The sequence below is a fragment of the Phacochoerus africanus genome, chromosome 10 (assembly GCF_016906955.1).
Source record: "Phacochoerus africanus isolate WHEZ1 chromosome 10, ROS_Pafr_v1, whole genome shotgun sequence".
NCBI classification, from domain to species: domain Eukaryota; kingdom Metazoa; phylum Chordata; class Mammalia; order Artiodactyla; family Suidae; genus Phacochoerus; species Phacochoerus africanus.
This window is the reverse complement of record NC_062553.1, coordinates 120,587,666-120,731,844: the sequence shown is the minus strand read 5'-3', so window position 1 is coordinate 120,731,844 and position 144,179 is coordinate 120,587,666. Positions and strand designations below refer to the sequence as shown.

At 42.6% G+C, this 144,179-nt stretch overlaps 2 protein-coding genes across 2 annotated transcripts; one reads left to right on the top strand and one right to left on the bottom strand.

Moving 5' to 3' along the window:
- The first annotated feature begins 61,539 nt into the window (after window positions 1–61,539).
- DAPP1 (dual adaptor of phosphotyrosine and 3-phosphoinositides 1) lies at window positions 61,540–118,930 on the top strand. Its single transcript, XM_047798618.1, has 9 exons — window positions 61,540–61,808; window positions 88,011–88,133; window positions 92,190–92,323; window positions 105,107–105,237; window positions 108,726–108,773; window positions 110,731–110,793; window positions 112,193–112,278; window positions 115,383–115,470; window positions 117,075–118,930. Exons 1-9 carry the CDS (start codon window positions 61,708–61,710, stop codon window positions 117,141–117,143), a joined length of 843 nt encoding a protein of 280 aa, XP_047654574.1. The 5' UTR covers window positions 61,540–61,707; the 3' UTR covers window positions 117,144–118,930.
- Window positions 118,931–121,391: 2,461 nt separating this feature from the next.
- Window positions 121,392–139,625, bottom strand: LAMTOR3 (late endosomal/lysosomal adaptor, MAPK and MTOR activator 3). The gene is made up of 7 exons (XM_047798877.1): window positions 138,254–139,625; window positions 137,892–137,937; window positions 134,833–134,867; window positions 126,827–126,885; window positions 125,006–125,139; window positions 123,825–123,888; window positions 121,392–121,957 (listed from the first exon to the last, which is right to left on the bottom strand). Exons 2-7 carry the CDS (start codon window positions 137,898–137,900, stop codon window positions 121,884–121,886), a joined length of 375 nt encoding a protein of 124 aa, XP_047654833.1. The 5' UTR covers window positions 137,901–137,937; window positions 138,254–139,625; the 3' UTR covers window positions 121,392–121,883.
- Window positions 139,626–144,179: the final 4,554 nt, after the last annotated feature.

Here is a 144,179-nt window from a genome sequence, read left to right as displayed (position 1 = left end):
AGGCAAGAAATAGATTTATTAAGATAGGATGCTTGTGAGAGATGCAAGTGGTCAAGCAAGGAAGCTCTGCCCCAGGATCCGGTGGGCCACAGTTTTATCATCTAAAGGGCATGGGGGTTGGAAAGGCCCACCTCTTCCTTTCCGGGAGTAGGAGCTCTTCCTTAGTATTCGTTAAGGCCTGTATTCAAATCAGCTGAAGGGTGGTCTTCAACCTCTTGCCCTTGATCTGAATCTGAATGCAGGCCTCCTCCCACCTCCCACCCAAAGACCTGAAGCAATTCTCACACCTCTGCTAGTCAAGCAAGCCTGCCCTGTTCTGATGGCTTTCTTGAATTTACAGTGGTCACCCAACCTCCCAGGTTTCTCTCTTTCTCTATGATTCCCTACTGGGACTTCTACAACCACCTGTGCCTACTCCATCCCTATCACTTTGGCAGGAATACTCACTGCAGCTGACACTGATGCACATGGAATCATTCCTGACTGGCCAACAGGCTACAGTGACTCATCAGAACATGGATCCTCTCATCTTTCTTAAGATAATGTTGCAATCCAGACTCTTCTTTGATTAAAACCATTGTAGAAACAGGAGTTCCTGTTGTGGACCAGCGGAAACAAATCCGACTAGGAACCATGAGGTTGCGGGTTCGATCCCTGCCCTTGCTCAGTGGGCTAAGGATCTGGCATTGCTGTGGCATAGGCCAGCAGCTGTAGCTCCTCTTAGATCCCTAGCCTGAGAACCTCCATATGCCGCGGTACAGCCCTAAAAGGATAAAAAATAAAATAATATTTTACTTTTCTTGAATCGTTCCTTTCACTGTTGTAAAAAAGTGGGGAGAGGAGAGGTTACAGCGTAGGATCCCAGAAAATGATGGCTCAGAGTTTCCTCAGGGGTGAGCCACCCAGCAGAGCTGGGGCAGTAAGTGGTGCTGTTTACATGAATTTTGTTACTCAGTAAGAATCTCTCTCTTCTGAATATGAGCTGAGATTGAAAGGTCTCTCTTGGAGAGGAAATAGGGAATTGAGTAGAGACCCAGAGGAGATACTTTCCAAAAGTCAGAGATTCTGCTTCTTATAGTTGTAAGTAACTGATAGAGATTTAAAATGGGGATGGATGGGACCTGTCATTGGAGGCAGATATATGATATTCGGCCCTGATGCTGACTTGGAACAGTGGGTGAGGAAAAGACGCTTATTTTGAGGTTGAAATGAACTTTAGCCTCTCATTACCTACCAAACATATGTCAAGTTAAATCACACAAGTTGGAGAGAAATAGATGAGGCTTAAGACTGAACAACCAGGGCCCCAGGGCACTCCATGGAGTGAATGAAGTGGTGGTGGGTGAGCCCCTGCAGAGACGTTGAGAAATATCTTCCTCCCCAGGGGCCAGTCAGGGGGCAGAGCAGAGAACAGGGTGATTGAGTGGCCTGGATGGCACGCCCAGTGCTGCGGGGAAACGGGGAATCCTGGAAGAGGAACAGCGTGGTATAACAAAACACATAAGACTCTTACATTTAGAAAAGGCGGGGGACCAGGAGGCACTCGGTTCCACAGAACAAGGCGCCTAGGTTTCAGCCCACATGCCTTTAATTAAAGAAAGTGACGTACGTTGATGAGCAAAATCAGGTGCAGTTAGTGATAAGGCTCTCTCTCTTAGTGGTTGTGCTTTTGCACGTGTGCTAAATTTGTTTACTGCACCGTGCAGCAGTTGCAATGGTCGCCAACAGCCTGGGACCCAAACCTAGAGATGCTATTTGGAATCAATCACCTTTGGATGAGACCATCATCATGGTTTAACAGTGGCCCTCCAAATGTGCTTAATGTACTGTGGTAAACACAGACAGAGGGGGAATAAGGATGAAAAACCAAGGTGAGGTACCCAGCTAAAATACAGGTGTATGGTCAGATTAAAGGAGGAAATCTATGCTTTCTGGGTCAGCCCGTTCTAGGCTAGAGTCAAAGATAAAGTCAAAGATGAAGTCATTTTCCCAACTTGAGGACAGTGAGGATGGGGAGAGGCTATAACTTGTGTTCAGGATGCTGTGTGCAGATGGCAGGGGCCGTCCTAGCTAGAGCACTGGAACGAGACAGCTGGATAGCAACGGGAAAGGTGAAATACATCAGGGAAAAGAGTCAGGACAACCTGAGGATATTTAACCTGGTCCAATCTTGAATTTTTCCTGTGGACGTGTTGATGTATTTGATATGGGCATTCAGCAGTTGGTGGGAAGTTTTAAAGCTCCCAGAGGTTGCCAGCCGTTACCTCTGCCCTCACTCATCAGTGGTGAAAAGAGGATTTATAGAAGCCACAGCTTTGTGAACACAGCAGTGGCCTGAAAGAACACTCCTCTTAACCCCACAGCAAGACTCAGAAAAGATGTGTGGATGTAGTTGACAATAGAAGTCTTGAAATGATGTGTTGTGCCCAGTGGTGAGTGGCGCAGGGTGGGAAGAGCAAGGCCTTCTTCACAGCCCCTGGCCCACTAAGGCCTCTTTCCTGGCATAGTTTTCTAAACCCAGTCTCTGGATATTGACTTGTGAAAATGAAACTTCCTTCCCCCAACCTTCAGTCATTCCCTACCCCCCTCTCACTTCCTGCACCCATACACCTCCCACAGATCTGCCAGGCACCTGTCGCTTACCTGCCCCATGCTTCTGAGTGTCTGACCCCTCTTGGTTCTTGTAGCTGAGGGCCTCAGTTTGGCCTATGTTCCTAGACCTGCTTTATCTGGGTCTGTCTTAAATAAACACACCATACAACGGCTTTCAGAAAGGAGTTGCCACAGCAGTGACAACAACAACTCCTAAACCGCCAGGGCACCAGGGCACTCCCTCCATCCTTCTTACTGGCTACACGTACCAGCATCTACACTGGCACCACAGTAAGTCACGAAAGGGCTGAATGCTCCGCACTGGGTGACCTCATCTCTGGTCACAGAGGACCTGTAGGCTGATGAAGTTACTTTCCTTCAAGTTTGAGTAGATTTGGGGATTAGAAAATCACATCCATGAAATAGGAATTTGTGTTTGGGGATTGCAGTCATTATCTCACTATGAGAAAAACCACCAGCAAGAAGACATGTGCCTATATGTGTTGCTGAATCACTTGGTTATACAGCAGAAATTATCACAATATTGTAAACCACCTATACTTCAATAAAACTTGAAAAAGAAGAAGAAGACTTGGAGTTCCTGCTGTGGCACAGAGGGTTAAATGATCTGGCATTGCCGCAGCTGTGGCATAGGACACAACTGTGGCTTGATCCAATCCCTGGCCCGGGAACTTCCACATGCCATGGGTGTGGTCATAAAATTAAAAACCAAAAAAGATTAGACCAGCTAACTTACATCAACTGGTTTGCAAATTGTATTTCCCATTATAAATACCATCTGGAAAAGTGAGCAGTGATTTGTTTAGTATAGAGAGTCCAAACTTAAGACACCTTTGCTTCTCAAACTCCTTGCTCTAGCCATCTGGATGAATCATGTGCTATAGGCTTGTTCTTCTCCTCCCCTTGGGTGATGAAAATTACATCCCAAAACTGCTGCTTTTGAGGCTAGTTATCTTTTGATATTGAAATTATGTTTCTCTGAGCATTCATTTACTGATGTATCTGTAGTAAAGTAATTTGGGCAGGGGTTAGGCATAATAATTTTGCTTTGAAAATCAGACTACTCATGAAGACAGAAAATCCTACACAACCTGAAAGGTAGAAGGTACTCAGTAAAGAGGAGAAATAAATTATGAATGAATGAATGCAAGGAATTCAAAATTAAATATCTTTGAAGAAATTTATTAAAAAAATGGACTTGAAAGTAGCCATTCATTTCAAATTCTTTGAGAAGAAAGCAGTATGTAGAACTATAAATGAATAACAATTCATAAATTATTGAAATGCTTCAAGGGTGGCTGAGGGAGGGAAAGATCAGGAGTTTGGGATTAGCAGACACAAACTATTGTATACAGGATGGATAAACAACAAGGTCTTGCCGTATAGCACAGGAAACCATATTCAATATCCCCTGATAAGCCATAATGGAAAAGAATATGAAAAAGAATATATATATAACTGAATCACATCGCTGAACAGCAGAAATTTAACAGAGCATTGTAAATCAACTATACTTCAATAAAAAAAATTTTAAACTAAAAAAAAAAAAAAGAAATTCTTCATATGCAAGGGATCATTCAAGAAGGTGGAAGAATGCCATGTTGTTTGCTTGAAATCTAATTTGCAAGATTTTCTGTTCAGGAAAGCCCAGCAGTTACATGGGAGAAATAAAAGTGTGCAAAATCAAATTGGGGACTTACTCAAAACTTCTCTTTCTTCCAGATACAAAGGGAAAAAGAGGGAGTTCCCGTCGTGGCGCAGTGGTTAATGAATCCGACTAGGAACCATGAGGTGGCGGGTTCGATCCCTGCCCTTGCTCAGTGGGTTAAGGACCCAGCGTTGCTGTGAGCTGTGGTGTCGGTTGCAGTCTCGGCTCGGATCCCGCGTTGCTGTGGCTCTGGCATCGGCAGCTACAGCTCTGATTAGACCCCTAGCCTGGGAACCTCCGTATGCCACGGGAGCGGCCCAAGAAATGGCAAAAAGACAAAAAAAAAAAAAAGAGCTCTTGGGGTAAGAAAAGTAGGGGAATATAGGTTGCTTTGCCATGCGTGCCTCACATGGTCAATGTAAATACTGTATCTTTTTTGTAAGGATAAAATGTCATCTTTAGACATAGCCCTTGTTAAAATTGTTGTTATTGGCCAGCTTTATAAAAGTGTACTTTAAGGGAAGCTATAACCACAGACTCTGTTGAATGAAATAATCTTTTATGCATAAGTTACCATAGTTTGTTTTGCATGATGGTGTTAGCACAGGTACAGCTAAGAGGCCAAGGGTAGGCTTTTGAGCCAAAGGCAAGCATCTAAAGCCTGGCCAGCAGCTTAAGAGTGGGCTGGAGTCACAATGACGCATAATAAGCATACTCCCTAGTGCATTTTGCTGTCAGATGCTCTCCTGCTTGGGCGCGCGCGCGCACACACACACATGCGCACGCACACGCTAGCTCGCTCTCTCTCATTTACCTTAAAGAGAGATGGAAAAGAAGAGAACCTGCAGGAAGCAGAAATAAGGCAGTGAACAGAAGCCCGAGACGCCGAGGCAACAGAGACTGTTTTCAGCGGCAGCAAAGAGGTAAGAGCATCAGAGACAAACCGCTGAGTCACCAAAATGGTGGCACACTGGAGTAAACAGCAAAGGATGTGTCCTATTGCTGGTGTGTGTGTATAACCAAAGGTCATCCAAATGACAAACAAAGGCTATTTGTTCTGAGCTTGCTGTGGCGGCGGGGGCGGGGGCGGGGGTGCGGAGTCTGCCTCTGTCACCTGTATTTTGACAGAGGCCCACAGGCCGGCGGAGGAGTGGGAAAGGTTGATACATGGAAAAAGGGAAGGCTTCAGCTGTGCCCTGATTGAAGGCTGTTGGCATGGGGAAGCCGCAGGCAGGTTAACTAGAAGTGAGGCATCCTGTGTAATTGGTTAGGGGTGCATAATCGGCTTCCTCTAATTGGTTCTAAGTTGGAAGCAGGTACAAAAATGAAGGAAGCTCTCTGTTATTAATCAAGTCCACACCATGTTGGGCTGATTGTTACAGAAGTTATTGATTAGCTTCCTGGACTGTCACTAGAAAGAGCAATCAGGCATCCTGTAAGTGACTTAGAGCCGGTGGGCTTCCTGATTTTTTTTTTTTTTTTTGTCGCTTTAAAAAAATTTTAGAGCCTCACCTGAGGCATACGGAAGTTCCCAGGCTAGGGGTTGAATCGAGCTGTAGCTGCTGGCCTACACCACGGCCACAGCAATGCCAGATCCAAGTCTTATCCGCAACCTGCACCATGGTTCACCCACTGAGCAAGGCCAAGGCTCGAACCTGCATCCCGTGAATGCTAGTCAGATTCGTTTCTGCTGGGCCACGATGGGAACTCCTTTCTGAATTAATTATTGCAGACAAGGGCTTGATTTCCTGGAGAAGTTGCTGCAGGTGGTGGGTCAAAGTTCTGTTTTGTACATGGTCTGGCCGTTGTCCATTTGTATGTTTGATCTCTCAGGAAGCTTTAGCAGTTGTGTCTGAACTAATAATCTGATTCTCCATAGGACTTGAGTCTATGGCTGTTGAGACTGTTCGCTATACTTTCTGCTTCTCAGTTTCTGTTTCAAAACTGATTCTATCTCAGGTTTACTATAAAACTTCCTGTATCCTGGAGTTCCCTTCGTTGCTCAGCATTTAACAAACCCAACTAGGATCCATGGGGATGTAGGTTTGATCCCTGGCTCGGCTCAGTGGGTTAAGGATCTGGTGTTGCCATGAGCTGTGGTGTGAGTCGCAGACGAGGCTCAGATCCTGCATTGCTGTAGCTGTGGTATAGGCCAGCAGCTGTGGCTCTGATTTAACCACTAGCCTGGGAACCTCCATATGCTGTGTGTACGGCCCTGAAAAGCAAAAAAAAAAAACAAAAAACAAAACACCTTCCCATATCCTGGGAGAGCCCTCAGTTCCAGGAAAACTGGGATGTTAGCCACCCTACCTGAATATGTTCTTTCAATACCCATAAGTAACTGAGTTAATAAGCAAGGGATTGCTGGTTTTTAAGATCTCATCATGTTTAACATTCTCTACCTCTTGAAAAATAAAACAGCCTCACTAACACAAGGCAAAATGTGTTACCCTCATTTTGAATAATCAGAATAGTGAAAAGTACATTGATCTAATGTCATTTGCATGTAACTGCAATAGAATGCTGTTCTGGAAATTAGGAGGCCTGCATGTGCTGCCAACCAGCTCTGTGACCTTGAATAAACTGCAGGAGAGCATAGTGGCCACCAGTACGTGTCCTGGAGAGAAGGTACAGATTTGCTTTTGACAATTGCTTCTTCTTCTTCTTCTTCTTCTTCTTCTTCTTTTTTTTTTTTTTTTTGTCTTTTTGCCATTTCTTGGGCTGCTTCTGCGGCATATGGAGGTTCCCAGGCTAGGGGTCCAATCAGAGCTGTAGCCGCTGGCCTACGCCAGAGCCACAGCAATGGCAGATCCGAGCCACGTCTGCGACCTACACCACAGCTCATGGCAGCACTGAATCCTTAACCCACTGAGTGAGACCAGGGATCGAACCCGAAACCTCGTGGTTCTTAGTCAGATTCGTTAACCACTGAGCCATGACAGGAACTCCTTGACAATTGCTTCAAGAAGTTACTTAATTTTTGAGCCTAAATATTCTTATTTATGAAATAGAGATTACTTAATTTTTGAACCTAAATATTCTTATTTATGAAATAGAGATTCAAATAATCTAGCTGTTGAGATCATTCTAAGTATATGAAATAACATATGTAAAAGATGGGGAGTTCCCCTCGTGGCTCAGTGGAAATGATCTGACTAGCATCCTTGAGGATGCAGGTTCAATTCCTGGCCTTGCTCAGTGGGTTAAGGATCTGGTGTTGCCATGAGCTGTGGTGTAGGTCACAGACATGGTTCAAATCCTTTGTGGCTGTGGCTCTGGTATAGGCCAACAGCTACAGCTCTAATTCAACCCCTAGCCTGGGAACCTCCATATGCCACAGTATGGCCCTAAAAAGACCAAAAAAAAAAAAAAAAAGAGTTATCCCACTGCCTGGTATGTCATATGTCTCAGTGCATTTGTGAATGTTGCCAATATATTTTCTTGCTAATACCTCCTATTGTGAATTGAGTTGTGCTCTTACCCTAAAAAAATTCATATGTTGAACTCCTAACCCCTTGTCCCTCAGAATGAGACTATTTGAAGATTGAGCCTTGAAAGTGGTGATTAAATTAAAATGAGGTTATAGGTGAAGGCTTCTCCAGTAGGACTGGTGTCCTACAGGAAGAGGAGACTAGGACACACACAAGTACAGAGAGAAGATGGTGTGAAGACATGAGGAGTAGAGAGCCATCTACAAGGCAAGGAGAGAGGAAAGCAACTCTGCTGACACTCTGAATCCTGAGAAAATTCTGAGCCATCTGTGAATCCTGAGAAAATTCTCACCGAGCCACCTAGTCCATGGGCCATGGTTACAAGAGGCCTAGAAACCTAATATACCCTCTAAAGATGATAACCTCCTAATTCAAATCAACAACTTGAGATAAAGCAGCAAGATAGTGTAATCAGCTCTTGGTTGATAATTGTTTGATTTGATTTATATCAGATTCTCATACATGATTCTCCTACATCCACAAGAAAGTATCATGGAAAATGTTTCTATTCAAGAGAACTCAGTAGCAAGCAAAGGCGTGACTATCTCAGAAATGGTGGGTCTCTAATAATGTTGACTGAAATTACATTACTTTTGAGCATATAAATCTTAAAAGCACCTATTGGGAAGTAGATTTCAATTCTTTTGTAAAGACCTGATTCCTAATCTCAACAAGTGAGAAAATCTGTGTTTCAAAGAGCTGTCTTATACACTCCCCGACAAAATAGAGTGTTCTCATTGCCACACAGGCAGGAAGATGTCTCTTAGGAGAAATGGCTGTTTTCAAGAAGGATTTCCCCTTTTCCATTGGTCACCCTCAGTTGCCAAGACTACCCCCCAGCCTCTGGGTACCATTGTGAATCCTCTGGCACTGATGTGCTCTTGTGCGTTTAAGACCACACAGTGGGGCCCTTCTTCCAGGGAACGGCTAGAGGGAGCCAGGGGTGCCCCTGTCCTGAATCTGTCATTACTGTGATGGATTAGCTTTTGATAAAGCACTCAGTTAAGAGAGGGCAGAATATTTCAGTGATTCCAGTTAAAAGGTCAAGACTGCAGCTTCAATCCATTAGACTGTGAGGTCCTTTTCTCTTAATTGTCTGATAACCGGCGCAGGTTATCTGCAAATGCCTGACTGGTTTTCACAGACTAGGGTTGCTCCATTTCCTACATTCCCACAGGATAGTATGAGCTACCTGCACTGAAGAACCAACTGTCAGCCTGGCTTGGGTGTCAATTTCCTCCACAAAGTCAGATGCAGTGCAAGAGAATTAAATCAGATTAAATTAAAGATAAGATAGGAGTTCCCTTCATGGTGCATCGGGAAGCAGCATCTACTAGGAACCATGAGGTTGTGGGTTCAATCCCTGGCCTTGCTCAGTGGGTTAAGGATCTGGTGTTGCCATGAGCTGTGATGTAGGTTGCAGACACAGCTCGGATCTGGTGTTGTCGTGGCTGGGGTGTAGGCCAGCAGCTACAGCTTCGATTGGAGTCCTAGCCTGGGGAACCTCCATATGCTGCGGATGTGGCCCTAAAAAGACCAAAAGACAATAAAGAAATAAATAAAATAAAGATAAGATAAAACAGGCAATTTTGCCACCCTAAGTTGCAAGCCCAACCTAAAGAAAGAAACAACCACAGCAAATATGAACACCCTCTCCAGAAAAAGATGTGATAATCTGATGACTCTCATTTGGAACACACATCAGAGCTTTGAAAAAAATGAAAAAACTTGAGTCATCCAAGCTAACAGAAGTTTTTTTAAAAAAAGCCCAGCAACATGGAGAATCTAGACAACTCTATGTGCAGAGTGCCAAAGCGCCCCGTCAGTGTCATCCTTTGAAGCCTCAATTGAGTTGGTCAACCACAACCATACACATGCTTTGAATGACTACAGTTTAGGATTTTGGGGTCTCCTGTCACATCAACCTCCAAGTGACTTCTGAGCTGGATTCTTTTCTTCACTCCTGTTTTCTTTTAGTTGGGGAAAAGGGACCAGGGTTGAGTTTGGAGGGCACAGGAATTGCTTCTCAAGCTGCCAGAGAACTAGCTGTTCCCCTTGAGCAGGAACTGGATTTCATTCTGAAACTTTTTGTCATAACTCTCTTTACCTCTTCTCCAGCTTTCCAAATTGAATTCTGTAAAAATACGGGTACTTTTCATGACTATGGAAAACAGCTGCCATGATTTACTTTTAAAATAGTCTTTTACATATTTTGAAATCACTTGGCACACTAATCTGAGAATCTTCAGTTTGGGGGATGTTTTGTTCTCCAAGGTGCCTAATGGTGGTTCTAACCCACGAGTCCACAGTTAAGGGAAAGTTGCCTGTGACTCTGAAATCCCAACTTTTTTCTAATCACATGAAAAGGAAGGTCAAGGGGAAAAAAGGTTTAACACTTTAGTCTTTGGAAAATTTGATCAGCCTAAAAAATCCCTACCAGTTTTGCATTTTCCAGGCTGCCATGGCAGTGACATGCCTGATGCTTATAACTTAAAACTGTTTTAGGAGTTTCCGTCATGACTCAGGGGCAACAAACCTGACTAGTATCCATGAGGACGTGGGCTTTGATCCCTGGCCCTACTCAGTGGGTTAAAGATCCAGTGTTGACGTGAGCCGTGGTGTAGGTCGCAGACGTGGCTCGGATCCCACGTTGCTGTGGCTGTGGTATTGGCTGGCAGTTGTAGCTCTGATTCAAGCCCTAGCCTGGGTAACTTCCATATGCTGCATGTGTGACCATAAAAAGACAAAGGCAGAAACAAAAAACTGTTTTAACATCCTTCTCTAAAGGTATGATGTTAATTCAAATTCAAACTTTCCCTCTCCCACTTTCATGCTTGCTCTCCCACTTTCTTTCTTGCTTTGTACTGCCCTATGCTACTGTGATGAATCGGATACCAAAGGATAGAATTTTCCACCACATCCCTCAAATCCTACCCTAGACTATATAGCTCAACACAGAGCCTTCTAACAACCTTGAAGAATCTTCTCCAGACAGATCTAGTCGTATCCTCCTAAGTATCCTACAGTACGTGTTTGTCTATTGATAACAGTACTTAACACAACAGAAATATCTCTCCACACTGGATTATAAACTCCTTGAAGAACATGATTCTTCTCTGCATTCTCAGGGCCCAGCGCAGTCCCTGCAATACAGGTAAAGTCCTTATTTAATTGAGTTTACAAGGCTCCATTGAAGTCAGAGTCATCATTGGATACATCTATTTTACAAAAACTCATCCAGGTGCTGAAAAATAAAGACCACCCTAAGACCATGTTTATATATGATATTCCATCTGTGTGATGATTTTCTCTAAAGTTACAGAAATTGGCACAGATCTGTAGCATGAAGCTTATCGTCATCCTTGGGATTCATAAAAATTTTTCAGGGAAGAGCTGATGTCAAGATCCTTCCCTCTATGCAGGCCAGAAGGAGTGGTGCAATATTTTTAAAGATCCCTGAAACTCTGAGAGCTACAATTAGTCAAAGGATGGCTAGAGCATGTTAAGGGCCTTCTGAGTTCTCTCTTTTTTTTTCTCTATGTCTTCAAGAAAGGCAAGAATCAAAAGGAATCAAACTAATCTTTGCCTTGAGTGCTTATCTCCATGACCATGAAATGTTCTCAGTCACATATATTAGTGATACCTGAAAAGGGCTTATTATTTTAGAATTGGATGTGCCTTGTCTTAATATGTTAAGGCCTCATTCAGTGAAGATGTATCATTTACTATTTGCGGTCACAACGATAGATGCTGGGATTGCAGCAATCACTCATGTTTTCCTGCTCAAAATCCAATTTTCTTCCTTATTAATTTTGTTCACGGTAATGTACTGGCCCGAAAGGCTTAGCTTCCTGGAGTCTCTCAGGTTGGAGCTGGCAGAGCAACACCGTCCCAGACAATAAAAAGTAAACCAAGAGTTTCTGGGAGATCATCACCTGATGCATGTATGTCATTTGGAGGACAGACCTCTGTTTCTTGCAGCTGAATGCATTTCTGACCACAACAAGGCAAACCCAAGTGGAAGTGCCGCAGTTATCTGCCAGAGGAATGGCGGGGCTTAAAAGTGGACGTTTCATATCCTGAGCCTTTTATCTCTCGACCAACCTGAACTCTTCTCCGTGGGTGGATGAATGAGAAGAATTGAGGAAATACACCTTCCCCTGTTTTAGGGAAGGAAGGGGATTATGGGCCCCTATGATTACCATCAGGCCTGAGATACAGAGTGGGTGTTTGTTGTAAGGCAGCATGTGTGCAAATGAATCCATTTGAGGGGGTGTTCGGGGAACGGGGGAAGAAGTGAAGTTCTGGAGGTCCCGTTGTGGCTCAGTGGTTAACGAATCCGACTAGGAACCATGAGGTTGCGGGTTCGAATCCTGGCCTTGCTCAGTGGGTTAAGGATCTGGTGTTGCCATGAGCTGTGGTGTAGGTTGCAGACGCAGCTGGGGTCCAGCATGGCCGTGGCTCTTGTATAGGCCAACGGCTACAGCTCCGATTCGACCCCTAGTCTGGGAACCTCCATATGCCGAGGCAACGGCCCTCAAAAGGCAAAAAGACAAAGAAAAAAAAAGTGAAGTTCCAAGAGAAGGATGAGTTCCCACAGTGCTGGGAAACTCCTCCAGGGCAGCAGTCTGGCCCGACACGTCCTGGGGAGGCAACGCGATCATTGCAGGAAGACGGCAGAAGGCATTTTCTCTAAATCCAGATTTCCCTGCAGACGCCGCTATTGACGTCCTGGAAAGGAAGGCAGTCTGGGACAAGAATGTCCTTATTAGCAGACAAATTACGGCTGACAGCCAGCACCACCGTTTGGGGAGAGGGAGCGATGCTAGATGAAGGGAAATGGAGCTGCATTACTGCATTTCCTGCCTTTCTTTTGAAGTCACTTCAGTCCTTAGATCATCTTTATAATAATCGTTCACCTTTGACTAGAGAAGCAGAGTCCCTCCCACTATCATGGGTAAATATAGTAAGACACTGGAAATGCAAGCCCTTTCAGGAGCCAGGATCCTCTATAGGGAGCAACCTCATCTCGATAACAAAGAGATAATAGCGCAAGTCCAGCTGGCCCGACGGGTGTTCTGGAACTCAAACAGCTGCTTCCGGATGGAGCGGTCCCACCTTTCACAGCCTTTCAGCGGAAATACTTATGGGCTCACTCATGGGATAGAAAACCTTGCCAATTAAGCAAGTTGTTGTAAAGGCACAAGGCGGGAACGTGCAAAGTTTCCTAGAGGAGTCCACCTTGAATGGCAGCCTGCGCCCACGCTGAGGGCAAGGGTGCTTCTGTACATATCGGATGCCTTTAGTACAGACATGGGACCCGGTGGCCTAGGATGGGTCCTTCTCATATTGCCCTTAGTATCTCATTTCCACTGTTGGATTCTCTAATTTTTCTCAACCCATAACCATAAATCCTCCCAGAGGGTGTGGGGGTGGGGGGCGGGTGTGTGTGCGCGCGCGCGCGTGCACATATGCCTGTACTTTTGGAGAGAAAGGAAAGTGGGGAGGAAGAAAGGGCCTCCTTCTCCCTGGAGATGGATATATTTGCAATCACTCAAGACGCTGATAAATACACTTACGGTACTCTCTGAGTGGCTTAAATATTGGAAACATAAAGAAAAGATTACACTAAAATAAAAAGTGAGCCTTAGGAAAAAGGGTCTTGCTGCTTAAAGAGCGGGCTTTTTTTCCTCTTCATCACCTGCTTACCAGGTCTGGGCCAGTTTGTCTTGCCAAGGCCAGTGACTCAGCAGAAAGCGCGTCCAGAAGCTACTGAATGACACCCTGTAAGCTGCAGCTGTGGGTCTCTCCACTCTTTCTCACGGCAGAGTGACCGATGTTGTGTTTCTTTTCTTGCTGCTTCCAACCTGATGTGCGTGCTCGCAGCTCTGTGCCTTTTTGCACATTGCCGCATTGCTCCCAAATTACAAAGCAACCCAGTAAAGGGCTCTTGCCGTCTTCCGTCTCGAGGCTGCAATTTTCTTATCTGACTTTGTATTTAGAACCGCTGGAAGGTTCCAACCCCTGGCAAGCATTGCTTGGAGCTGTGCACCAGGGGTGTATTGCTTTGTGATATGATTAAGTGAAAGCATATGCTTTCTCTTTGGTTGACTTTGTGCTCAGAGCTGAAATCAACCCAATTAGTAGAACTCTGATGCAGCAGATGATAAACCTCAAAGCTTCCTACTTAGCCCACACTCAGGTCCCTTATTAGCCTTTAGGGGCGTTTACCCTTTACCTGGAGACTGTGAATTTCCCTCCGTACTGAAAAGTACAGGATTGCCATTAGATGGAGCTCGATGAAAGCAAGAATGGAGGGAGGATGGGCTATTTCTGGGTTAGAAAGAGGTTTTTCTTGGAAAGTCTCTTGGAACTGTTAAGGGGGCAAGTTTCACTCTTGTATGTGAATCTGACCGAGGAAACGATAGAATAAACTCGGCATCTCTCTGACATTAATGTTATTAGTGCAAACCTCCGAGAGGAAACTGGTAAGTGTGAAATGTAAGGCCCTAAGAAAAGTCAAAATCAAATAGAATAATCTAGTTTATATATGACGTAAGAGCAGATACAAGCAAACCCAGGGTCCTTACAATCGGTAAAATAGGATGGTCTAGCTTGATGCCATTTCCTTGCTTCTCAGTCACCTACGGCACCATCTCAGATACAGAAAGCTAGAGTCATAGAGATGTGTGGCCTGAAAAGAGAAAGAGAAAGACAGCCTAGTGTTGACAGGTCAAAGGCAGTTTGCAGCCTGGCTCTGAGTGAGGGCGGCCCCGTGCTCAGCCGAAGGTCCAGCCAGGCAAGATCGTTCTCTTTTGCCTTATGGATGGGGTCGCATCAGGATGCACATGAGCCTGTGTAATAGGGGAAAATGTATGTGTTGTGGGAAAAATATGACCATTCCGAGTGTCGCAGTGGGAAAAAAAAAAAAAAACCCGACGATTTTTGTTAACATCAGCCAATAATATAATTTAATTCTATCATCACCATTTAATCCATTGAGTGACACTGGGGATTTGTGAAGGACATTTCTTTTAAACATTTCTGTGTAATGAGTTTTAATACTAAAGAAAATAAAAATACATCATTTCATTGCACCCATATAAACCAGTGCACTGACTTGTATGCTGTATTTATGTGTTTGTTTGTTTGTTTGTTTATGGCCTTCCCTGTGGCATGCACAAGTTCCTGAGCCAGGGATCAAACCCATGCCACAGCAATGACCCCAGCTGCTATAGTGACAATGCCAGATCCTTAACCCACTGAGCCACACAGGAACTCTCTAGGCTGTAAGCGCTTAAAAGGTGAATTTGGTTCTATGAACTGATCTGTACTGATCAGTTTTTGAAAGAAATCATTTTCCTTCTCTTTTCTAATATACACTCATACGATTCTTCCCTTAAAGCAGGAATTGCCCATTTGTCCTTTCCTTGTCATTTGTATACATCACTTGACGGGTCAGAGAGAGATACCTTTAAAATATTGGTTTGTAAGTCAAAATCTGTTTTAATTACAATGGGACAGTCTTTATTACACTATTAGGAATGATTTCAGAGGAAAAAAAAAACTTTTAAGGGGCCGAATAAATAAACCATGGTAAATCTTTTTATGTAAACACAAGTTCATGTACTATTAAATATTCCACCCATGTGGTAAGTGAGGCTCCCTCAACACAAATGGCAGGTGTTACCAGTTTGGCCAGCTTGCTCTTGCTTTCCACAAAGAGGTCCCAGAAGTCCTCAAAGATTCCAAAGATCCAAGCTCTTCTACTAGACTTCAGATGAGGACCTCACATGCTTTTGCTTACATCCTGATTTCCACTCTGAAAATGACCTGGTCTTGAGTCTAGCTACATCCAAAAACAAGGGTGGGAAGGCATCAGGAAAACAATGGACTTGTTCCTCAGTCTCCAGGAAGGTATTTACTCCCTAAAGCATCGGCAAAGATCTCTTGAGGGGCAGGAGGGCAAGATGCAAGAAGAGGAAGAGGACAACAAAGCATGATTATAAAATGTCGTGACAGGAGTTGCTGTCATGGCACAGTGGAAATGAATCTGACTAGGAACCATGAGGTTGCGTGTTCTATCCCTGGCCTTGCTCAGTGGGTTAAGGATCCAGTGTGGCCATGAGCTGTGGCACAGACGCGGCTCGGATCTCAAGTTGCTGTGGCTGTGGTGTAGGCTGGCAGCTGCAGCTCTGATTTGACCCCTAGCCTGGGAACCTCCATATGCTGCAGGTGTGGCACAAAAAAGCAAAAAAAAAAAAGTTGTGACATCAGCCTGTGATTCAACAGTAGCCTCGTCAGTGAATGCCTGGATGAATATTCATTTGGATTTCTGTTCCCGTATTTACCCCCTTTAAAAAAGAAATGAATGTAGATTCCCCAGGACTCAGTGACTGACCGGGAAGTGAGAGAAAGAAAAGGATCGGGAGTTCTCTGGTAGCTCAGCAGGTTAAGAATCTGGCATTTTTACTGCTGTGGCTCTGGTTACTGCTGTGACATGGGTTCAGCCCCTGGCCCAGGCAGTTCTGCATGCCATGGGTAAGGCCAAAAAAAGAAAAAAATATCGGGGGCATGAGGGGTTCCTGGCATGGATCACCACTGCATGGTGGAGGTGTTTGCTTCAGTCAGAGTGGATGCTTCTACAAGTTCAGGGCTAGGCTGATAAATGCAGAGCATGTCTTTTGGTAAAAGACAATGTCACAAAGAATAGCAGCACTGGGAGTTTCTGCAGTGGCTGAGCAGTAATGAACCTGACTAGTATCCATGAGGATTCGGATTTGATCCCTGGCCTCGCTCATGGGGTTAAGGATCTGGTGTTGCCTTGAGCTATGGGGTAGATTGCAAACATAGCTCAGATCTTCCATTGCTGTGGCTGTGGCATTGGCCGGCAGCTGCTGCTCTGATTAGACCCCTAGCCTGGGAACTTCCATATGCTGAAGGTGTGGCCCTAAAAATCAAAATAATATAATAAGAATAACAACATTGGGGTTCCTGCTGTGGCACAGTGGGTTAAGAATATGACTGCAGGAGTTCCTATTGTGGTTCAGTGGTTATGGAACCTGACTAGCATCCAGGAGGACATGGGTTTGATCCCTCCGTTAGGGGTCTGGCCTTGCCATCAGCTGTGGTGTAGGTTGCAGACTCAGCTCAGATCCTCAGTTGCTGTGGCTCTGGTATAGGCCGGCGGCTGCAGTTCCGATTGGACCCCTAGCCTGGGAACCTTCAAAGGCCATGGGTGCGGCCCTAAAAAGACAAAAAGACCAAAAAAAAAAAAAAAGAATATGACTGCAGCAGCTCAAGTCACTGCAGAGACGTGGGTTCGGTCCCCAGCCCAGCACAGTGGGTTAAAGGATCTGGTGTTGCCTCAGCTGTGGAGTAGGTCACAGAGATCTGATTCAGTCCTTGGCCAGGGAACTTCCACATGCTGTGGGTGTGGCCATTTAAAAAAAAAAAAAGAACAGCAATATTATTGCTATTTATTTATTTAATGCTTTGATTTAATTTATTTAATGCTTCGCTATTCTGAAAATAGTTTCAAAAACACTATCTCTTCCGATACAGCCACCCAATAAAATATGTAGGTTTGCTATCAATAACCTTGTGTTAGAGATAAGAAAACTCAGGTCGCAAACGCTTCCATGACTTTCCAAAGGTCACAGGGGAACAAGGCGGCAGGGTAGAGCTTCAGCGTTAGCTTGCTGACTCGAAATCTTTGGACCACTGCATTGATTATTATTTTGTATCGCCTTTTTTGCATGGGGAATGGTGCCTAACACTCAGGATGACGGTGATGGTATCTGTCCGGGTGGTGATTAGCAGACTTAGTCTTATAGGGATCATTTGGGGAAGAGAAGAGGGGCGGTATTTCTTTCCAAAGTGAGTATGTGCTCCGTCCTGCCTCTCCCTGTGCACAGCAGCAGTGAGTCCTGAGCAGAGGACACAGGCCTGTCTATTTCGTTTGTTTAGAAATCCCAGCCACTGGGGGAAGAGATCATTAAAGGGCTGTGAGTAGGAGCACCTTGGGAGTAGAGGCTATTTCTATCTCCGCTACTAACCGAGTAGTAAGACCTTTGGCAGGTCCCTGTCCCGTCTCTGAACTCAGAGTCCTCATTCATAAAACGAGGAGGTTGGAATGTATTATCTCATCGCTGCCTTCCAACTTGAACATATATTTACGATTCTACCATACAGGTGCTCAGTCCTCTATGTGCCAACCTCAAGATTGCATGTATTCCTAAATGCAGGCTTTTCACATTCTTTCCAAGATAATGAAGCGCACTAAAAAAATTTTATGACACTTCCAGGAGAGGCTGAGGCAACACTCCCAAATCAAACACATTAATATTTCTCCAGTAAAATACAAGGCTGGTCACGCTTGGCGAAATAAATTAAGAGGATTAACAGCCTTGCGTCAGTTCAGGGAAGATTTTGTTGCCAAGGGAATTGGCCACAAACATAAACAAGCAAGAAACTCTGTGGGTTCTCAGACCCCTGTGAACTTCAGAATTGTGGATAGGCAATTGTGTATGTGTACTCAATTCTGATTATTGGTCATTCATTAATAAATCATGATGTAGATAAGTGAGGTCTGCTAAATAAGCCTAGGGTGTACTTTTTTAACCCTTCTGGAGATATGGTTTCATTTAAAAAAATAAAAATTCTTTTCTTAATATTTATTCTTTGGGTTTCCAAATTTCAAAGCTAAGACAATAGGCATTTTTTTCAGGCCTATATTTCTATTCCAGTATTTCATTATGATGCAAAAAATTATTATCTCAGGTAACGTGTCTGGGAAAAGTATAAATGAAAATGAAAACAAACTCCTTTTTCTTATGTGAAAGTGTAGAATAAATTTCATGAAAATAGTAACTGAATGAAAACTTATCCAAAAACATGTGACACAATTTAACAAATAATGTTGTTTGTTTTGTGTTCTATTAATTAGGGTCATGTTAACCTGACGTTTGGCCAAATGAAAGGGGAACAAAATTCAGTAACTTCTGTCCCCAGGACAGTGCTCCCAGAAAGCTCCAGGCCTTCTCGGTTCTCACGTCAGGTCCTCACATTGAACCTGAGTCTCCCTCCTGCAAGGTCTCTGTTTCCCAAATGACTATTAATAGCGCCGCCAACCGTGGCACCTTCCTTCATTCACTCAGCACTTTCTGTCACACATTAATGATACTCCACAATGGAAAAACACCTCTGAACTCTGTTTAAATAAGTCTTTCCTGGGAGTTCCTGTTGCGGCTCAGCGGTAACAAACCTACCTCGTGTCCCTGAGGATGTGGGTTCGATCCGTGTGCCTTGCTCGGTGGGTTCAGCTAGTAGGTTCCAGATGTGGCTCAGATCCCGCATCACAGCGGCTGTGGTGTAGACTGGCAGCTGCAGCTCTGATTCGACCCCTGTGAACTTCCATATGCTCTATGCTTGACCCTAAAAGGACAAACAAACAAAAATTCTTTCCCAAAGTTGAGCCTGTGTGCTCATAATACAGAAAGGGAAACTAGAGGTCGGGAGCCGGCAGCAAACATCATTCGATCTTTCCATTGGGAGTTGAGAGCAGAGCACAATCGTCTGGCATTTTTGGTGAGCAGCCAAATGCGAAGCTGAAACTTCGCAAGTGTCCAGCCCTAGAAACACAAGCGAGAGAAAGCTCTGGGGGAGGGACAGAGGGAGGAAGGAGAAGAGGGAGGGAAAATTTTGTAGAATGGTGTTAGTTATGGACGTTTTCTGTGAAATACCCACCAGATCCACGTGTCCATTTCCACTCATTCATGACTCTGATGAGAAGGAGGATGTCAGCCCATCCCTGTGCCAGGTGTGGGGAGCGGAGGGATGCACAAGACATTTGGAGCTTAGAGCTCAGTGAAAGAAACCAACAGGAGGCAAGTGAGAAAAAAGTATAACTTTAGATAAACGCTATGAAGGAAAGCGACCGTGTACTCACAGGACACATACCTTGCTTCTGATGGAGGCCTTTCTAGGAGGGGAGGGCTAGACTGAATCCTGAAGGAGGGCAGTAAGTCAGCCCCAGGAGGCACGCCCAGGGCCAAAGCCACGGAAGGGAAAGGCCTCGGAAGAGAAAGGAGGTAGGGGGATGAAGTGAGAAAAGAGGCAGGATCTGGGGCTGCGGGGCCTGCGTGTCACGGGAGGAGGCTGTGCTTATGGCAGGGACAGCGAGAAGGCCCTGCAGGGCTCCAGGAAAGGATAGTAGGTTTCATATTTTATTTTATTTTTTATTTTTTTTGTCTTTTTGCCTTGTCTAGGGCTGCTCCCATGGCATATGGAGGTTCCCAGACTAGGGGTCTAATCAGAGCTATAGCCACTGGCCTACGCCAGAGCCACAACAACATGGGATCCGAGCCGCGTCTGCAACCTACACCACAGCTCACAGCAATGCCAGATCCTTAACCCACTGAGCAAGGGCAAGAATCGAACCCACAACCTCATGGTTCCTAGTCGGATTCGTTAACCACTGTGCCACGACGGTAACTCCCAGATAGCATATTTTAAAGCAAACATGTCAGCTGCCTTGTGAAAAATGGATTGGGAAGGGTCACAGGTGAAAGTGAGAACACTAGTTAGAAGGCTGATGTGGGCAAGGATATTGTGAAAATTTAAGACTCTTCTAATACACTGTGACTAAAGGCTGGTTAACGAGAGGATGAGATGTTACCTTTTCATGTCATCGTCCTCCAAGCGTTATGGTTCTTAATCACCTTTTTGTGTATCTTTCTATTTTGTCAACATGCAAGCTCTGTATGATTTTAAAAAACCATATTTATTTCTGGGTGTGGATACTTTTTTATAATTTAAATAGAAGACATCCACAAAGACCATATTGTTAAAGACCTAAGCATCCACACTGCCCTTGGGTGAACAATTCCTTTTTAACTTGTCCACATCCTAGAGGATATTCAAGACATAATTTGTGCTTCCTTTCAACCTGTATCATCCTAGGTTGAAAGCTCTGTCTCATATAGATGCCCCTTTATTATTCCATCCATGGCCAGTCCTCCTGCCTCTCTTTTTTTCTAAGTTGACTAATGGATTTTCTTGAGCTGTAGAATTGGCACTGCATCTGAGAAGCCAGTCTTGATTCCTGTGTTTTATTTTCTTTCCTTTAGAGCAAATTTTTACCTTGTGTTATGTTTCAGTGAGTCAGCAGTTTGTTTCAGCTCAGAGCCGTGGAGGGTGAGGGCAGTATCTGTCGTTTTGTGTGTGCTCATGTGTGGGGATGTGTGTGTGTGTGTGTGTGTGTGTGTGTGTGTGTACACATGTGTGCATGCTGGCTTTAATGATCACATTGTTAGAATTCTTACTCGGGTTTTCATATGTCGACATCCACTTTCATCATCCTGTTAAGACTGCTTTCATGGTCGGCTGAGTGGTCTCGATGGTCTCACCAGTGAAATGTGGTTAAACAGGGGATTTTACTAATTATATGTCGGTGTGTAACAATTTTCCAAACCCAGCAACTGACAACACCAAGAAAGATTATTATCTCACAGTTTCTATCGGTCAGGAATTCGGGAGCAGCTTAGCTGGTTGGTCCTAACTCAGGGTATCCTGCGAAGTTGCAATTCAGATGCCTGCCAGGGCTGCTGTCACCCGAAAGCCTGAAGCTAGAAGTTCTGCTTCCAGGAAGCCTCATTCACATGTTTGCAAACTGGCTTTTGGCAGGAGGCCTCAGTTCTCTGAGGCTGCTTGAGTGTCCTCATGACATGGCAGCTGCCTTCCCCCAGAGGCAGGAAGAGAGAAAAAGGCAGGGAGTTCCCATCATGGCTCAGTGGTTAAAGAATCCGACTAGGAACTATGAGGTTGCAGGTTCAATCCCTGGCCTCGCTCAGCGGGTTACAGATCCGGCGTTGCCGTGAGCTGTGGTGTAGGTCCCAGGCGCAGCTCGGATCCCAAGTTGCTATGACTCTGGTGTAGGCTGGTGGCTACAGCTTCAATTAGACCGGCCCTAGAAAAGGCAAAAAGACAAAAAAAAAAGAGGGAAAAGAAGCCACAATATCTTTTTTTTCCTTTTATTTATTTATTGATTGATTGATTTTGGTCTTTTAGGGCCACACTGGTGGCATATGGAAGTTCCCAAGCTAGGGGTCGAATCAGACCCCTATGCCACAGCCACACCAACAAGGGATCCGAGCTGTGTCTGCAACCTACACCACAGCTCACGGCAACGCCAGATCCTTAACCCACTGAGGGAGACCAGGGATCAAACCCACATCCTCATGGATGCTAATCGGGTTCATTAACCACTGAGAACTCCAAGAAACCACAATATCTTTTATGATCTAGCCTTGGAAGTCTTATTCCATCATTTCTGCAACATCCTATTGGTTACCTAGCGGTCAGCTTTATTCGGGGTACACACAGGCATGAGAACCAGGAGGTGAGGGTCACCGTGGGCCATCTTGGAGGCTGACTCCCTCAGGAGGTAAACTTGAACAGGGAGGGGGTAGAGGGAGGAGCGGGCCATGGGGACGCCAGACATGCACCATGACAAGGAGACCAACTGTTGTTCTCTGGGGAGAAGTTCTACTGGCAGATGCAGACAGTGTGGCAACAGATACCACTGCTGGAAGGTAGAGGGCAGTAAAGAGCTATAAGGGTGGAGTTCCCATTGTGGCTCATCAGGTTAAGAACTGTTGGTGAGGGAGTTCCCATTGTGGAAAATGAATCTAACTAGCACCCATGAGGATGCAGGTTCGATCTCTGGCCTTGCTCAGCAGGTTAAGCCATGAGCATTGCCATGAGCTGTGGTGTAGGTTGCAGACCTGGCTGGGATCTGGTGTGGCTGTGGCTATGGCAGGCCAGCAGCTACAGCTCCGATTTGACCCCTAGCCTGGGAACCTCCATATGCTGCAAGTGTGGTCCTTAAAAGCCAAAAAAAAAAAAAAAAAAAAAAAAAGAACTGTTCATAAGTATCCCTGACCTCACTCACTCACTCAGTGGGTTAAGGATCTGGCGTTGCTGCAGGTGTAGGTCACATTTATAACTGAGTCACTTTTCTGTACAGCAGAAACTGGCACATCATTGTGAATCAATACTATCCTAATTTTAAAAATTAATTAAAAAACCATGGTATTGATTCACGTTGGAGCAGGAGGTATTCTGACTTACATGGGCACTTAGCCAGCATCTAGAAAAATATTTATTACTCACTTATTTAGTAAATTTTACTTAACAACCAGGCACTGGGCACTAAGGATACAATGGGAGGATTAGTTCCCTGACATCATGAAGCTTAGAATCCAGGAGGAATGGTGTGTAAGGAACAAGGTCACTATAATGTGATAAAGTCTGTGATGGGAGAGGCACAGGATGGTGGGGATTTCATAAGAGGAACATCTGACCAAGAATTGAAAGGTCAAGAAGTGTGAAAAGAAGAAGTGACACTGGAAGCAAAGCTTGAAAAGGAGTTGGGGAGTTCCCGTTGTGGCACAGTGGAAACAGATCCAACTAGCATCCGTGAGGATGCGGCCTCGCTCAGGGTGTTAAGAATCCAGCATTACCGTGAGATGTGGTGGAGGTCACAAATTCAGATCGAATCCTGTGTTGCTGTGACTGTGGTGTAGGCTGGCAGTTGCAGCTCCGGTTCGACCCCTGGTGTAGGAACTTCCATATGCCACAGGTATGGCCTTAAAAAGAAAAAAAAAAAAAAAGAGTTTGAGGTGACAGTCTGGGAGACAGAGAGTTTTTCAGACCATGAGAACAGAACAAGGAGCAGGGATGACCCTGGAGCAAGAAGGAACAAGTGTCCTGAAGCAACTAAAGTTTGTCTGGAGCTAAGCATGCAACACTGAGGCACCACGGGTGAGAAGGGAGTGGAGATCCATTCATTGCAGGATTTCTGATGGGGCAAAGGGGCAGGACCGCAGCCTCGGGAGGGAAGCCCGTGGGAGTGGAAAGGAAGGCCCAGCCCTAGAGGCACAGGGATTCTCTGGAATCTCCAGACGGGAACCATGAGGCTGGAATAGACATCGGGGAGGTCCCGCCAGCTCGGACAGCACCTAGCAGCATCTGAGATGGGAAGTCTGTTGTGATCATTCATTTTTGAAGCAGTCACCTTCATGAAAGCACTAGGACAGGGAGGACCTCAAGGGTCCCAGGGGATGAGAGGCTGAAGGGATGAGGCTCTAGATGTACACAGGAGTCCTCAGACACAAGTGTCAAGAGGAAAATGCCGAAGTGAAGATGAGGCAAATGCGGGGTCAGGAGCTAACCTCCAAACTCTGGACAAACGTGTCTTCACGCAGAGCCCTGAGCTTCTTGCCAGGAGAAGAGGAGCTTCTTAGAAGGCTGCCCCAGACAGGACAAGATGAGGAAGGGAAACTAGTCTGCCGCAAATGAATGTCACAAGAACAAAGCAGAAATGTAGATATCCCTGGAGCCTCGAGTTAGAGGCTGTTGCCTCAGTCAAATCAGAGATCTTCAGGATTAGTCTGGGAGACTTGGGCTCCTCGGTGGTCCTGATGGTGGAGAAAATGGGCAGGATCCAGCATCCAACTGTTCCTGACCTGTGGGAAATGGGAGGCTGTGCATTCTTACCTTTCATACTATGGTTCTTAAACTTTAGTCTGCATTGGAATGATGTGAAAACCTTGCTGAAATTCAGATTTCCCTTTTTTTTTTCTTTTTTTGTCTTTTGAGGGCAGCACCCTCAGCATATGGAGGTTCCCAGGCTAGAGGTTGAATCAGAGCTGTACAGCTGGCGTACACCACAGCCATAGCAACGCCAGATCCGAGCTGTGTCTGTGACCTACACCAGGGCTCACAGCTATGCCGGATCCTTAACCCACTGAGCAAGGCCAGGGATCAAACCTGCGTGCTCATGGATACTAGTCAGATTCATTTCTGCTGCACCACGACAGCAATTCTTGAAATTCAGATTTCTAGGGCCCATCTGCAGACACTGATTCAGCTGATCAGGAGTGAAGTACAGAAATCTGTGTTTTAAGAAGACTGTGTGTAACTCTGAAGCCAAGTAGGTGACAAATCACAGAAAACAGCCTAGTGAGTAAGAATGGAGGCTCTCTAGCCAGGCCATATAGATACTGAGGCCAAGACCTGTCACTTCCCACAACCTCCAGCATGGTCATTCAGTGCCTCGATTTTCTCAACTGTAAAAGGGGGGTGACGATACCCACATGCTTGGGTTGTTGCAAAGTTAGATGACTTAATAAATGTAAAATACAGCACCCGGCAGTTTGCATACTTACTGTTACCAGCTAACTGCAAACTCATACAAATATTGCTTGAAAAAGGTTTAACAACATGAACAAGTGAAATTCCAAGCCTCGTGGGTTTTTGCAGGGATGAAGATTTGTGGTATGAAAAAATGAATAAAATTTACATCAATATCCATTTATGTTTCAACAGATCTTTCAAATGCTTTATTCCTTTTTCTCCCCTTTCTTTTTCTTTCTTTCTTTCTTTCATTTTTTAACTGCCATGCTTGCAGCATCTGGAGATTCCCAGGCCAGAGGTTAAACCAGAGTTGCAGCTTCAGCCTACACCACAGCCACAGGAACACTGAATCCAAGCCACATCTGTGACTACCCAATTTATAGCAACACTGGGTCCTCAACCCACCAAGCCAGGCCAGGAGTCGAACCTGAATCCTCACAAAGACACCAATGGGTCCTTAACCCACTGAGCCACAAGAGGAACTCCAAATGGTTATTCCTTCTGCCTATCCTGAAACCCTTAAACTCAGTGTAATTATTCAAAAATGTTAAAATATGAGGAAGCTATAAACCATATTGGAAACACTGATTAAAGGGTGTATAGATGGTTGTCACTTGTGGTCCGTGCTTCTTACCGGTCCGCATTGGAAGGGTCGTGGACGTGGTGACCTCTAACGGGGCCCCATCTCTCCACCCCGCCTCACGTCAGGCAGGTCAGTGGGCAGAACTAAGTACTTGCCTTACTTGGTGCACACTGGTGCTTAGCAGACAGACAAGAAACCCCAGCCCTGACCTCTGAATTGCTGCAAGGAAAGCAAGGATGAGGGTAACTTCCACCTCTGTAATTCTTAGCCACTCCCTCTGTAGGCATACAAGTCAGGTCACATTGTATTATTATGAATGAAGAAATGAGGAAGCTGGAGCCCAAAAGCATTCTTGGCTACAGAAAAGGAAAATCAGCATTCGAGCTCAGGCCTTCAAATGCAGTCTAGACTATGTATATAGATAAATATGTATATATGTACATATGAGATACATATATATATATAAAACTATGCTGTTCTTTTATGCAGTAAAGAAGGGACCATTAAAAATAACATTCTAGGGGAGTTCCCGTTGTGGTGCAGTGGAAACAAATCCGACTAGGAACCATAAGGTTGCAGGTTCAATCCCTGGCCTTGCTCGGTGGGTTAAGCATCTGGTATTGCCGTGATCCAGTGTTGTTGTGGCTGTGGCGTAGGCTGTAGCTGTAGCTCCAATTAGACCCCTAGCCTCTATATGCCTCGGTGCGGCCCTAAAAAGACAAAAGACAAAGAAAAAAAAAAGCATTCTAGGGAGTTCCCATTGTGGTGGTGTCACTACAGCAGCTCAGGTTGCTGCTGTGGCACAGGTTCCATCCCTGGCTGGCTGGAGAACTTCCACGTGGGCTTGGCCAAAAAGAAAAAAACCATCATTCTACCTGGAGATTAGAGTAGGACTCAAAAAGAAGGAGACAGAGAAAGAGAAGGAAGGCAATACGGTCATTACACAATGAGGAATAGTAAGCTAGCGATATCCAAGTCTAAATGTTTAGGTGCCTTCTCTTGAGGGACATTTGTATGACACTATTGAGACTTATACATAGAAAACCTATACATATAAAATGAATTTGAGCCATATAGCTATGCAGAAGTAAACTTCATGGCAGTTGTTGAAGTTAGAACAATATGATACATTGGGCATTATTTGATGGTTATAAAGAGATTCTTTTTTTTTTTTTTTTTTGCTTTTTAGGGCCGCACCTGTGGCATATGGAGGTTCCCAGGCTAGGGGTAGAATAGGAGCCGTAGCTGCCCGCCTATGCCCTAGAGCCACAGCAACTCCAGATCCAAGCTGTGTCTACGACCTACACCAGAGCTCAGGGCAACACCAGATCCTTAACCCACTGAGCGAGGCCAGGGATCGAACCTGAAACCTCATGGTTCCCAGTAGGATTCATTTCCGCTGCACCACGACAGAAACTCCCAGGAGATTCTGATAATGGGTATTTTCATATCTCCTTTTGAGAATATGCAGGAGAACCACTCTCAGTGCTATTTATTGAACACCTTCTCTGTGCCCAGAATTTTTTTTTTTTGTCTCTTTTTTTGCTATTTCTTGGGCCACTCCCGCGGCATATGGAGGTTCCCAGGCTAGGAGTCCAATCGGAGCTGTAGCCACCGGCCTATGCCAGAGCCACAGCAACGCGGGATCCGAGCCGCGTCTGTGACCTACACCACAGCTCACGGCAATGCCGGATCATTAACCCACTGAGCAAGGGCAGGGACCGAACCCGCAACCTCATGGTTCCTAGTCGGATTCGTTAACCACTGTGCCACGACGGGAACTCCTGTGCCCAGAATTTTAAAGCGGCGATCTCACATAGCTCTGAAAACAAGCACAAGAGCTAGGAACTGGACTCCACATCTATCAGCAGAGAGACTGGGCAGTTCGTCCAGTGGGCTGGGACTGTAATGATGGAGAGAGTTGCTGCTTGAACGCTGCCTAACTCCAGTCCACATGGTCTTGCTCCTACACCAGCTGCTATGAGTTAATGGAGCCAGAAAAATTCTCCTTTCTTTCTCTTCTGATTCCTTGACGCTGAGTCTGCTAAAACCTAGTCTTGTTAATTGGCATTTCTCCCAAATCTGCTTCTCCTCCTGTGTTTTCTCTCTGTGACTCCCCTGGCATTTGTCCCAATTAGTCAGGCTTGATGCCTTTCTTCCATTCAACCCTGTATCCAATCTGTCTGCAGACAAAAAAAGTTCTGGCCCTTCTAATCCTGTCTTCATTTTCACACCACTTCCCTATCTCTGCCAACAGGAACCACCCACTGCAATGGCTCCCTATTTCCAGTGTGCCAGGTTGAAATAACCTCCCAAATGGTCTCTGATGATCTCTGCCTGCTGATATTTACACTTTTGAGCTATCCCCTCCCTTGCCTGTGGCCTGGGCTTGGCAACTCGATTTGGTTTTTTTGTTTGTTTGTTTTTGGGTTTTGTTTTTGTTTTGTTTTTTTTTTTTTTTTGTCTTTTCTAGGGCCACACCCGCAGCACATGGAGGTTCCCAGGCTAGGGGTCTAATTGGAGCTTTAGCCGCCGGCCTACGCCAGAGCCACAACAACCCAGGATCTGAGCCACATCTCCGACCTACACCACAGCTCTTGGCAACACTGGATCCTTAACCCACAGAGCGAGCCCAGGGATCGAACCTGCAACCTCATGGTTCCTAGTCGGATTCGTTAACCACTGAGCCACGATGGGAACTCCCTTGGCAACTCGCTTTGAATGAGTAAGAATAAGATACAATAAATAGAATACAGCACATGGTGTGGGAAACCACTTCTGAGATTAGGCTCCAAAGCACTTGTTTCCATCTTACTTGCCCTTTCTTGCTCTCTCCCATGCCAGCTTTGATGGGTGCTGGCTGCCATGTTGGGAGCATCCTATGGAAAGGCTCACAGTGCCAAGGAGGTGAGGGAGCCTCTGGCCAATGGCTTCCAGGAGCTGAGGTATGGCCCAAAAGCCCAGGAAAAGTTGAATCCTGCCTCTATTTGAGCCCAGATTTCTGACCTACAGAAACTGTAAGATAATGGAATGCTTGCTGTTTTCAGCTGCTAAATTTGGGGATAATTTATCCTGCAGCCATAGATAACTAGATACTTCTTAATGCACATTTTGAAATCCATGTATGGCATTTTTAGTTTTTCTGCTATTAAATTAAACTTTTAGAAATATAGCTTTGACTCTTACTTCCAAGTTCAAAAGCTTTCAGTGACTCCTTACTGGCCTTGAGAAAATATCTAAGCTTCTCAGCTTGGCAATGACGATGCTTTATCACCAAGTCCCAGCATACCAGTTAATAATTAAGGATTATTTCATAGCCGAAGGCAATAATATATAATTCAGATATCAGCTGAGGTGGCTCTGTCCCTTAAAGTCTTCATAAAATTGATTCCAACCACCGCTCTACATTTTTGTGGAAAATTTGACATACTTTCCAAGATCCCTACCAATTCCTGACAGGTTTTTGTTCTCACGATCACCTCTGGCTCCATTGTTCTTCTGCTGGATTAACTCAGTGTGCAGATTCTCTCTCCATCCTACACCTACTTCTGTTCCCACATCAAGTCAACCCAGATGTGGAACTCAGTCCCTTCCTTGACACACACACAACCACACGTATGTCTCCTTCATACAAGACTGTTGCGTGAAACAGATGTTACCCGATTTTCAGGATTTGCCTCACGGCTCAAACAACTTACACTGAACTTTAGACATCATGAGTGAAATAATTTTGCAAGGCAGAAAGTAACATACAAATTAATTTAGGTTTGTATTTGCATAGACACTGGAAAGGAACACTGGGAATTGAAAAGGAAATTCCCTGGCTGGGGGTGATGGAGGTAGGGTGTTGGGTGTAATGGGGTGGAGGAGGACAAGAGTTGAACTAAGACACTTCACTGATTCTCTGTGTTATTTTGATTTATGAACCGTGTAAATGTTTTCATTTTTCAGAAAATTGAAATTTAAAAATTAGGAAATTGTGTAGATGCCCTCTATTGGGAATTTTTCAGCAGCTGGATTCTGAACAGCCCTCTTCCTGCCCATTTCTTATGCACGTCCTCCAGGGTGGAGGTTTTACTGCTCCAATCTAGATCTTTCTCACTCTTAATTCAGTCAAACTCTTTCATCTCGACTCTCCAATTCAGTTCTGATAGGGACAGAGTAGGCACAGGTGGTGGTAGAAGTCCCAACAGGAGATCACAGATAAAGAGGGAAACCTGGGGGATGTTGGGAGACCACCGTAAGTTCTAGAAACACATCAGAACAAGGCAGGCTTGCTTGACTAGGGGAGATGCAAAAATTGCCTCAGGTCGTTGGGTGGGGGATGGGATGAGGCCTGCATTCAGATTCAGATCAAGGGCAGGATTTTAAGCACCACGCTTCAGCTGATTTAAATACACACTTTACCGGACACTAAGGAGGAGCTACTACACCCAGAAAGAAAGAGGCGGGCCTTTCCAACCCCCACACCCCTTAGATGATAAAACTGTGGCCCACCGGATCCTGGGGCAGAGCTTCCTTGCTTGACCACTTGCATCTCTCACAAGCATCCTATCTTAATAAATCTATTTCTTGCCTATCCCTTTGTCTCTCGCTGATTTCCTTCTGCGTGGAGACACGAAGAACCTGAACCTCGGTGAGTCCAGACACAGGGTGAGTGATTCTAATTTAAAACCATGGGTTTAAGTCCCAACCTGGTTTTAGGTGGGATTCAGTCCTGGCATGTGGGTCCAAGTCTAGGTTCAGGGCCGTTAGTGCTGTCAGTTTCAGTTCCAGGTTGATTTTTCCACATCAGAAAACTCATAAAATGTTCATGTGGACAAATGTACTAAGGGAGACCTAGGAGTGATAATATTATTTTTTTTAATTCTTTTTTTTGTCTTTTTGCCTTTTCTAGGGCCGCTCCTTCGGCATAGGGAGATTCCAAGGCCAGAGGTCCTATTGGAGTTGCAGCCCCCAACTTACACCACAGCCACAGCAACGCGGAATCTGAGCTGTGTCTGCAACCTGTACCATAGCTCACGGCAGTGCCAGATCCTTAACCCACTGAGCAAGGCCAGGGATTTAACCCGCAACCCCATGGTCCCTAGTCAGATTCGTTAACCACTGCGCCACAACTGGACTCCAAGGAGTGATAATTTTAAATGCAATTCCTACCACACCCTTCCATGAGGATATAGAATAAGATAAAAGGGGTGGGGAGGAATTGTCAATGGGACTCCAATATTGGAAAAGTCACCAGGGAGGAAATCCTAACAGGTGAGACTTTTGAAAAGATATCAAAGGCAAATAGTGCTTAGTAAGCAGCATTGCTTGGGACCAAGCTGGCTGTATTCTCTAGCCTTCTCATGTCATCTTTGTGGGGCCTGTGTGTCCTGGGTAAGTTAGTAAAGCTTAAATTGTGTCTGATGAAATAAGTCGTTGAAGTGACTTCCAATTCTATAGCCTAAGCTTAAAACAATTGAATTTTTTTTAATTGAGCAAAAATTTGAACTGGTGCTTCATGCATGAGGATATATAAATGGCCAAGAAACATGAAAAGGTGCTAAGTTTCATTGGCCATCAGGGACATGCTAATTAAAACCACAGTGAGATACAGGACACGCTTATGAGAATGGCTAAAATGTAGCAGATACTATGAAGCAAGGCTGTAGGGAACTACTAATGGAAATGTAAATTGTAGAATCCCTTTGCAAGACTGGCAGTATGTATCAAAGCTGAACTTCTGCATCACATGACTATATTCAATTGAATTACTTCACTCTTAGGTATATTCCAAACAGATATGTGTCCATATGTCCAAAACCCTGAAAGCTTCTCAAAATGTCTCTCAGTACTAGAAGGGATCATTGTAGGTAAGTCATGCACTAGGATAGGATATGGCAACAAGAATGAATAATCATAATATTAAATAGAAGAAACCATACAAGAAGGAGATCCCACTCCATGACTCCATTTCCATGAAGCTGGAAATGAGGAAAACTAAGATTTGAGAAAGCAAGAGAATGGTTCTTTGCGGGGAGTACTTAATGACTGGGAAGAGGGGTAAAAGGAGTCTTCCAGAATCCCTGTTGTGGGTTATTTCTTGACCTGGGTAGAGTTTTCATGGAGGTGTTCACACTGTTAAGATTTATCAGACTATATACCTTTATAATTTATGTATTTTATCCACATATATGTTACACAAACATTAAATTCTACCCCAATAAAATGTGTTTTAAAAGACTTTATTTTAAAAAGCAAGATTATTTTTTAAATTATTTCTCCATGGTGGTTTTTTTTTTTTTTTGGTTATTTTAGGGCCGCACATTTGGCATACAGAGGTTCCCAGGCTAGGGGTTGAATCAGAGCTGTAGCCGCTGGCTTACGCCACAGTCACAGCAACACCAGATCGAAGCCGCCTCTGTGATCTACACCACAGCTCACAGCAATCCCTGAGCAAGGCCAGGGATCAAACCAGCGTCCTCATGGATACTGGTCAGATTTATTTCCACTGAGCCACGACGCAACTCCCTATTTCTCCATAATTTTAAAACTATTCATCCCAACTGTAAATTCCATGAAGACAGAGATTTTTGTTTTGCACATAAATATTTACTGAATACATTTATTAAGGAATTAAATTCAGGTTTTACCAAGAAATAACCAACAATTGTCTTTCGTTATTAAGAGTAGATTCCATCTAAAGAATATAAGAAACTAGTGAATATAACAACAACAACAAAGAAGCAGACTCACAAATACAGACAACAAACTAGTGGTTACCCATTGGGGGAGGCGGCAATATGCGGTTGGGGAGGGGGAAGTACTAACAATTGGGGAGGTGTCAGATGTATCGCACGACACTGGGAAGATAGCCAACAATTTGTGATAAACGTAAATGGAATAAAACCTTTAAGTTGTGTACAAATTTTAGCAATAAGTTAAAAAATAATAAAAACAAAACAGCTGGTTGTAAATAAAGTTTTATCTTCCTGGAACAAAAAAAGAATGGATTCCAATCTAGATATTTGAAATTCTGGGTATTAAAAAATCACCTGGACACAAGGATACACTTTTCATAATACATGGAGTATTGGGGGAGACAACATAGCTTAACACTTAAGATCAAATGATCAGGGAATTAATTCAAATTCCAGCCCCACCACTCATTAGCTGTCTGACTTTGAACCAGCTAGTTAACCTCTCCCAGGCTCAGTGTCTTCATTAGATAAATGGAAATAATAACACTAACCGGTCCACGGAGTTAATGGGAAGCATGACAGTGAATATGTTTGTAACACGAGCACCCTGCCTGACTCATAATGGAAGTGCCCCATAAATATCTTCTATTATTTCTTCAAGTAACAGTTAATTTATTTACTTTTTTTTTTTTTTGGTCTTTTTGCCTTTTCTTGAGCCGCTCCTGAGGCATATGGAGGTTCCCAGGCTAGGGGTCTAATTGGAGCTGTAGCCACCAACCTATACCAGAGCCACAGCAACCCAGGATCCGAGCTGTGTCTGCGACCCACACCACAGCTCACAGCAATGCCGGATCCTTAACCTAATGAGCAAGGCCAGGGATTGAACCTGCAACCTCATGGTTCCTAGTCGGATTTGTGAACCACCTCGCCACGACGGGAACTCCGACAATTTCGACATACTTTTTTGTATATATTTGGAAACATTTACACCCTCAATTTCATTGATTATTTTTATGCTTCTCCTTAGCCAGTTCTGTGTTCTCAGGCAGGTCACTTCACTGGCTGAGCCTGCTTTGCCTCAGGCATCAAATGCAAACTGAAATGAGTAATCCCAGATTAAAAGGCCTGGCAACGTTGACATTCTACACAGCCCTGATTTGGCTTCTGTAACTTCCTAACTGTATCTCACCATATCCCCCACACCCCTTCACACACGCACATGTTAATCAAAAAGACCAGCTTATGGTCCCGAGTTTCTCCCATAGTCCCCCAACTGTGTGGCTTTGCTTTTATCTCATAGGTCCATACCCACTCAAAATGCCTGTTCCTTCAACAAACGTTCCTTGATTTTATCCTGTTGGACACCATTTCCCTCTTTGGACATCCCGGCGTACTTAATCTATATCTCTCTTGCAGCAACATCTTGTATTTCAAATATTTGTTTACATTTTATCTATTTCAGACTCTGTTCTCTTTTGAGAAAAAGATACTTGCATTGCCAAAATGCATGTTGCCTGTCAGAGATCTTTATCAAGAATCTGTTGTTAATTCATTTAAGAATGTTAAGACTATCAAGCCACACTTTATGTCACAAAAGAAATCTAATATTGGAATTTCTTTAAAACGTCTGATTCCAGTGACCAAGATGTCATCCTCATTTTATAGCTCAATATATTCTTGCATCAAGATTTATCATAAGACGACTAAATCAATTGAATCTGGTATTACTATACTTGGGGCTTTAATATGGAGAGAAGGACCATAAATGTTTGTCTGAGAAGGTGTGTGTTCATTTCAGAGGCTGAACCGCACTCCCTTCCTAAGTGGGGCATCAGGGATGTGGCAGAAGAGCTGACTCTTTTGGTTTTCATTCTCTCTCTGGCCTTCTGGGTGTAACAGATGCAAAAGAAAAGCTTTGCACAATTATAGCTAAGCCATAAGAACCATCCCCTGGGAGGGCTCAGTGAATCTTCATTAGTTGCTATCTCTCTTTTGCAGGTTGTTGCTAAATTAAATTCTGTAGATTAGCGGCTTTCAGTCTTTCCATGCACGAAGCAAACTGTTCTTGCTCCTGTGAGTAATCCCTAAGGAAGTCAAAGCTGTGATGATCTGTGAGGGGGTGAGAGCTAAACTCAAGACCAGAGGGGTTTTCAGAGTAATAGATTTGGGGGGTGTGTGCACGTGTTTTTTTCAATGTCAGAATGTACCATAATGATATAGAAAACCAACAGGTATTAAAACACAGGTATCTTTCAAACAAGAACCTTTACAAAATGATTTACAAAGAAAAGACAGGTGTGTCTGTTGCATCTGCAGAGAAATGACATTTGGCAGACCAGGGGCTAACTGAGAACCTCCTTCCCTGCTTCTCTCAGATTTCACTCTGTCTGGAAAGATGGATGTCAGACTTCTTGTTCCAGGGGGAGTTTCTTTGATTCACAGCAGAACTTTACCTTGTGGTGAAACATAGTTACATTGTCAAGGAAGAAGAATGATACCACTCAGACATGTTTTGCAGAATTTGTTAAAAGGTATCTCAATTTTGAGATCAGTCTTATTGGAAAGCAATATGAAAATATGTATTGAAAGTTTTAAAATGTGCCTATTCTTCAATCAAGAAATTGTGCTTCTGGAACTTTTTAAATTTTTTTATTTTTTGTCTTTTTGCCATTTCTTGGGCTGTTTCCGCAGCATATGGAGGTTCCCAGGCTAGGGGTCTAATCAGAACTGTAGCTGCCAGCCTATGCCAGAGCCACAGCAACTCCAGATCCGAGCCTCGGTCTGCGACCTACATCACAGCTCAGGGCAACACTGGATCCTTAACCCACTGAGCAAGGCCAGGGATTGAACCTGCAACCTCATGGTTCCTACTCGGATTCGTTAACCACTGAGCCACGAAGGGGAACTCCTGGGACTTTAAAGAAACAGTTAAAGCTTTGTTCCAGGAGTTCCCATTGTGGTTCAATGGAAACAAATCCGACTAGGAACCATGAGGTTGCAGGTTCGATCCCTGGGCTCGCTCTGTGGGTTAAGGATCCAGTGTTGCCCTGAGCTGTGGTGTAGGTCACAGATGCATCTCAGATCCTGAGTTGCTGTGGTTGTGGTGTAAGCTGGTAGCTGTAGCTCCAATTCCACCCCTAGCCCAGAAACCTCCATATGCCATGGACGTGGCCCTAAAAAGCCAAAAAAAAAAGAGAGATTTGCTCCAAGTATGTACCTCTGAGAATATTTATATGAGAACTGTTTCTAAGAGTGAAGAGTCAGAAATAACCTAAATGCCCAACAACAGAGGATTGGTTAAATCAATCAGAGCCCAGCCATATGCTTGAGTATTAGCCAACTCCTTAGAGTGATGCTATAAAAAAAGTTATCTACTTAAAAAAGATATTCACTTATGGATATCAAGATACATTTAACTTACAAAAGTAATATGTAAGTTACACATCATTTAAAGAAAACTAAACAGCTAAAATGTATTGAATATTATATTGGGATTTACATGCATCTTCATATTAAACTCTATAAATTTGTATGTGTAGATATTACATATGACTTTCATTTTACAAATGATGAATGTTCTCAAGGTCCTATGCGTAGTAGACAGCAGAGCCACATGAAACAGTATGAGAGGTTGCTGAGGCAGGCAGGTGGCAGGGGGGGTTCAGGCTTCTGGAGCCAGACACAGCCAGGATCCTATGGGCAGTGAACAAGAGCATCCCCTAGGAAATGCTCAAGTTCAAGGGAAAGTGGCCCCTGGGAACAATCCAGAAGCTGTAAAAGTGACTTTTGCTGGAGTTTTTTCCCCAACTTGCACCAGAGTAGCAACCCAGGCCACTGCAGTGACAGGCTAGAAAAGAAAGGCAGGAGTTCCCGTCGTGGCGCAGTGGTTAACGAATCTGACTAGGAACCATGAGGTTGCAGGTTCAATCCCTGCCCTTGCTCAGTGGGTTAATGATCCGGCGTTGCCGTGAGCTGTGGTGTAGGTCGCAGACGTGGCTTGGATCCCTAGTTGCTGTGGCTCTGGCGTAGGCTGGCAGCTACAGCTCCGATTAGACCCCTAGCCTGGGAACCTCCATATGCCGCGGGAGTGGCCCAAGAAATGGCAAAAAGACAAAAAAAAAAAGAAAAGAAAGGCAAACTTGGACATGGCCACAGGAAAGCACTAGTGAAAGATGCAGGATACTTTGAAACAAAAGTCAGTGTATCCAACTCAGATGTAAGAGGAACTTAAAGAAATGTCTGTGGAGAAGCACATGTGACAACCTGCAATGAAAGCTGTCAAGCAGAAGGAGCCTGAGCTTCAAGGTCAAACAGAACGCAGTTTAAACACAACTTTGCTAGTTACTGGCCAAACCTCTCTCTCACCATCAGTTTCCTCATCTAAAATGTGGAGATAGGAGTTCCCTTTGTGGCTCTGTGGTTAACGAACCCAACTAGTATCCATGAGAATGCTGGTTCGATCCCTGGCCTCGATCAGTGGGTTAAGGATCTGGTGTTGCCAAGAACTGTGGTGTAGGTTGCAGACTGGGCTCAGATCCCATGTTGCCGTGGCTGTGGTGTAGGCCGGCAGCTGCAGCTCCAATTCGACCCCTAACCTGAGAACCTCCATATGCCTCAGGTGTGGCCCTAAAAAGCAAAAAGAATTAAATAAACAAAATGTGGAGATAATAACACCTAATTCAATAGGATGTACAGAGGATAAAAATCAGATAATGGGAGTTCCCACTGTAGTTCAGTGGGTTACTAACCCACCTAGGATCCATGCGGATGTGGGTTCAATCCCTGGCCTTGTTCAGCGAGTTAAGGATCCGGCGTTGCCAAGAACTGTGGTGTAGGTTGAAGATGTGGCTCGGATCTGGCATTGCTGTGGCTATGGTGTAGGTTGGCAGCTGCAGCTCTGATTCCACCCCTAGCCTGGGAACTTCCATATACAGCAGGTTCATCTGTAAAAGAAAAAAAAAAATATCAGATAGTGAGCAAATGAAAGTAATATATAGAAATTTCTCACAGCTGTGAGTGGCATAAAATAGATGTTCAGTAAACTAGCTAAACAAAACACACCATCATCGTCGCTATCATTAGAAAGGGCATCATATACAAAACTAGAAAAAGTCTTCTGGTCCAGGCCTAGAGGAGGCAATCAGAGGTCATGACAATGATGATGGGTGAGAAGGAAAAAAGACAATGGGAGATAAACCAGACTCTTTAGGAACCCTGGGTGAACGGAAAGGAGAATGGAGGCATCTCTGGAATCCTTATGGAGATGGAACCTGGAATGGTAGTAAAATCAGACTCCAGGTAACCAGATTTTGAGAGTCATCTTGGGAATTCCTGTCATGGCTCAGCAGTAATGAACCCAACCAGGATCCATGAAGATGCGAGTTCAATCCCTTGCCTTGCTCAATGGGTTAAGGATCTGGCATTGCCCTGAGCTGTGGTGTAGGTCGAAGACTGAGGCTCGGATCTGGAGTTGCTGTGGCTGTGGTGTAGGCCGGCAGCGGTAGCTCTGATTTGACCCCTAGCTTGGGAACCTCCATATGCCGCAGGTGCGGCCCTAAAAACAAAAAACAAACAAAAACCAAAAAAAAAAAAGAAAAGAAGGAAAGAAAGAAAGTCATCCTGCTTCCACTGCTGAGCCACACATCTCTGAAACAAGCAGGAAGGAGGGGGAGGACGAAGAGGTGAAAAAAAATAGCATCCATTCTGTTTAGATTTTGCCCTGACCGTGATCAGAGGCATGAGTCCCATAAGCATCCTCCACACTGGTAGCTTCATTATCCAGGGCATAAAGGCCCTTCTAGCACAGGATACGTCGCAGCCTGGGTGTTCCCATGTCATTTCTGCACTGGGCTTTGTTTTCCCTTCTTTGTCTTCATCTCCTTGTCTGCCTGTGTAAGGAAGTTGCTTTGTTTGTTTTGTTTTTTGTTTTCGGCTGCATTCACAGCATCATGCAGAAGTTCCCTGGCCAGGGATGAAACCCAAGCCACTGCAGTAACTCGAGAGTCACAGCAGCGAGAACACCGGATCCTTAACTGCTAGGCCACCAGGGAACTCTCAAGACAGTTTGAACGATGGAACAATCTTCAACTAATGCCTGTGGCTGGTGCTGTGCGGGGACTAGGCTGCTGATACACCAGGGTGAGCAAGATGGCTTGTTGCTGGGGATGGGCATTTTAGGGAAAGGAGAGAGAGCACAGTGAGGCTTTTTCTGGGAAAGCCATCCATCTGGCACAGTATCTAGGAGAAGTGTTTAATATTTGCCCTCTGTTTAAGCCTACTATTTTTTTGTTGTTTCATGGCAGTTCTTCAGATTTGTGGAGCTGTCCCCTGTTTCTAGCCTGCAGTGTGTCAGGCCCCAGCCCCTTTGACAAGTGTGCTGGTGGATGACTATTTTCCTATCTGGGCTCCGCTCTCCAGGAGCCCCATGCAACTAGGCCACTGATTAGCAGACCTGTCTGCAGACTGGTTTATGTATTTATTTTTTAATTCTCGTCGAACATATATTTCACAAAGAGAGACAAGATTTTTCCTAGTTCCTAATGACACTATCCTTGGCGTGCAGGCTGGTTTATTATCTCCTTCTCTGCCAGGCAGGTGAGCTCTATTTGGGAATATTCTATCCTGGCAGGAGTAAAAGCTTGATTACCTCCCCTATCAGCCCACTATCTGTCCCCACACCATATATATAGTTTCAAAGCTGGATTGCAATAGTCATGGTAGAGAATTATTTTTGACCCAAACTGATACTACCATTTGCCCACAATCTCAGAATGATTTTTTTGGGGGGGTTAAAATATCCCATCTTCATCTGTGCAGATCTGTATGTATAGAGCTTCAGGAGGAAGCAATTTTATACTTTCAGAGATCTTGGAAATAAAAGTTTACATTATATATTCTATAAAAATGCTCTTCTCCCACAGTACAACTTCAGAAATCCTATGCACAAATCATTTATATTCTGATATAAATATCATGATTAAAAGTATTGGCCTCTGGCTTATTCTAGCCTCCAGCTCTCAAAAGTACCTGTTCTTTCCATTACTGCTTCCACCTCAAATCACATTTATTAGCATAGGAAAATACTGGCCAGGCTCAAAACCAAAGTCTTCTGAAACTCAAACACGAGTATAAAATCCACAGTCAGCTTAATTCATTAGGGATAGTTATTTGCTAAGGACATGCTGGTTTTGTTGCATTCCTTTCAGTTCAACAAATGGAATGTGCCATGCCAGGCGGTGGGGGTCGGGGGAGAGGAGGCAAAGATGCCCTCAAACACCTGAAGGTCTCTTGGGGAAGGATTGGAGCACAAACACATCATTTCAATCAGTGCCTGAGGGCTCTGGCTGGTTCACACTGGTTGCTATGGAAACACAGAAAGGGACTGTTTTCCCAGTCTGCAGGTTGGAGACCATCTGGAGGGGATGCCTACCAGAACTAAGACGGGAAAGATGAGTAGAAATTGATCAGGCCAGTGAAGAGGGTGGACACTGGCCTCCCAGCCAAGCATTCTACCCAGTGTGTGAGCGAGGGAATGAAAGCAGGTGAGGCCAGAGACGTTTTCAGTTAACTATGGACGATTGCTAGAATCAACAATTTTGACCTACAAAAAAGGCCATTTCATATGATTCTCCCTATCAACAGGGTTCAGTTACAGACAACTTTGTGTTAATTCCAGGTTGGAGAATTTTGCACTTTATCTTCCTTGGGATGGAAAAGTAATGAAGAATTGTGACGAGGTGAGTTTCTCGCTCAAATTTTTTTTTTTTTTTAATTTTACTTTTCAGGGCCGAACCTGTGGCACGGCCTATGCCACAACCACAGCAGTGTGGGATCGGAGCCGCATCTGCAACCTACACCACAGCTCACGGCAATGCTGGATCCTTAACCCACTGAGCAAGACCAGGGATTGAACCCACATCCTCATGGATGCTAATCGGATTCGTTACCCCTGAACCATGACGGAGCTCCGAGATCCAGTGTTTACTTTACATGCTTTTTGAGAGATGCCTTTAAAAAAAAATCTTAATATTATAAATCAACCACACTTTAATTAAAAGAATAAAAAATCTTACTTGGACATCTAAAATATGAAAAAGAATTGCTCTGGCTAAAATGGGAGGCTCTTATTCAGCCTCCCTGCACCCATGGCATGTGGAAGTTCCTCCCCCAGGGATCAAACCTGTGCCTCAGCGGCGACAATGCCGGATCCTTAACCTGCTGAGCCACAGTGGGAACTCCAGTATTGCCTTTATTACACAGGGAGAAGACAACCATCTATGAACCAAGGAGAGAGGCTTTGGACAGATTCTTTCCTTACAGCCCTTAGAAAGGACCAATCTGCTGCCCTTAATCTCAGATTTCTAGCCTCCAGAAATGTGAGGAAATACATGTCTATTGTTTAAGCCACTCAGTCGTGATACTTGGTTACAGCAGCCTGAGGAGACTAATACACCCTCCTTCCCTCTTCGTTCAATAGAGCAGCAGAGTGACCCTGTTAAAACAAAGTCTGTCAGGGAGCAGGGATTTTCCACTCTACCCTCTTGAGTTTGTGTGGCTGGGCTAGTAACAAAATTGCCTCAAGAAATTTGAACAGACAAAAAAAAAATTCTTGTCTTTATGGGGAGTCTCATAGAGACAAGACCCAAGAAATGGCCAAAGTGGGCAGCTTTTTCCTTTATAGACAAATAATACGTATGTGACTAACTGCCAGGACCAAGAAACTTAGGTTTGGGTTATGCAATTAGTGAATAATCAAAGCGGAGTTTGGGCTGCAGGTAGTAAATTCAAGAAGTAACAATGCGGGAGTTCCCGTCGTGGCGCAGTGGTTAACGAATCCGACTAGGAACCATGAGGTTGCGGGTTCGGTCCCTGCCCTTGCTCAGTGGGTTAACGATCCGGCGTTGCCGTGAGCTGTGGTGTAGGTTGCAGACGCGGCTCGGATCCCGAGTTGCTGTGGCTCTGGCGTAGGCCAGCGGCTGCAGCTCCGATCAGACCCCTAGCCTGGGAACCTCCATATGCCGCGGGAGCGGCCCAAGAAATAGCAACAACAACAACAACAATAACAACAAAAAAAAGACAAAAAAAAAAAGAAGTAACAATGCTTGTTTATATGGGGTTCTTGCCCCAAGTTCCCTTTCTCTGGTGATAAGGGTGTCCTTCTACCTCTTGAGAGATGTATTTCCTGCTTTCAGGGAGACAGAAGAGAGTCAGAGTGTCCTTCTTGCGTTGGTCTTTTTTTTTTTAATGTTTTTTTGTTCACATATTTGCTTTTTATTTATTTATTTTTTATTTTTTTTTTTGTAGTTGTTTTTGTTGCTGTTGCTATTTCTTGGGCCGCTCCCACAGCACATGGAGGTTCCCAGGCCGTGTAGCCACCGGCCTACGCCAGAGCCACAACAATGCAGGATCCGAGCCGTGTCTGCGACCTACACCACAGCTCATGGCAACGCCGGATCGTCAACCCACCGAGCAAGGGCAGGGACCGAACCCACAACCTCATGGTTCCTAGTCGGATTTGTTAACCACTGCGCCACGACAGGAACTCCTGCTTTTTATTTTTTTAATTACTCAAATGAATTTATCACATCTGTAGTTGCATAATGATCATAACAATCCAATTTCACAGGATTTCCATCCCATAACCCAAGCACTTTCCCCCCACTCCCCAAACTCTCTCCTCCGGAGACCATACGTTTTTCAATGTCTGTGAATCAGCATCTGTTCTGCAAAGAAGTTCAACTGTCCTTTTTTCAAATTCCACATGTCAGTGAAAGCATTTGATGTTGGTGTCTCATTGTATGGCTGACTTCACTTAGCATGATAGTTTCTAGGTCCACCCATGTTGCTAAAAATGCCGGTATTTCGTTCATTTTAATGGCTGAGTAATATTCCATTGTGTATATACACCACATCTTCTTGATCCACACCTCTGTTGATGGACATTTAGGTTTTTTCCATGTCTTGGCAATTGCAAATAGTGCTGCAGTGAACATCAGAGTACTTGTGTCTTTTGGAGTCATGATTTTCTTTTGACAGATGCCCAGGAGTGGGATTGCTGGATCAAATGGTAGTTCTATGTTTAGTCTTCTGAGGAATCTCCATACTGTTTTCCACAGCGGTTGCACCAATTTATAATCCCACCATTGCCTTGGTCATTTCTTAAGTAACTTTAATTTACAATAATCAATACGGCATTGTGGTGAATGTTGGGGCGGCCTAACCTAAGCCCCAAGAAGTCAAATCACACCTCTTCTCTGTGAAAACTCCCCAAAGTCCTTTCACAGACTTGCAGTGATCCCCACTCCCTCCTGTCTTCCCAGCATCCTCTCCTGCAACCGTCCCCTCACTCCTGCTCTAGCCCCACGCCCCAGCCCCGTACTGCTGAGCCTTTTGTCCTGAGCACTCTTCCCAGAATCTTCACCTGGCTCAGGTACAGCCTTTCCAGAGAGTCCCTCCCTGGCCATTTGATTTGAGATCCCCCACATCCTGCTTTCTATCCCACTTGACTGCATTCTTATTCTCTGCAGCCCACATTACTGTCCAAGGTAGGGCATTTTTATTTTTCTTTTAATATTGTCTGTCACCCTCCTAGAAACAGGTTTGACTGGTTTTTTGTGTTTTCTTGTCTTTTTGCCTTTTCTAGGGCCGCACTTGCAGCATATGGAGGTTCCCAGGCTAGGGGTCAAATTGGAGCTGTTGCTGCCAAGGCCACGCCAGAGCCACAGCAATGCCAGATCCAAGCCGTGTCTGCAACCTACACCACAGCTCAGGGCAACACCAGATCCTTAACCCACTGAGCAATGCCAGGGATCGAACCCAAAACCTCACAGTTCTTAGATTCGTAACCACTGAGCCACGAGAGGAACTCCCCAGGTTTGACTGTTGTATTCGTTCCTTTATCTACTGTGCCTGACACATAATTGGTGCTCAATAAATAGTTCTTGAATGAATAAATGAATTCATGAATGAAGAAATGCTTTACGCAAATTAGAACACATCCTTCTTTGTTTTTTATTTTTTATTTATGTATTTTATTTTTTTGCTTTTTAGCACCGCACTTTTGGCATATGAAAGTCCCAGGCTAGGGGTCTAATCGGAGCTGTAGCCACCAGCCTACACCACAGCCACAGGCAGGCCAAATCCAAGCTGTGTCTGAGAGCAGCTTACACCAGCCTACACCACAGCTCAGGGCAATGCCGGATCCTTAACCCACTGAGCAAGGCCAGGGATCAAACCCTCAACCTCATGGTTCCTAGTCAGATTCGTTTCTGCTGCGCCACAAGGGGAACTCCCAGCATCCTTCTTTGAGAAACCTTTGGTGATATTATTAACTTTATCCTTCCCTTTCCACAGTTTACAGCGCATTGAAAGGCAAAACTTTTTTTGTCTTTTTAAGGCCACACCTGCAGCATATGAAAGTTTCCTGGAGTCAAATTGGAGCTGCAGCTGCCGGCTTACACCACAGCTTATGGCAACTCTGGATCCTTAACCCATTGAGGGAGGCCAGGAATCCAACTCACATCCTCATGGATACTAGTCAGGTTTGTTTCCACTGGCCACAGTGGGAACTCCTTAAGGCAAAACTTTGATTGTTTTACTGGTGCTATTAAGTTATGATGCTGATAGGGCTGGAGTAGGCCCAGGTGGTGGTAGAAGTCCCAAGAGGGGATCACAGATAAAGAGGGAAACCTGGGGGATGTTGGGAGACCACCGTAAGTTCTAGAAAGACATCAGAACAAGGCAGGCTTGCTTGACTAGTGGAGGGGCGAAAATTGCCTCAAGTCACTGGGTGGGGGATGGGATGAGGCCTGCATTCAGATTCAGACCAAGGGCAAGAGTTTGAAGAAGGCATCTTACCAGGATATTAAGGAGGAGCCACGACTCCCAGAAAGCAAGAGGCGGGCATTTCCGACCCCCACGCCCTTTCAATGATACAACTGTGGCCCACGGGCTCTTTAGAGCAGAGCTTCTTTGTCTGCCCACTGTATTTCTCACAAGTGTCCTAAAAAATCTCTTTATTGCCCAACACTTTGTCTCTCACTGAATTCCTTCTGCACAGAAGCATAAAGGGTGACACAGGGTGAGTAATTCTAATTTACAACAGTGGGCTCAAGTCCCAGTCTGGGTTTTGGCTGGGTTCGAGTCCCAGCACATGGGTTCAAGTCCCAATCTGTGCTCTGGCCAGGTTCAGGCCATAAGTGCTGTCGGTTTCAATACCGTATTTCACCACAGCCTAATACCATTTAATGCTCCTAATCTGTTCTGAAAGAAGATGAGCATTTTTTGTTGTTTTTTGTTTGTTTGTTTTTGTCTTTTTGTCTTTTCTAGGGCCGCTCCCGCGGTATATGGAGGTTCCCAGGCTAGGGGTCGAATCAGAGCTGTAGCCAACAGCCTACACCAGAGCCACAGCAACGCGGGATCCAAGCCGCGTCTGCAACCTACACCACAGATCACGGCAACACCGGCTCCTTAACCCACTGAGCAAGGCCAGGGATTGAACCCGCAACCTCATGGTTCCTAGTCAGATTTGTTAACCACTGTGCCATGAAGGGAATTCCAAGAAATGTTTTCTTCATAACTGTCAACGGCTCTTTAACCATCTCTTTTCCCTGATAAAATAAATCTAATGAGTCTAATTTCTTTGTTCTCCCAGAGTTCCCCTCACACACATTCAGAAGGTTTATTCCAGCAATAAAATTCTATTCTTCCACACATCTCTTCTTCCTTCACTACAACCACACCCCTTGATTTTAGGAGTTCAAGTTTTCAGTGTCTTACTGTAGCCAATATATAATGTATACATTCCCAGGAAGTCCATAGAGTCATGCTTTTTACATGAAGAAGAAATTCCAAACAGTATAAAAAAACCTTTATACTTTAATAGGATGCTCAAGATGAAACAGGAATAGATTTCTTAATTTCCAAAGCTTGAACCATATTCTAAGGTTGATGAGAGAGCACTGGAAATGCTGCACTTAAAAAAATATGGCCTGGGAGTGCCCGTCGTGGTGCCGTGGAAACGAATCTGACTAGGAATCGTGAGGGTGGGGGTTTGACCCCTGGCCTTGCTCAGTGGGTTAAGGATCCAGTGTCACTGTGAGCTGTGGTGTAGGTCACAGATGTGGCTCGGATCTGGCACTGCTGTGGCTGTGACATAGGCCAGTGGCTACAGCTCTGATTCAACCCCTAGCCTGGGAAGCTCCATATGCCATGGGTGGGGCCCTAAAAAGACAAAAACAAAAAACAAAAAAAAATACGGCCTGGAAATTTCAGAATGATTTTAAGCATCAAATGGGGCGAATGGCAGCTTCCAACCTCTTCTGTTTCACTGTGTCCCCAGTAGCTGAGCTCATCCTGCCCTTTTTGAAGGACTTCTCTGATGGCCACTTTCCTCTCCATCAAGTGACTCAGAAGATTAAAAACTCTGCCTTCTTGGAGGTCCCATTGTGGCCCAGAGGAAATGAATCCGACTATTATCTGTGAGGATGTGGGTTCAATCCCTGGCCTCACTCAAGTGGGTTAAGGATCTGGCATTGCCATGAGCTGTGATGTAGGTCACAGATGCCGCTGGGCTCCCAAGTGGCTATGGCTGTGGTGTAGGCCTGCAGCTGTAGCTCTGATTTGACCCCTAATCTGGGAATCTCCATATGCTGCCGGTACGGCCCTAAAAAGCAACATACATAAATAAATAATAAACACAAAAAGCTCTGTCTTCCTTAAAGTCCATCAGGAGTCTCTGAATGTAGCTCATGCTGGGTAAGGAAGTGCCCACAAATGATTTGAGCTGTCACTGGCATAAGATTCCTTGTAGGAGTATTTTTGGTCTTTAAGGAACTATGTTTTTAAGCAGCAATTCAGCTTGCTTTTGGGTTTCTAAAGGATTTTTAGGAATCAGGGTTGTCAAGAGACTGTGGTAGCAGCTGAAGCTTCTGACTTGATGTCACTGGCTTCCAAGAAGTGTTTGTCAAGTGAGACTGTGGTAGGAGGCGAAAGAGATGCATCATTCCAGCCCCTAAAGAGGCCTGCCTTCTGGCAGGGAAGCTTAAACTAACATCTTTAAAACAGAGAGAGGCCAAAAAATGCAGATTCGGTGGTACCAATGAGAAGTATAAGAACAGATCAGAGAAAAGAGAGAAATGGGGTCCCCATACATCAGGGACGGTCTCAGGGGAAGAGGCAGTATTTTAGACTGAACTTTAGGGGTGAAGGGGCTGAAGGTTGCCAGGGGAGGAAGGCGGGGTCTGTGGTCCAGAGCAATGTCTGCGGCAAAAACATCGACCTCTTTCCTGAGAAATTCTAAATGGAGGAGAAAGATCTGCAGCCTCCAGCCTTTTCCTCTCTTCCTCCAAGATGCCTGGGTGTCTGGCCCCCACGGGCTTCTGAAAGCACCCCAAGCCTGAGGCCTGTCGAGAGAGACATTGTTGTCTCTCCCCAAATAGCAGTGAGCAGTCTCTTGATATTTCCATGATATTTTGAAGAAAAGAAATGAGCACACGTCAGATTCAAATAGATCCCTCAAGAAGGATAATTTTAGTTGGCTGTTGGGGGCTGGAAGCCTGTCTGGGCACGTACAAGCACACAGCTATCAGTTACCTTTGGTTACTGAAGAGGAGCAGGTGTCTAAACAAAGCTCCCACTAGCCAAACTGATTTAAACTGACACGGCCCTCCTCCACAGCCCCAGGGATTAGTGAGCGCACAGCAGGCCCAAGATCGCCTTCTTTCCAGATGGCTTCTGAGGACACCTGTACTTAATTAACTGTCACAGGCCATGGCTACATCTCAGCCTGACATTGTGTCTCAGCAGGATCGCGAAGTTATAATAGCACCACACAGCTGAGCTTAGGACCTGGAGAAAGTGACTCCAGGCTCTGTGCTCCGGGCTCAGTGACTTATGGAACGATGACAGGGTCTCTCTGGGCTCCCGCTTAACTCTCAGTAAGTTAGGCAAAGGTGCGACTTACTGTTCTTTCTTAGTTCTGTGCTCTTCGTTTTTTCATTGGTCAAAACCTGTTCACTGAGCATTGACTCTGTGCAAAGCTCTCTGACGAATATTTGAGGGGAAAGGGGAAACAATGGTAAATGAGGCAACGTGTGTCTTCAGGGTAAGATCTCCTGTGGTCGCTCTGTAGGGCAGCGTAAGTCTGAGGCCATGAGAGAGGAAAAGGAGACGCCAAGGGGAGGCAGGCGGTGGGTGACTCATTGTGAGGGAAAGTTTCTGGGATGACTCTAAGTATCTTTTGACGTGTGTTTGGCAGAACACACAATATTCAGATTGGGAAGAGAACGGTTCCACCGTAACAGAAGCATTTCAACAAAGATACAAGACTATGAAAATGCATAGGGTGCTTGGAAAAGGATCAGAAGCTCAGTGTGGTTGGAGGGGATATAATGCACAATATGTTTTCAAAGCTCGGTTGAAGCTAGATGATGGGGCCGTTGAAGGCCAGGCTAAGGAGATATTTTTTCTATATGCAAAGAATAGTTACTTAAGGTTTTGAGCTGGGGGATACAGCATGTAAATATCCATGTAAAATACAGCACATAAATATGTGTAAGTATGTACACATTCGTATGTGAAGGATAACAGAATGTCACCCCCCAAAATGCCACTTTGGCATATGGATGATTTTGAAGAGAAAGCCAATGAAGGCGTTCCCATTGTGACTCAGCCGATTAAGAGCCTGGATCGTTGCCATGAGGATGTGGGTTCAACCCCCGGCCTCAGCCTCCCTCAGTGGGTTAAGGATCTGGTATTGCTGTGAGTGTCAATATAGGTTGCAGCCAAGGCTCAGATTTGGCACTGCTGTAGCGGAGGCCAGCAGACCCAGCTCTGATTCAACTCCTAGCCTAGGAACCTCCATATGCTGCAGGTGTGGCCCTAAAAAGCAGATAAGAGAAATGCTCCTAGCCTCCCCCTAGTTGTCAGTCTAATTTGCATAACTCCATTCAATCAACCTGAGGTGGGTGGAGAAAAAATAATTTTTCCTTCCCCTGCATCTACTACCAGTAATGGGAATGATGGACTGGAGATAAATAGACCAGTTAGGACCAACAATCACTATATTCCTAGAGGGAGCTGATGGAGGTCTGGTCCAGAGAGAGTGAGAATGGCTGAAAAAGAGGCTGATGCAGTGTGTGGGCCAAGGTGCAGAGACGGATAGAGGATGGCTGCAAGCCTAGCTTGAGTCGATGTCTGCGTGTCATCTCCCACCACACTTGCCATGACCATCCCCTCTCTTGGATAGGACCTCAACCTGTTCACAGATAGAGAAACAAACCTACAGACCTTCTAGAACTTCAAGAGACCACACTTAGCTATGAGTAGACTAGGGACTGGTCCAAGATCTGACTTCAAATCCAGTAACTGTGGGGATAAAGATAGTTTCCAATGAGGAAGAGGAGACCTAGAAAGGAAACGCAGGGGGTGGGGCGCAGGGAGCACACTTGATCTTCAGCTGCCTGGTGGCCATCAGGGCAGCGATCATCTGAGACTGGCTGGAAATGCTTATCCGACGCGCCCTCACAGGGTTCAACAGGGGTGATGGATGCTACTTCAGATGTTGGTGACCCCTTGAGGTGCTCTTTTGTTTATTTTTGTTCATGTGTTTCTTTGGAAAGTTAACTATTGGAGAAATGTTACTTTCCATCCCGGTGGATCTTCCAAATCAAAGACAAGAAGAAGGAAAAAGTTCTCAGAGATCTAATCTCTTCTAGAAAACTTCGGCAGAGTGTTGAGGCAAACACGACAGGAAATCCTTGAAGAGAGCTATAACGTCCACAGTTATTTGTCTTTTAATCGGGGAGACCAGGCCCTTTGGCATAGGATGAGGTCCATTTATTTCAATTTCATCTACTTAGACCCTCATTTACATAAGCATTTGCCTTTGGCCAGTTATAATGGATTCTACCCTCCTGAATCTCATCTTAGAGCATCGTCTTTGCCAAAGATTCTGAGGAGGGGGGACTTCACTTGTGATCTTGGGGAGGTCTATAGACGGGGTCACCCAGAACACATCTCTGCCCTGGGCAGCCCGCATGTCTTGGCTCAGGAACAGAAGAGGCAGCAGCCTTTGGACCAAAGAGCTTATTGGAGTATAACCGGAAGTGAAACATTTTGATGGAATTCATGCTGAAGAGTTTCAGACTCCAGAGTTCCTGCTGTGGTGCAGTGAGCTAAAAAACCAGCATCGTCTCTGTGGAGGTGCAGCTCCGTGCAGTGGGTTAAAGGATACCATATTGCCGCAGCTATGGGGTAGGTCACAGCTGTGGACCAGATTCGATCCCTGGCCTGGGAATTTCCATATGCTGCAGGTGCGGCCAAAAAAAAATTTTCAGATCCTCTGAGAGTAAAGCTAATGCACTCATGTACTTCCAGAGCAATTATTGCTTTTTACTGGTTGAGAACTTCGAAACGATTCAGATCCTTGGAATTAGTGAAGTGATCTTCCCCGACATCTAGATAATGAACAATTTAGGTAATAATATTTGCTTTAACTGCTTATAAAAGGCTTTTGGAAAATATGATTTGGAAGATACATTCTTGAAATGACCCCCCCAAAAAAAGTATAAAGCAAATCTGGGCCCAGATGTGGGCATTTCGCTAAGTTCATTCACAGTCACAAGTTAGCCGTGTGTTGACCCAGTTGACACTGAGGATCACTTACGCCTGCAAAGGAGAAGCCAGAGCCTAGGATTTCAGAGGAATCGTGAACATGTGCGTATTTGCCAGTGCGTGTGTTTGAAGTTGGCTTCAACTCACAGAAGACAACTTGCGTCAATTTTCCATGTCAGGAAATTATCATTATCCCCCAAGAGTTTTTGATTCCTCTACCATATGATCACCTTATAGTCGGAGGAAGATGAAAACATTATCTGAAAGGAAAAATGTGCTTAGGAAATTCACTACCCCTCTTGTTGATTTTTAGGTAGTTTCCACAAAGCTGACATGGGTTTTTTTTTTTTTTCCTTTTCTTTTCTTTGTGGCTGTTTCTCTTACAAAAGAAATGAATAGCTATCTAACCAAGAGGATGTTTTAAGAAGTTTGAGTTTAACCTTTGCGTTTGGTCCTAAAACTAAGGATTCTCAAGATCCAAACTTCCAAGCAAGAAGAAATGAACCATAACATTCTTTGTAAACATATCACCTCGCCACAACGAGAAGGAGTTTTGGTGATTACAGCTAGCCGTGATGCAAATTCTCAAGAGGCCAGGTCAGTGTGGCATTAGGAGTGGAAAGCACAGACTCTCTCAGAGTCCCAGACACCCTCTCTGCCCTAGGCTTCCATCTGGATCATTCCCAGCCTGTGGCGGCTCACGTGGAACCTTGTCTAAATCTGCCAGCTCTTGCAGGTCCTACATTCGGTGGAAGCTTCTCATCTGCACGTTACTTCCCATTCTCCACATTGGGCGACACTGCTGACATGCAATACTCCAGACTTCCAGAGTCACTGCCGGTAATTCACTATCCTTCGTGGCAGGGGTCCGTGAACCACTCTACAGATGCTCTGAGTCCCAAGGCTTGAATGACATGTTCTGAAAATCCCTTATGGAGCAGTGGCAGAGCCCAGTGCAGATGAGAGAGCCCCAGTGCAGATGGATCACCCCCCTCCCCATACAAACTCAGGAAGTGAAAATGTGGCCTCAGGCTCTGTGGCAGGGGAGAACTTGTAGTCGGGCTAAATATAGCGACCCGCACTGGAGGACAGCCAGTGCCCAGGGTGCCAGCCTCACAGGAGCATTCTAGGATCCTTAATGGCCACAGGTGCGCTGCATAGTTCTTGTAAAGCTCGCCTAAAAATAAACCTTCAATGAGTCTAACTCCCAGGGTCTGTGGTGTTATCATTTTAAAAATCAGGATGAAAAGAAGTAGCAGGGAGAAGGAAGAAGAGGTGGTTATTCTTGGGAAATCAGAGGAGGCACAGTCTATGAGTTGCAGGGGAGTAATACTGAAAGTTGATTTTTTTTCTTCTCCGTTTTAAAAAATGTCTTACAGATGATGATTGCATGAGCTCTTTCCCGTCATTCCTGGTTTTGTAAGAGCCTGAGAAATGGATGTGTCAATCTGGACTCCTCACTCCGGGGGGCGGGGGGGAGCTCTGAGGAGAAGTCCTGCCTCACCTCCAGAGCTGTGGTGTGCAGTATGGGGTGCCAGCCTCACACAAGCAGAAGTGAGCCCGCTGATAGGCCAGCAAGGGGCCTTCTCCATTCCCCAGGGAGCCCCACCTCCTTGGGTGCAGTGGGGGTGGGGATGAACGAGGGCTTTGGAGTCAGATAGACGAGGAGTGTGAATCAGCCTTTCACTCTACTGCCGTTTCCATATGCAAGCCTTGGGTTATTTTTTTCAACCTCAGGAAATATAACACCCAACCTTCAGAGGCTGTGAGACGGGATGAAGAAATGGTGCAGGGTGGTTTCCAAGGGGCCGCGGATGGATGCGATACCGTGGGTTCACGTGGAGGGATCCTGGCTTCGCATCTAAGTAATCGCCTTAAATAATGGGAGGGATCACAGCTGGCTCTTCGAGCAGCTGAGACCCTTTGTTAAAGGACCTACTGTAGAGCACAGGGAGATCTGCTCAGTACTCTGTAGTGATAGATACTGGAAAGGAATGGATATTTGTGTAGGTAGAACTGATTCACTCTGCTGTGCACCTGAAACTAACACAAACTTGTAAGTCAACTATATTCCCATAAAATTAAAAAATCCTCATGATTGGGTATTGGGTATGGAGTACTGGGGACAGTGTTAGTTTTACAATGGTGGTTCCATAGGATAACTCCCAGGAAATAACGTTTTATGGCCCCCGGAAACAAAGAGGGAAGATGCTCTTGTAAATTGAAGCGTCTATTTCAAAGATTCTCTGATTTTTTAAATTTGACCCCCAACCTACAGTCAAATGAATTTCCTTCCTTGCTAGAAGGTGAGTGAATTACCAGGGCTCAGCTCTGCCAAACTGGCTCCTTGCTTCTATGTTTGCCATTGGGGGTCCTTCATATTTTCAGGCACATTTTCCCCTTCCTCAAAAATCGAAGCCATCTCAGCGCCTCTGTCGTTCCTGTCTCCCCCATCTAGTGACTGTCGAGTGTTCCACAAACCCTTAGTCTCTTAACATTGGACCCATGTGGAACCATTTTCTGCTGAGGGATTTCTCCAGAGACATAGCCTACAAGTTAAGTTTCCCGATTCATCAAAGCCACCCTCTCCTCTCAAACTCCTTCATTTAAATATAATCCTCAATCCATAAGCAGCTTCTTCGGTCATGAGTTGGCCCCTTTTTTGTTGGATTCTTTTGTTTCTATCCAAGTCTACTCCTTTTGATAGGGATGGAGTAGGCACAGGTGGTTGTAGAAGGCCCAATAGGGAATCATAGAGAAAGAGGGAAACCTGAGATGTTGGGAAACCACTGTCAGGTCAATAAAGCCATCAGAACAAGGCAGCCTTGCTTAACTAGTGGAGGTGCGAGCATTAATTGGGTGGGGGATGGGATGAGGCCTACATTCAGATTCAGGCCAAGGGTAAGAGTTGGAGGGCTGCCTCTCAGCTGATTTGAATACAGACCTCACCGGATACTAAGGAGGAGCTACTTTTCCCGGAAAGGAGGAGGCGGGCCTTTCCAGCCCCCACTCCCCTTGGATGATAAAACTGTGGCCCACCAGATCCTAGGGCAGAAGCTTCTCTGCCTGTCTGTGTGCATGTCTTCTAGGTGTCCTATCCTACCAGATCTGTTTCTTGCCTGGTCACTCTGTATCGCTGAATTCCTTCTGTGTGGAGGCATAAAGAACCTGAGCCTTGGTGAGTCCAGACAACAGGGTGAGTAAGTCAAATTTAAAACCATGGATTTAAGTCCCAGTCTGGCTTTAGGTTAGTTTTGAGTCCCGGCACCTGGGTTCAAGTCCCAATCTGGGTTTTGGCTGGGTCTAAGTCCCAGTCTGTGTTCTGGCTGTGTTCGTGTCCCGCCATGTGGGTTCAAGTCCCAATCTGCGTTCTGGCTGGGTTTAAGTCCAGTGCATGGGTTCAAGTCTCAATCTGCGTTCTGGCTGGGTTCGTGTCCCGCCACGTGGGTTCAAGTCCCAGTCTGCGTTCTGGCTGGGTTCAGGCTGGTACTGCTGTCAGTTTCACGTTGTGTTTTCTTCCTATAAAGTCTTTTTAAAAGAAATTTTACTCGGACACTTCTAGCTTTTCTGAGGTTGGGGGCTGGAGGGTAGATTTCTGTGGCTTGAATTTTGTTTGTGCGCTTTTAAAATTCTAATTATAACTCTCTGGGGAGTTGCTCCACACAAGGCTATATAAAAGAAGAGCTGGACGGGTGGCCTGACACGCTGGCGGGGATTAAACAGACATGTCACTTCGGGGCTGGGTGCAGCTGCTGCAGCTAATGCCCCAACAAATGACCCTGGGACAAAGGTTTGCTGTGAGAACGTTGTCATGTTTTCCTGGGTACTAAGAAGGAGACCTGGTTCAAGGAGCGAGATGGCAACACCATTGATTCCATTGGTGCTGGCCGCCTCTCGCAGCTGATGGAGGGGCGTCAAGGGGTCCCCTGAAATCAGGTCCCTACCTCGTTCTCTGAAAGCAGTCCAAAGCCTTTCCTTCCATCATTAAAAGGTCAAGTGTGGAATCTAAACGTCCTTGCTAAAGCCACCGTGTGTCACTTTATATGGTGGTCACCAACAGGGCAGGGGACTATCATGGACACAGCCTGAAGCGGTACAAGTCTCCTTAGAAGGAAAACTTTGGTGAAGGGAGTTTATGTATACGTGTTGTCCCGGGGCTGGCCCAGTGAGGAAAGCATAGGTCTTCTCCTCAAGGATATCCCCTGAAGAGTCTCAGGGCAGCTGCTGCCCACCTCCCGTCTCCCCTGCTTTACCTTCGAGCCTTACAATCCACCATGAATGCCCGCCCTTTGGGCTGAGAATTGTCTCTTTGCCTGAGGGCCTAGTTTTGGTGGTTCTTTGCAAATGTAGGAGCCTGTGGGGAAGGCAAGGAGAACACCTGTTTGCTTACATCTTTGCTTCTCAAAGTTCAGCCCATGGGCCAGCAACATCCGCATCACCTGGGGTTGATGTTGATAAGACATGACACAGTGGTGAATCTGAATTCGAGTCTGGACCTGAACAAGGTCCACACATGACATAGATGCGTTTGAAAACTGAAGAAGCACCGACTCAGAGCTTAATGTAGACGGATGTTCCTGGGGATTTGCATGCTGGAAAGACAATGGACCACTGCTGCAAGTTGAAGGACAGGAGGACACAAGAACCTGCACCTTGTTCTATTCCCCGGTAGGTGGACTCCAATGTCTCCAAGGCCCGTCTGTCTGCTTGGCCATTCTAGATGAGGTCCCTGTACCACTTTGTTCCTGTGATTGCTGGATCCACACCCTCCACCTGCCAGTGGCCAGGGCTTAGTGACCCCCCATTCCTGTGTCTGTCCAGAGGTCCTGGAAGGAGTAGGGAACCTCTCACAGATAGCCTGGCTCCTACCTGCTACTCCAGCTGCTGTCTGGACAGCCTCTCCTTCTCTCTCAGAGGAAGGGGACATATTCTGGACCCTGGAGCCCAGAGCAGCCACACTTGAGTCCACTAGAGTCACCAGGAGCTCCTTGCCATCTGTGTAATGGCCTGGAATATTCAGGTTCAACCTTTCTGCTCTGGTATATTGTTTTAATAGTTACCTATTTTAACTTAGGAACCTCTTTTTTAGTTTTCCTGATTCCTTCTTTCCCCCCCCCCTAAAATCCTCTTCTAGTTCCTCCTAATTCTGCTCTTCCTCCTGCTGCTTCTCTCCACTAAAACTTCTGGAAAAAATTCACCTTCGTAATCGTCCCCTTAATAATAGAGATCAAAACAAAGCACAATTACATTTTAAGGGAAACTTCTCTTTGTTATCATTTAAATACTTAAAATACCAGGGAGTTAGTTCCCCTTGTGGCTCAGCTAGTTAGGAACCTGACTAGTAACCATGAGGATGTGGGTTCGATCCCTGGCCTCACTCAGTGGGTTAAGGATAGGTGTTACCATGAGCTGTGGTGTAGGTCGTAGACACGCCATGGATCCTGCATTGCTGTGCTGTGGGCGCGCAGCTACAGCTTCAATTCGACCCCTAGCTGGGAACTTCCATATGTTAGTGTGGACCTAAAAAAAAAAAAATATATATATATATATATATATATATATATATATATATATATAATACCACCAAGACTCTATATTTATATGGTTTACCAGAGACCTATGAGACAGGAAGGAGCAGTGACAAATAATCTACTTTGAAATTGTTGTTGTGGGGAGTTCCCGTCGTGGCACAGTGGAAACAAATCCCACTAGGAACAATGAGGTTGCAGGTTCCATCCCTGTCCTCACTCAGTGGGTTGAGGATCTGGCGTTGCTGTGGCTGTGGTGTAGGCCAGCAGCAACTGCTCCGATTAGACCCTTAGCCTGGGAACCTCCATATGCCACAGGTGTGGCCCTAAAAAGACAAAAGAAAAAAAAATTGTTGCTCTGGCCAAATCATGTCCCCTATAAGTGGAGGCTAACCCCAAAGATGTTTGCCCTGTTTGTACTTACAGTGAAGGGGGTGAAATGAAATTTCATTCACTAAAAGGATTCTGCTTGAGCAACTTAATAATTCAATGAAAGGTTTCTATGTTAGCAGTTTAATAGTCACCTACATGCCCTTCTTTTAAATGAAAAGTGAAATGCTTTGAAGATTTATGTTTACTAAATGAAAGGGGAAGTAAGTGCTTAAAATACATTACAATTGCAGGAACAAGAATCATTTTTAGGTGATTGAAGTTTTCGATTCAAGATTGAAGTTTTACTCCTTTAAATCCTTTTGGGAAAATGTCAGAAAAGTGTAAAGGGAAAGAGAGCAGTATTAAGAACTGAACCACTTAGGGGAAAGAGATAAATGAGTCTGATTAACACATACACACATATATACATAATACACCATATATTAAATAAACAACATGGACCTACTGTATAGCACAGAGAACTATTTTCAACATCTTGTAATAACCTCTATTGGAAGACTCTTGAAAAAAATATATGTATATAAAACTAAATCACTTGGCTGTATACCTGAAACTACCACAGCATTGTAAATCAACTATACGTCAGTAAGTTGTTTGTTTTAGAAGATGTAAAAATTTAAAAATATATAACAGGGATAAAGAATTAAACCATTTAGGAGTTCCTGTCGTGGCTCAGTGGTTAACGAATCCGACTAGGAACCATGAGGTTGCGGGTTCGATCCCTGGCCTTGCTCAGTGGGTTAAGGATCTGGTGTTGCCGTGAGCTGTGGTGTGGGTCACAGACAAGGCTCGGATCCCACGTTGCTGTGGCTCTGGTGTAGGCCGGTGGCTACAGCTCCGATTCGACCCCTCGCCTGGGAACCTCCATATGCCGCGGGAGCAGCCCAAGAAATGGCAAAAAAAGACAAAAAAAAAAAAAGAATTGAACTATTTAAACTTGATGAGACAGGTACTGAATTATACCTGAATCATGTAATGGTTTGGTTTTTAATATACTATACATGAGGAATTGGGTAATAATGCTTAAATTTGGCTTCTTTAATAAAGAGCTAAAAGTACTTTTATAGGTGGGAGGAAAAATGAATCTCATCTGCCCTCTAAAGCAGCAGAGCCTCCTAACAAATGTGGTATGACTGCCACCTGGTGGCAGCATATCCTCATTACAGGAGTCCTGCCCAGGGGATGTGAAAGAGAGGGGTGGAGCAAAAACCCAGAATTCAGGGCTCTTCTGCAAACAACCACCAGGTGACTAGAGTAGTTAGATCTTCTATCAGATCAACTCTTACAGCTCCTTTTTTAAGGCCTATTTTAAGAACAATATCTTTACTGATGCAGTTGCAAAGGGAGTTAAAAAAGGACACTTGGTTTTCACCCTTAGGGAGTTTTTTATCCCATGCAGGCTCCAAATGGACAAATAACATACATGATACACATGTATATATATTATGTTATTATTGTATGATATAATTATATTCATGAAAATCTCTAAGACCTCTCCTGTTGATTAATTTCCACCCTAAGGGGGACAAACGTTTTGGAATTTTAGCTAAGCTGCTCCATCCCCTCCGTGCTCCTCTACCCCCACCCCTACATTATTATGGGTGATGTGAAGGCTGACCCATTTTCATAACCTGGTTCTACCCTGGAGCCTCCAGGGAAGCGGGAATATCTCAGAAATATCCCAGCTGGCCAGCTGGTTAAATAAGTTTCGCTCTTTGCACCTATTGGTCAGCACAGTGATCTTTTCAAATGAACTCAGACCAAGAAGACCAAAAGGATTCGAATAAGGCCAACAATATCTAAAGTTGTGTAACCTGACATGGTTTCATTCTGCTAGCCGCTAATTTTGCAAACTTAAAAACAAAAGCTGGTGTTGTTGGAGGTTTTATTTCAGTTCATGCTTTCACTCTTCAGCACTCAGATAAGCACGACCTTCCCCTACAGATGGTGCCACCCTTCATCAGTGCCAACAGCATCTGTCACCCTAACCCTCCAATGCAGATGTTTGCCTCTTTTTGAGACTTGGTGTCTTAAAATGGTAGAGTGCTGAATTAAAGGCTTTGCAGATGGGAGCATAATATCACTTAATCTGTTTGCATCACTTGATAAAAGTCATAGTGCAGTTTGAGGAAATTAGGAGACACATTCAACAAAGCACTCCTCTTAAACCACACTACATGGGCTTTGTTAAAATTAGTACACACAGCGCTCTGTCTGAAGGCATGTTGCTCACATAAGAAGTGTGTTGTTGAAACCAGTGGTCCCCAGCTTCCACACAAAGCATCGTGTGTACAATGCCTGGCCAGGACAGCTTCAGCAATACTGCACAACGGTTTCCCAAGAGTCATCATAACCCCAAGTTAAAAGGAATCTTAAAAGCAATTTCCTCCACATAGAAGGATCCTTTTATCAGTAGCTGCAAAGGCAGGGTAAAGGAAGGGGTGAGAGCAATCTAAACCCCAAGGATAGAATTGAGAAACAAGGATAAACCCTATGAGAAGTCAGCATGCTTTTATTATCACCAGACACCAGCAATTCCAAACAAGCTCAGGGATAAGCCGCCCCACCCCCACTGCCCTGCTTTCAACGCTCTCTGGCCTCTGGCTTAATATTATGGGACTAAGGGCACATTCCTTTCTAATTTTTTAAAAAAGGGTTTTCTGGAGTTCCCATTATGGTGCAGAGGAAAAGAATCTGCCTAGGACCCATGAGGTTTCAGGTTTGATCCATGGCCTCATTCCGCGGGTTAGGGATCTGGTTTTGCCCTGAGCTGTGGTGCAGGTCCCAGAGGTGGCTTGGGTCCTGCATTGCTGTGGCGGCTGTAGCTCCGATTATATCCCTAGCTTGGGAACCTCCATAAGCCGCGGGTGTGACCATAAAAAGCAAAAATAAAAATGGGTTTTCTGCTTCATATGCCCTACTTATCAAAGTGATAGTTCATCTCTTAAAAGGTACACAAACAATATAAAGAAGCATTTAAGAAATTGTCCATTATTTCATTATTCACAGCTGCTTCCAGCCTAACTTTTGCCAAATTTCCCGTTTCCTTCGCTTAAATGTTTCTTTAAAAGATGGAGATCATTTGTATAGTAATTCTAAAGACCCTTGGAAAATGACACTTTAAAAGGCTATGTAAAAACCACTCTGTGGCTGTGCCATACCGTTCTTAACTATTCTGTTACTGCTGGGCGTGTAGGCTATACTAGGCTGTACTATTGTTGTATTTGTCTCTTTGGTTATTATGTTAATTGGAAGCCCTAGAACTGGAATTACTGTGTCAAAGATGACACACCTCTTACAAAAACCTTAGAAATGAAAAACAAACTGCCAAATGGCTAGCTTTCATACTCAGCACAGTGTTTGAAATCGCGAAGTGATCACAACATTGAAAATCCACTATACTGCAAGAAAGCTTTTTAAAATGCGCAAAAAAGAACAGTGTATGACAATGCTGATTCCACCAGTCCTCACTGACACTGTGAGCATGATCAGGTGGTTGGGTTTTGGGGATAGGGAGGAGAAAATGTGGTTTATTTTCATTTTTGCTATGGTGATCAGCAAAAAGCCTACCCCATTGCTAACATGAGGTTTACTTCTTTGAATACTAGTGGGATGTTGTGTTTGCATTTCTCATTTATGAGTCTTTTTTTCAAGTCCTGTACCCATGTAGATGGTCACCCCTTTGAACTTCGTTACTGAAAACCACATGAAGAAGCATGAGTTTTTTTTATAGGGCTGTGTGCCTGGCAACTGTCACACTGAAAAGCTGTCTCTACTGACCAGTCCTGCCTCGCTGAGGCACACACACTAAAGCATCCTTTGCTTTCCAGGGACTGTCAGACCCTTACATACAACTATCACAGTCACCTCTGAGGCTTTTCTTCCCACATTGATCAATGTGTTTCACCCTCCAGGTTGGACACAGTCTAGTCTAGTTCATTGCCATCCACTAGAGTGGTGGATGAAAAGTGACAAAAATCAAGCTATGGTCTCCCTCGGAGCTGGGGGGCAGGGCTGTGACCCCTGTTGGTTATTGGTGCCATTTCTTTCTGTTCATGTTACCTCGTGTCCTTAATGTTTTTTTCCCCCTAAACAATCTCATGGATGTCTCACAGTAAGGAATAGAGCTAGCCATGCCCTGTTTCTTTTCAGATGACTCTTCTCAAGTCAGGTCTCTGACTCTGTGCTCAAAGGATTGGTGTGAAGACTCTCAAGGCAGATCTTTACCTTCCTGGGAAGTGTGGCAGATCCGCTAGTGATCCACAAAACTCCCCTGCTCTCTCTTCCTGGCACACTGCTGCCTGACACTTCCAGGTTCTGTTAGGTTGGGTAGAAGGCGATGATAAGTTGTCTTTAGCAGAATGCGAGCGCTCTGAAGATTTATATTTATTAAATGAAAGTGGGAGTAAATGATAAAATACAATTGCAGGAAGAATCATTTTTAGGTATAAAATTGGGAAGTTTTTGTTTTTTAGGGCTGCACCTGTGACATATGGACATTCCCAGGCTGACCCGCATCTCTGCCGTGTCCACGTTCAGCCCCTCCCTGGCAAGGATTGGCCTCTGTTGCAAGTGGACACTGTGCTTCTCTCCAAACCAACAGTAGCCAAAAGAATTTGAAATATTGATGTACAGTCAGTTCCATGTGTGTTATCAGAGCTTCGTCTCCCCGAGGCTATCTCCAGACCCTCAGGAATTTCTCCCTGGCAATCGGAGTAAGCCAGGGTCTCCCAAATCACTGACAACGGAGGTCATAGGGAAAGACCATAAGAACAGCTAGAAGAACTCCAGGGGCAGACCGACCTCTCCTCTTGGAACAACTCTGCTCTGCTGTCTTAGTGTCCTAGAAGGCAACCTCCTCAAACATCACCCCCATGGGAGTCAACCTGAGGCTCTTACTCAAAGGCAGGTGCTGGTTCAGAAGCACTGGGATGAACCACAATTTGGATGCTGCCAGTCCTCAGACAGCACTGCGAGAAGCAAGACAGGGCCCAGTGGTAAACCCTGAGTGAGTGAGGGGCAGACAGAGAGAGAGAGAGAGGAAGGTTCTCTCCTGCAGGTACACAGAGAAGGCAGGAAGCAACATATGTCCTTTGTTCATTTATTGCTGTGCTTTGTCTGATTCCCCGGGATTCAGAGTGATGGCAATTTCCCTTTGGAAACTCTCTACAGCTGGCATTGTCTACACAGGCGTCTGGATACAAAGCAACGCCAGCTGTGAGAAAGCCCAGGGCAGGAAGCAGAATTCGGAGACTAACCTGCCTTGTTAGCTGGGCACCCGCTGGCCCCCTGCAGCTTTCCCTACCTTCTTCTCACTTAATCCTTCCTCCAGGAGGAATTGCTGTCTCTGAATCATGCTCAACCTGATAGAGTGGAAAGCTTGGATGATGGAAGCAGCAATATCGAGAAAGAGCTAAAAACCAGACTTTAGAGTGGAAGCTTAGCCGTTCCAGTGGTTTGCTTCCGTAACAGCAAGGTTCCTGACCCCGTGTTCCCCGTGGTGGCGTGTGAGACGCAAGGTGGGGGTGATGGATTTCATCCTCCGCAAACCAGAGGCAGAGAACCCCGAGGTGAACCTGTGGTTTCTTTTTTTTTTTTTTTTTTCCCTTCCCCACGAGGCGAGTCTGGCTTCACGGTCACTCCCAGGTGGAGCAGTTTCACCTTGACTTCCTCTCCCAGAAACTGCCTGGTGCGTGAGGCTGTGTGGGTGTCCTCAGAGGGAGGTACCCAGGTCTGCCTGCTTCCTGACTGATACGACTCTCCTGGCTGTGCCTCGGGGCCAGGGTGCTGAGCAACGGTGGGAGGAGTAACCAAGTTTCACTTCCTTGCTGGCTGGAGGCTCACAGCCGCGGCTTCTCCCTCCCGGCAGAGGGGAGCGTGCCTGGAGCCGCCGAGCCCTCTCCCTCTGCCTCTTAACCCAGCACCTGGAGGGGCTCAGCGGACGCGAGGGGTGCGAATGGGCAGGGCCGAATCTCCAGAAGGGGAGATGAGCACCCAGGACCCTTTGGATCTGTGGAGCAGGTTGGATGGAGAAGCTGAGCCGCTCCAGGACTTGGGGTAAGAGGGCAGGACCCCTTCTCAAAAGTGCTTCTTGGGGGAACCTCAACCCCCCGCTCCCACCCGAGTGATCGCTTGGATGATGATGGTCAGCACCCCTTTGCTCCCTGACACCCCAATCTTCTGTCCTTTGCACCTGACTCATCCAGGTCTGTCGGGGGCCAGTGCCATTCCGGAAGCATCTGTTATCTTTCCAGATGTGAAAACAAGTAGGTGGAGAGGATGGGACCAAAATCAAAGGTGGGACATGCTTTGCCATGGGGACAGAATCCGGCTGTAGGTGGTGTACCTGGCTTTCCCGGCAGTTCATCTGGTGCGGGAATAAATGTGCTGTGGTTCTGGGCTCCAAACTACAGAGCATAAAGACTGTCATACTTGCTGTTAAGATAGAAAGCCTAGAGCCTGCTGCAAGGGACAGGGACTTTTTCAAAAGAGAAAGAATGAGGAAGTGTCTGTGGAAGCGGCCCATGTGTGTTTCTTTGTCCTGACGCTGCATGTGTGAGCTCTAGTGTGTGTGCAAGTCTGTAAGGGCTATTTTGAGCCTTTTAAATATTAACAAGTCAGGGAGGCAATAAACATTATGCCCCAAGCAGATTTTATGTCTAGGTAGGTGGAGTCATCCTAGCCTTGTCTTTAAGAAGGGACCAGATGAGACAACTTATCCAAGTATGTCACACAAGAAGCAAGAATTACACAAGAGTGGAGTAGGGGATTTCCTAGAGAAACTGACCTTTTTTCCCCTGAAACACTGGGAGCAGCCTGGAGAGGCTGGTTTTGACACCTGTGATTCCGGAGAGGCAAGACCTGCACCTGCTGTCTTATTAAACAGCGTTCATCTTCACAGCCACCCAAAGACATAGGCGCTACTCGCATTTCCATCTCTCAAAGGAAGAAAACAAGCACCAGAGGGATTGACTCTCCGGGGTACAGCCGTATGTCAATTACACTGTCAAGTTGGGATTGCAACCTGCCCAGGTCTATGTCCTTAACCAGAGAAAAACTGCAATAGTGATGGGATCTCTTTGCATTAAGATGGCAGAGGAGTTACCGCTGTGGCGCAGTGCGTTAAGAATCAGACTGCAGTGGCTGGGGTTGCTGTGAAGGTTTAAGTTTGATCCCCAGCCGCTGGCACAGTGTGTTAAAGGATGTGGCATTGCCACAGCTGAGGCATAGGTTGCTGGGATTCGATCCCTAGCCTAGGAACATCAGTATGCCACAGGTGCAGCCATTTAAAAAAAAAAAAAAAATTACGCAGAGGTTATATCTTTCCGGGTTGTATTATTGTAAGAGTTCTAAGTCCCGTCTTTAGATTTTAAACTTGAGGTCTCAGAATTGAATTCTGCCTTCATAGGGTAATAGATACAACAGCTAGACTTTTCAGTAAGTAAGCTCCCCTTATTGGGAATCGGTACTCCAGCACATCTCTTGCCTTCTAGACCGAATTCCCAAACAGCAGAAGTGAAATGTCCCTGAGCATCTGAAACAAGTGTCACAAAGTCCAGGCACTAAAGCTGGGCCCTTGAGGCTCTCACATAGAGCCATATTAAGTTACTGAACATCATTCTCTGTGTTTGGTTAGAGGCTCCAAAAGAGAAGAGAGACAAAGGAAATACTCGGCTCTGGTCCTTTAACTCAATAATCCTTGAGCCTGGGCTTTGTGTTTGAGGACCCTTGGCACTCACTTGGATGACAAAAATGAGCTAAATGCTGTTGCTTCTCCCCACTAAAGTACCCTTAGCAGGAATGGCCCCAGGTAAAATCCACAAGGAAGCAGAACTGTGGTGTTCCTGTTGTGGCCTCGTGGATTCAGAACCCAGCTAGTCTCCATGGAGAGTGGGGTTCAATCCCTGGCCTTGCTCAGTGTTTAAAGGAACTTGTGTTGCCACAATCTGTGGTGTGGTTTGGAGCTGCACCTCTGATTTGACCCTTGGCCTGGGAACCACCAAATGCTGAAGGAGTGGCCCTAAGGAAAAAAAAAAAAAAAAGTGTCTTCCCTCCATGTGCAAAGATAGACATTCAGTACAACCCAGAAACAGCCCCCAGAAGGTGCTTTTATGCCCAGACATCTCGATTTCAGAAGGCCTAGAAATGTCTTAAACATTTGAGGACAGTTCTGTAACAACAGCAGTTTCCCTACAGTTGTCTAGGGAAATTGTTGTACAGTTGTGGTTCTTGCCCTTGGCCATGCACTAAAATTACCCAAGGAGTTAAAATTCCTGCCCAGGCCACACACCAGGAAAATGACATCAGTATCTTGGGGGTGAGAATTTTCTTCTTAAACTTCATAAGTGATACCAGAGCAAGAGCAAGACTCACTGTGTAGGATATAAATCCATGAGAAGCCCTGAGTAATTGTGGCGTATTTTTCATTTGTTGAGTATGTACCTCATTCTTAAAGCCATTAATAAATGTTGACATGTGTTTGTTTGGGAGCATTTACTTCAACAATTTTATTGAGGTATATTTTATAGATCATAGAGCCCACTTGTTTGCAGAGTACAATTCAGTAACTTGTAATGACTTTAAAGAACAGTACAACCGTCACCATAAATCACTTTTAGGACATTTTTATCCCCCAGATAAGAACCCTCAGGAACCTGTTGTGTTGTTGTTTTGTTTTTTAAATACACTCAATGGTGAGCTAATAAACCATCTTGGTGAGAAGTGGCCCTGATTTCAAGAGTCTGCCTATTTCCCTGGTGTAAATACTCCTACCAGGCAATTTCAAGCTGCTGGTCTAAACAATAAGCTTGCAAAATTCCTGAGAATTTATAATGGACTTGAGCCAGTACTTGTCCCTCCAGGACAATCCTGCTCTTCTTCTTATAGGTCATACTGTCTGAGAAGACTTGAAAATGACCAGTTGCCTCTAGCAACATTCTGAAGAAGATGAAACTTTTCCTTTGAACCTTTAAGCTACTGGTTAGGTATAATCTACCTCAAAACTTCTGATTAATTCAGTTTTTTAAAAGCTCCGTAAAAACAAAATGATGTAACACAATTGATAGATAAAAAGGTTTAGTGCCCTTCATGTTTTTAAATGTGAATATGATTGCACTATGGAAATGTATATTTTAAAATGGCTAAGGTGGTAAATTTAGTGTTACGTATTTTTATAAATATTTTATTTATTTCTTTTAGGGCCACACCCTTATCATATGGAGGTTCCCAGGCTAGGGGCCAAACTAGAGCTGTAGCTGCTGGCCTACACCACAGCCACAGCAACACCACAGTTCATGGCAATGCTGGATCCTTAATCCACTGATTGAGGCCAAGAATTGAACCTGCATCCCCATGGATACTAGGCAGATTCATTTCAGCTGAGCCACGATGGGAACTCCTATTTTTTATTTTTTTAAATTTTATTGGGATATAATTGTGTTAGTTTCAGGTGTACAGCAAAGTGAATCATTTATGCATACACATGTATCATTCCTTTTCAGGTTCTTTTCCCATGTTTAAGTTATTATAGAGTACTGAATACGTTTCCCTGTGCTGTACAGTAGGTCTTTGTTATTTATTTTATAAATAGTAGTGTAAATATGTTAATCCAAACCTCCTAGTTTATTCTTCTCCCTAGTGTTTCCCCTTTGGTAACCATAAGTTTGGTTTTGAAATCTTTGAGTATGTTTCTATTTTGTGAATAAGTTATTTTGTATCATTTTTTTATTAGAGTCCACATATTAGTGATCTCCTGTGATGTTTCTTCTGTCTACTTAGTTCACTCAGTATGATAATTTCTAGGTCCATCCATGTTGCAGCAAATAGCATTATTTTGTTCTTTTTTATGGCTGAGTAATATTCTATTGTATATATGTACCACATTGTCTTTATCCATTCCTCTGTTGATGGACATTTAGGTTGCTTCCATAGTTTGGCTATTGTAAATAGTGCTGCCATGAACATTGGGGTGCACTATCTTCTCAAATTATGGTTTTCTCTGGATATATGCTTGGAGTGGGACTCCTGGATCATGTGGTAGTTCTATATTCAGTTTTTTGAGGAATTGCCATACTGTTCTCCATAGTAATTGCACCAATTTACATTCCTACCAACAGTGTAAGAGGTTCCTTTTCTCCACACCCTCTCCAGCTTTAATTATTTGTAGACATTTTGAGGATGGGCGTTCTCACTGATGTAAGAAGTTATCTCATTGTAGTCTTGATTTGCATTTCTGTAATAATTAGTGATATTGAACATCTTATGTGCTTTTTGGCCATCTGTCTTCTTTGGAGAAATGCCTGTTTAGTTCTTCTGACCGTTTTTGGTTGGGTTGTTTATTTTTTATATAAAGCCATATGAGATATTTGTATATTTTGGAGATTAATCCCTTGTCAGTCACTTTGCTTGCAGAGATTCTTTACAATTCTGTGGATTGTATTTTTGTTTTTATTTGAGTGGTTGGGAAGATTCTTATGTTTGCATTTTTGATAGATACAAACAGATAAGGTGGTGGTAAAATTAAAGAGATGTCATTCATCTTTGTTCTTTGGTCCCTATTTTTCCTCAGGCTCTGGAATCTTTAAGCTCTGAAAATTAAATCCTGAACTGCAGCAAACACATCCCCTGGCTTTCCAGGGTGTGCAAGACTTGCTCAGAACACAGGTTTATTCTTTCTAAAGTACCTAAATCAAGCAACTCAGATGTGTTTCTGTGTCTCCATTATAGCATCAGTCTAAAAACATTTATTTTTTGGAGTTCCCATCGTGGCACAGCGGAACCAAATCTGACTAGGAACCATGAGGTTGCGGGTTCGATCTCTGGCCTCACTCAGTGGGTTAAGGATCCAGCATTGCTATGAGCTGTGGTGTGGCGCAGCGTGGTGTTGCTGTGGCTGCAGCATAGGCCGGCAGCTGTAGTTCCAATTAGACCCCTAGCCTGGGAACCTCCATATGCCACGAGTGCAGCCCTAAAAAAAAAAAAAGCCAAAAATAAACAATTTATTTTCTTTCATCCTAAGTGTCTTAGTGTGTCCAGAAGCCCAGGGGAAATAACACCATCTGCTCTTGTTTGGCTTCATCTACATGTTGGCTGAAGGGGCTGGGAAGGGGCAAGGCAGTGGAGAAGGGTCAGTGAGAAGTAGGAGTTGAGGACTTCTCCTGGTGGCCAGCAGAAATGAATCCAACTAGGAACCATGAGGTTGCAGGTTCGACCCCTGACCTCGCTCAGTGCGTTAAGCATCTGGTGTTGCCATGAGCTGTGGTGTAGGTTGTAGATGCGGCTCTGAACTGTCATGGCTATGGCGCAGGCCAGCAGCTGTAGCTCTGATTAGAACCCTAGCCTAGGAACCTCCTTATGCTATGGGTGCAGCCCTAAAAAGACAAAAGACACCCCCCCCCAAAAAAAGTAGGAGTTAGGCTGGGAGCAGAGGGCAGCCTGCTTGTGGCTTTCAAAGTAAATGAATGAGGAAATGAAACAATGAATATCTGAGAAACTAGGGTAGAATTGCTAATCAGTGCTTTTAAAATTCTAGCAGCTCTTTGATTATAAGAAAGGGCTCCTCTAAGACAAGGTAGGAATAGTATAGTTACCTAGTTTGTTAGGAGATACACCCTTACAAACCATGTAACTACAGATTAAAAAAGCATACTGTGAAATAAAAATATTTTAGGATATTTTTAAATTAAATATTCAAATTATCTAGCCACAGAAATTTCTTCAAGTGAGAAATATAAATATTGCCTTTTTTATATACTCTCCCAAGTCTCACTTTTATAAGAAAATGTCAGGATTTGGCTGGGTTGGTCAGAGTCAAGAAAGAAGGATATTTAAGTAAGTTAATTAAGCTTTGGACATTAAAATAATTACATTAAAATGTCTTTAATTTCTCTGACCCTTCATATAGAGGAGGTGGTTAGACCAGATCAGGGATCAGTGAATGTTTTTCTCAAAAGCCAAGTTATCTTTGCCAGTCTTATGATTTCTGCTTCAACAACTCACACTTGCCACCGTCACATAGCAAGAGCCATAGATAACACGGAAACAGATGACCATGATGGTGTTCAAACAAAACTTTATTTAAGGACACTGAATTTGAATTTCATACCATTTTCATGAGTCATAGTATTCCTCTTCTTTTTCTCACTTGAACCACTTAAAAATGTAACATCATTGTTGGCCCACATTCCATACAAAAAAAATGTACCCGGGTAGGAACTGGCTATTGGGTGGTGGCTTGCTGACCCAGGGAATAAGTAATAATAACCAAAGTGAGTTCTTAAGAAGCAGATAATTTGCATACACTAGCTCTGGTCTTCAAAAGGTATTGGCATTTCAGCTTGACCTATAAGGGAATTCATTAACAGAGAAATCAGACTGCCTGGCATCCCAGAGAATCTGGGTCCCAAGTCCATGCTTATTCCACTAAACCAGGTTGCTCACCTGTTGTGAGAATCGTTATTCACTGACCCCCTGCTCTGTGCCAGCACCAGCCCATTCACAGCATTTGGCCTTTGCAAGACCGTTGATACCATATGATCATATTCATTTTGTAGATGCAGAAGGTGACTTCAGATCAGTTGAGTGAACTGTCCAGGTCACAGACCTCAAAGGTGGTACCAGTGAGAGGGCCCAGGCCCTCCTCCAAAAGCTGATGCTCTTTCCACTGATGGAAGAAGGTCAACGTTCTAAGAACGTTTGATGCTCACCTTGTTCCAGGCGCTATTTTAAGCCCTTTGCTTGTGTGACATGAAGTTCCCACGTCACTGCAAGGTAGATAGTACCACCAATGTCATTCCCATTTATTACTGAGAAAAATGAAGGCAAGAGCTTTTACCACATGCCCATGCCTGTATACGCATAAACCTTCAAATCCAGGAGTTTCGCTCCAGAGCTCAAGTACTTTTCCACTAATGCAACTTCCTACTTTCTGTCAAACTTCTCTCTTTTTATTATACCAACACTATTAGTGCTAAAGAGAACTGAGAGAATAAAAGAAAGTTCTGTGATTACTATCACCAACAATTTTTTTTTTTTTTTTTTTACTAAAAGACATGATTCTTTCACATTCTCCACATACTAGACATGCCCACAGAACCAGATCAATGTCTTAGAACTTGATTGAGTTGTGTGTTGGTTCTTCTTTTCGGGGCTAAGCAAATCGAATAGGCAAGAAAACACAGCAGGAGTCAAAGCTTTAAAGGAACCTGTTTACAGAGCTGATACCAAGTAGAGCAGTAACGCTTGTTCCTCTTCTGGGCACAGTTCTGTAATCTTAGACTCTAAAAATGGAAGGTGATTCTCTTGTGGCCAAGCCAGAGTATGTAGCTGATACGCAGTTCGATCTCTGCTTGATGCAAGTGAATTTCCTCTTTGGCTGTTGTGTTTCTGTTCCTCTATGGGCAGCAATGACTTTCTTCTACTTACATGTGGAAATCTGTCCGCACGGGTTCTCCACATGGAGTGGGGCCACTTTGTTTCAGTCATTCATAGATCCATGTGTTGAATGGTGACTTTATGTAAGGCGGTGTGGGAGATAACGGACAGTAAGAAGTGGCTGTCCCCTGGAGGAGTTTACAGCACGGAGGACAGAGAACGCATGTGGACGTAGAGCTAGGATGCAGGCTCTAGGGGGCTGAGCACCATTGCGGTGTCTACATAAAGCGCTCCGCAACTGGCAAGCAGGAAGGAGATCCCTGGATATAGAGAAGATGGCAAGATGGCCTTGGGGACCCATAGGACTTTCGTCAGCTAAAGGCAGAGAGGAAGATGTTTTCTTCTTCTTCTTTTTTTTTTTTCCTGCTTTTAGAGCCGCACCCGCAGCATATGGAAGTTCCCAGGCTAGGGGTCGAATCAGAGCTGCAGCTGCCTGTACCTTAGCCACAGCAACTCCGAGCCACGTCTGCAACCTACACCACAGCTCACGGCAATGCCAGATCCTTAACCCACTGAGAGTGGCCAGGGATCAAACCCACATCCTCATGCATACTAGCCGGCTTGGTTTCTGCTGCGCCATGGTGGGAATTCCGGGAAACGTTTTCTAAAGAGAAAATGGCACGCATAAAGCAATAAAAGTGTCAACACACAGGAATATGCAGAAAATAAAAACTCAGATGGACTCACACCCTCCCAGTCCCTGGGACCCTGCGGTTACTCAGACCTCCGTTTGGTTCTGGTCTTTAATCCTCAGAGGCCCAACCTTCAGCAACACTCCGAGAATTTCCTCTTCTCATGTAGAAATGTGTCATAACCACACCTTTTGCGTTTTACCGTTTATTTTTTTATTTTTTGTCTTTTTAGCTATTTCTAGGGCCGCTCCCGCGGCATATGGAGGTTCCCAGGCTAGGGGTTGAATTGGAGCTGTAGCCACCGGCCCACACCAGAGCCACAGCAATGTGGGATCCGAGCCGCGTCTGCAACCTACACCACAGCTCACGGCAACGCCGGATCGTTAACCCACTGAGCAAGGGCAGGGACCGAACCCACAACCTCGTGGTTCCTAGTCGGATTCGTTAACCACTGCGCCACGACAGGAACTCCAACCGTTTAAAGCCTGTTAATGTCTAGCGCCCACCAACTCCCCTAGAGGCTAAATCCCTATTCTGAGCCCAGACACTCAGGCTGCTGCTCTCTGCTGTGGACCTGTCTGAACCCAACCACTGCCCATGTAGTTCAGTCTTAGCTGCCACTGTTCACGCCCAGATTCCCTGCAGTCCTGACCCCCTGCCCACCACCACCTGCCCCTGTCATTCTTTGTTAGACCTTCTATGTACAAAAATATTTACATTTTTAAAAGCTTAAGGGCAATAATGTAATTGGCTTTGAGAAAAGTATAGTTATGTAGAAGAATGTTACTTTTTGGGCGTTCTTGCTCTGGTGCAGCGGGTTAAGGATCTGGCATTGCTGCAGCTGAGGCATAGTTCGAAGCTGCAGGTCAGATTCTATCCCTGGCCTGGAAACATCCATATACCATGATGTGGCCACTAAAGAAAAATTTAAGTTACTTTCTAGAGACATGTTGAACTACTTAAGATTAAAGTGCTATGATATCTGTAATTTACATTTAAAATGTTCATCAAAAATGTAGGAAGGAAATGTGGCAAAATTTAAAAATGATTCTATCTGAATATAAGTAGATTAAGTATGGATATTATAATAAACAGTTTAAAATAATAATATGTATTAATTACTGAAAATTGGGATAAACACCAAAAATGTCAGCCCTGTACCACCACCTAAAATGACATATTGTTCAACCTCTCGCCAGTCTTTTAAAAATATTTTTCTGTAGAGACACACACACACACACACACACACACACGCAGATTGAATTGCGGTCATACTGTGTACATAGTTTTTGCACTTGCTTTCTGGTAGCATATATTTTCTTTCTTTTTTTTTTTTGTCTTTTTATTTTTTAGGGCTGCAACCCGTGGCATGTGGAGGTTCCCAGGCTAGGGGTCTAATTGGAGCTGTAGCTGCAGACCATAGCCACAGCAACGCCAGACCTGAGCCGCATCTTCCACCTACACCAGAGCTCATGGCAAGGCTGGATTCTTAACCCACTGAGCAAGGCCAGGGATCAAACCTTTGTCCTCATGGATGTTAGTCAGATTCATTTCCATGGAGCTATGACGGGAACAGATGATATTTTCATCATCTGCTTCTTGTTCTATCAGGCTGCAGGTCTGGTCTTTCTTGAGCCAGCCTATTTCCCTATATTAAAGTTTGAATATTTAGATTTGTCCAAATTCCAGAAGGCCTTCAAGGGTTAGTGTTTTGGCCTGGGGTCAAACCTCATTTGACAATATGGAATCATTGCACGTTTATAGGAACATGGAATTATGTGGTTATTAAGTTTTGTTTTCAGGTAGATTAATCTAGTAGTGAAGATAGATAGCAATGAGTCTAGAGCCAAGAAATCCAGTTGAGTGAGGGAGTTTACAGATTGGTGAGTAAGAAACTAGAGTAAAGATCTGGGAACAGTAAGAGAGGAACAGGGGTGGAAGCCAGTTATTCCACTGAGCTAGAAACAGTAAGTGACCTGCATCCAAATAAGACTGAGTTCTGCTTTTTATTAAAATTTTAAATGATTTTTTTTCCATTGAGTTCTGCTTTTGTATGGTTTTTCAAAATGGCATCAAAGAATTTTTAAAAACCTTAATGTCACAAATATATTCTAATTCATCCATGTTTATCACTGTAAATTTCTAAATGTGCCTGTGTCTCAGGTTATTGCCTGTAGGGTTCTGACTCAGCACCAGTTGAGTCTATATGTTTTTGGTTCATTCTCCGCATAAGCTTAGAACCATTTTTCGGATTGTCAATCCTGAGGCCCTAAGAGGTTTGGCCATTTGCTCTAGGCTGAGCCCAGTACACTCTTTGGTGGTGAGCTCCTTAGAAGCAGGGCTATAGGCTTATCTTTGCCTATTCCATCCAAATCCAGCACTGGACAAAGAGCAAATGTCTAACCCTTTGAATTGTCCCACGTTGGGTCAATGCCAAGACTAGAACTCAAGGTCCCTCACTCCATCCTTCCATATCAACACTGATTGTAAACTTGTATTTATTTCCCTCCAACTCACTCTGTCCACTTAATAAAAGTTCTTACTGCTGGGACGAAATGATGTTGGTTAGAGGCATCATCTGAAGAATGGATAGACAGGAGGAAACGAGTAAAACAAGAATCTTTTTTTTTTTTTTTTTAACATCTCCCAATGTTTGAGACTTTTCCCTATAGCTATAGCTTCCTGAAAGTGGCCCTCTCTGTGTCCTGTCCCAGCCCACAATGGTAGGTTGTCAGTGGCAATTACAGTCTGAAGACCCTAAAGCAGCATGTTATGATATATAGGCTGCAAAATAACCAGAGTAAGTGCAGGGTTAAGCTTGATTCCACTCACAAATGGGTGCTCCTGAGAGAGCCTCCCGTCTGGATCTCTCATGTCTCTGCCTGCCCCAGGGGGCCAACCCAGGTCAGGCTCTGTGGGTCTCTCGTTAGGTGTCTGCATCCTTCTCTTGGTTTGGTTTCTCTGCCCCTGCCCCCTACACCACTCTTGAGGTCTGTATTCATGTTCCTTAGGTCATTGTCCCTATGTGCTTCTGGCTTTCTACATGAGTCTCTGTGCCTTTCAGTGTCTCCAGGGATCTTTCTTTCTATCTCTCGTTCTACTGCTCTTGACTTAGGTGTCTCTTAGGTGACTCTCTGTGCGCCTCTTTGTCGCTGGATCTCTGAGTCTCTGTCTCTCAGGACTTCTTACCTCATTCCTCAGGCTCCTTCAAGAACAGGTTTATCCTGGTCTCTGCCTCCCACAGGATTATCATAACCCTTTCAGTCTTATTTCCCTTTAGTTGTGCCTTGACTCCCACAAAAAAAATGGGGAGCCCCACCTTTAGGTCATTATTCGACCAGGTACTCACATACTCTGCCTCTGTCCTCCCTCAAGTATACTTCTGAAAGGCTGGAGCAGCTGGCCTCAACACTTAGCTCTGTTAACAGCATGTGTGAATGTGGGCATTCCGAACAGCAATGTGGAAAGCCTTAGACAAGTTGGCTCCATTACAGAAATCTCCTTAATGGAAAGACAATGGTGAGTCTTTCTTCCAACCCCCCCCCCCCACCCCGTGTATCCCATTGTGATGCATAAAATTTTCAAACTTCTTTGCAAAGCCTCTGCTTGGTCCTCTCTTCTTGGACCGGGTCCATTTGTTATCAATGGGAAGATAAGCTCACATTCGTGAGTACGGGATTTAACATGCTTGTGTGGACAACCATGTCGTTACATAAAATATGCCACAGCCCAACGATATAACAAATTATAGCACTGATAGCTTTTGAGCTAAATAAGACATTTCCTTTTCCTTAACCCATGATTTCTGATGGCTTAGTGAGCCAAACTCTTCATTTTTTTTCCCCCTCACAAATCAAAGGATTTAGCACCAACCCTTTAAACAAATGAATACAAAGGAAATCACTAGCCCAGCCACCCTGAAAAGTCACTCAAGTGTCGAGGACAGATTAGCCCAAGTTAAGGTTCATTTTTGTGTTCTATCATCATTCGAGAATTGTTGTGTTCAAAGGGATTCTGAGGCCAAGCATAGGCTTCACAAATGAGAAAGCAGATCAATGAGCTCTGTCATCTATGGCCTTAAGAGTAGGAGTTCCAGTCATGACTCAGCAGTAACAAACCCAACTGATATCCATGAGGACATGGGTTCGATCCCTGGCCTCGCTCAGTGGGCATTGCCATGAGCTGTAGTGTAGGTCGCAGTTGTGGTTCAGATCTGGTGTTGCTGTGCCTGTGGTGTAGACCAACAGCTGCAGCTCTAGTTCAACCCCTAGCCTGCGAATGTCCCTATGCCACAGGTATGGACCTAAAAAAAAAAAGGGAAAGAGAAGAGGAGTACATCGTATGTTATGTATTTGCCCTCCTTGGTTTAGACAGTTGAGAAAATTTGTCAGTGTCATTCAAAAGTGAGAATAATTTTGAAAGTGGAAAAAAAAAAAAAAAACAGAAAATTCTCTAGGACTTCCCATCATGGCACAGTGGAAACAAATCCGACTAGGAACCATGAGGTTGCAGGTCCGATCCCTGGCCTTGCTCAGTGGGTTAAGGATCCGACATTGCCATGAGCTGTGGTGTAGGTCGCAGATGCAGCTCAGGTCTGGTGTTGCTGTGGCTGTGGTGTAGGCTGGCGGCTGCAGCTCCGACTGGACCCCTAGCCTGGGAACCTCCATATGCCACTCATGCTGCCCTAAAGAAGAGGACAACAGATAAAAAAAGAAAAGAAAAGAAAATTCTCTAAATAAGAGTGCTTTTGTTGGCTATTGAACTCCAGGAGATTTTAGGTGTTTTCACAAAATCAGGAATTGTTTGGGTTGAAATATATGTCTTCTTTATAAGAGTAAAAGGACAGAATCTAGGTTCTCTATCACTTCCCTTTGCCAGGAAGGGAAAAAATACGTCATTAAGTATATGAATAATCTGCAGGCATGGGTGACTAAGAAATCTTCTCCTCAAGAAATATGTAATCAAAACTAATGTATGGCTCATGCTGTAACATTCAGGACTGATTTCTAGGCCCATTGTTCTTGCAGTGTTATTTTTCATTACTCCCCAACATAGACCCTCTGTTCCAGCTAGGCATGATGTTTTTACATGCACCACGCATGTGTCACCTCCGTGCCTTTGCTTATGTTATTGCTCCTGCTGGAATGCTCTTCTCTCATGCACCTAATGAATCCTATTACTTATTCTTCGAACTCAAGTTCCTCCTCCTTGAAGTTTTCCCTTATCCCCTCAGGAGCTCCCCCCTTTTATATCATTTACTGTCCACGTCACTAAGAAGGAAGCTATGGGGGGAATTTGATGAAATTACCCTGCACATCCTTCCCATTGGTACTGTAAAGCCACTTAGTACTTTCATTGCTCTCTGTCCCCCTCTTTAGATGCTATGCACTGTACACTCAAACCATCAAGATTATTGAAATAAAGTTTTTAGGACCAAGAGTCCTTTAGCTCAATGCTTCTCAAACTCTAAACTGCATAGCAAGCATGTAGGGCTTGAACAGATTTTTTTTTTTTTTTTGTCTTTTTAGAGCCCCACCCATGGCATATGGAGGTTCCCAGTCTAATCAGAGTTGTTGCTACTGGCCTACACCAGAGCCACAGTGATGCCAGATCTGAGCTGCATTTGCAAACTACACCATAGCTCACGGCAACACCAGATCCTTAACCCACTGAGGGAGGCCAGGGATGGAACCTGCAACCTCATGGTTCCTAGTCAGATTTCATTTCCGCTGCGCCAGGACGGGAACTCCCAAAGAACAGATTATAATTCGGCAGGTCTAGGAGGTCTGCAAATGTGAATTTCTGACAAAATCCTGGGGTACAGAGTGGCAAGATTTCACATTGCTTTTCCAACACCAGGTACAACCCAAGAATGTTCTTAAAGTCAATTTAGTGGGTCACAATCAATATTTGTTCAAAAGAGAGAAGAGAAAACAGTAAATAGCATTTAGAAGAATTGTGTGGTTTTCTATACACTTTTTGGTTTTCTACATATATTCATAATATAAGCATATATTTACCCATCTATACATAGACAGATACAAAATGCATTTTATACTGTGGGCCAATTCAAGAAGTTTGAAAGCCTCTCCTTTAAAGGACATAGAAGAATGAGCTATAAACTTGTATCAGCAAATTAAGACAATAAAACAGAATGCAATAAGAAAATGTGAAGGCTCTGGTATGCTGAGGCAGTTTCCCAGAAGGTTCTAGCATGAAGGGCATTGAAAGGAGAGAAGAGGCAGCACTGAGGGCCCGCTTTCTGGATGGAGCGCGTCTGCTTTTCTCTGTGGTTGAGCTTATTTCCTGTATCTTACTGAGAGGCAGCTCTGAAAATTCTTTAGTGGGTGGGTGTTTCCTAATTTGTTATTGTATCATGGAAGGGATAACACCACTGTTTCCTTAAAGGCCAACTGCGGTTTTTGATAATCTCATAAACCCAGCACAAATATTCTTTGGCAGCTTGGTGAGCCTCTGTTGACTGTATCAGCCTTGGGATGTGTTTATGCACAAGGTGCAGCTCTTGAGGGGAAAAGGAAAATACAGCATTGCTTCAAGTGTGTTATAAAGTGTAGTTTCTTCCCTTTTCTTACTTCTTCAGGGAAATGAGACCAAGAGTTTTTTGTTGTTGTTGTTTGTTTTTTAAGGTGCAGGAAAATGAACCTTATGCCAAACAGCCAAGAAGTCATATCCCCAGGACCCCACACAAAATCTGCCATGTTCATGATACGTGGTATAATTAGTAGTGTGTCTTGCTCTCTTCTGTAAATGTTAAAGAATTACATAAGTTTATTAAAGAAGTCAGGGTTCCTATATGAAAATAAGAGCATTTTCCTGCTAGGTGTTATTATTGTTCACCTTGAGAGATGGGAAGACTGTGGCTGCTACTTGTGTGGGGTCGCATGGCTAATGTGTTAGAAGTTGTTGGAGCAGAGGGACTCATGGCTGAGGAAGTGGCTAGAGACAAAGGTATGTACTCCCCTTGCAAAATTTTCACTGATACTGCATGGGTGTTTGTGACCCAAGGTAGCTGCTTATGAGCATTCCTTTTTGCTTGGTGGTTGTCAGAACCAAAAGGGTTTCGTATTGCACTTAATTCTAAAAATGTCACCTTTCTAATGCACTGGAGGGGACGTGGCAGAGCAGCAGAGGAAGATGACTTTCTGGGGGGGTTTAATCAACAGCAGGTCCAGTGTGACTCAGCTGTGTGATGCAACTGTCAAGAAATGAATGCAATCCTGAGTTCCTTACAGCGTATCTGGCAGCTAGAACAAGGGAGATCCTGTGAGGCTTTGTTTTGCACATCAGATGGTATCATGAAGGTAGATTTTTGAAAATTTAGAAGTTATTCAGAGGAGATAAGGTCTCTCGGTGATCAAAGGAAGGACTGAAAGTCTCTCATAAGAGAGGAAGTTGAAGATGATGGAAGCAGAAGAGAGAACATGTTAGATGCTTCTAACTATTTGTATAAGTATTATCTATATAACTCCCAAAAGTAGCTATGAGACTATCTGTGGAAAGCTTTACAGCAGGAAACAGTAATTAGTTGTAGGCAAGAGTTTTCTGGCCATCGGTCAAGAAGCACAGAATGGACTTGCTGGTACATATAGTGAGTTCCCCATCATTAGCAAAATGTAAACAAAGTTTGCATGAGTCTCATTAGGGTTTAGACTTTACAGCTAATAATGTAAATAATGCTGCAGTGAACATGGGGGTGCATATATCTTATCTAATTAGTGCCTTAATTTTCTTTGGGTAAATACCCAGGAGTGAAATTTTGGGGTTATATGATAGTTCTAATTTTAATTTTTAAAGAAATCTCCAAGCTATTTATGCAGTGGTTGCCCTAATTTACATTCCCATCAACCTTTTTTTCCACATCCTCACCAGCACTTGTTATTGCTTGTCTGTTTGATGATACCCATTCTAACAGGTGTGCGGTGATGTCTCCTTGTGGTTTTGATTTGCATTTCCCCATGATCAGCATCTTTTCATGTATCTATTGGCCATTTGTTTGTCTTCTTCGGAAAATGTCTATTCAGATCTTCTGCCCATTTTTAACTGGACTGTTTTGGAGTGTTTTGTTTTTTTGCTGTTGGGTTGTATATGTTTTAAAAATTATTTTAGATATTAACCCTTTATCAGATATATGATGTGCAAATATTTTCTCACCGCTTTTTCATTTTGTTGATGTCATCTTGCAAAATTTGTAATCTATTGTGATTTCTCATTCCAAATAATAATTATTCATTTCTTCTTTTTTTTGGTAACTTTATATTATTATTATTATTATTATTATTATTATTATTATTATTATTAGTCTTCTTAGGGCCACACCTGCGGCATATGGAGGTTCATAGGCTAGGGGTCTAATTGCAGCCATTGCCACCGGCCTACACCAGAGCCACAGCAATGCCAGATCCGAGCTACTTCTGCAACCTACACCACAGCTCACGGCAACGCGGGATCCTTAACCCACTGAGCAAGGCCAGGGATCGAACCCACAACCTCATGGTTCCTAGTTGGATTCGTTTCCAATGTGCCACGACAGGAACTTCTTTTATAATAATTTTCTTAAAGAGACTTCCAAATTTTACAAGCTTCCAGCCTCTTAAAATTTGTCTCTTCCATCTAATAAAAAGAATAATAAAATTTAAAAATTTTAAACACAGTCCCAATTACAGGAACTTTAGTCCCTTGTAATTAGAACTCTATGTAACGAGGAGTTGTATATGCCTATTAAGCCATAAAAAGCCTGTAGATATCAACCAAGGAACTGTCAGTATCCAGTGCCAAGTGTAACACAGCATCAGTCTCCTCCCAGCTTCATCTTGCCATGCCTGCTGCCCTTGGCACTCACCTGAATGCCATGCAGTGCTCTGATCTACATTTACCTAGCATTGTCTTGCTTCTTGGCCTTTGCTCCTCTTACTCCCTTTGCGCAGAATAGCCCCCTGAATAATTGTCACTCCAAATTCCACCAGACTTTATTTAAATAAAGAAAAACTAATTTTTTCTCTCTCTCCCCTCCTCCCTCCCCAACCACCCCCCCCCCACCACCCTCCAAATGCTAGGTCACTTCCAGTGTTCACTAAACAGAAGTTGAACAAATTAATGAAATGAAAAAAGCAAATTTTAACAGGGTTCTTTCTGGAGGGTGGATTAACACAGAAATACTTTTAAAAAAAATTTTCGTTACCCACTTCATGTATGAAATTTTTTTTCATTAAAACAAGCTAAATTAAGAAAATCTGGTCGAGCTAAATTCCCTTTACCACCACCATCAAACCTGGTTCCTTCTGCTAAGGACCAAGCTTATGAGTTTGGAGTTTTATTTTTCTCGGACTTCTATTTCACACTTTTATATATTTTTGTATGTGCTGTATCATTTGGGGGGATGAGAGAGACTTTTTTTTTTTTTTTAATTAAGTGGTTTCATACCGTACCTGCCACCACTTCCCCTAACTGCACAAGATGTTTTGGGATCTGTCGGCATTAATATGGGTGGACACAAATATTCAGTGTTTCTCTGTGTGAGTGTGATTGGCACTCTGAGCAGGACAATTCTTAGTTGTTCAGGACTGTGTTGATCTTGAGGGTGACAGGCATTGCTGTCACCCCTCACAAAGTGCTAGTAGCCCCCAGCCCCCTGCCCTCAGTGTGTGTCAACCAAAAACGTTCTCACCTTTTCAAATACTTCTGGTTACCTTTTTACATAATCTCATCCTATGACCACTCAATCTTATTTACTGTCTCACTTTTGGTGGATATTGAGGATGACTCCAATATTCTACTCTCCCAGTCTGCAGTTAACACCTTCATGCATACTTCCTGCTGTGTACGTGTGAATGTTTCACTAATCAGACACCAAAAGCAGAGTCACCGGTCCACCCAGGTACACCAGATGTGTTAAGTTCCCCGCCTTGGAAACACCTGCCAACAGTAGATCGTATCTGTTGCCCCCCAATTCTCTAAGATTTAATCCTAACTCTACAATTTTAGCCAATCTGGTGGGTTAAAAAAAAAATGCATTGTTGTTTTAATATGCATTTCTCTGTTTAGTAAGACAGTTTATTTGAAATGAAGTCTGTTTACTTCCTCTTCTATGAAAGACTTTCATTTTCTGTTTGTGTATATAGTTTAATTTTTACCGTATATGTTTTATAATTAGAAAAAATAATGCACACCTTAAAAAATAAGTTACATGTCCTTCAAGTTCTTCTTAGATTTCGGGTTATTCAAAAAATGGTCTTGATCTTTCTTCCTGGAATCCCCACTGGATACTTTACTCTCTCTTGGATGTAGTTTGCAAAGTTCTTGGTGTGCTTTTTTTTTTGTCTTTTGTCTTTTTAGGGCCGCACCCAAGGCATATGGTGGGTTCCCAGGCTGGGGTCGAATTGGAGCTATTGCTGCTGGCCTATGCCAGAGCCACAGCAATGGCAGTCCAAGTTCCGTCTGCAATCTACACCACAGCTCACGGCAACACCAGATCCTTAACCCAATGAGCGAGGCCAGGGATCGAACCCGCAACCTCATGTTCCTAGTGGATTTGTTTCTGTTGCGCCACAACGGGAACTCCACAAAATACATGTCTTAACTCTCTTGAGTAGATTCATGGTTCCCTGAAGCCCAGATGGGGCTTTTGTGCAGCTTTTATTTCCTTTGACTTGCCTAGTGCAATGCCTTGCACAGATTTGAGCTTCACAGATAAAGATTTATAAAGTTGAATGATCAAAGGTAGAGAAGGTTAACAGTGGGAAAACTACCAACTGAACTCTATTTTCTTTTGCTTTTTTTTTTGCTTTTTAGGGACATACTTGCAGTATATGGAAATTCCCAGGACAGGGATTGAACTGGAGCTACAACTGCCGGTCTACACCACAGCCACAGGATCAGAGCCTTGTCTGCGACCTACACCACAGCCTGTGGCAATGCCGATCCTTAACCCACTGAGTGAGGCCAGGAATTGAACCAGCACCCTCAAGGATACTAGTTGGGTTCCTTACCGCAGAGTCACAATGGGAACTCCCTGAACTCTACTGTATTTTCAACCTTTAACTCTTTATGGACACAATCTCCAATCGTGCTTACCAAAGGTGGACATATTTCTACAAATGATACGTAATGTTATTTGGCTCCATAGTCACTTCCCTGGAAGATAGGGTCATCTAAATTTCCTAGAAAGGGATGTTTAACTCAATTAAAAGAGGAAGCATAGAAACTTGTGGAAGGGTTGTTTGGGGAATGAGGGTCCCCATTGCTCTTCAGACCCCATGAAGCATAGGTGCCTGCCCAGCAGGCTCTCCTGTGTCTTGGGTTTTCCAGGCACAGGACTCCATGAAGCCTGTGACAGCCATACTGACTCAACCAAGCTGCCACCCAGGAATTAACACTCCCTGAATGTTCCAAAGTAGAGCACAGTGCGATCCTTCTTGCTTTATAGTCAAGAATTTCTTCCGTGTTGATGACGTATAGGTACTGCCTAAAAGATTACCATGAAAAGTTCTTAGTAAAAATGGCCATCGAGCCGTAATTATCAGAAATCTGTAAATGCTTTAAACAGACATCAGTTCTCACTGAAAAGAATCCAAGGAATGACTAAATTTTTTACATTTTAGAGTTTTGTCGACAAACTTGTGTTGCTTCAAATAAGTCATTTCTTGACTCAAACTGAATCGTGTGCTAAAATGTTCATCCAAAAAATAATTCTTTGCAAAATGTAGGTAAGACCTTGTGACCTTATAGAGATTGCACTTATCAAAAAGACTGAGAAATTCGGCTGTAACCAAGCCTGAAGTTTTTGATAGGTATAATTGCCATACAACATAGTAGTTTTAGGTTCCAACTGTCCTTTTTAAGAATTTTGTAGGGAGAAGATGTGAGCATGCCTGAGAATTAATCCAATGAATGGGTAAATAACTCAATGGCATTTCTTATAAAATGCTTTACCTTGCCATTGCTTTCAGCTAGCAAATACATTTCTAACACAAGATAGTGGCATCTCTGCCCCAGAAAGGAAACGTGCTAAAGCAGCAGAGATTAGTAAATGCAGATTTAGAAAACAGATAACAAGGAGTTCCTGTTGTGGCTCAGCTGGTTAAGGACTCGACAAAGTCTCTGGTGAGGATGCAGATTCAATCCCTGGCCTTGCTCAGTGGGTTAAGGATCCGGTATTGCCATATGCAAATGTGGCTTGGATCACGCATTGCTATAGCTCCAATTCGACCCCTAGCCTGGGAACTTCCATACGCCATGGGTGCATCCCTAAAAAGAGAAAAAAAAGGAAAAAATAAAATCACATTACAGAGGTTACAAGTTATGGCTTTGAGGATCTCAATGGCTTCACAATAACTCCTGATGTGTCTTTTTAAAATTAGAGTTTGATTTACAATGTTGTGCTAATTTCTGTTGTACAGCAAAGTGACCAAGTCTACATGCATATACATTCCTTTTCTTATATTATCTTCCATCATGTTCTATCTCAAGAGACTGGACATAGTTCCCTGTGCTATACAGTAGGACCTCATTGCTTATCCATTCTAAATGTAACAGTTTGCATCTACTAACCCCAAACTCCCTGTCCACTCCATTTTCTCCCCCCTTTCCCTTAGCAACCACAGACCACCTATGTCTGTGTGTCCATTTCTGTTTTGTAGATAGGTACATTAGTGCCATATTTTAGATTTCACATATAAGTGATACGGTATGTCTTTCTCTTTCTGACTTATTCACCTAGTATGAGAATCTACATTGATCTGTCAATGGACATTTTGGTTATTTCCATGTCTTGGCTATTGTGAATAATGCTATGAACATATGGGTGCATGTATCTTTTTGAATTAGAGTTTTTCCCAGATATATGCCTAGGAGTGGAATTACTGGATCATATGGTAGCTCTATATTTAGTTTTCTGAAGTACCTCCGTACTGTTTTCCATAGTGATTGTACCAATTTATGTTTCCACCAACAGTGTATGAGGGTTCCCTTTTCTCCACACCCTTTTCAGCATTTGCTATTTGTAGACTTACTAACGATGGCCATTCTGGCTGATGTGCTGTGGTACCTCACTGTAGTTTTGATTTGCATTTCTCTAATAATCAGTGATGTTGAGAATTTTTTCATGGGCCTATTGGCCATCTGTGTTTCTTCTTTGGAGAAATGTCTATTAGGTCTTCTGCCCATTTTTCAATTGGATAGTTTGGTTTTCCATTGTTGAGTTTTATGAGTTGTTTGTATATCTTGGAGATTAAGCCCTTGTTAGTTGCATCATTTATAACTATTTTCTTCCATTCCATAGGTTGTTTTTCATTTCTTTTTTATGGTTTTCTTTGCTGTACAAAAGCTCCTAAATTTGATTAGGTCCCATTGGTTTATTTTTGTTTTTATTTCTTTTTTATTTATTTATTTATTTTTTTGTCTTTTTGCTATTTCTTTGGGCCGCTCCCGCGGCATATGGAGGTTCCCAGGCTAGGGGTCTAATCGGAGCTGTGGCCACTGGCCTACGCCAGAGCCACAGCAACTCGGGATCCAAGCAGCCTCTGCAACCTACACCACAGCTCACGGCAACGCCGGATCGTTAACCCACTGAGCAAGGGCAGGGACCGAACCCACAACCTCGTGGTTCCTAGTCGGATTTGTTAACCACTGCGCCATGATGGGAACTCCTGTTTTCATTTCTATTGCCTTGGAAGACTGATCTAGAAAACATTTGTTTGGTTGGTGTGAGAGAATGTTTTATCTATATTCTCTTCTTGGAGTTTGATGGTGTAGTGTCATATGTTTAAGTCTTTAAGCCATTTTGAGTTTTATTTTTGTGCATGGTGTAAGGGTGTGTTCTAATTTCATTGATTTACATGCTGCTGTTCAGTTTTCCCAGAACCACTTGTTGAAGAGACTTTTTCCCATTTTATATTCTTGCCTCCTTTGCCAAAGATTATTTGACTCTAGGGGTCTGGGTTTATTTCTGGGCTTTCTGTTCTGTTCCATTGATCCATATGTCTGTTTTTGTGCTAGTACCACACTGTCTTGATTACTCTAGCTTTGTAATAGTGTCTCAAGTTTGGGAGAGTTATGCCTCCTGCTTTGTCCCCCACCCCTATTCAGGATTGCTGTGGCAATTCTGCATCTTTCATGGTTCTATATAAATTTTTGGATTGTTTGTTCTAGTTCTGTGAAAAATGTCATGAGTAATTTGATGGGGATTGCATTGAATCTGTAGATTGCTTTGGGTAGTGTGGCCATTTTAATGATATTAATTCTTCCAATTCAGGAGCATGGAATATCTTTCCATTTCTTTGAATCTTCTTTAATTTCCTTGACTAATGTTTTATAGTTTTCAGCATATAAATCTTTCACCTCCTTGGTCAGGTTTATTCCTAGGTATTTAATTTTCTTGGGTATGATTTTAAAAGCTATTGTATTTTTATATTCTTTTTCTATTATTTCACTGTTAGTATACAGAAATACAACTGATTTCTGAATGTTAATCCTGCTACTTTGCTGAATTCCGTTGATCAGTTGAAGTAGTTTTTGTGTGATCCTTAGGGTTTTCTATATATATAGTATTGTGTCATCTGCTTATATAGTGACAATTTTACCTCTTCTCTTCCAATTTGGATGCCTTTTATTTATTTTGCTTATCTGATTGCTATGCCTAGGACTTCCAATACTATATTGAATAAAAGTGGTGAAAGTGGTCATACTCATCTTGTTCCAGATTTTAGCAGGGAGGCTTTCAGCTTTTTTTTTGTTGAGTATTTTATTTGCTGTAGGTTTGTCATAAATGGCTTTTATTATGTTGAGATATGTTCCCTCTATAGCCCTTTGGTAAGAGTTTCCATCATGAATGGATGTTAGATTTTTGTCAAATGCTTTTTCTGCATCTATTGAGATGACCGACCGTGTGGTTTTTGACTTTTGTTTGTGGTGTATGACATTGATTGATATCCATATGTTGAACCATCCTTGTGAACTTGGGGTGAATCCCACTTAGTCCAGGTGTATGATCTTTTTTATGTGTTACTGGATTTGGTTGAGTAAAATTTTGTTGGGAATTTTTGCATTTATATTCATCAAAGATACTGGCCTATGATTTTCTCTTTTTTTTGGTAGTATCTTTGTCTGGTTTTGGTATTAGGGTGATGGTGGCTTCACAAGATGTCTTTAGGGAGTGTTCCTTCTTCAGTCTTTTGAAAAAGTTTAAAAAGATGGGTATAAATTCTTCTTTGTATGTTTGATAGAACTTGCCTGTGAAGCCATCTGGTTCTGGACTTTTGTTTGGAGGGAGTATTTTTATTACATATTCAATTTCATTTCTAGTGATCCATCTGTTCAAGTGGTGTATTTCTTCTTCTTTTTTAGGGTCATACGGGTGGCACATGGAGGTTCCCAGGCTAGGGGTCAAACTGGAGCTACAGCTGCCAGCCTATGCCACAGCCACAGCAACGCAAGATCCAAGCCACATCTGTGATCTACACCACAGCTCACAGCTATGCCGGATCCTTAACCCACTGAGCGAGGCCAGGGATAGAACCTGCGTCCTCATGGATGCTAGTCAGATTCGTTTCCGCTAAGCCACAGTGGGAACGCCAAGGTGTATTTCTTCTTGATTCAGTTCTGGTGTGCTGTATATTTCTATACTGTCCATTTCTTCTGGGTTGTCAAATTTGTTGGCATATAGTTGTTCATAGTATCCTCTTATGGTTATTTATATTTCTGCGGTATCAACTGAGGTTCCTCCTTTTTAATTTCTTATTTCGGTACCATTGGTGGTGGCAGGCCATGCCTACCTCGGGAATCCTAGGTGGCTCCAGCCATTTGCACCTGCTGTGGTAGCGCAAGAGTCGCCCCGCCCAGACGCCAGCGCATGCGCAGAGAAAGAGGTGCCTGTGGTGGCCCCGCCCCTCTTCTCTCTCCCTCCCCAACAATGGCGCCTCGCTTCTGCTGTGGGCCCAGACCTCCTCCCTGGCTTGCTCGGCTCCGGCACACGGCTCCCTCGCCCCTTAGGCTGGCTCCACACAGCCAACGCCAGTCCTCTCCCGGGAACTGACCTCCGCAGCCTGAGTCTCGGCGCCCAGCCCACGCAGAGCCTCTCAGGCTGTGGCGTCCATAGGCAGTGGTCCTGATGGTTTGTGCAGCGCTCTCTCTGCTTTGCCCTCCTCAGTCCAGCTGCTGTGCTTTTCTCCGAGGCTTTAAGGTTCTCCCTGTCAGTTAAGTGGCTTCCCAGGGTGTGGATTCCCTTCCTCTTTCACAGCTTCCTCTCCGGAGTGCTGGTCCTGTCCCGATTCCTTCTCTCTCTCTCTCTTTTTTTCCTTTTGTTCTACCCAGTTATGTGGAGGGTTTCTTGCTCTTTTTTGGAGGGCTGAGGTCTTCTGCCAGCGTTCAGTATGTGTTCTGTGTGAATCATTCTACATGTAGATCAGGGTTTATTTATTTATTTATTTTTTTGGTGTGTTTGTGTGAGGAGTTGATCCCGCCTCTCTCCTCCTGTGTTTCATGCTCTGCTGTTTGCCAAGCTTGTTTTGGCCATTTTGTGGGTGTTAATGTGAGCAGGACTTACACATTAGGCCCTCAAGGTACAACTGTTACTAATTCTATTTTAGAGGTGAGAAAACTGAGGTTCAGATGGGTTATGTAACTTGCTGCAGGTTGTGCAGCTGTAAGAGGTTTCACCTGCATCAGGACCCGAGGGCCCACAGCCCTAATCCCTGCATTGAGCTATCTCTACCAACTCCTGGGAAAGAACAGGAGGAGGTGCCTCTGTGGTGCAGTGGATTAAGGATCCAACTGCAGTGGCTCAGATCGCTGCAGAGGCACTGGTTGGATCCCCAGCCTGGTATCCGTGGATAAAGGATCTGGCATTGCCGCAGCCGAGGCATAGGTCACAGCTGTGGCTCAGGTTCAGTCCCTGGCCTGGGAACTTCCATTGGCCTCAGGTGCAGACCTTAAATAAAAAAAAAAACAAAAACTGGAAAGAGCTGTCATTAGGGAAAAGTAGTGGGGTGCAGAACAGTGCCTGGGATGCTCTTATTTCCTTAGCACTGGGGTGGGGACATGCCTAAATGCCACTGGATGCACAGGATACCTCTCAGGAGGAAGCCCAGGAAAACTGCCAACATCGGTGCCTCTGGGGAAATGGATTAATAGGGGGAAGGAGAGCTTTATTTTCATTATGTTTTCTTTGAATTATGTTGTTGTTGTTGTTTTTCCTACTGTGAACATATGATACCTTTTCTGATGTGTTTCTGGTGTTTTGTTTTTGTTTTTTTTTAATAATGCATCAATTTGATTCTCCTTGGGGCTTCCCCAGCTTGGCAGATATTTGTCAGTTTGAAACCATATTGGATGCGGCTTGCATCTCAGCATGAAATATCTGATGTCCTTACGTTCAACTTCATTTCCCCCATGACAGTGGGTTCTGGTATACAGTGCTTTTCCACACGGTGAAAAGTGGTACCACCCTTGCAAAAGAGAATGTGAGAGAGAGACTAGAAGAAAGAGAGAAAACTGGCCAAAATCTATTCTTAGGGTTATTTTTGACTTGGACTTGTAAAAACTTGCTGTCTGCAAAGTCATGCTCTATGTTGGTTTGCTAGGGCTGCCATGACAAAGGACCATAAAGTGGGTGGCTTGAACAGCAGAAATGGATTGTCTCACAGTTCTGGAGGCTAGAGACCCCAAATCAAGGTGTCAGTAGGGTTGGTTCTTTGTGAGGGCTGTGAGGGGGGGGACCTGCCCCAGCCTGCCCTCCTGGACTTGCTGTGGCCATCTTCACGTTCACAGGGCCTTCTCCCCGTGTGCAAGTCGTGCCCGTCTGGCTCCAAAAGTCCCCTTTCACAGGAGGACATCAGTCCTGTTGCAGTAGGGCCCCCCCCCCCTTAATAGCCTCACTCTAACTTGTTAAAGGCCCTGTCTCCAAATAAAGCCACCTTCTGAAGTCCTGAGGCTGAGGACTTCAACATGGGACTTTTCTGGAAAGAATTCAACCCATGGTACTCTGCTCTGCACCAACTCTCTCCTTTCCTCTTTAGCCTCACCCGGGGCCATTTCCTTTTTCTTGATGTTTTGGCTAAGAACTTGGTGTCGGGGTGACTGGGGTGGAGAATGTGCTGAGGTAATTTCTGAGAGGAAAACCCAGTGCAGGAAGAGTCCCCCCTGCGGTTGGCCCCAAGTGAAAGTGCTGCTCTCTCCTCCCCAGGTGGTACCACGGCAGCCTCACCCGACACGCAGCCGAGGCCCTTCTCCTCTCCAACGGACGGGACGGGAGCTACCTTCTGCGGGACAGCAATGAAAAGACCGGGCTGTACTCTCTCTCTGTGAGGTAGGATACCCAAGGACTCTATGAATTCACCGAGGCCCCCCTCTTCTTTATGGGGGCACTGACGTCATCATCACACTCACACTGTCCCAAGACCAAATTCTCCTGATTTCCTGTGAAACGAGCAGGTTTGAGGACCCCAGGCTCTGAATGGTGAGACTGTGAAAAATGTTCTTGCTCTTTCCACTGGCAGGGGAACAAGAAATGTTAGAACTGAAGGGGATTTTATGAGTTGTTTAATCCCAAACGCTTGCTTGACGGATGAGGAAACTGTAACCCCGTGTGGTAAAGTGTATTCCAATAAATGAGCGCTTAGAAACACCACCAAAATCCACACCCCTGAGGTCCGGGGCCCTTTTCAGTATTCCTCACTTCCTCTGAAAAAGCAAATGATTTGTGGTTAGGCAACTTTCATCATCGCAAACTCAAGCAGGCAATGGGCAACTTTTTTCATCTCCAGATGGACTGGACCTTCTTTCTCAAATCTCCATTTCGCCAACTATTAAGTAGGTTCATCGAGGCCCCGCCAGGTTTGCCCAGCTCCAAACAGGGATTGTTCAGCCCTTTGAGGGTTTCTCTCCCATCTGCTTCCTCCTAGCTTGTCTCTCTTTTAGAGAAGGAGTCCGCTGACAATCAGGGGCGTCACTGGTTATCTGTCAGCATCTGTCACCTTGGCTTCCACCGGCGGGTTGCAAGTCCTGGGTTCACAAGCAGCTGCCCCTGGGTCGGACTGGAGATGTGAGGACTCTGTAAGATGGCCCTCGGGGAGTTCCCGTCGTGGCGCAGTGGTTAACGAATCCGACTAGGAACCATGAGGTTGCGGGTTCGGTCCCTGCCCTTGCTCAGCGGGTTAACGATCCGGCGTTGCCGTGAGCTGTGGTGTAGGTTGCAGACGCGGCTCGGATCCTGCGTTGCTGTGGCTCTGGTGTAGGCTGGCGGCCACAGCTCCGATTTGACCCCTAGCCTGGGAACCTCCATATGCCGCGGGAGCGGCCCAAGGAATGGCAAAAAGACAAAAAAAAAAAAAAAAAGATGGCCCTCGGCTGTGCAGGCCTTAACCTCAAACTTGCCATTATCGTTTTAGTCCTGCTCGTTTGTTTGTTTCTCTTGTTGTATTCCCCTGCGGATGGTGTCTCCACATACCCTTGAGAGAAAGGCACAGGTTCTCTTCCTGTTTCAGTGCCTCATGGTGATCTGGCGCAAGAGGGTTTGCTCTTGGCTTTTCTGCTCAACATCTACATTCCCTTCTCTCTGAATCCTCCTTTCCCTTCAGCTCAGCAACAGGTTTTCTTTTATTTTAACCTCCTTTCCCTCTAATGGGGGGAAAACGGGCTACAAGATGTTTCTTTAAATAATTGATGGTAGGCTTCTATGACCTCAAAAACCCAGGACTTGACACATTTAATTAGCAGATTATTTTATAGTCTCTTTGGGCTTGGGACCTTCTATATTAGGTTTCTATGATCCATAACAAATTACCAAAACACTTAGTGGCTTAAAACAATATAACTTGATTACCTCACAGTTTCTCTACTCAGAAGCCCAGGCATGCTATGACGGGATTCTCTGAGTTCTCGCAGGCTGATAGAAAGGTGTTGGCCAAGGCTCTGGCTCCTCTGGGGCTTAGGCTCCTCTTCCTTCATTTCCTCCTCTCCTCTTATTTCCTTGCTCCTGTAGAGCCAAGCTCCCATTTTCCTGGCTCAACTCTTTTTCTTTTTCCTTTTTTTTTGTCTTTTTGCTATTTCTTGGGCCGCTTGGAAATTCACAGCAGGGATATTTGCTGTCTTCTAGGCCAGGCTCGATGGGTCTCTGTGGTCTCCTCTTCTGCAATCAGCCAGAGAAAAGGCTCTGCTTTTACCAGGTGCATGAGATGCAGTCCTGCCCATCCAAATACCTTCCCTCCTTTAGGGTGAATTGACTTAAGACCTTCATTAGCCTGCAGATTCCTTCACCGTAGCATCTACATTATCATTTTAATGAATATTCAGGAGAAGATGTGTGTGCTCCAGGGGCTGAGAATCCAGGAGCCAGGTTAGAATGCCATCTGACACACCTTCCTTTCTGAAACAGTGCAAGTCTCCAGGCTACTGTAAAGGAGGAGGTAGGGGGAGAGTAATAGCGTAAATTAGAGGGTCACAGAGGAAGAAACACATTAACGTTGTCCATGTTACTCTACTATGTTTTGTGTAAAAAATTTCTAAACAGCATTTTTGGGAAAATTATTAATCAAAAATGGAATTCTGTTTGGGTGGAAGCAGGAGTTGTGATTTCTTTGATCAACAGCAAATGTTAAAATTTCATTAAGTGGTTAAACTGTTGATCCTTCATTGCATGGATTTCCCAAAAATTTCAAACAAAGCTGTGGAGTTATTGAGTCAAAGAATGTTTACTTTTCACTTCAGTGTGTCTCACCTGAACCACTGGATCACAAGGTCCTTACAAAGAGATGCCATATATATTACATCTATATAAAAATTTAAAATAGAAATTATTCATTTCCATTACAAGCACTTGGAAATGCTTTAAAAAAAAATAACAGCAGGGAGTTCCTGTCGTGGCGCAGTGGTTAACGAATCCGACTAGGAACCATGAGGTTGCGGGTTCAGTCCCTGCCCTTGCTCAGTGGGTTAACGATCCGGCGTTGCCGTGAGCTGTGGTGTAGGTTACAGACGCGGCTCGGATCCTGTGTTGCTGTGGCTCTGGCGTAGGCCGGTGACTACAGCTCCAATTCACCCCCTAGCCTGGGAACCTCCATATGCCGCGGGAGTGGCCCAAGAAATAGCAAAAAGACCAAAAAAACAAAAAACAAAAAAAAAAAACAGCAGCAAAAAGGAGAGGAACCACAGACCAGCTGAGGAGAATTACAGTTTTTATCCATTTGTTCATTTGCTTCCTTAGTAATAAATAATTCAGAGCATCTACTCCATGCCAACGAGTTTGATAAGTGTTGTATAAGATTCAAAAACCTTGTCTTCAGGAAGTATAGCCTCACAGGGGCAATGAGCCCATATAAAAACACCTCACTACAAAGTCAGGTGCTGCAAATGACATGCCAGCAGGCAAGGTAAGGTCTCGGGTTGTCTAGAAGAGAAAATGCACATAATTCCAACTGGAAGTGTAAGACAATACTTGACAGGGTAGGTGACATTTGAACTGACAATCAGAAAGGGGAAGAAGCCGTGGGTGATGGGAAATGTACCAGCCAAGGGACAAAGGCAGACACTCCTAGGAAAATACTAATCCCTGCTGGACTATAGCATTTCCCAAGATGTGGTCCCCAGCCCAGTAGCAGCACCTAAGAGCATGTTAGGAATACAGATCTCAGGGCCCGCCTGGGACCTACTGAACCAGGAATTCAGGAGGTAGGACCCTAAAACCTGGGCAGGCCAGGTGATTCTGATTTCTGATCCTTGCTAAAGGTGGAGCATGCCCTGCAAGAGAGGAATAGTGGAAGAAAGAATAGATAGGATAGGGTTAAATCAATTATGTGTGTGTGTATACATTCTGCAAATATACATTATAATATATAAAATATGTATCTTCTGCATTACTCCAAAACTGAGGTAGAGAATGACAATGTAGGAAATTTGACACTACTTAATATAGCAGGCAGTGGAATTAGACATGAGAGGAAAAGAGCTGCGTTCTCATAACCAGTTAAGTGACAGAAGCAGAATTTAAACTGACTCTCAAACAAGTAAGAAGGGAGTGCCAAGAATAGAGGAGAATTTGGGGAAGAACTGACCTGCCCTTCTTAAACTCATGCCTCTTAAGGGATTAATGTCCAAGGACTCATTCAGTAAGTCAGAGAGTACATTGTCTCTTGTTAAGAGCACTGTCTCTTTGTCCTTCTATTAGAGTGAAAAATTGAGAAGAGCGTGCTCTGCCCGAAGAAACCAGGGCTGTTCTTTAAATGCCAGTGGTTTCAGTGATTGTGTCATAACTCAGTTTTCAGAAGGGTTTCATGGTTAATGTTAATGCCTAAGGTTATATTTCCCTTCAAAAAAGGCATGTGTTTGTTAAATAACGTTAAACTTTTTTTTTTTTTTCCCTTTTCAGAGCCAAAGACTCTGTCAAACACTTTCATGTTGAATATACTGGCTATTCACTTAAATTTGGTTTTAATGAATTCTCATCTGTGAAGGATTTTGTCAAGCATTTTGCAAATCAGCCTCTGATTGGAAGTGAGACAGGTAAGCTATGAACAGATAACTTGACCTGTGAGACATTGTTTCGGGATGGAGATGAGTCAGAGCAGATTTCAATTATTGTTTATTCTGTTGAATTATGTGCATATCATATGCAATTGGATATGTTTAGAAACATTTTACCAATTACTGTGCCATATGCTACACTAATAAATTATAAATACTTCAGTAAATAAGTATATATGTATGTTTTTCAGTATCTCAGTATTATCTTTAGGAGAAAACAATGTGCTTTATACAAAATAGATGTTTTTCTCCAAATGTGTTGTTTCATGGATTGATTAAAAGCATATATTTCTTTAATATGTTTGATTTGTTTTGTAATGATATATACAATAAACAAAGATCAAGGGAAAGAACAACTTTTTGATTCCTTATAAGTTTAGGTACAGGCAGTTTGCATATCAAGGAGACCCCAAAATTATCATTTTGAACATTTTTAAAAATGAAATTCATGCTTAGTTTCCCAAAGATCATTGATATGAAAGTGCTGACTAGAAATTGCTCTCCTGAGCAATTCTTTAATTTCATCAAAAAATTTCTGTTTCTCTTGTCTTGGTTTTTTATAAGTTTTAAATGGGACCTAAGGATGGCTGAAATGTTTGAAATTTACTTTTTGGGTGGTTAGAGTCAAACCAGCATAGTCAAATTACAAAACAAATGCACTGTCTTGGTATTTGAATTATCTAACTCATTTGTATATACTATTTAAATAAAGCAAGTAAAGGATTACCCCTGTATTTGTGATACAGAATCACAATTTTATATATCCTAAATGATGATAATTCTCAGTTAATTGAAAGGTGAGCAATACCAAGAACCAAGCTCAAGCCTTAATGACACAGTAGCTGTGAATTTGTGCACACTCATTTTTTTCATGGTAAACTTGGTCATTGGGCTTTTTGTTAACCACACTGGGGAGAGATGTCATCACTGCCATTTCCTTTTCTGCTACTTATATGGCCTGAATAGACCCTGGTATGAATCATACAGTGTCAAGGAGAGACAAAAAGCAGAGTGGAAACCTCTAAATGGTTGCCTTACTTTATTTTACTGACCATACAAGGTCTTTAATAGAGTATTCCAAACCGTAAAATTGAAGCTATCATTTTTTTTTCTTTTTTTCTGGTAGAAATTCTCCTAATCAACCCTGAAAATTACTTTCCCATTTAACCACAAGTAGTTCTCTTAAAACAGAGGACAAGAGGGATGAATTTATTTCCACAGCTACTTTGGCCTCGGCAAGCATTTCCATTTCTCAACCCCTTCCCTCAGGCTTATTTCTTGCTTACATTGCACCCTACACTCATCTTTGTTCAATTCTTGGTCACTGGCAACGGAGGGAGACATTGAGGCCAAGGACTCTGTCCCCCAGCTCCTGGTACAGTGCTGTGGGGCTTTGGGTGAGTGAATGAATTAGTGGATGACTATGAGTTGCAACTCTTTGCATCTCTCAAAGCCATTATAATTGTTACTCTTTGATGTCCTCTTTTCTCTCCAAAGTCAGCTCCCTTCTTTTAAACTCTCCCCCTAGACTTTCTTTCCTTTTTCTTTTTTATAATTTATTTTTTTTCCCACTGAACAGCAAGGGGATCAAGTTATCCTTACATGTATACATTTTTCCCCCCACCTTGTGTTCTGTTGCAATATGAGTATCTAGACATAGTTCTCAATGCTACTCAGCAGGATCTCCTTGTGAATCTATTTATTCCAAGTTGTGTCTGATAAGCTCAAGCTCCCCATCCCTCTCACTTCCTCCCTCTCCCATCAGGCAGCCACAAGTCTATTTTCCAAGTCCATGATTTTCTTTTCTGTGGAGATGTTCATTTGTGCTGGATATTAGATTCCAGTTATAAGTGATATCATATGGTATTTGTCTTTTAGACTTTCTTTTTGATCTATTTTGTCATTCTCTGGGCTTTATCCAAGTTAGGAAAATGTACATATTCTGCCTACCAGTATCTTTCAAAACTTCTCTTTAAATTTTTTTTTGTTTTTTTATTTTTTCAAATTGAAGTATAGTTGATTTGTATTATACAAGTTACAGAGTATATCATAGAGTGGCACAATTTTTAAAGATTTTACTCCATTTACAATTATTATAAAATATTGGCTATATTCCCTGTGCTGTACCATATATCCTTGTAATTTGTTTTATACATGGTAGTTTGTGCCTCCCACCCCCTCACCCCAAATTGCCCTCCTTTTCCTCTCCCCACTGGTAACTCTTAGTTTGTCTGGTGTAATTGTGAATTTGCTTCTATTACATTCACTAGTTTATTGTATTTTTTAAATTCCACATATAAGCGATATATGATACTTGTCTTTTTCTATCTGACTTATTTCATTTAGCATAATGCCCTCCATATCCATCCATTTTACTGAAAATGGCAAGATTTCATTTTTCATGGCTGATTCATATGCCACTGTGTGTGTGTGTGTGTGTGTGTGTGTGTGTGTGTGTGTGTGTATGTGTGTGTCCCACATCTTCTTTGAGATCAAAGTACTTTTTTGTCGAACCTTTCTGGCGCTTATCCAGTCACTAGGCAAAAGGATCACCTAAGACTCCCCAGAGTAAAGGCTTTGTGGCAACAGCACAAGTAGCAAACTACTAACAGTTTTTACTTCTACAGTCTATACAAAGCATAGTTTGAAAATGATGATGTGTGCTGTATGTATGCTCAATATAGATTAAATTCATACTCTGCTTTTCATTTGTAATAGTTACATAGGATGTTATGTAAAACTTTCATTCATGTTTAGAATTCAAGTTCAACTTAAATGGACTTGGAAATTTATGACTTTTTTTAGGAAGGATATGTTTGGCCCATTATTAATTTTTTACGGTGTCCTCCCGTGTTTATAGTTTCATATATATAGTTTTGGAAAATGTAGACAGCATTATCTTTAATGCTTAAATGTCCAGATACTATTTTTAAAAATTGCCTTTCCCATTACGTTTTCTTTATATTGTGGTACTTTTGTACATGAAATTGTCATGTACAGTTTATTATAGGAATTATGGTATTGTGACTTTAATCACGTAAGTAGCATGAAAAAAATAAAAGTCAAGTGCCGTGTTTGTGCTTACCCTTTATAGTATTTAGTTCTCAATTTTGAAGATCCTATCTGGTTCTTTCTTAAATGTCAAATTTCCACTTCTCTTTTTGTTTTGATAAGGGGATTCCCAACCATTCGATAACTGCTACGGTTGCTATTATTTTATTTTTCGATGCCAGCTGTTTTACCTGGGTGGCATTTTAAAATAAGTTCAAAATTTAATTTGAGAAGTATGTGAACACATCTTAAAATAATTGGTAGCAACTTGGAATGTTGCCAAACCACAACCAGGAGTCACATCTTTATTTCGTGTTGGCGAAATATAAAATTTCAGTTTGTAGAGAAGGTGTGTTTGAAAAAGGAAAAAAGCAAGGAAGGGATGAAACCAACCTTTGTGGAGTTGTACTAAGTTGCCTATACTCCATTAGATATTTTCACGTATTTCAAGTTATTTAATCTTCTGGACCACCTGCCTTAATGTGTAAAGCTCTCCCATTTTGAGGTGAGGAAATTAAAAGAATAGGAGATTTTAATTATTTGCCCAAGCGTGCACACCTAGAAAGCATCAGAGCCAAGATTGGAGCACAGTCTAATCTGGTTCTAAAGCGTGTGCTGTCCATTCACTCGCTGTTTCCTGAAACTGGTGTCACAGGGACACTGCGACACACGTATTACAACAGCACAGCCTGGCCTAAATGGACTTGGATGGGAAGAATCCCTGCCAGGTGATAAAAGAGAATGTTCGTAGGATATGGCAGGGCTACACCACACATTTTAGTCCTACCCCTCATTCTCTTTAAAGCCTATAATAATATTTTTGGTATGTGATATAAAGCAATTATTCTAAAGAATGTGATGCAATTTGAACTTCTGTCTTTGTGTTGATTGCTGCTCTTATTTTATCTACATGAATTGCCATTGGAGAAATTATATTAGAGGAAATTGTAAAAGATAAGAAGGTTGGCTAGAAAACATCCCTCAAATACTTAGCCCCATCTCATTCATGCCTCTCCAGGAAGATATAAAACAGCCTCTAAAAATATGATAATGTAAAATAAAGTTTAAAGTTTGAAGAGAAGGTGGAGGAAAAGAAAAATGAGAGGTAAAAATAAAATGACGTCAGGAGTAGAATATCAAATGAATATTACACATTTGCAGAAACAGGAAGAATATTTGGTTACAAAGCACCCTAATATTCAGTGCCCTTCAGATGGGCCTGTGAGTTTAACTAGATTTACAGAATGTTAGAACTGGAAGGGAGCTCAGAGACTGTTTAATTTCTCCTTTGCAAATGAATAAATTGAGCCCTGCTGAGAAACATTGAAGCAAAACCTCACATCTCCTTTCCTCAAACTCTCTGTCCCTCTCTCTTTTTTTTTATGGCCCACCCATAAAAAGTTCCCTGGCAAGAGATTGAATCTGAGCTGCTGCTTTGACCTATGCCACAGCTGTGGCAACAACAGACCCTTTTAAAGAATCCATTTCATGGAGTTCCCATTGTGGCTCGGTGGTCATGAACCTGACGAATATCCATAAGGACACAAGTTCAATCCCTGGCTCCGCTCAGAGGGTTAAGGATCTGGTGTTGCTGTGAGCTGTGGTGTAGGTTGTAGTCAAGGTTCAGATCTGGTGTTGCTATGGCTGTGGTGTAGGCCAGCAGCTATAGCTCCAATTTGACCCCTAGCCTGGGAACTTACATAGGTCTCAGGTGTGGCCCTAAAAAAGACAAAAAAAAATTTTTCTTTGAATTTTGATTTATACATGTGATCTCTTGCCCACAATAGTCAGAGTATATTGCACATGTTATAGAGCGTTTCCATGGTGGTGATTATCATGAAGGTTGAGAAAAACATGATATAATGAGTAAATAAGTGAAAGTCCAGCCTTTGCCATAAAACAGCTGTCTGTTCTTAGGCAAGTTATATATCCTCTCTGAGCTTCAGTTTCATCATCGTGTAAAATTGAGCTGATGGTAATAGTTAATACCTTAGTGACTTTCTATGAAGACTGAATGAGATCAGGCATGTAGGATACTTAGAATGATTCTTAGCATGGCATAAATAGTCATTATTACTATTATTTAATGAAGCCTTTTATGGTAATTCATTCCATCGTATTATATGCTGGAACTATATATTCTTTGGCATATCATGAAGAGTTGGTTTAGGGATGATTGGTTTTGTTTATCAAATGTTTGTGATGTCTTCTCCAAATTTTAAGCCAATTCCATAGTTTATTCATTTGAACGGTAGAATCTACTACTCAAAAAAAAAGTGACCCGAGGAGTTCCTGTCATGGCTCAGTGGAAACGAATCTGGCTAGTATCCATGAGGCAGTTTCGATCCCTGGCCTCACTCAGTGTGTTAAGGATCCAGCATTGCCATGAGCTGTGGTGTAGGTCACAGACATGGCTAGGATCTGGTGTTGCTGTGGTGTAGGCAGGCAGCTACAGCTCTGATTCGACTCCTAGCCTGGGAACCTCCATATGCCATAGTGAGGCCCTAAAAATAAAAAGTGACCTGAATTGACTTGGATGTTTTAATAGAATATTCTCCTGCCCTGGCTAACTGGTCTGCTTCTCCTACCTCAGTGTGTTGCCCCCTGAGAGACTAGAAATTGGATATTAAATCCCCTTCATATGTAACTGCATGTGGTTTTACAAGCACCATTTCGTGATGAGTTCAAGTCCATTTGCAGAGCAGGTAGTGAAGAAGAAAAGAGAAAGATTTTGAATATTTCTATAGCCTGCCCCTCAGTCACTTTCCATTGGCAGGAGGAGACAGAGGAACCTAGCATGCATGCACCATTTGGAAAGCTTGTTTTCTGAACCTGAGGGCAATAATAAAATATGTATGGGTATGATCTTATTTTAATTCATAATTAGTAAGTATGTATAGAGTGCCGACTATGAGCTGGACATTGTTGGCCGCTGATAATAGAGTGATAAAACTGATAGCGTCCTTACCTTCAAACATCTTACAGTCTACCAGGGAAACTGATGAGTAAACACTGTCTATTTAGTGCATAAAAGAAATATTCTGAACACAAGTTTCCTTTTTAGGAGCTATGTGTGCCCTGTACTACACTCTATTTTAGATATCGAACCAATTTCCCAGTCTTGTGGCTCAACGGGTGAAGGACCCAGCAATGTCACTGCAGCAGCTCGGGTCAGTGCTGTGTTATGGGTTCCAACCCTGGCCTGGCCTGGGAACTTCTGCATGCCACAAGTGCAGCCAAAAAAAAAAAAAAAAGGGATTTCCTAGTATTACACACAAGTGTCCCATAAGTTACAGTTTAGCCAAAGAAAACAAATTACCTGCCTTGGTCCTGCTCTGATTACCTCAGAAATGCACCTCCACCAAGTGTTTCTGATGCCAGGCTTCATGTCCAAGGCAGGAAATAACAGTCCCCTTCATGTAGTTCAGAAACTGAAGTGAAACTTACAAGCAAGGCTCCAACCAGTGATTGTAGGTCTATCTGTCTTTCCCTCTACCAGCCCCTGTTGCCTGTTGTCTTTTATCTGAAACTTCCAACCAAGTCTTGGAGTTAATCTAGTCTGAATATCACTAACTTAGAGTTCCTTTCTTAGGGAACCAATGCACTGCCTTGAACCTTGAATGGAATGAGTCTGTGGCAGCTACATTAGATAAATTTCTTTCAATTACAGATGACAGAAACTAATCCTGGCTAACTGATTTTTTTTTTTTTTTTTAAGAAGAAGGATACAGGGAGAAAAGTGAAATTTTTTTGAAGGGTATTTGTATTCCCACTCAGAATTTAAGGGCAAGTTAACAACAAGAGACTATCAGAAATCAGCCCCAGTGATCATTAGTAACTTTGAAGATTTCTGCAAATTGAAGTGCTTGCTTTCATTCTTCTCTGATCATCTCAATAATGTACCTGCACTGAGCGTTTCTGAAACCAGCTTTCATATCAAAGGCAGGAAACAACAGTCTGCTTCATGAACTCAGAAACTGAAGTTAATGCACCTTCTCTCCAGAGATGCGACTAAGTAGATCCCTGGGCCAGTCCAGTGAGTGTGTTCAGTTAGGTGTTTGTGGGGAGGGCCAGGGTCTGTGGGGGTCCACCTCTGTGCAAGAGGATGGAACGATCTCTACAAAAGGGAAAATCATTGTAAGCCTAGCAGCCACACCCACGAGTCTATATATTGGTCTTTCCTTGGGCAGAATGGTCAGCTAAGGAGGCCAGATTTTTATCAGTGGAAGTTACCATTTTATAAGTAGCTTGGCTTTTTTTTTTTTTTCTTTTCTTTTTAGGACTGAACCCCAGGTTAGGGAGGTTCCCAAGCTAGGGGTTGAATCAGAACGGTAGCCCCTGGCCTATACCATAGCCACAGCTACGCCAGATCCAAGCTGCATCTGCAGCCTACACCACAGCTCCCAGCAACATGAAATCCTTAACCTACTGAGTGAGGTCAAGGGTCGAACCCACAGCCTCATGGATGCTAGTCAGATTCATTTTCCATTGAGCCATGATGGGAACTCCCAGTTTGGCATTTTTTTTTCCTACCATTCATGGTTTTATTAGTTGACTATAATTGACTCTGCTTTCCTGGTTGATTCAATATCATTTACTTTTATTTAGCTGTTTGTGGGTTTAACTTTAGAAGAAGTTTTCAAAATAAAACTCAGGTCCCCCCAATGGAGATTCGGAGAGTCCAACTTGTGCTATCCTGTCCTTGTCCCAGGCCAGGGTAATTGTGGACCTGGGAGGCTGGTTCATCTTGGGCTCTTCTTGCCTTAAACCCAAATTAGAGTGGCATTCACTTACTCACTCATGAAGCCTTCACTATGTCAGAAACTTTTTTTTTTGTCTTTTTTTTTTTGTTGTTGTTGTTGTTGTTGCTATTTCTTGGGCCGCTCCCGCAGCATATGGAGGTTCCCAGGCTAGGGGTTGAATCGGAGCTGTAGCCACCGGCCTACACCAGAGCCACAGCAACGCGGGATCCGAGCCGTGTCTGCAACCTACACCACAGCTCACGGCAACGCCGGATCGTTAACCCACTGAGCAAGGGCAGGGATCGAACCTGCAACCTCATGGTTCCTAGTCGGATTCGTTAACCACTGCGCCACGACGGGAACTCCTATGTCAGAAACTCTTATCAGGAGGTAGGGATACAAAGATAAATTTGTCCCCATACTTGCTCTGAGGGGACTCACAGGGCTCAGAAATGTATTTGTTGGACAGGCAAGGGCTTTATACTTCTGGGTGGCCTGGCCCAGAGATCCTTCCACTGAAGCATAACAGGCCCCTGTGGCTGTGCTCAGCTCTGAGACACTGATGCAGTGGTAAGCAGGATAACGACACTCCCCCCAAAAGTTGCTCACATGGCTCCTTGGAAATGTGACTGTTACGTTACATGGCAAGAGGGAATTAAGTTTGCAGATAGAATTGAGGCTACCAGTTGACTGACTCTGAGATGGGGAGATGAGCCTGGATTGTCCAGGTGCATCCACTGTAATGACAAGTGTCCTTATACATGAAGGATGGAGACAGCAGAGAGAGAACTGGAGAGAGAGCAGCATGAGGAGTTACCCCCCAGCGACTGGCTTTGAAGATGAAGGACGGGGCCCTCTGTCAAGTATTGTGGGCAGCTTCCAGAAGCAGAAAAGGCAAGGGGATGGATGGTCCCCTAGAGCCTCCAGAAGGAAAGCAGCCTTGCCAGTACCTTCATTTTAGATTTGTGAGACCCCATTTCAGACTTCTGACCTCCAGAACCAGAAGTTCTATTGGAGCTATTTCAAGTCACTACATTTGTGACAATTTGTTGCAGCAGCCAAAGGAAATTAGTACAGGTCGGCATGTGCCTGGGCTGTCCTGGTTCTATGCAAAAGGACAGAGGATTGACCAGACGGATCTGTCTAGAGCATCATCTAAAATACTGTTTTTATACCAAGCATATGAGATAGGATGATAACTTAGCATCCAGTTTGAAAATGAAGCCCAAGATTGTACATTTTTCCTAATTTGTGAGCTGCCTTGAGTCCCGAGCTCTAGTCTCTCTGTTCTCCACTGTCAGATGAGTGTTTAAGTGGCACTGGTTTGTCTTAGTGCTGTAGTCGGTGACTGCTAGGTGACTGCCACTTTTATTCTTAGCGCCAACATTACACATAGATTTTTTTCATTGAAGTGTAGTTTCAAGTGTACAGCCAAGTAATTCAGTTATATATATGTGTGTGTGGGTATATATATATATACATATATATGTATATATACCTTGTTGATTCTTTTCCATTAGAAGTTATTAGTAGATACTGAGTATAGTTCCCTGTAAGTCCTGTTGTCTACCTATTTTATATGTAGTAGTGGGTATATGTTAATCCCAAACTCTTAATTTCTCTCTCTCCTGCCCTGTGCCCTCCTATTCCCTTTGGTAACCATAACTTTGTTTTCTATGTCTGTGAATCTGTATCCATTTTGTAAATAAATTCATTTGTATCATTTTTTGAGATCCCACACATAAGGAGTATCATATGATATTTATCTTTGTCTGACTTCACTTTTTTTTTTTGTCTTTTTGCTATTTCTTTGGGCCGCTCCCGCGGCATATGGAGGTTCCCAGGCTAGGGGTTGAATCGGAGCTGTAGCCACCGGCCTACGCCAGAGCCACAGCAACGCAGGATCTGAGCCGCGTCTGCAACCTACACCACAGCTCACGGCAACGCCGGATCCTTAACCCACTGAGCAAGGGCAGGGACTGAACCCGCAACCTCATGGTTCCTAGTCGGATTCGTTAACCACTGCGCCACGACGGGAACTCCTGACTTACTTCACTTAATGCAATAATCTCTGGTCCATCCATGTTGCTGCAAATGACATTATTTCGTTCTTTTATATGGCTGAATAATATTCCATTGTCTAAATATACCACTTTTTCTTTCTTTTCTTTTTTTTTTTTTTGTCTTTTTAGGGCCACACTTGCAGCATATGGAGGTTCCCAGGCTAGGGGTCTAATTGGAGCTACAGCTGGTGGCCTAAACCGCAGCCACAGCAATGCCAGATGCGAGCCAAGTCTTTGACCCACACCACAGCTCACAGCAATTCTGGATCCTTAACCCCCTGAGTGAGGCCAGTGATCGAACCTGCAACCTCATGGTTCCTAGTCAGATTCTTTTCCACTGTGCCAGGACGGAAACTCCTTAAATATACCACATTTTATTTATCCCTTCCTCTATTGGTGGATATTTAGATTGCACCCATGTCTTTGTTAGTATAAATAGTGCTGTAGTGAACATTGGGGTCATGCATCTTTTAGAATTAGTTTTCTCCAGATATATGCCCAAGAGTGGGATTGCAGGATCATACGGTAACTCTAGTTTTAACTTTTTAAGGAATCTCTGTACCATTCTCCATAGTGGCTGCACTAATTTACATTCTCATCAATAGTGTAGAAAGGTTCCCTTTTCTCCATTTGTAATTTGTGGAACTTTTAATGATGGCCATTCTGACTGGTGTGAAGTGAAACCTCATTATAGTTTTGATTTGCATTTCTCTAATAATTGGCAACATCGAGCTTTTCATATGCCTCTCGGCCATCTGTATGTCACATAGGTCTTTTGTAACTAAACATTTTAAAATCCCCATTCCCAAAGATGGTGATCATTGGAATTTCACTTCAGAATTTTAAGATACTCTATATCAAAGCATGACCACATCTAACATTTTTATAATCCTTTCACAAACACTTCTTTATTTGGTGCTTCAAACAGCTTCATGAAGAAAGGGTACTTCTTCTCACTTGTCAGAGGAGGAAACAGAAGCTTAGCGTAGAATATCAAAAGTTAACAGTACTGAGTGGCCATGGTGGCTCTTTCCATGATGCCAGGGCGACTGCCAGGAGGTGTCTCTCCGGGGTAGGTCACTGAGAAGCCAGCCCAGAATTCACCAAGCATCTGCCAGGTCACAGCTGCATCCCCACAGCCCCGGAGCCTGCACAACGGCTGCTCTTGATTTAGGTGTTGCTGCTTTCATTATGACTGTAAAAACTGTAACTGGCCTCATGTCCTGATGTGACTGGATCTGTTCTCATGAAAGAAATCGCATTGACAAAAGGGAGCACCCACAATGTACAAGGGCAGGACTGGGGCCCCTGGTAACTGCAAAAGCCATCTTTCATTGTGATGCCAGTGCTCCTGGGGTGAACTGGGTGCAGAAGGAGGAGGAGGCTGTTATTTTCTGGGGCCAAGATGGGAGCCCCTCTTTGGCCCTGCTCAGTGCCCTTTTCACCTTACAGCAGAGCGTTATCTGGGCCCAGGTTATCGGAAGCTGAAGTTCTATTTTTGCAGTTGGTACATTGTGTGTACTCAAACCTTATAGAAAGGTTTTTGCTTTGTTTCTAGGGTTATCAATATCATTATTAGTTTCAGCTGCTAAAGAGGTATTTTTCTTTCCTTGTCATCTCTCTCTTACTCCCAGTTTAAAAATCTATACTTTCTATGAGCTTTCCTTCACCTGGTCAAAGAAGCCTTCCCTGATCCCATATAAAATACCACCATTCCCTGATCCCACCGTTTTCACACTCTGTTCCTTTACTTTGCTCTGTTAGGGGTTTTGTAACAATTGCCTCACCTGACTTTTTTTTTTTATCAAAATTTTTTTTGTTTCTCCTTCCCTGAAAGTAGATGCTTCATCTCCATTGTCTGCTGTTGTACCCCCAGGGTCTAGATAAGTGCCTGTACTTGTAGAGCCAAGTAAATATTTGTTGAGTGAATTACTGAACTGTGTACATCTCCCCCAGGGTCTGATACAGTGCCGGGCCTGCTGTATAAAAGATGCTAGTGAATTAGAAAAGCAAGAAGCCATCATAGCAAGGGAGAGAAAGCCCTTCATTACTCCTTTTGTAGTCAGTTTCTGGTTTCTGATTGACTGACTGCTTGAGGGAAGGGAAAGCTAGCAAACGGGGAGATGTCAGAGTGTGGACTTGAAAGTGCTCAGCCCTCTGGATGAATCACCCAAGCCCCCAACGCATGGCCCCTGGGGGGAGCCCTTTTTCTGTCTCGACCCCCCTCCTCCGGTGGGATGTGAAGGTAGTCATACATGAGCCTCAGCCTATTCACTTTATATTCACTAAAGAAAAGAAAAGGCTTCATTTCCTTTAGCTCTTAATTGTGTGGTAGAGGATGGTACAGAAGATGCTATGAGCTCAGATTTTTTTAGGTCCACTGATTTCGTAACAAGTTGTTCTGAAACCAGTAAGAAATAGGCCAGTGGAATAAATTCTCCTATCTTGGGCACATTTGCTTAGTTTTGTTTTCATGTCCTTTGTAAAGCCTACCTGGAAGCCCTCCAGTGAGTGCTTAAGATCTAGCAGGGTTCCACCCCCCACCGGCACCCCACCCCGCAAGAAAGCATTTCTGAAGCATTCCATAGACGGGCTGGCTCTCCAGGCTCTGGGGCTCGCAGCAGGTTTGGTTCATGTGGCTCATGGCCCTGTTCAGTTAAATGACTGTATTCATTGCTAGTCCTGACTGAGCACTAGGAAGCCCGAAACCGTCTCATCATGCCTTACATCTCCAGTGTCCAGCCTAAATGCCTGGCGCATAGTTTGTATTGATAAATGTTGAGAAAATGAGTAAGCGAATCCATGAAAAAACAAGAGACTTTACAATGCAACCTATTGTCCAGTTGTTAGCATTTGGACCTTCTTTCTGGGAGTCTACTTGATGACATTTCTTTGTCTTCCCTCAGGCACTCTCATTGTTCTGAAGCATCCCTACCCAAGAAAAGTGGAAGAACCTTCCATTTATGAGTCCGTCCGAGTTCACACAGCAATGCAGACAGGAAGAACAGAGAACGACCTGGTGCCCACTGCACCTTCTGTAAGTGGCCCTCCATCTGCTCTCGGCTCTCGCTGTCCTAAACTGATAATGGGTTTTTTAAGGTACATTTGTTCACATAAAAATTCTCACTTGGGGTATAAAACCTGGAAAGAAGCATAAAGTTCAAAGCCTATGACTCAGTTCATCTAGTCCAGGGAGAACTATAAAAAGTAACAATGCAACAGTGATAGGATTTTAAGGACTTTGAAAATGGTACTTAAATCCCATCCTTATTTAGCTGGACAAGTTGATGCTAGAATGGGCAAGAGATGTTTATACTCATACAGTTGGCTAAACTGTTATTCTACAAATTTCTTTTTTTCTTTTTGGTCTTTTCTAGGGCCGTGCCCGTGGCATGTGGAGGTTCCCAGGCTAGGGGTCTAATCGGAACTGTTGCTTTGAGCCTACGCCAGAGCCACAGCAACTCAGGATCCGAGCCGCATCTGCGACCCACACCACAGCTCATGGCAATGCCGGATCCTTAACCCACTGAGCGAGGCCAGGGATCGAACCCTCAACCTCATGGTTCCTAGTTGGATTCGTTAACCACTGAGCCATGATGGGAACTCCTACAAATTTCTTCAATTAAGAAAAAAAAAAATCTTCTTTTACACTTCAACTTTGTATGGAAAAGAAAGATTGCCCACCTTTACTCCAAGCTCTGGGGATGTTCTTCTCTCCTGGCCTTTTCTTCCCTCACTGGATGGAGGGCACAGACAGAAGATGTTGGGTTTCCGTGCACCTGGGCTTCCGTTGTTCTCCTGAGAGTCCGTTTCCGTCTGTCTTGTGAGCCGTGACCCTGCAAAGACTCCTCTCTAGAAGCCTCTTCTCTTCATTATACCCAGGGCTCCTCTATTTTTTGTTCCTTTTCCTAGTTGGCTGCATGCTGTGGTATCAGACATCTGGGTGTGTGCCCATGATAAAAAGGACACAAATGTCTAGAACCAGTTCTAGAGAGTAGCTGTGATGCTTGAAGATGTCCCGCTACAAAGTACTTTAAAGTATGTGAGCTTGTGGTCTCTGCGGTACTTTTCTACCCTGCCACCGGAGACAGCTCTTCTTAAAAGCAGGGTTACCACACGATCTCCCTGCCTACCATCCTCTGGTGGTGTCCCCCGTGTTGTTGCCCCGCTAGACCCCCCTCGTCTCTCTTGCCTTGCCTCATGCTCCTCCCACATTCACACTGTGGACCCCGCCCGGCTCAACCATGTGCTTATCCTCCCCTCCTCACATCTGAAATACTGCCTCATCCTTGGAGACTAGCATTGGGGATCAGCATCTTCCAGGAAGCCTTCCTACATGCGTCCTAGCTTCCTCTAAAATGCCCTTCCTCCCTGCTCACTTTTATCCTGGAGTCACTGAGCTAGAGGAAGGATGCTCACATGTGTCTGACATGTGTCAGGAGCCTGACACTTCCCCAGGACAGGAATCACAGCCTGCCTTCCTAGTTTTATAGCTTAGCCAGGTTTACAACACCTATTGTTACTATGCTACCTCTCCTCCAAAATAAAAATCCTGGAAATTGGTTGAGAAAGATATTTGAGCTTTGGTAGACCTAGACAGGGAAGTAAGAGACCACAGAACTAGAGAAATTTAGGAAAGCGAGACAATAAGTAGTTCCAAGTCAGAACAGACCAAAGAGTAAATCAAGGTCTACCCTAGAAACAATCCTTTGTTTTCTAGTCAACCGTACCTTTCCTGAGCTTCCTCTTTACTGTCCTTACCCCACCACCCATCACTTCAGCATCATTTTTATTTGTTCTCTAGGTGTAACTTTGTTATCCTCTGTTACCTTCCCCTAAAGATTTCCAGTCAAGGTCAGTTAAACCATAGCCTACTATGTGTGTCCTTTATCAACAGTAAAATGCAGATAAGACCTAGTTTGTGAACTTGGTGTCAGCATGAGACACAGCGTACTTAGGTAGAAACAGACCTCTTGAGACCACATTCTGCCTTACTGCTTACCTTCTTTGCTCACCCCAGGTATCCAGATGGATTCACCCAGCCAGGTGACCATACATAGAAGCTTCTGTATAATGGAGTTTTTAAAACAGTGATGACTGGATAATTGAAAATGTCTGCACTCACACTGGATAATGAGAGGTGCATGACATGTGTTGTGCACTGATATGTACAGAAAACTCTAAAGGTTTTCTACTGGATCCTGAAGAGTCTCACACTGTTCCTCTTTAAGGAACAATTGATAACTGGACCAGCCAGCCGGGGAACCAGTCTGAGTCTGAGTAAATGCCCTTGATCCTTACTGAGTCCAAGAGTTCACAGCCTTAACTGGTTACCCCCAATGCCCATAAGATACTGTGCCTCTGCTCCAACCTGAGAGCTCTGAGGGCTTCTGGATGTCTGCCTTCTCTTTTGAGGATGCAGTTCTTGCACAAGCCCTGCAGAGGAGGAAGAGGATTAAGTCGTATTTACAGGAAAAAGAACTTCTTACTTGAAGTGAAAATGAAAATAGGTGTCCTACTGCCCAGAAGTGTAGATGCTTCTGTAAATCTGTTGACCATCCTTTGGCATCTGCATTTGGGGAAATTACTAGTTACATATTTTATATATAATACAGCCTTGGGCTCCTGAGATAAGATGAAATTTAATGCATTCATTTATTTAACAAACTTAAAACAAAACAAAAAAAAAAAAAACCTGCCTGTAACACACCCAGACTGTTTTAAGCACTGGCAGGCTGGGAATAAATTAGGCAAAGTCTGGCCGCATTGAGCTCACACTGTAGTAGGAGAATCACAGACAGTAATCCATGGGATAGTATGAACCCAGATGGTAATATGTCATTAAGGATCTGGTGTTGTCACTGCTATAGTCTGGGTTGATGCAGTGGATGGGTTCAGTCCCTGGCCTGGGAACCCCTGTATGCCGTGGGTGCAGTCAAAACAAACAAACAAAATAAATATGTGGGTGCAGTCAAAACATAAAAATAAATAAAAGGGGGTCGAAAAGAGAATTATAAAAGAAATGTTGAAAATGCTATTTCTAATGTTGCTTCTTAAAAATTCACAAAGCCTGTAAGTGTAATACAGACCCTGGGAAGTATGGAAATCCCTCTTTGCTTAGTCCAGAGTTTCCCAATGTGTTGAGCCCGTGTCAGTGTGTGTGCACAATTGTGTGCATAATACCCAGCAACAATCCAAGCAGCTAGTGTGCACAGATGTACTTTGCCCAGCACCAGCTTTTATGAGTGGTACGATGTGGCTGAGGGTGTGCAAACTGCTAACTCCTGCTAGAAAAGAGTCTACCCATTGTTGCCTGTTGCTCCAGAATCAGGCCAGATGATCTGGTCTGCAAACAGCCTCTCACAACCCCAGGAGGATTTTCAAGTGCCCAGATGAAGAATGAGAGGCAGTTGTTGAACGATCACAGGCAAACGTGTTTCCTTTTAAAATGGGACAGAAATAGAAAGACAAAAAATCACATGGTGATGGTTCTGGGCTTCATGTGGGTGTTTCTTTCTCTTCCAGCTGGGCACCAAGGAAGGTTACCTCACCAAACAGGGGGGCCTGGTCAAGGTAAGGAAGCATGTTCGCTGCGCCTGCCCCAAAGAGAATGCCACCTGTGGGCTCAGTCCTCATTTTGACTTTTTAAAAAGCCCAGCTGCCTACTCATTTTTTAAAAAATTTGTTGGAGTGTAGTTGACTTACAATATTGTCTTGGTTTCAGGTGTACAGCAAAGTGATTCAGTCATACATATGCAGAATCGTTTTCAGATTCTTTTCCAATACAGGTTATTACAGAATATTGAGTAGATTACCCTGTGCTATACAGCAGGTCCTTGTTACTTATCTAAGTTGTGTATACTAGTGTGTAAATCCCAACCTCCTAATTTCCCCCCCACCCCATTTCTCCTTTGGTAACTATACCTTTGATTTCTAAATCCATGAGTCTGTTTCTCTTTTGTAAATAAGTTAATTTGTATCCTTTTTTAAGATTGCATATATAAGTGATGTCATGTATTTGTCTGCCTGACTTACTTCACTTAGAATGATAATCTCTAGGTCCATCCAAGTTGCTGCAAATCTGTCCAAGCATGTTGATCCATTCATAATATTTACCCGTTTTAATAGTTCATCCTCATGGCTAATGCTAGTAAAAATTCTGGAAAAATCACTCGACTACACTTCAGCAGAGCCAAATGTATGGGAGTAGCCTACAGTTAATACCCAAGGAAACAAACAATCCTTTTAATGGAATGATTGAAGGTGAAAGTACCACGTTAACTCCAGCACATTTCTTTGCTTTTTCAGATTTTTTAACGAAGAAGTTGAAATTGTATGAAATGTTTACCTAAAAGTAGGCCCCAACCCCATCACTGGCACTAGTATAACTGTAGTTTAAAATTCCAAAGAAACGAGAATTTAGGACTTTACTAGTTGAGGGTATCCAACTGTTCTCCATTTATGTGATTGTACCTTTAAAGTTACTATAGTTCCTTTTTACAGACCAAGAAGACGTTCACGGAATATGTCCGTTCTTCCCCATTTTAAGAGTCAGGGCACTTAAATGCTCAAGGGTACTTGCCTGCTTGAATTTAACCTAAATAGTTAGTTATTCATGTCCCTAGCAGACTGGATGTTCCCTAAGGAGAAGTGTTTATATTTCTAGCATTATTTTTAAATGCTATTATTTCTTTTAACTGGGAACATTGCCACCTAGGATCAGATTAGTGTTCTGTTAGTACATAAGGAGAGAGTGGGAAACAACACTTTCCATCAATGCCATGGAGTTCTTAGGCAAGGTGTAGAATAGCGTTCGCTCTGAGATTCCTAAACCTCAAGTTGCTTATTTGTGAAACAAGAATATTTGGCATTGGAGTTCCTGCTGTGGCACGACAGGATTGGCAGCCTCTCTGGATTACTGGCACGCAGGTTTGATCCCCTGCTGGACACAGTGGGTTAAGGATCTGGCGTTGCCACATCTACGGCATAGGTCACAACTGTGGCTTGGATCTGATCCCTGGCCTGGGAACTCCATATGCCATGGGATGGCGAGAGAGAGAGAGAGAGAGAGAGAGAGAGAGAGAGAGAGAGAGAGAGAGAGAGAGAGAGAGAGAGACAGACGGAGGGAGGGAGCGAGGCCAAAAAAAGGATATTCGGCATTGTATAAGGATTGGCTATAATGTGTATAAACCTGCAAGGATAGTATGTAGCCTGCAGTAGTCACTCAAAAATGGTATCTGTTCTTATTGTAGAGTTTCATCGATACTAAGTTTTATTAAGATGGAATTTTAGTGGTGTGTTATAAATTACCTTGAATATTTATAATAGGTTATTTCTTGTTTACAGTCATTTTAATTTTTGAAACTTTTTAAGTTGAATTTTGAAAATTTTTCTCTCAAAAGTATTGCTGCAAGAATAGTTCATAGTATCTTGTCTTTTAGATACTTTTAAAACAAAAGGAAATTATCTAATTCAAATATTGTAGCTCTGTATTCAAAACCTACATGTTTAAATTTTTTCTTTTTCTCAGACGTGGAAAACAAGATGGTTCACTTTGCAGAGGAATGAACTGAAATACTTCAAAGACCAGATGGTGAGAAACATAATATATTTTACCTTTAAAAATGAGTTCTCTGGAGTTCCCATCGTGGCGCAGCGGAAACAAACCCAACTAGGAACCATGAGGTTTCAGGTTCGATCCTTGGCCTCGTTCAGTGGCGTTGCCAATCTGACATTGCTGTGGCTGTCATGTAGGCCAGCAGCTGTAGCTCCGATTGGACCCCTACGCTGGGAACCTCCATACGCTGAGAGTGCAGCCCTAAAAAGCAAAAAAAAAAAAAAAAATAATAAGTTCTCCGGAGTTGCCTTTGTGGTGCAGCAGAAACTAATCCAAGCTAGCATCGCGGATGTGGGTTCCATCCCTGGCCCTTGTTAAGAATCAGGTTTTGCCATGAGCTGTGGCATAGGTTGCAGACACAGCTCAGATCTTACATTGCTGCAGCTGTGGCATAGGCTGGCAGCTGCAGCTCCAATTCTACCCCTAGCCTGGGAATTTTCCATATGCTGTGAGTGTGGCCCTAAAAATGGTCTTACAAGGGCTGCACCTGTGGCATATAGAGGTTTCCAGGCTAGGGGCTGAATCAGAGTTGTTGCTGCTGGTCTATGCTGGAGCCACAGCAACGCCAGATCTGAGCTGTGTCTGCCACCTACTCCTTAGCCCACGGCAACGCCAGATCCTTAACCCACTGAGCGAGGCCAGGGATCGAACCGGAAACCTCATGGTTCCTAGTCAGATTCATTTCTGCTGTGCCATGATGGGAACTCCCAAAAAAAATAAAATTAAAAAAAAAATGAGTTCTCTAGATGAAAGGAATGTCTGCCTTTAAAATCCCTGAAGTTTCCCTCATGAGCACCTGAAACGCCCTGTAAATAACTGATGCTTGATACGAGCTGGAGACGGGCTGAGTATCCCAGACATGGCCTTGTCTGGCTGGCGGGCAAACTGTAGCTTCCTTCCGAGGACACATGGTTCCTGCTTTTAGGGCAGTGGCATGATTTTCTTGCCACAATGAATTAACTCTCTCCTGCAGTAGTGCCCTCTATTAAAAATGTCCATTTCTCATGTCTATTTCATTCAGCAAATTTAAAACTATTTCATTTCTTTTCATTTTTCCCACACAAATTTTCTGAGAAGAGGATGTTTAAAAACATAGGAAGAAAAATAAGACTCTCTTTCAAGTGTTAAAAACCTGCCTCCACCAAATTTAAATTGATAAAGAAAATCTCTTCCTACTGTCCAGCTTCATGGGAAGCCAATCCCCAAACAAGTGTGTGCTTTCCCTTAGGTAGGTGTTTTGTTATCAGGCGCTGCCATGGAAGTAAAGTTGACAGTCGCTCATAGTGGAAGACTTGTTAGGGGAATTTGTGAAATTTGTATGTATCTTTAATGATGACACAGTTTGTCCTTTTTTTTTTTTTTTTTTTCCCTTAAGTCACCAGAACCAATTCGGATCCTAAACTTAACAGAATGTTCAGCTGTACAATTTGATTATTCACAAGAAAGAGTAAATTGCTTTTGGTAAGTTGTTTTATAAATGTTTTTAGAACTTTTTGCCAGATACTTATTTTCACTGAAGAATAAAAAGCTGTATGTCTTAATGTGTACACATGTTTTGATCTGAGGCATGTGGTTAACCGTCACACAGGGCATATATGTTTGGAGTGCTTTCAGTCCACTGTGACATAATAACTCATTTAAAGCAGTTTAAATGGAGCTCTCGTTGTGGCTCAGTGGAAACGAACACGACTAGTATCCATGAGCTTGCAGGTTCGATCCCTGGCGTTCCTCAGTAGGTTAAGGATCTGGTGTATGTGGGTTGCAGACGTAGCTCAGATCCCAGCTTGCTGTGACTGGTGTAGGCCGGCAGCTGCAGCTGATTCAACCCCTAGCCGGGGAACTCCCATATGCTGCAGGTGCGGCCCTAAAAATAAATAAAGTGGTCTAAACAAATAGGCAGGTCTGCTGGGTGTAATTGTTTAGGTTATACACGACACAAACGTGATGCCTGTAACAGGGTGCCATTCACCTCTTAGCTTTTATTCCTTTGGGGTGTTTTACTCAATTTTCGTTATAACTTTATTGACTCCAACAATGAGTGATTTGTATGATGATGACAATTCTGGCAGATGTCACAGAGGTGTTTTTTAATTTTTATTTTTTGGTCTTTTTGTCTTTTTAGGGCTGCACCCTTGGCATATAATGATTCCCAGGCTAAGGATCGAATCAGAGCTGCGGCTACCCGACTATGCCACAGCCACAGCCACACGGGATCCAAGGCACGTCTGCAGCCTACACCACAGCTCATGGAAACACTGGATCTGTAACCCACTGAGCAAGGCGAGGGATCAAGCCCGTGTCCTCATGGACACTAGTCGGGTTTGTTTACCCCTGAGCCATGACGGGAACTCCTCCAGTGTTTTGTTTTAGCATAATCACTATATCATGACAATTTTCTAACTGAGAGAAGTGTACTTGAAAAAGGAGTGTCTTATTTCCTACCAACTTTTATTATTGTTTTTGGCCGTGCCCACAGCATGCAGAAGTTCGTGGGCCAGGGATCGAACCTGAGCCACAGCAGTGACTATGCCAGATCCTTAACTGTTAGGTCACCAGAGAACCCCATAATTTTTATCTTAAAGTTGAATTTTCAAACATACAGAAGTTAAGACTTAAATACACCTATATCCTTTATCTAGATGCATCATTCATTCATGCTTTGCCATATTTGCTTTATCTCTATTTCACTTGAAATTAAGTTCCAGGGAGTTCTCTTTGTGGCTCAGCAGTTAACAATCCTGACTAGGATCCATGAGGAAGGGGGTTCAATCCCTGGCCTAAGTGGGTTAGGGATCCAGCGTTGCCATAAGCTGTAGTGTAGGTCATAGAGGTGGCTTGGATCCTGCATTGCTGTGGCTGTGGCTGTGGTGTAGGCCAGCAGCTATAGCGCCGATGCCGCTCCTAGCCTGGGAACTTCCATTTGCCATGAGTGCAGCCCTAAAAGGCAAAAAAAAAAAAAAAGAAACAAAAAGAAAGTTTAGTTCCAGACATCGTGGAACTTAAATACTTAAATATGCATCTCCTAAGAATAAAAATATCACCTATAGAATTTCAATACTATTGTCATACCTAAGAAAATTAACATTAGTAATTATTAATTCATGGCTGTATATTATCAACTAAAAATGGAAATCTTTTAAAAATTCACACTAAGGTACCATATGAACTAGCAGGGGTTTTTATTTCTTATAAGCAATTGGGAGGCAGGCAGCCCCCTTGCCAAGGTCAGGTCCAATGTCTCTAACAGTTCTCTTGGCCTTTTCCTCGTGCTTTCTACCTCAGGGTCCAAGATGGCTACTCTAACGTTAGGCCTCACATGAGTCCTGAAGAAAGATGTAGGGATGGCATCAGTCATGTCTGCCCTTTTTATCAGGAAGGCAGACATTTCTCCAGAAACTCTTATCACCTTTTTCCCAGTATCTCATTGGACAAAGCTGGGTTCCATGGCCATCACCAACAGTAAAGGAAGCTAGAAAGGGGCACTAGTATGATCATAATTGGTTCCAACTAATTAGAACTCATCCCCTGGGGTTCTGTTAACAAGAAGAAAGGAGAAGGAAAACTTATCTGTATTAGCAGGCAGTTAATAGTCACTCACAGGAAGTACCAAGCAATGACAATTCCAGCCATCAGTTTTGCATGATGTGTGCAGGGTATCACTCCCCATTCAACCCCCCCCATCTACACCCACTGCCAACCAGACCTCACATCAAGGTTCACCTTCTATACACAGCAGCTTGCCTCTTGTCTATTCGTTAATTACTGGAATAAACAAGGTATGCTGCTTTGGTTTTAGGGTGTAGAAACCCTTCTGATTTCAGTTCAAGGGTTTTTTTTTTTTTGTCCCCACAAATAGGACAAAAATATTTTTAGTGTTTTGCATCTCAACTGTAAGGACAGGAAGTATAGGCAAGATGTAAGTGAGGGCTGACGATTAATCAGATAATTTTGACTCTGTAGCCAAAGAGACAGTGAAGTGAGGGGTTAACCATAGTCTGAAAACAGACTTTCATGCTAGGGGGCAAGTTCGTCTTGCCTCCAACAGAGATGAACATGGCCGGAAGGGAGCAGAATGAATAGTTGAAGAGATTTATTATCTCTTTTTTTCTGTCCTGAAAAGTTAAAACTGCCTTCATCCACAGAGGGCAGTGTCCTCACTGAGGCAAGATAACACAAACGAACTCCTTCAGCAAACTCTCGGATCTGTCGTGCTAGTTCTTTGGATTACAGCACAAGTTCTGAGTCATTTGATCTATCAGCTGAATCAACGCATAAGTGTATTCTGTCTAAGACATAAGCAATAAAAGGATCTGGGGTATCCCAGACTTGTTTTATTTCTTTGGACCCTCATTTAAAATGTCAATCTGTCCTATAATATTAACATGAATCTACAACTTCCTCATTGTTTCTGCAGTTTCCTGGCAGGACGTGCTCCCAACTCTTCGGTTCTTACTCAGGTCCTTTGTCAATTCTTTTCCCCCTGGGAATAATCTACTTGGTGCTTAACTATGAGATGTTCAACCAGCCATCCAGAGTATCTGACGTTCTTTCTTTTGTCTTCTCAGCCTAGTGTTTCCATTCAGGACATTTTATCTCTGTGCAAAGACAGGAGTAGAAGCTGATGAGTGGATCAAGATCCTACGCTGGAAGCTGGTGAGCTACGTGGATCTCTGGGTGCCTGGTACTAGGAAGTACCATGTTGATGATTTCAAACATTGCTATTGAAAGAGTCAGACAAACCCCAAGAACCAATGGGAGGTCTACTTGCAGGCTTGTGGAAGAGTCTGTTCATTCTTCTGGGACAAGGAAAGGATGGAGAGGGGAAGATAGGAGTTAAAAAAAAAAAAAAATCTGCTCTGGGGTCTCAGCCCAGAGCCTAGCCTCACACCCTCGTGTCTATCAGCCTTCCTCTAAGTGTGTGGGGTGGTCCAGGTTTGCCTGGAGGAGGACATGTGGGACCAGAGAGTCAAGACAGAGGAAAACTGACATAATTCTATAGTAGAAAATTTTAACTTGTCAGAGAAGGAAGCATGCCAGAAAAACTTAGCTTAGTGTCCAGTGGAAGCGTTACTTTGTGAAGATCAAGGATAAAGGTGTTTTATTTTATTTTTTTTCTTTATTTTTTTTTTTCTTTTTAGGGCTGCACCCGTGGCATATGGAGGTTCCCAGGCTAGGCATCTGATCGGAGCTACAGCTGCCAGCCTGTGCCACAGCCACAGTAACGCCAGATCTGAGCCACATCTGCGACCTACACCACAGCTCATGGCAGCACTGGATCCTTAACCCACTGAGTGAGGCCAGGGATCGAACCCACAACCTTATGGTTCCTAGTTGGATTCGTTTCTGCTGTGCCACAACAGGAACTCCTATTTTATTTACTTTCTATGTACCTCCCAGGAGGAAGACAAAGTGCTTATAGGAATTTACTAATCTCATACATTTTTTGGGGGGGTATGTGTATGTAGGTTAGTGAGTTATTAGTCAAGAACTTGTCCTGAAATCTTTCTAAAATTTCCTATAAATACCATTTTGAAATCCTTGATGTTTTCAGCTATAAACAGTTGTTCCTAACTTTTTAATGAAATTATCTGTTACATAGAACCTTATTGAGTATTCTTTTCTAAATACTGGTATTTTTGCTTTTGGTTCTTTTCAGTTTGAGATCCAAATAAATACTCCACTCATTTTGAAATAGTTCAAATGTATTTGATATTCATTGGGGAAATATTTTGCCATATGAAGCCTTTGCTCAAATATGAATCATATTTTATTCCTTCTATTTTGTCATTATGCAAATTACACAAACTATGCATATAATCATTATAGAAAAGTTAAAGTAAAAATATTTCAAATTTTCGTCTTTTCAGACTTCTGCAAATAAACATTAAAAACAAAATTTATTTTCCAAAGTTCTTTACCTGCTCATTCTACTTAACAATATTATGAACATCTTTTCATGTGAATAAATTTCGATCTCTATCTTCATTTTGATTCATTAAGCAATATTGCATTTTATGGATTACTAAAAGCATTAGGTCATTTCTAATTTTGTACACATTTCAGCCAACCACTTGACAGTATTTCTCCTGGGAAAAATACAAAAAAACAGAATAAAACCTGGGGGAAGAGGAGACAAGATAATTTATAGTTGCATGGTTTTCTTAGTGATTGGCATTTCTTAATTAATATTTGTTAAAAAGCCAAAGTTATCCTAAAGCTGCTCAATCACAGATACATATGGGTGTGCTCTCTTACAGTCGCAAATAAGAAAACAGCTTGACCAAGGGGACAGCACAGTCCGATCTCGGTCGTTCATCTTTAAATAGACCTTCTCCAGGAGGGATGTCCTGACCCAGGAGCAAGGTGGAACATTCCCAGTGCTGATGCACCGCAGGCTTCAGATGAAAGCTGACTGAGGACTTTTCTGTAGAAACAAATCAAGCAGAGGCAGATTTGGACCTTTCTGGACACACCATTTTGGTGACTCACAGAAAACTGCTGCCCTTCAAGATCCCACCATCTCCTGAGAGTACTGAGCATCTTCGTTCTGATGGAGACAGATGAACCATCATACCCAGGTGTGCTGGCACGTAGAACATGCAGTGGGAGGTGAAGGGCTCTTGTTTTCCCACACTGAGGTCCCCAGGCTGGCTGATGTTGGTTGCCTAGAGTCCCCTCTGCATCATGGTCAGCTCGTCACCCTCCAGGTTGTGCTATTAACCAGGAAGGAATCAGCTATACATGTACCCTGAGGCTTAGACAGCTTCCCCAGAAAGCATTTTGAGATAGCAGACATCCAAGACTGGGGGAGAAGTGTTTTTGCCTTTTTTTCCCTTTATACAAAAAAAAAAAAAAACAGTTTCCAAAATTAAATTGGAAAATGTTTGTAGTATTTATTTTCTCATTGTAAAAGGCTCAGCTATCTCCTGGCTCTTTCCTTCCCCTCTAATGACAAATCTATGAGAATTAAATATCCTCTGGGCAATTAGGCAGGATGGTAAGGATAAAGGAAGGTACAATCTAAAAAAGCCTCTTTATGGGTCACTCTGGGGGAAATGTTTTAAAGACTGAGAAAATAGAAATTGAGGAAGGGTGATAAAATAAAGGTAACTGGTACTTTAACGTCAACAATAATAGAGCACATGTAAGCACTAAGTATCTGCATTCAGCATTTTTCAGACTGAGACTTCTCGGGGAGAGTGTGCTCTAACAATTCCTTCACCTGAGAAGGCAGTAGGTCTTGGCCCAAGAGAAGCAAGATGCACCTTGCGCTGCACGGAGCACCCCACACCTTACTCCAGAGCAGCTTCAGTTGCCAGTTGAGGCAGCAACACTAAGTCCACATGCAAAATATAATCAAGTATTTGTCACACAGCATTTTCAAGCTAGAATAAGGGGACTACAGTAGCGGGATGAGATACTGGTATCCAGAGTGATTGGTTTCTAACCTCTTCTATTATCTTCATTGATACTGCTTTTTAAAATTTTTAATTTTGTTTTGCTTTTTAGGGCCGCATTTTTGGCATATGGAAGTTCCTAGGCTAGGGGTTGAATCGGAGATGCAGCTGCCAGCATATACCACAGCTTACTGGCAACACCAGATCCTTAACCCCTTGCGAGCAAGGCCGGGGATTGAACCTGCATCCTCATGGATACTAGTCAGGTTCTTAACCTGCTGAACCACAGTGGGTCCTCCCATACTGCTTTTAGATTGAAGTTTAAAGAGACATCAAAGTAGAGGAAGAACTCAGATGTCAGGGCACAGCTATGATACGACACTCTCTTGCAATCCAGAGGCTCTCTTCTTACGTCTCTTTTATTATTTAAACATCAAGGACTCAGAAATTAAATCTTGTTAAGCTTCAACCAGGTTTTCCAGTGTATTGTTATGTCTGTATCCTGTGGGATAAAGCAAATGTCCATTCAAATGTATTTGTCAAGTTTGCCAAGTGAGGATTTAGACAGAAGTCTTCACCGAGATGTACAGGTTTGTTTTTTCTTCTTAGATCCAAGGGTGTTTGTGCAGGTAACATTATTTTTCCTTTTTGTAAAATATGTTTATTTATAGTCTTTGGTTATGTTTATTAAAAAGCATGATTTTGCTGTGCCTGAAGTATTTTGCTATTAAAATTTATTTTTAATATCTGTTAAACAGTGCCAGTGTGCCACTGGCAGACCGGAGTGGAGTGGTTTGGGAGAAGAGCTGTCAAGGTCAAGCTCGGTCCCTAACAGTGTGTGCTTAGCACAGAGCAAGTACCTCAAGACACGTTTTTTCTCAGAATTCTCCCCGGGAACATCTTGCCACACAGCACGATTCCCTCCGGACCAGGAGAGTCCCCCCGTGGCAGGGAGGGCTATGACTGCCCCTGTTCCACAGCCCTTCCCTTCCCGGCCAGGGGCCCCTCTGGAGGGTGGGCTCTGGTCCTTACCTCTTCATCACACTGCACGCAGGTCAGGGAGTGTGGCTGAGTCCCCGTTCCAGGCAGACAGCAAGAGAATCATGACAGGGTGAGTATCCTCCCTCCTCTGCCCCTTGAGGTCAGCTGCAGCCCACTGCCTTCTGCCAAGCTCTTCACGGATTCAGGCCGCGTAGGCATGACATGAGCAGTTTTTTGCATTATCTGTGGAAAAGGGCTAGATTCGTCTGCTCTTTATTTTTTTGGTCTTTTTGTCTTTCAGGGCCGCACTTGCAGCATAAGGCGGTTCTCAGGCAAGGGGTCCAGTCGGATCTGTGGCTGCCGGCCTATGCCAGGGCCACAGCAATCCAGGATCCAAGCCAAGTCTGCACCCTACACCACAGCTCATGGCAACGCCGGATCCTTGACCCCACTGAGCGAGGCCAGGGATCGAACCCGTCCTCACGGATGCTAGTCGAGTTCGTTAACCACAGAGCCACGACGGTAACTTCTGTCTGCTCTTTTTTTAGACCCTTAACTCTCACAATTTCTGTAACTCACTGTGTCATGTACTAACTGAACAGCCCAGCCTGTGGACCACGTTTCAGGTAGCTCCGGCTGGTGGACTAGTAGCTAAAATAAACCAATTCTTGAGAAAGCGTTCATTCGAAGAGAGGGTTGAGGTGCAAAGGTTTATTGGTTGGACTCTGGACGTCTCTTACAGGGGGATGTCCCTGTGTGCTACTCAGACCCTCAGCCAAACCTCAAGAACCTGTTTTGCCAGGATCTCAAGGGGATGGACGTAGAGATTGTAAATTGTGTCACATTTATAGCTGTGAAGATGACACCCACAGCCTTCGGCAGCCTCTAGGCAACTGTGTTCTCTGTCAGCAGAAGCAGCAATGGTCGGGGTTTGATGGGCACAGCTTATCCGGGGGAGCAGGGACAAGAGCAAATGAAATTGGCAGGTGCTTTGCAAAACTTGGTTTCAGGAGGATATGTGTAAAGGGTTCTATTGGGATGCCTAGAAATATCTAGAGGACATTAGAAAAGCAATGGGTTTTCCACAGAAGCAAGGATGGAACCAAAGAAGTGGGTCCAGGGGATTCCCGAACCTGTGCTTATCTCCTCAGTTCCAGGAGGCGTCATTCGTGTGGACATACTCAGCAACTGGTAAAATTCCCACCATGGCTTCCCTACCCCGTGTGGAGTGAGAGCTATTATGGTAGGAAAAGGACAAGCCTAAGCCACTGGTACTGCCTCTACTTAGGAAGATAGTAAACTTAGAGCAATACTTCTGGAGAGATTTCAGAGATGAGAGCCACCACCAAGGACTTAGAAGATGCACAACTGGTGACTCTCATCATATGCAAATTCAGCCCACCTATCTGGCCTGTGCAGAAAAGAAATGGATCTTGAAGAATGACAGGGATTATCACAAGTTTAACCAGGTGGTGATGCCATCTGCAGCCACCGTTCCAGATGAGATTCCATTGCCTGAATAAATGAACACATGACCTGATACCTGGTATGCAGCTATTGCTGGGGATTTTTTCTTTTTCGTGACACCTGTTACTAAAGCCCACCGGCAGCAGTCAGCTTTATCTGCAGGGCAGCAGTGATACCTTCTCAATGGCCTACTGTAGAGGTGATCCGTATGGAAAAAGGCACTACACTGTGTTTACGTACATACCAAATACTGGAAACAGTTCCACAATGAATCACATCTAAATTTTATAAAGAATGCAGAAATATTAAAAAAACAGTAATTGGGGAGTTCCTGTCGCGGCGCAGTGGTTAACGAATCCGACTAGGAACCATGAGGTTGCGGGTTCGAGCCCTGCCCTTGCTCAGTGGGTTAACGATCCGGCATTGCCGTGAGCTGTGGTGTAGGTCGCAGACGTGGCTCGGATCCCGCGTTGCTGTCGCTCTGGCGTAGGCCGGTGGCTACAGCTCCGATTGGACTCCTAGCCTGGGAACCTCCATATGCCGCAGGAGCGGCCCAAGAAATAGCAAAAAGACAAAAAAAAAAAAACAAACCAGTAATTGGTTATAGTAAGCAGAGGGGAAGAAAAAACCATTAGCTGCTGTTTTCATTTCCATTCAAGAGTAGCACCCTGAGAAGAATCCAGTCAATCAGTAATACCTATGCTGCAAAACAACAGGTACAAAGGAAAGTTAGTGATTGTACTGATTTTATTACTTTTACTAAGCCATTTTATCTTCCTCGCACTCAACACAAAGAAAATGACATGAAGAAAAATATGTTCTCATTATTCACAATAAAAAGTCTGCTTCATTCTGCAGGCCTGGTGTATTGTACAACAGGGAGCACTTCACGGCTCAAGTGGATCAAAGTACCAATTTGATTCTGACCCACCGAACAGGATCTCATGTATATTTGGTGACTGGACTAACTCCATGGGAGCTGTGATAGTGAATCATTTCTGTGGTATCCCCAGATCTCACTAAATAAGACCCTACGCAAGAAAAGACAACAGTCGATCTGTCCATAAGTTCTATCTATAGGCTCTTTCTTTAGTGTAACGTGGAGTCAGGGGCCCTTTCTTGAGTACATGGTTACAAGTACTGCTGTGGTCTAAAGATTGCTGGATTGATGTTGTGTCTGTTACAATGAAGGTAGTAAGATATACACTGAAATCTGCCAGATTAAGAAACTTCCACAACTTGTCTCAATTCTTCAAATAATGGAGCAAGTTCCTTTTCTAGGCTGACAATGAGTCCTAAAACAAAGAGTAAGAAAATATACATATTAGAAAAACGCTTATTAAAATGTAGTTATTAAGAAGCAAATGAGATAGTTTTCATAACTAAAATAAGCTATTATAATTCTAAATAATCAAAACCCATACTTGTTATGAAGTTTTCTTTCAGCTGTTATTACAGTAAATAAATGTACATATTAGAAGATGTAAAATTATGTGCTACAATTTTACATCTTTATACCTTGTTATTTCAAAATCTGCACTGATTCAGGAATAATACACATGATTTTTACTAAAAGCACACTTTTCTTGAACCAATTTCATTGAACTTTATCAAAAGAAAAATAGATATTTATTATATAAATTTAATAAAGCTAAGGCGTAAATGGGTATTTCAAACAAAAAAAACCTTAAAAATGCTTGGTAGGAGTACAAAACGTACACTTCCATGTTTAGAAACAAACTAGTCTAGAAATTAGCATATCTAGCTTCTCAGTATTCTAGACAGCTGTATGTCTTAAATACTGCTTGTTTTATGCTCAAATAAAGATCCTCCTTGGTCTCACAGAGCATTAAAAGCATCTGGGAGCCTGAGGAAATAGGTTCTAAGTACTAAAATATAATTCTGCATGCTATCATTTTTATCAGCTAATGATTTTAAAATGTGATAGTGATTTATCAACAATTGAGGTTTAATATACTTAAAATATTAACACTGCTACTATCCTATACAATTTAACAAGTGTTTTCATATATAGCATTTTACAGCTTCAAAGTATTTAGAAAGGAAAGAAACCTAATAGATGACCAAATCTAAACTTCTTATTTTACTTAATTTTTTGCTTTTTAGGGCAACACCTGTGGCATAAGGCAGTTCCCAGGCTAGGAGTCAAATTGGAGCTGTAGCTGCAGGCCTACACCACAGCCACAGCAACACCAGATCCGAACTGCATCTGAGAGTTACACCGCAGCTCACGGCAACACAGGATCCTTGACCCACTGAGTGAGGCTGGGGATTGAACCCTCATTCTCTTTGATACTAGTTGGGTTTGTAACCCACTGAGCCACAGTGAGAACTCCCTAAACCACTCATTTTAAACATAAGGAGTCTAAAGACAGGCTTCAGTGACACAGCTGGAAATAGAACTTCCTTGAACAGCTTGGAAAGAAACAGAAAAAGAATGTATAACAATTCTAAATAGTCAAATCTGAAGGAGACAGACCTTAAAAAAATTCCACTTTAACTCAAAGAGAGTCAAAAATTATAATTCAACTGAATACTGCCATTATTTTACACATATGTAGCCAGTGAAGGCTGCTGGGTATGAAATCTTACTGTTTTAGAAAACACAGCTTCCCAGTGTTTGTCCTCAGATTCTTCCATCCTCAAGAACGCAAATATATTCATGCTATTCACACTCTTTAAATTCTCAAATTCATGTTGCCCACTATTGTTCAAGACTTTAAAAATCCTGCTAGATGGATCCATATGGAATTTGACTCATCCTTGATCATTTGCATGTGTTTGGTTATCTTCCCTACCCTCCTTTTGTATTCTTAAACTGCTGTAATGTGAGCAAGATACAACACTTGAGAACTGAAAATAATGTTTCATTTTCCTTTCTATCTTAAGCGATCACTTACCTATACACCATCTCATTTGAACTAAAAACTCCATAAGATAGAGAAAGCACATATTAGCTCTATTACACAGATATGGAGAACAGAATTCAGAGAAGTTACATTTCCAGAGATTAAGGAATAGCTGGTAGGGCAGGGCATGAATTCAGGTTTTTCTACTCTAAATCTGCTATTCTTATATTAGCCTGCTCAGATAATGGTACCATAAAGAATTAAAAGCATATTAAAGGTAATTAAAACACACCTGTATTGGCATTGCTGCTGGCTATGAAACTCACCACCAAAGGTAAACGATTGAATTGAACCACCTAAAAAGAGAATAAGATCTACATATGGTACATAGTGAAAAGGTAGTAAAATTTATATGAAATATCTTAGTCTTTCCAAAAAAACTTTGAAGGTCAATGTGTAAGAAAGATACTAGCTTAATATCATGGTATTATTATACCACGAAACATGCAAGAGCTAAAAATAACTATTTGCATAAAACAGGCTTACCAATTCTATCTTAGAGACATAAGTACCATTAGCCTGGAAAGTTTTTAAGGCGAGGCTGTGTTGTCTTAATCTTTGTATCTTCTAAAGCCCTGCAGAGTGTCAGTTACTTAATAAGGGCTCTGTATATACTTGATTATTACATAGCTAAAGGCAATATTTCTCACTCATTCAAGTGGCTAGAATTTCATGATTTTTTTTGCCTCCTCGGTACCACTGTAATTTAAATGAATTTTGAATTAACCTTTTAGAAAACTTAGCTTCCACCTAACCCTCACAGGCCAAATTAAAGATCAGGTGGGCTGGTTTTTTGCCTAACAGACATTAAAATATATAACTTTTAAAATTAAAAAATGTCACTTATGTATCATCAGTAGTACATGACTTATAATGTTACCCTAAAGCAGAAGCTATTAATTTAGTCTAGAGAAGAAATGCCAGCTGGGGATTAAGAGATTTACAGCAACTAATTTTCTCACAACTAATTACCTCACTTATTTTTTATATACATATATCAAACCAAATGAAGGAATTACGAGCAATAACAAATTTCAATAATTTATCTTCTGACTCTCAAGGGAAATTCTGTATCTGTCACAACAACAACTTAAAAAGAGTGTCAGCTGAGAATCACAGTTGTTAGGCTAAGGGCACCATCTACTGGAGGTAATAGTAACCTGATGTACCCTTTTTAGGATAACATACTTTGACTACTGAATCTCTTAATCTAATTTTCTGTATTAATTCCTGATGTAAAATGTGAAAAAAAAAATTACCACAGTTTAACACAACCAATTTGAAGGCTAAAATTTAAAAATTCCATCCCCTTCAAAACTAAAATTTGGAATTATGAAACAAGATATTTTATACAGAAGGCATAACAATAATAGTTGAGATCATCAGCAAACCATTTGATAATTATGAACCTACCTGGTAGGTATTATAGTAACAGATGATACTTTTATTTTTTGAAAGTCCAAGTTTGCTCCCTTGATCTGTTGCAAGGGCAAAAGTAGATAGAAAACCAGGTCTCAAAGCATGCTCTGGAGCATTATCATTGGCCACTGGAAATACAAATGAGCTACGTAAAAATCATGCAGTAGATATGGTAGGGAAAAGATTTATAGCACTTTTTAAAAAATATAAATCTGTAAAAAACTGAGCACAAGGGTTATGCTCACAATATCAAAAATCTTATTACTAAGTGGGTCTCATTAATTTACATGGGAGAAACCACTCAACCAGAGGCTGAAGATCATTACCTAAGAGAAGAAATGCCGATTCTCACGACTTTATTTTCACAAGAATATTAAGATATTTCTATTTTCTTAATATCTAGCTTAAGGAGTTCCCGTTGTGGCGCAGTAGTTAATGAATCCAACTAGGAACCATGAGGTTGCAGGTTCGATCCCTGGCCTTGCTCAGTGGGTTAAGGATCCAGCATTGCTGTGAACTGTGATGCAGGTTGCAGACACGGCTTGGAACTGGCGTTTCTGTGGCTCTGGCATAGGCTGGCAGCTGCAGTTTTGATTAGACCCCTAGCCTGGGAACCTTCATGTGCCATGGGTGCGGCCCTAGAAAAGACAAAAAGACAAAAAATAATCTAACTTAAAATACAAATTATGATTATCATTGCAACTAATAAATTTTCTAGTCAACTGAGAGCAAAGCTAGAATAATGAAAAAAGCTTCAAAAACTTTGCTCTTATAAAACCCACAGAAGTATCACTTGCAGATAATAATTCTACAGCTGACCATCTGTTTTAAGTTTCTTCCACTCACTAAAAGGTCTAAGTGGAGTTAATTGTACCAATAAGTGCACAGCTTAAGGCTTTAACACAGAGATCCTCAGAACAGTGGAGCTAGAAAATCTGATTTTGTTCAAAGTTCTCCTTTTAGAACTGAGAGAAGGTAAGAGACTTGCCCATGGCCGCCTATGTTCTATGGTGGACTAGAAAGCACATGGACCACACAGCCGATAATGGGTTCTAGGATTATCTGGTCATGGACTCACATGCAACTTTGGACTGACAGTGTACTCTTTGCACTTGACTATTTTCATTTATAAAATAAAAGACCTCAATTAGGTGATTTCTAAACTTTCCTTCACCTCTAAATTCTGAAATTCTCTGACATATATGATAACCCCAGGTCGAAAATAAATTGTAAACAAAATATGCAAAACATTATTTAATCTTTCTGTGATATTTATACTTTAAAATTCAGGTTTTTTTTTTTTTAGGTTAACGAGCTCTTCTTTAGGCAAAAATCCTTAGTTTACTAAAGTAAAGTTAAAAGTTTTAAAAAATCTTATTTTCAATAAGAAAACAGAAAATCAAGAAAGAGTAAACAAAACCATAAATTTATGTTGATTCAAATGTACAAATATTTACCCTAAAACTGCTAGCAAATACTGATAAAAATACATACATTGCGCGGAGTCTGTGTGTATAAGATATCCAGCTGCATATATGCCCACTCTCATCACCTAGATTACTAATAGTTTACATTATACCAAAAAAGTCTTTAATGGGAAACTGGCCCATGATAACTCTGGATGCCACGGATATGTAAGTTATTTAAGATTCCAGTACAGCCTTCAACATACAAAAGCAAACATTTCCTTCAACTATGACCATCTTCTGAATGTATGGAAATGGGTTTTTATGCTTGCCTTTTACACTATTCATATATAAATACATTTTTACTCAGAAGCAAACATGAGACCGGCAGGGAACTGCTCCGTTTTACCTTTAATGACGGGGACGCCATCTCTATCTGACACAACAATAGCATGGAGCCCCTCAACACTAGAAAGAAAACAAAGTTAAAATATTATAAAACATTTTCTCAAAATATGCATCACAAAGTCATAATAGCAATTTTTGCGTATATTTCTGAAAAACCATGGGGATTTAATTATTGATAAAAGCTCCTATAATATGTTTGCCAAAACTTTCCACCATAACAAGCAAAAAGAGACAATATCTGCTGCCTTCACAATCTAGAAGGAAAGCGGCTATCATTTAAATCACCTCATACAAGAGTTCCCGTCATGGCTCAGCGGTTAAGCAAGCTGATTAGTATCTATGAGGACATGGGTTCAATCCCTGGCCTCACTCATTGGGTTAAGGATCTGGCGCTGCCATGAGCGGTGGTGTAGGTCACAGACAAGGCTCGGATTTTGTGTTGCTGTGGTTGTGGTGTAGGCCAGCCGCTGCAGCTCTGATTCAACCCCTAGCTTGGGAACCTCCATATACTTCGGGTGAGGCCCTGGAAAAAAAAAAAAAAAGACAAAAACAACAAAAATATCACCTCATACAAACATATGTAAAACAACAACTGTGGAAAGTGCTATTAAGAGCTATGTGGAGACCTGAGAGCCTATAAAAGGCGTGTTGATTTAGACAAGTGGTCAAGGAAGGCTTCCCTGAGGAGGTAGTAGCTAAGCTGAGGTGCTACAGCGCTAAGAAAAGAGGGGCAGAAAGATAGCTGTAGGCTGAGGGGACAGGGCAGAAAGAATGGAGCTTCTATGGCAATCCTGTCAGCCATGCCTACACAAGAGGTTAGCAAAATGGTCAAGACGACAGCTCTGAAGAGAGACCTGGGTTCCAGTCCAGGCTCTGGTGTCTACTATTTATGCTACCTTGGGTCAGCTGCAAAACCTCTCTAAGCCTCGGTTAACAATCTGAAAATGGGGATAACTGTACTTATTTAGCTACTGTGAAATTTAATAAAATAATGCATGTAAAGTTAAAGGCTACTTGTTACATACCTAATATTCAAAAATACTATTAACAGCAAAGCTGTCACCTGTGTACACAACATAATTTGACTGCAATTTAAATACTAAATTATTAGCGAGAATCCCTAGAGTACAAAAATGTTAAAAATGATAATGGGGAAACATTCTCAAACTTTCATAATTTAGAAGCACCTATAGCCCTTTAACTATAACACAAAACCTACAGCCTTGTAACTACAGGCATACCTCATTGTATTGTGCTTTACTCGGCTTTTTACAACCCTGCATGGAGCAAGTCTACGGCACCATTTTTCCAACACCATTTGGTCACTTCGTGCCTCTATATCACATTTTAGTAAGTCTCACAATATTTGAAACTTTTTCATTCTTACATTTGCTAAGATAGTCTGTGACAGCGATCTTGGATGTTACTACTGGAATTATTTTGGGTGCCACGAACCATGCCCATCCAAGATGATGAACTTAATAAATGCTGGGTGAACTTAAAAATGCTCAATCAACTGGCAGTTCCCCCATCTGTCTCCTTTTCGGGTCTATTTCGAGACACAAGATTGAAGTGAGGCCAATTAGTAGCGCTATAATGGCCTCTAAGTGTCCATGTGAACGGAAGAGTCAAACGTCTCTCATTTTAAATCAAAAGCTAGAAATGATTAAACTTGGTGAGAAAGGCACGTCAAAAGCTGAAGGAGGCCAAAAGTTAGGCCTCTTGCATCAAACAGCCAAGCTGTGAATGCAAAGGAGAAGTCCTTGTGGGAAATGGAAAGTGCTACTCCAGTGAATACATGAACGATGAGAAAGCAAAACAGCCTTATTGCTGATTCGGAGAAAGTGTTAGTGATCTGCTTAGGAGACAGCCACAACATTCCCTTAAGCCAAAGCCTAATTCAGAGCAAGCCCTACCTCTCTTCAATTCTACGAAGGCTGAAAGAGGTGACAAAGCTGTAGAAGGAAAGTCTTGAAGCCAGCAGCAGAGGTTCATTCATAAGGATGAAGGAAAGAAACTGCCTCTATAATAAAAGTGCAAGGTAAAGCAGCAAGTGCTAACAGAGAGGCTGCAGCAAGCTGTCCAGAAAATCTAACATAATTAATGAAGGCGACCGCACTAAACAACAGATTTTCAATGGAGATGGAACAGCTTTTTATGGGAAGAAGGTGCCATCCAGGGCTTTCATAGCTAGAGAGAAGTCAATGTCTGGCTTCACAACTTCAAAGGACAGGCTGACTCTTTTGCTAGGGGCTAATAAAGCTGGTGACTCTCAGTTGAAGCCCATGCTCATTTACCATTCCCAAACTCCTAGGGCCCTTAAGAATGATGCTAAACCTAATCAGCTTGTGCTCTATCAATACAACAACAAAGCCTGGATGACAACACATCTGTTTACAACATGGGTTGCTGACTATGTTAAGCCCACTGTTGAGACCTACTGCTCAGGAAAAAAAAAAAAAAAAAGCTACCTTTCAAAATAGGATTACTCATTGACAATGCACCTGGTCACCCAAGAGCTCTGATGGAGATGTACAGGGAGACTTATGTTGTTCTCATGCCTGCTAACACAACATCCATTCTGCAACTCATGAATCAAGAAGTACTTTTGACTTTCAAGTCTTATTATTTAAGAAATATATTTCATAAAGCTATGGCTGCCATAGACAGTGATTCCTTTGACAGATCTAAGCAAAGTAAATTGAAAACCTTTTGGAAAGGATTCACTATTTTATTTTTTTATTTTTATTTTTTAATTTTTTTTTGCTATTTCTAGGGCCACTCCCGTGTGGCATATGGAGGTTCCCAGGCTAGGGGTCCAATCAGAGCTGTAGCCGCCGTGTGGCATATGGAGGTTCCCAGGCTAGGGGTCTAATCAGAGCTGTAGCCGCCGGCCTACGCCAGAGCCACAGCAACGCGGGATCCGAGCCGCGTCTGCAACCTACACCACAGCTCACGGCAACGCCGGATCCTTAACCCACTGAGCAAGGGCAGGGACCAAACCCACAACCTCATGGTTCCTAGTCGGATTTGTTAACCACTGCGCCACGACGGCAACTCTAGGATTCACTATTTTAGATGTAATTAATAACATTCAAGATTTATGGAAAGAGAATGAAAAATCAATATTCATAGGAATTTGAAAGAAGTTGATTCCAACTCTCATGAATGAGTTGAGGGATTCAAGACTTCAATGGAGGAAGTAGTTCAGACATGGTGAAACAGCAACAGAACTAGAATTAGAAGTGTGGCCTAGAGATCTGACGGAATGCTGCAATCTCATGATACAACTTTAATGGAAGAGAAGTTGCTTCTTATAGGTGAGCAAAAGAAGGTGGTTTCTTGAGATGATATGGAATTTACTCCTGGTGAAGATTCTGTAAAGATTGTTAAAATGACAACAAAGGATTTGAATATTACAAAAAACATTGAAGCAAGACCCTCCAACAGCAAAAACATGCCTCATTGAAGGCCTGGATGAGGTTACCATTTTTTAGAAACAACTTAAGGTATGTACATTGTGTTTTTAGACATTATGTTATTGTACACTTAATAGACTACAGTATGTTGTAAACCTAACTTTTATATGCACTGGGAAACCAAAAAAGAATTTGTGTGACTCACTTTATTGCTATATTGTGAGTGGCCTGGAACCGAACCCACAATATCTCTGAGGTATGCCTATGTCTTGTAATAGCTGTAGAATGCAACTCAGAAATATGCTCAATGTTCTTACTATAACCTAGAATTATCCACTCCTTATTGCATTAACCTTAATATTTTAACTTATAAATGAGGGATATTAACATTAAAGTACAGAAACTGAAATTAAATTTTTAAGATACCCCATTGTTGCAAATTTTTAAAGTCAGAGAAGTATGATTAAAATTAAAGTAGTAAATGTTACAAACAGAACCATTTATCTCCTTCACATTTATAAGAATGATGAAAACAACTGTGTATAAATATTTACCGGTATTATTTTTTATCATTCAGTCTTGAAACTATGGATTGAAACATACTGTATAAAACTGATAAATAAACACAAATTTATTCTTCAAAGATAAAAACTAGGTCATATGAGGCAGTTCCCATCGTGGCTCTGTGGTTAACAAGTCCGACTAGGAACCATGAGGTTGCGGGTTCGATCCCTGGCCTTGCTCAGTGGGTTAACGATCTGGCGTTACCATGAGCTGTGGTGTAGGCTGCGGACTCGGCTCGGATCCCACGTTGCTGTGGCTCTGGTGTAGGCTGACAGCTGATGCTCCGATTAGATCCCTAGCCTGGGAACCTCCATGTGCCGCAGGAGCGGCCCTAGAAAAGGCAAAAAGACAAAAAAAAAAAAAAAAAACCTAGGTCATATGAAAACATATCCTTCAGGTATTTGTACATATGTAAATAACTCTGTGCGGTTACAGGTGCATAAAATATCTCTGAAGGTAACAATGAGTGCCTCTGAGACAGGAATTGTGAGGCTGGAGGAAAAGGATAGGAAGCTTCTCACCCTATGTCCCTCAGTTCCCTTTTGAATTCTGAATTTTATAAATGTATTTTCTACTCAAAAAATAAGCCTACTGAAAAACATGTAAAGAGTACTACAAATGTTTAGAAATATTTCTATCACTTTAGGTAACTCCTTTTTTCTTATTTTTCAAGGCAATTAATTTAAAGGCCAATTAATGCACCAAAAGAGGAGGAAGCAATCAAAGGACATTCTTTTTAATAGATTTCAAATCCACGGAGGTAAAAGTGCAACAAAGTAGAAAAATGACTCATATACTTAAAGGACCCATTTAAAGAAATCAGGTCACAAACATAAAAGGTGTTTCCAATTCCATACACAGGGAACAAAGAAAAACATGAATACATTTTACTAATAATTGAAAATAACTATGATGTATTAATAGGTACACTAAACTCATAGAAGAAATAAGTTAAATTTCATTAAGTATCCTGCAGAAATCTAAACCTTAAGCTTACTAAAACAAACATTTTTATTCCAAAAAAGCAAATGTTACATTAGTAATCAAAGACACCATACTTAGCTTTATTCATATAAAGATGAAACATTTGGTTATAACACAAAAAATTGTGATTATTAAAGCTTGGGACTGCTTTGGGTCACAACTGGATTTTAAAATACAAATCCAAGAATTATATTTAACAGATAACGCAAAAATGAACAGAAACATACTCCATTCACATGCAGCTCTCTGACTTAGCTACTGAAAGTCACTGCAGTAACAATTAGAAGCATGGACCCGTAGGACAGGGGTAGGAGATTAAGAGGTACAAACCATTACGTATAAAATAAGCTGTAAGGATATATTGCACAACACAGAAAATATAACCAATAGTCTACAATAACTATAAATAGAATATAAACTTTAAAAATTGTGAATCACTGTATTGTATACCTGTCACTTATATACTATTGCACATCAACTATAGTTCAATTTGAAAAAAAAATTAAAAAAAAAAAAAAAAAGCCTGGATCCGCAGCTCTGCAGTCAGGCTGCCTGTGTCCAAATCCCTTAACCTACATCTAGCAACAAATCAAAGTTAATATTTTAGAACTTTTCTTTAAAAGTGTTCAGAATATTATTATCTATTCATTCCTTGGTCCTTGGTTACAATACGCCCGCTTTCAAGAAATAATCACGAAAATGAATTACACTGACCTCAGCCATTATAGGAAAAAAGACCCATGGTACTAATCCCTTTCCCTCCATTATGGAAAGATTTTTCATTATGTTTTTACAAACATCCTTTTTACATATATCGACTATGCTTCTGTTCCCATATTTTGTCGCCAGAGTGGGGATATCAGGCCAATTTTACCATTGTTTCAGTACGCTAAGCCTTCAATAAAGTAAATACAGATAAGAGCAGAGAAAGTTCCTGTTTTGTATGCTTCCAATACAGACACATTCTAGTTACCATAATTTAGCTGAATAATACCACTCCTTCCAGCAGCTGGGGTCAAGTGTCAGCGTGGTACATTAACTGAAGAAGTACATGAAATACAAGCTTTGCTAACTCCATAGTTCACAAATCACTAAGTAGATAACTCTATAAATAATAGATGTACACTGTGATCAGCAACCAGTCACAGCCTTTCTTTCAAAGTGTGTTGGTGATTGTTCACATCTGTTATTCAGTTTATGCAGAAATAGCAAAGCATGTAATTTTGTTACCCTGCCTTCTAGTGATAAAGCATGTGACCAAAAAACTTTAAAAAGAGAGAGATGACTGAAATAGGGCGTGGCCAATAAAGATGAACTACAGCAAAGAAATGAAAAGTGCTAATACTGGAAGTGAAATCTGAATAGAAAGTAAACAGAGTTATAGAAGAAAGAGGTGGCTGATGAATGCTGACACTTGGCTGCTGTGCACCAGATGTGCAGCCAGAACAATTTAGGGAAGGCAAACACACTGACATAAGTAAGAAGAGTGGTTGACAGGAAAAGGATAAAGTAGTCCCAGAGGAAGTGACACTGCCAAGAAGCTTCACATTAAAGGAATTCTCAGAGATACTTTACATCATTAAAAGTGCAAAGAACAAAATGTTGGAAGCTAATTCAAACTTAGAAAGGGACATGCCTATTTGCCAGGCACAGAAAAGATGCCTGTTCCTTTTCTTAAGGATATACCTGAAGGGATATGAAAAGAAGTGGACAAGCATTCTTCAAACTACTTTTGATAGGTTTTTTACAAAGAACTAAACACTCTAATTCTCAATGTTTCTAACTTTAAATTATAGTATATTGAACAAATATTAGTTTTAGCCTTGTTTCTAGTCACCTAAATATAACCAACAGTAAGAGAAGTTTTAATGTGTTGGTAACATTTTTTAAAGGTCACAAAACAAATGCAATCTTTTCCACTGATTATTGAAACTGCTTTGGACAGTTTCAGCTTCCCTGGACGTGTTTATGGCCCTTAACTATTGCGCACAACTCAGACTGTTGGTGCTGCTGATCGTTAGGCCAAGAACAGCATCTGCAGCTTGTCTTATATGTGCCAGTAACCAGAAGGAAGACAGTAAAAACGATTCTAAGTATTGCTTTAACATAAAGTCAATGGTAAACACTTCAATAGTGTTTTCTTCCAAAAGAGAATAAAATTTTAATTTTGACCGCTCTGTAATCACAGTAAAGGCACAAGCCTAGAGGCGAGCCACACAAACCAATTTAGGCAAAGATCCAAACAAGAGGTTTTTTCCCTCCCCACCTAAACTGACATCTAAAACATTTTTAATGTCAAACAAATGTGGAGAAATAAACCAATAAGAAATGAAGAAAGGATCTCGATATATTCTGCTATATTAATTCAAAGGTTACTGAATTTTTCTGGAACGTGAAAATGGATTTCCCAAGTTATACTCCTGTCTCTCATGTTTTTAACTCTAAGGTGTCATTTTACATTAAACTAAATGTGAATTTTAATTCAACTAAAGTAAACAAAGTCCTTTGAATCAGTAAAATATTTAAAAGGAAGTTGCTGTCCTCCACACACAAGAGCTTAATTTATAAAACAGTGCATCAAATGGACTGCGTGGAGGCAGAAGAAAACCTTGTGATTTTCCCAAGTATGAGCTGCTAAGTCTAGCACTTCTGGGTTATTTAGACTCAGCAACTATGTCTTAAAGCAATACTAAAAATAAAAGCAAGTTCTTAGGTTTTTTTTCCCTTTAAAATTACTTTAACTACTTCAAAGTATAATCCAGTAAACAGCTATGAAAGAAATCTGGGTTCTAGCCCTCTGGCATTCACTAGTTGTTTAATAACCTCAGACAAATCATGTAACTTCTCTAGGGCTCATGTTGTTTATCTGCAAACTCAAAGGATATCACTTGTGCTACCCAAGATAATGTGAGGTATCTGGAAGTGCTAAACAACAGCAAAACATACAAATATTAGTCTAAGATAAAATTACATATACCACTACATAAAATTAACATATTTCAAGCAGAATTTATTTAATAACAAATTAATAATTTCTTACCTTGGCAATTTTTTATACAGGAATCGTTTTAGGTCCTGAAAGAGAATATAAAAAAATCATATAATATGTCTTGTACTGGTTCTCTAGATACTGTCCTAGGCACATCTCAGGTATCTTGAGTATTCATTCATAACCATTCTTGCTTGTGTTTTTGCCTTTCTCTTTCTGCTTTTGATGCTTTAACTAACTGTGACTTGCAGTAAGTTAACTTTTCTCTTTAAGCTTCAGTTCCATTATTTGTTGAGTAGGTGTAAATGACAGAACCTCCATCATAAAACTGCTGTTTAAAGTTTTTTTGGAAGATGCATAGGAAGTGATTAGCATATCCAGATGTAGAAACACAAATATGTATTAGCTATAATATTAGATCATAGTTTTTATACTACTGCACATCCTGTTGCTATTGTTGTGTTCACTTGAGAAGAGGTTATGAACATCCTTCCATGCCCAGAGACTCCCTAACATCAATTTAATGATCCTGGGAGATGATGAGAAGCTGACTAGCTTCTTTGCAACTCATTTGCAAATGACAATGTATGTCAAATGTTTAGCATGGAACATAATCACAATTACAGAAAAAGAAGAATGCTTTATTTTGGTCTTTACATTCTCTCATCCAGGGAATTTCACTGACAATCCAGGCATCAATTATGAACTCTACATAGCACATCAGACATTTGTTGTTACGCCTCTCTAATTTCTACTATTCTCCAAACCTGAATGTTCATTTTCTTTCATGTTATTGACCCCAGCTTATCTTTGCTCTCATCTTGAACACACCGTCATAAACTTAACTCATCATTTTTCATCCAAAACCCAGATTTTCCAAATCTCTTCTTGCTTCCACGAATAGGACTACCAATCCCTGCTACATATTCAGCTTTGAAACACAAAGTAATATTTAACCCTAAACTTACATGTGTCATTTAAAAAATTTCACCTACAAAGTCAAATGTTTTTAAGCTGATCTCCTTCTCTCCTTTTCAAATGACACTACAATTTAGGTTCATTTTGTTATTTATGACTTTCACTAGCCTCCCAATTGATATGATAATCTCTCATTTCTGTCCCATACATGTCTACACAATGCCAATAATCATATATTCTCCTTCTCTAAATCCACAACTGCAGCGATTCTCCACCTTGACTATGGAAAACCCTTGGTGAGCATATTAAAAACTTTGATGCCTGGGTTGGAGGTAGCTCTCCACATGATTCCCCATGCAGCCAAGATCAAGAGCCAATGTTTGAATGGCTCTTCACTGTTCACCAAATTACGTACAAATTCTATAGACATTTGAAGCTCTCTACAATAGTCTACAACTAATTTTACAGTCCTGCTTCCTATCACTTCCTCATACATATCCTCAGCTCAGGTTGAACTGGATTATTCACAGCTCCTCCACATACATCCTACCTCTTCCTAGCTCTCTGATTTTGCTTATGCTATTCATTCTACTAGTAATACTTACTCTTTCACTCTTACTTTAAACTGCTACTGGAGTTCCCACTGTGCCCACAGTGAGTTTAAGAATCTGACTGCAGGAGTTCCCATCCTGGTGCAGTGGAAGCGAATCCGACTAGGAACCACGAGGTTGCAGGTTCGATCCCTGGCCTAGCTCAGTGGGTTAAGGATCTGGCATCACTGTGGCTGTGGCGTAGGCCAGTGGCTACAGCTCCAAATAGACCCCTAGCCTGGGAATCTCCACATGCCGTGGGTGCTGCCCTAAAAAAAAAAAAAAAAAAAGAATCTGACCACAGTGGCTTGGGTCCTACCCCAACCCCCACTCCAACACAGGTAGCAGCATAGGTCCCAACTGCAGCTTGGATTCAGTTCCTGCCTGGAACTTCCATATGCCAAGGGTGCAGCCATTAAAACAACAGCAACCACAACAACAAAACAAACAAAAAAGCCTGCTACACATCATTTAGGGCTAATCTCAACCACCAAATACTCTAAACAGGCTTTCCTGATAAAGACAAACTGATGTAATCCCTCTCTCCTTTGAATTTTCACAAAATAATGTATGCACATCAATGATTACTTGCCTATTAAAAAAAAAACTTTAAAAACGCTTGAGGAGACTAATTATACCTTAGTCTTTTATTTTTCCTACAGGTCTTATTATAACCATCTGTTCAAGTCTTTTCTCAAAAGACTTTTAGTGATTTGATTATGCCTAGAGAATAAGGCCTCAAGAATGTAATGGAAGACAACCAAAAATGGAGTGATAAAGGCACACAAAGTTGCTAAATGTTCAAACACATAATCTTGCGACCCAAAAAGAAACAGCAGATTCATATTAATGTCGAATAACCATTTAGCGTAATGGTTATGAGTAAGGACTCTGGAGTTAGTCTGCCTGGGCTGGTATCTTGACTCCACAACTTATCAACTGTGTAACTTGAGGGAAGTTACCTGCTCTTTCTGTGCCTCAGCATCCTCATCGATAACACAGGGATAACAATAACAGTGGCTACCTCATAAAAACTGTTCTAAGAATTAAATGAGTTCAATGTTCCAAAGAATATTTAGCACGTATGTAAGAAAAAAAACAAACCAAAAACACAGTATGTAAAATGTAAACAAACACAAATATTAGTAGTATTAATTCCCAGCTGTTTCTACTAACTAGTACAACTAAGTTCCCTAGATTTATTATTCTGGCTATATGGTTGTGCTAGAGAGGTATTAGTTATAAAGCTCAGATTGCTACAATGAACCCAGAGAGACACAACCACTTACTGGCAAAAGACTCATAGCAAACCACCGTTTAGAAATGGAAACGGTAAACATGCAGAGTCTGTCTTAGGCTCCCAGAACTTGGGTTGGGGAAAAAATAAAACTTTCTCAGTCTCAGGCACCTTAGCGTCTTTCACCCTCATTCCAAGCAGAAACTCAGGACTCCGCAAGTTATTCATATTATTCTCACACTCCAGATCCTGGAGAAAATTGGAGGGGAGCGCTAAAAAGAAATAAATTTGAACGTGGGACGTGCCCAGTAGCCTCATCCGTTTCCCTACTCTTTACTTCCTCTTGCGTGGGGGTATTAACTCACATCCGCCATGATGAACCCCTTTCTCCCGGAGGATCAATCGCCAAGCCTGGAAGAGAAACTCCTGGTGACTCTCCCCACAAGACTTCCTCGCCCTCCCCACCCCGACTCTAATAAGCGCAGTCAGCTCTTCTCAGGGTCGGAAAAGGCTCCGCGGCTCTAGGGCTCGGCCTCCCAGGCCCAAGGGAGTCGAAGTTCCCAGATGCCCAGACGGATAACCGAAATGCCTGACCTCAGCCCACTCCATCCTCTACCCCAAAGATCCGGGCCCAAAGGGGAGACAGAAAGGGCGTCCTCTCCTTCACCTCACCGCACGCACCACCTGCGGGCCCAAAGCTGACTCCAGGCAAAGTGGCTCCAGTTACCTGGGTTTCTGGGCTGCTTGATTCTCTGAGCTGTCACTTCAGGGACTGCCTGAGACAGGTTCTTCTAAGAGCCGCGGTCACATGATTTGCGACCTCCTCTGAGGTTCCAGGAAGCACTTCCCACGTCGCCGACGCAGGGATTCGCGAGACTTCCGGGGAGGTGCTTCGGCGAGGGAGCGCGCAGTCGCGCCTTTGCGCCCCGCCCCACCCACGGCGGCTACTGCCTGCGCCTGCGCCTGCGCCGCAGTGGGATTGCGACGTCTACGACCTGGCCGAGCTGTCAGGACCCCGTAGGACGTTTTTGTTTGGCAGGGGTGCATACTTTTAATTAGGTGGTTTTTGTTTTTTTTCCTTTAGGGTCCATTATCCTAAAGCCTCTTCTTGTAGATGAAGAAATTTGAAGGGGTGGTCTTAACATACCGTCAGCAATAGATTGCCCGTGATTAGAAGTCCCAGGTCCATAGGCTTCTGATCCCAGTTTCTCAGTCTCTTTTGGCTTTTCCGCTGGTGCTGCCCACGTGCTGTCTAGATTGAATCGACGATCCATGAGTTTTCTGGAGATCTGTTATTTTTGTACCTCAAGCCTCGACATATGCAGACATTGAACAGCCTTTTTCATTGGCAACTTAGAAGGCTGTGCCTTTAAGGACTGCTTATATTGTTTTTGTTTGTTTAGTGCCTTGCTTGTTTGCACATTTAACAAAAATCAACAGTGGGTGGTAGAAAAATGAGGTCTGTGGGAACTTGCCTTTGACTGTATTTCAACTCCAGCCCCTAAAAGTGCAAAAGGAATTAACTATTGCTCAGCACGTAAGTTGGATACTTATTTCCTAGTTATCCCTAGGAGGATGAAATAAACTAAAAAGCTCCCAGATGTTACAAACGACCGCCAGTCATTTCAGATAAACTTGACAGTTCCATAGCAACTGATGTCATTGAAGATCACTTTATTTTCCTTCATTTCTCAGGACACTGCACTTATTTTAGCTCCTCACCCACTTTAGTCTCTTCTTAAAGGAAGGCACTTAAAACTTGTCTTCAGTTCCTCTGCTGTTTTTCTCTTTCCAGTGTTCTGAGAATATGAACCCTAAATCTGCACCTTTCATCTGAGTTGTAAGTTCACATTTGTAGCTGCTTGTTGGATGCTGGATATTTCTACATAAAGTCTATGACTTCTAGCTCAAAAGCTCCTAAAAACTCTAGTAAATCTGTTTCCTGATCTATGTCTGTGTTCCATGATTCTATCAGTCAGGTATCATGTTTGCTCTCTCCCTCCTCATGTTCTTTTCTTAACAATGATTTTTACACCCGTTATTTTTTCAAGCCTTCATTTAAATCATTATTCTATTCAGCAAAACCGTATCAACAGTCACTTAAAGTCCAACTAAACCTTCCTAAAACAATGTTATTGCTGATCAAAAAAAAATCTGTTTTTTCATTAATAGCCAAATTTTTGCGAAGTTTTAAATCACTGCCTCCATTTATCCCAAATCCAATCAATCAAATAATTCTCTTGATTCTACTTGTGACTGTATCTTAAAGTCACTATCTGCATTACTGCTCTGGTGCAAGCCAAGATCCTCTCTACTTTGACAATAACTTCCTATCCTCATACATTCACTTTGGCCCGCCAGTCTTTTATGCATGGCAACTAAAATGTTTATTTTAAAAGCGCAAACCTCATCATGTTAACTCCTTCATTAAAAAAATCTCAATTTTTTTCTATTGACTTAGGGTAAAATACAATTACCAATATAATCGTTTATATATGGTCTCATATATATGGCCCTAATCTTAATTCTCTAATTTAGCCTGGCTTCCTGTGCCATAATCATACAAGTTTTCACTTCTGTAAAGTCTCTATGACTTTCTATCAACTTAGCACACTCTGCCTGGAATATTTATCTAGCATTCACCTCCTTCCTAGCTACCTCATCTTTCAGGTTTCGGCTTTAGCTCATTTTCTCAGAGAAACATTTCCTGATTCTCCCAGAGTAGATTAAGTCTTCTAGATATATGCTTTTGTTTGTACTTTGTAATTTTTTTGTAGCATTCATCAAAATTACAGTTATTTACTTATTTATTTCCTTTGCTAGATGCAAACTTCATAAGGATTTGTCTTTTTCAGTGATTAACTCCCATATTACTGCTTGGGTTATAGCAAGCATTCGTACATTTGTTGAATGGTTGCATGAATGAAAGGAAGGAAATATTAAGAATATAAAACAGGGAGTTCCCGTTGTGGTGCAGCAGAACCAATCTGATTAGGAATCATGAGGTTATGGGTTTGATCCCTGGCCTCGCTCAGTGGGTTGAGGATCCGGCATTGCCATGAGCTGAGGTGGAGGTTGCAGATGAGGCTTGGATCCTGTGTTGCTGTGGCTGTGGTGTAGGCTGGCAGCTGTAGCTCTGATTCGACCCCTAGTCTGGGAGCCTCCATATGCTGTGGGTTCAGCTCTAAAAAGAAAAAAAAAAAAAGGGAATATAAAACATGATAAAAACAAATCCTTTACAGTGAGAACAGACCTTCTTTTTATTCATATATTGAGATAAACTGCAGAGACAGAAAGACAAAAAAAAAATCATCATAAACCATTCAGTAAAACATTCATTAAAAATCAAATGCATTTTCTTTAACAGAGTTCTCACACAGAAAATTTTATATAAGTCTGATATAACATTAAATATATTACAAATCAGACATTTCATTTTAAATCTAATTGTATAATCTTGAATGCACTATAGACAAAGATCTCCTTTATCAGGTTCACTTCATTTAACTTATACAAGGCTTCCATTAAAATTCCATCACACCTTGAAAATTACCTGCAGCTTTTAAAAAACACATGATCTAAACTTTAAATGGGAAAGTCTTATGTAGCAATCCAAAAATTGAAAAAAACAAAAAACAAAAAAGGTAAGGAGCATTTCTTAATACAAATAAATTACAAAAATATCATTTATTGTGAGTTTCTTTCTTCTCATTGATATAGGCATCCATCCATATAGAAGCCAAAACAATTGACTTAAAAAACTGATGCTTAAGATAACTCCAAAGTCACTAAAACATCTCTATTTTAGTGGTGCTCTTCAATGGCAGAGCAGAATATCAGATGAGAATGTCCCAACTCCTGTGCTGAAATGAATGAAACACATTCACAGTCATGCTCGATGTCATCTGCTATGCAGTTACCAGACAGCGTGGCAACCAGTAATTCCAATTTTTAATAATAATTTACTAAATTCAGACATTTCAAGAAACACTTCCTACCCCTACAAATTTCCAGACTGCTAGATATAGAAAGGTACAATTATACTTGAAGTATGGGCCTTATGATAATAATCTTGTTTTAAAATATGTAAGAGATGAACAGAAAAAATTCACACCAATGAAATTCTGTGGACTGATTTTCCAAGTTAGAAATAAGAAAATCCACTGCTAATGGAAGCCCTGCTCTGTGCAAACATAGTGTAGTATATATTAAACAATCACACATTTGAGGTATTAGCTGGAAAATATATATATATATATGTATATATATATATACACACCTATACATAGACACATCCACAAAATATTCACAAATCTATTGGCCCCCAAACCAGCAGATAATAAAATTAAAGGAAAAGGAATCACGTACCAACAGGAAAGTTACACACAAGGAATATACAAAAAATGTGGTTACATAATCCTTAATATAAGGAATATGTTCTGAATTAATGTTTTGAGGGAAAATGTTTCCATTTATATGACACTGTCATTTAATAGTAATAAAACCAAAAAGGAAGCCTGAATTCTAGGACTGTGTTGCCTGCCAGATTATTAAAGGGATTATTAAAGAATTCTTGAAGATCTTCATTCTATCCACTTTCTCTTTGAACTTAAAAATTAGAATTAAAAAACTTTGGAAGTTATAGAGATTTTTATGGATTTTAACTAGGCAGGAGTCCAATATGGCCAAGAGACAAGGTTTTTCAGCTATCTAGTACAGATTAAAATTACGATATAATGTTCATTTTCAGAAGTCTTTCTGTTCAGTTAAAAGACTATGAATGCCCTTTTAGTTAATTCACTCAGTGTGAAGACAGGCAGTAGTATGAGTGGGACTGAATCCAAGCTTCAAATGGGGAAGCTAAAAAATGCACAAATTCTCTGTTTAAACCATTTGGTCCTTTCTTAACTAAAAAGATGGCTCGTTTGGTCCTCAGGCCAACATCAAGAAATAGTTCACTGCCTTAACACAGGTGGGAGATCTACTTTTTTTAATGTTTAAGACTTCATTATTAAATAACATTACTATGTCACATTTGTTAAATAACAGCTGCATTAAAAAAATTACAGATTAACAAGGGGAAATCAAGAAATTAACTATTTCTTTCAGTAACCATTTTACATACTAGTATAACTTAGGATTTAACAGGAATAACACTTAAGCTTAAAAGTGCAACTAAAGCAAAGGGCTGGAATTCTACCTTCCTGTTCCAAATAACACCTGAGCTAACATAAAAGCAGAATGGCTTGAATGCACTGGCATATATATATATATATATACCTTAAGGACTTTTCTCTAGCAAATCTTTGCAAATCATAAATAAGAATATAATGATTATGAAACAAATGTTTAAGCATTCGAATGCAGTCTGTTCCCAAAACATATTGTTTTCATTTATTATCGTCAATTATTTCTCATTGCTGAGAATTGAATTCTCAGATTAGATCAAAATAGATTCCAAAATTTACAAATGACTAGCACCTGTTTGGAAACAAGGACTCAAAGGAGGAGGAGAAAAGGTACTATTTACTTTCCCCTAACTCCTCACAAGGACAATGATGTTAGTGTGTGTGTGTTTAAAAAGGGATAAAAATGTAAAGCATTAATAAATATTACTGTTGCCAAGCTTCTAAAACACCAGTTAGAAAAGCCAGTAAAGCAGTACTCAGAGATTAAGGGCGGTCAGGCAATGATTAAAATGAACAGTACAAATCATCAAATGAAATTGCAAAACCCAGGAAACTAAAAACAAGACGGCAAAATGGTGGAACTTTTGTTAGAAGAGGAGCAAATGTGAAAGTCTTACATTTCAACGTATTTGCCATTTTTTTACTTTGTAGAATTCACCCCAAATTCTAAGGCCCTTGGACAGGCCTTCACACCTCAATGAAGGTGACGTTAAGAACCTACTCTTTACTTGCACACCTTACATGTGGCTAATCTGTCAGGCATTCGATCAGTCATTTCCCATAGTTCTTCGAAAATTTTATTTTATCAAATATATTTTATGAAACATAATGTAATGCAACTGAAATATAATACTGTTAAAAAGTCATGTATGACTCCATAATATATAAATAACTTCACTTGGTAACTTCATCTATCCCCTTAAAAACGGGATTAAGGGAAAAAGAATCAGTCAACATGAGTTCCATTCACAGAAGTGTCAATTATAGTAGTGTAAATTTCCCATTAAAACTGGAAAAAAAGGGGTATAATTTTTTCACTTAAATTTGTATAAGTTTTCTGATGCATATAAACTTTCAAAGGTAATTAGAATGCTATGACCTTATTTTTCAGAAACTCATTCTATAGGCTGAAGAAAATACTTTAAATGATATTTTCTTTCTAGCATACTATTTTTTTTAAGGTTGCATTTCTAAAAGAAAGTTGGTTAAGCTGTCTAGTTTTCATAGGACAGCATGTTGTTTAGTTAAACTACTAATTCAATCAGGTGTTTCTATTGATTTATCTGGAAAAGGGGGTGCAAGAGAACATTTTAAAAAGAATGGTCATTTGGGAAATTCTATTCAATGGATGCTATATAAATTAACTACATTCAGAAAAAAATCTTTAAATAACACTGCCACTCTAAAACACACACAAAAACTCCCAAAGACGTGTTCATGTTCTGTTAAATGAGTATGAAAGCA

Bases quoted from the DNA above. Each gene is read 5' to 3' on its own strand.
- DAPP1 (XM_047798618.1), top strand. From the start codon at position 61,708: ATGGGCAGGGCCGAATCTCCAGAAGGGGAGATGAGCACCCAGGACCCT. The intron at 110,794-112,192 runs GTGAGAAACATA...TTTTCCCTTAAG, and splicing joins AATACTTCAAAGACCAGATG to TCACCAGAACCAATTCGGAT. The intron at 115,471-117,074 runs GTGAGCTACGTG...GCTCTCTTACAG, and splicing joins AGATCCTACGCTGGAAGCTG to TCGCAAATAAGAAAACAGCT.
- LAMTOR3 (XM_047798877.1), bottom strand. The intron at 126,886-134,832 runs GTAAGAAATTAT...TTTTCTTTCTAG, and splicing joins CTGTATAAAAAATTGCCAAG to TGTTGAGGGGCTCCATGCTA. The intron at 123,889-125,005 runs GTAGGTTCATAA...TTCTCTTTTTAG, and splicing joins GTTACTATAATACCTACCAG to GTGGTTCAATTCAATCGTTT.